The following is a 144,179-nucleotide window of genomic DNA, read 5'->3' as shown; positions in this document are numbered from 1 at the left end:
AGAAACTGGTGAAATTCATCTTAATAATACATGGTACTTAATCCAACAAATCTGTGTGGTAGGCAGAAGAATGGTTTCCAAAGATGTTCACATCCCAATTTTCACCACCTGTATCCTGCATGAAAAAAGGGACTTTTCAGATGGGATTAATTTAAGGACCTTGAGATGAGATAATTCTGAACTATTCTGGATTATCTGGGCCCAATCTAATTGCATTGCTGTGGTCGGAGGAAGATGTGACCAGACAAGAACGGTCAGAGAGACGGAGACGAAGCACTGCTGGCTTTGACAGTGGAGGAAGGGGCCACCGGCCGAGGAAGGTGGGCGGCCTCTAGAAGCTGAAAAGATGGGGAAACAGTTTCTTCTCTAGAACCTCCAGAAGGAAAACTGCCCTGTCAACACCTTGATTTTAGATCAGTGAGACCCATTTTGGATTTCTGACCTCCATGGCTGTAACATAAAAATCAGTATTGTTTCAAGCCACTACATTTAGCAGCAATTTGTTAAAGTAGCAATAAGAAACCAATACAAGTCAACATATTCTCATTTCAACATTTGAGTATATAAAAATTATGAATGAGCCTGGCGCACGGTCTCATGGACTGAGAGGTCCCAGTTTGATTCTGGGTCGGGACACATGCCCCGGTTACAGGCTCAATCCCCAGTAGGAGGCATGCAGGAGGCAGCAGATTGATGTTTCTCTCTCTCATGGATGTTTCTATCTCTCTCTCTAAAACACTCAAGAAAACCTACGTTATGTTTGAGATATTTTGAATGAGATACTTTGCATTCTTTATTTCATGCTAAGTATTCAATCTCACATGTATTTTACACTTCAAGCCAGCCCAGATCTTAATTCAGGCTAGTCCCTTTTAAGAGCTAAGTAGCCACAGGTGATTGGTGACTACCATGCTGAAAAGCATCGTCCTAGACTCTTTGCCCCAGGATTCTGAAATCTGAGTCCCCCAGGGCTGACTGACAGCTGGAAACATCTGCAAGACAGACAGCATTCCCGATACTCTTTCCAGCCAGGGGCAGTTCGCACATGTGTGATGGTGTGTGTGTACATGGGTCTCCATGAGCATGTATGCTGTGTCTGTGTGCAGTGGGGCAGGGCCAGCAGCCTGGCAGACATCCCAGATGCCCAGGGTGAAAGGGACAGTTTCTGCAGACTCTAGTGGTCGTCCCAGTAGGAACCAGCTTGCAAACTGATCTCTGCTGAAGAGCCCGCATCACTGCTCCTGGTCCCGCAGTTATTTCTGGATCTCCACAGAGGCCAGTGTTGACTTGTAGAGGGGCCACATTCCATGTTATTAATACACCTAAAAAATTCTAGCTTTATTGAGATGTGATTGACATATAACATTGTGTAAGTTTAAGGTGTACAATGACTTGTCAGACGTATAATATTGTAAAGTGTGTGCCACAGGCAGGTTAGTTAACACATCCCTCACCTCCCTTAACTACTGTGTGGTGGTGCGAACACTGAAGCTGCTCTGAAGCACGAGGCGCAGCACCCGACCTGTCGCCCACATTCTGTTTTCCCTGGCACCTGTGCGGGAGCCTCCCCTGAGTGCACGCCGCTGTGGTGACAGTTCCCGAACGGGACAGCGAGAGGAATGACAACACGATTACGTTTCACTGGGGCAGGGCAGGAAATATCTTCACTGTATCTTTGTCGGATCTGGTTTTCACGGAGAAGGTGCATTTTCCGCCAGTGCTTCGTTAGGCTGTGGGGTAACACCACGGTGTGGTCGAATCTCCAGCAGACTGAGATGCTTGAGGATGTAGATGTTGGTGCACATCCATACAAAGAGGGGCAGGAGTCTTCAGATCGTTCTTCCTGGCCTCTCCCGAGCTGGATCCACAATTACCAGCTCACACAGGGCACGAGCCAGCCCGGCTGAGGCACCAGGCAGCTGATACACTTACTTTGTTGGCACAACCAGCGGAGAGCAGGGAGCGCTGTATCCCTAACTCTTACTAGAATGGCTCTCTGTAATATTCCGCATGCGAAAGAGTCACGAGGCACCTACTGCACTTGCCACAGGTTGTGCGGCTGTCACAAAGCAAGTGGAAAAAACATGTTCCCCCTCCCAAAATGCTCCCTGTCTCCCCCTTCCCTGAAAAAGTACATTATCCCCACCTCTGATTCAACTTCCTGAAGAACTGACCCATCACCGGGGCAAGTAACCCTAACGCATCTGACTCTCCGGGGTCGCTGCTTCCGGTTGTAATTCATTTCTCGCTGGCACATGTCGTCTTGTATTTCTGATTAGACTAAGGTGAAAAATAGGGTGGCAGCTAATTTTTTGGTACCATTTACTCCTGTAATCTATGTTGGTGATTCTGAAGCGCATTCAGAGGCAGTAGCTCTCTAACTGGATTTTCACAGGACTCTTTGATGCGCAGATGAACGGTCAGCCCCTGAATGGGGGGCCCTCTAACTGGGGGTGGTGGCATCTTGGAGGTGAACCTATTATGACTACAGAAAGAATGATACATTTAATAGTCACCTATTTCCTGGGCGAGTTTCAGGGAAGCTGCAAAGCCTCGCAAGACTACAAAGTACTCTACACATAAGTAAGGCTTATTCGTTAAACTGGGTATGGGAATTTTGCCAGGGAAAGTCTAGTCTTAATACCATGGTGTCCTTATGTTTTAGCCCACAGCAGAGCCTCTCCCAGGCTCCCCTTCGTTTTGCACACCCCCCACTGTGTGTGTGTGTGTGTGTGTGTGTGTGTGCTGGAGCACGCCTGCAAGGCAGCAGTGTTCTCAAGAGGATAAAAGTGTGAAAGCATCATGCGCTCTCACGCTACATTTTTCCTCATCCTTCCATCTCGAGGAGCATCCACAGGCGCTGTGGTGGTGAAACCCACGGACAAAAGCTCTAGGCCCTTTCTAACATTAATGGGTTGCCGTGAGGCAAGGTGTGAGCTTGCACTGGGCGTCTTAGTCTGAGGAATAATGTCTGAGGCTCTTGACCAGACTGCAGGGCTGAAGGATCCTTGCAGAGAAGAGCTCCGTAGAGTCCTTCCCACCTCCCAGGGCCACCGTGTTGCCAGATGCTTATGGCAGTTTGGGGCTACTTGCAAATCTGCTCACAGTCCATCCCTTTGCCAGTTGCACCCCAAGCTCTTTCTGGGGACTAGGGCACTGTGATTGGCATTCAGAGCCCTTCAGGACTGGCTGCAAATCTCTTCTATGAGCTCATTTGCTTTTATGCCCCTTCCTAGCCCCTGTGCTCCAAGCCAGTTAATGACCCACACAGCCCATGCCTCCCTGCTCGGTGCCGCTCCTCACATCTGCGGCGTTTCAGGATGGCTTCTCTTTTCTACCCCATGTACCCGAATACTACACACCTTTTCAGGTTAAATGTATACGTCACCTCTCCACAAAGTCCTGCCACATCCCCTCCGGCTCAATGTTCCCTCTTCCTCTCTGAGCTCTGTTCCTCGTTCATGACAAATCTCCTGCTCCCTTTGAGTAGTTATTTATGTTCATGTTTCACTTCTCCTGCTTGACTACATTTCTTGAGGATAGGGGTCCATGTGACGTTAATCTGCCCTTTGAGTGACATCCTACACATAGCAGCTCACTGTTGTTGAATAAATGAATGAAGACAGCATTGATCAGAAGCCACTGAGATGCACACTCTTGGAGGTCACTGGTTTGTCAAAGTGAGTTCCACAGACCCTTTACCTGGTTGGGGTGGAGACAGAAGGTTGTTGAAAGTGCAGATTCACGGACTCCGCTAAGACCTACTGGGTTAGAGTCTGTGGGAGGTGAGGCCTGGGAATCTAAATAAGAGCTCGGAGAAGTCTGATCTTTGAGAACCTCTAGCAGGACTTACAGGATGCGTCCACCAGTTGGGGTTAGGTCCCCTTAGGATAAGGCTTTGGAGACTAATGACGGGGGTTTGGGTAATTCTAGTCCACTGATGCGGCAGAGAGGGCAGCTGTGGTGAACTGGGCTGAGTGCGGAGAGCCTGCTCCAATGCAACAGAGAATGCTGCCAAGTCAGGGCAGAGACTACGTGCTGGCCAGGGAGTTTAATCTGTGTGCGCTCATCCACCGCAGTGCTGTTGGGGACTGGCTCCAGTTCAGGAGGGGAACCGTCTTAGAGAATTCAAAGGTCACTGCTTTAATGGACAGAAGTGGGTGTTGACTTATTAGTAGCAAAAGAAAGACAGAAAAAAGTATTTTAAATGAGTAAACAACTGAGGAAAACCAGCCAGCCTTTAGGCCTCAGGGCGGGAAGGAAGCTCAGTTGGGAGGCAAAAGAAAACACACAGCACCCAAGTGAATGTTTTAAATGCTTATTGAATTTTAATAGGAAATGGGAACTGGATTTCTTTTTTTTTTTTTTTTATCCTCACCCGAGGACATTTTTCCATTTTTTGTTCAGGTAGAGTGGGAGGGAGAGAGAGGAAGAGAGAGAGAGAGAAACATTGATGTGAAAGGGACACATCGAGTGGCTGCCACCCACACGACCAACCAGGGCCGGGGACAAACTGCAACCGAGGTACATGCCCTTAGCGGGAACCGAACCCGGATCTCTCCGGACCGCAGGCCAATGCTCTAACCGCTGAGCCAAACCGGCCAGGGCGGAACTGGATTTCTATAGACTTTAGTTACTATAGCCAGTGGGTAATTAAGGAAATAATCCATTTTCCCCTACTGATTTTTCCAGGTGATTTTAACCAGGTATAAAAGCCATCAAGAAAAAAAAAAAAAAAGGTGGCATCCCTAGCTACAAAGGGAGAAAAAGCAAATAAAAAGAAAGGCACTTCACACTTAAAAAGCTTTCTTATAAAGAAAAGTAGTGTGTGTGGTGGTCAGGGATGTCAAAAAGGCAAAGGGTGACAAGTAGTTTGTAAAAACGATGGTATTTCTGAGCTGCTGCTAATATTTAGAAAGACAGAATTATAAGAGTTGAGCTGCGGAGAAAATGGCTCGAGGTTCCATTTTCAGCTTTTCCAGGGGTCAGAGGCAGCTAATGAGGGCTGCGGGGGGCGGGGGGGGGGGGCGCAGGCTTCCAGCTGCACTGCTCCTCCTGCTTCTTGTGCTAAAAGCAGAGACTAGAGGAGCCTTCCCAGAGTTGAAGCAGCAGGTAGAACAGCCTCTAGGACCCATTCGTCTAAATACTGTGCTCTTTTTTCTTTAAATTTTCAACTTGATGTCCATTAGGGGGGAATTTACCTGGTTGGATCATTTAGACAGAGCTATTGGGGTCCCATTTGGCCACAAAGGCTGCGTGTCTACCAGTCATGCAGAGAACTCCCCATTAACCGAGCACTCAGAGGCTCTTGCAGCCTGATGGTCGCCACGCGGTCCCAGAAGCCCTTACAAGTCTTTCTCTATAGTAGGGAAGATGGAATGACCTATGGGAGCTGCCCTAAGAGTTTCACTTGAACTTGACTGTCTAAATCTATGTTCTGTTTGCTGGAGGCCAAGTGGAGGCCAAGTGTGTGTGTGTGTGTGTGGCCTCTGGCACAAGTGTGTGTGTGTGTGTGTGTGGCCTCTGGGACGTGGTATTTATTTCCTTTCTCTTTCATGTCCTGGGCCAATTTGTTGTATCCAGGTTAATTTCACATCTTCGTTATTATTCTGGAAATTAGGCCGCCCTGGCAGACTCAGACAGCGCCCCCTTGGCTCTGAGTAATCGCGCGCACGTTTTGCTCAGGGGCAGAGAGGCAGACATCTTCAGAGGTGTCTTCCTTCTTCGGCTTTCCAGTTGTACTTGTTTGTAGGGTTGACACATTCCAGTTTTTCCTGCTGTCTTAAATATTGTGCCACTCTGATTGTGAAAACGCAAGAAGTACAACATGTAGTGGGCGTGGCTATCAAGAACACCTGATCACCTTCGGGTCCCTGTCTCTTGTTCCCTGCTGTTGGTTCCTGATGCTACCTGTACCTGAGAGGGCCCCATTCCCTATCTCTTAGGTAAACTCAGCAACCTTAGCTCCACAAACAACCTCACCGCATGAGGCTATAGTCACAGAGTCATTGCCCCCAGGGTGGAGAGAGAGACTAAAGCCGGTAGGCGGGCAGGTGAGGTCAGGTCCCTGCTGTTGCTTACTTGCTGTGACAACACCCAACCCATGAGAGTGCAACTGAAGCAGGTGCTTGGATCAGACTCCTCTGGGGAGGATCAAATTCACTTTTTGTGTCTGAAGAACTTGCACCTGTGAGCCTGGCATTGTCACTGGGACTAATGAGCGTTACAAGAGAAATCAGAATCCTGCACGATCTCCCGTGAACAGCTCTTCAGGGGGAAAGAATGGCATGAGACCCAGTGCTGACTTGACCGATTGTTTAGTCTCACCCAAGTCCCCGGGGCTGGCGAGATTATGCCAGTCTTCATTAATGTCTTGCAATTACTTTGGAAATTGGAAGGCTTCGGGATTTCCCTAATCCTTTCAATCTAATTTCCAGTTTAGAAGAGTGTGGGGATCGGAGAACGAGCTTAATGACAAAATAGTCTAAAGAAGCAACAAGGCAAGTAAGTCCAGAGGAATCCAGAGGACAGGACTTTAGCCCAACAATGGCCTACTTTCTGCAATAAGAGATGAGTGTTCCAGAGTAAAAGAAGTCTGAGGAGCACAACACCCCAGTGTAATGCATGGTCCTGGATTGGATGCTGATTTAGCTAAACTAACAATAATACACATTTTGGGGAACATGAGAGATTTGAAAGGTATAAGATTAGAAGAAAATTTATTGACATGAAAATATGAATGACATATATATATCAGTATATACACACTTATGTATGATATATACATGTGCTCAGAAGGAAAGTGTGGAAAGATAATCTTGTGATAAATGTGGTAACCTTGGGGGATAAGAATATGATGTTTTTATTTCCCTTTTTTTCTTATTGACATTTTCTGTGTTCCCCTCAGCCTTATTAAGATATAACTGCCATATAACATTGTGTAGGCCATGTGATGACTTGACACACATATGTATCGCAAAATGATTTAACTTTTAAGTATTAAAAAAATATTGCTTTTGTAATCACAAAAGGTATTTAAAAAAACCAGACATGCCTTTCCAGGCAGCAATAATGCAAAGGGACCTGGGAGCCGGGTCAGCCCAGCTGCTCGTGGGCTAACACAAAGAACGTGTGATACCTGCCCCCCCAGCCTGGACTTCTCAGGAAGACTCCAGCACACACCCCAATCTCACAACCACAAAACCTCGCTTTTTCATTCTGAGGTACAGGTGAGCAATTTACATTTTTCACAACATAAATGGAATGTGCAGTGACTTGCCACCGACGACGGTTTCGGAGGCGTGGAGGCTGTCGAGGTGGAGGCGCAGGGCATGCTCATGACGAGGTGGATGTCAGCCTGTCTGCCCTGGCCGTGCTGGGTCCTAGATGGGAAGCATTTCCGCAAGCATCTTGACGGCTTTGCCTATCACCGGGTAAATTCCTCAGAGCCAGGTTTGATCAGTGACATTTTCCCCCGAGAAGAGTATTCTGCAAGAATATTCTGTAAGGTGGCACATAGTTTTCCATCTAAACATTAAATGACATTTTTACACTGAAATCATTGCCAGAAAGTTTATTATTTATTTATTTTTTTATCCTCTCTAGGACATTTTTGCATTTATCTTCAGATAGAGCGGGAGGGAGTGAGGGAGGAAGAGAGAGAGAGAGAGAGAGAGAGAGAGAGAGAGAGAGAAACATCAATGTGAGAGAGACACATTGACTGGTTGCCACCCACACTACTCCAACTGGGGCCGGGGACAAACTGCAACCGAGGTACGACGTGCCCTTAGCGGGAACCGAACCCGGGACTCTCTGGTCTGCGAGCCAACGCTCTAACTGCTGAGCCAAACTGGCCAGGGCCGCCAGAAAGTTCTATGCTCTAACCACGAAGTTCTTTCTCCCAGGCAGGTTAGGGATGCAGGAGGACACTCCTGAATATGCAAATGATGGATGGTGGGGCCGCTTCTCTAATTGTCTTTTGAAGGCAAATTTAGGGTAAGGAAAAACAAAAGCAAAAATGAAGCAAAAAAACAGAGGGAAAAGGAGGCTCACAGCACAATGACTTCTGCTGTGATTTGCAGGGTCACACCTGCCCTGCAGGAGAAGTGGGAAGAAGGAGAATGCACTTTTTTCCTTAGTGAACTCACTGAAGGGCAGATCACATCATCCGGCCGGTCTAGCTGAGTCCCAAGGCCTATGAGGACCAGGCCAGCAAATCCGCTTCCAGATAATGTGGATTATGGCCATGACTTGCAGATTATTACTTCGAGTGAGACTGATGTTTCTTACAGAATAGACCTGTTTGTGAAAGGCTGCTTGTTGGTGTGCTTGCATTGCACCTTCGCCCTTAAGCTGTACAGCTCAAATTGGTGAAAAAAACCTAAGTGCATAGAAAGTAGAAATTTCAAGGGAGAAAACTGATGTTTTCCTTGGTGGTGGAGCATCATCCCTGGTACATTCTCTGGCAGTTCAATGTTGACATTCAGGATTGTCTGTCTCAGCATGGTGATGTTTATTAACACTGTTGAACTCCTTTTCACCATCGTGCTAAAGTAGCAAAATGTCAAATGTAAAATAGTAAGATGTCAAAATTAACCATGTGATAATTGTAGGTCAAATATGGTGAAAAGGCAGCAATTTCGTAGAATTGAGTCTAGTAAGTGGTCTTTCCCTTAGAGGAGTTCAGACATGAGATGGGAGACAGAAGATAAACTTATCAATAAGTGCAAAATGATGAAGACCTGGAATGAAGAAGCTTTAATTTTGAAGTCAAAATAATGCACATGGTGTCAGTAATAACTTAAGTTTTCTTCTGATTGCCTCCATGAAGGTGAATCTATTCCACTAGATGAACCATATGGTCCAATTTATAAGCCACAGGGGAAAATCGACCCAATGATTATATGCAATTCAGTTTTATCTGAAAATGTTATTATCTGCCTCGACCACCCACGTTTTCCTCAAGAGTTGACTCTGCATGTTTTCCAGAAACAACCGCACCCCCACACGACCAAGCTTTATGCTGGGGTAGAGATTTTGCAGAACATACTGGAGCTCTGGGGGCAAGTTAATATTTGAGCTGCTGCAGCATCTCTGGCACAAACATGCAGCTTCCCAAGCTCTGCTTTGGAGGACACAGGGCTTACTTAGAAAGCGCTGGTTGTGTTTCTTTTAACATCAGACCCATTACTTTATCGTCACACCTTGTGAGACAGGGCTCGGTGTCCCCAGAGCCCAGGGGAAGTGATTTTGTTCCTTCTGTCTGAATTTTATTCAATTTCATACCCTAGTCGAGTGGCTGAGACCTGGCAAGTTCTTTTTTCAGGTTCCAGAGAGATTAGCCCTGGATCATCAGGGTTTTTATTTTTCAGACTTTACTGGTGGAAGAATCATGAGGCTTCTCAGATAGTTTTTCTCATAACTGCTATTGAATTTCTGCTGCAGAGCTGGACTGATATTCTCTCTCCTTGTTAATGGTTCTCTATGCTGTAGGGTAAGGGAAAATCACGACTTTCCTGACATAGTTAAATAAAACATCAAAATTAGTCCAAACTGTCCTGAAAGACAGGTAACAGAAGTTCTGTGCTATCTTAGGCAAGTTAATTAACTTCTGGCAATTTGAGTTTCTTCCTTGGGAAAATGAGGCCATTAAAGTAGATAATCTCCCAGTTACCAACTGACTGTAAAATCAAGTGAGTCGATGTAAAACCTTGTATATCATTAGGCTATATTTAAATTATTCTATAATCCTTACACGTTCATTTTTTTTGGTCAGGAGTAAAAGAGAGAAGATAGCTCAGAAATAGAAAGGTTGGTAGGAAAATCCAGGTTTTAAAATGTTTATGGCAATTGAGTTATTAGAAAATAATTTGACTATTAAAAGATACGTTCTCTTTATTATAAAATGTTATAATAAGAGGGTTCTGGAGATTCCAGAGGGTTGCTCCTGAGTTTCTCAACTCCTTTATACATTTGAAATTGGAATTCATGCAAACAAAAGTAGTCATTTGTGTTGGAATAAGTTCACGGCCACCTTAAGGTTCCTTTTTGATTGATGATGTGACCATTGTACTGGCTTAAATAAGAGCTTAGCATTTAAGCAGAAGAATGGCATTTGCAGAATTTTTGTCGGTAATTTAGGTTTAGGGCTGATGTTAATTGGAATAGTTCAGTTTATCACCTTGGCTCCAGCATCAAGTTGGGGCTTGTGTCCTTACTGGTGACATCCTGCCACCTTGTGGCCAGCTGTGGATTTTAGCATCCTGGAGGCTGAGCCTGGTGAAGAATCTGACAGGCATTTCAGGCTTTGTAATTCCAAGTACAATTCTGTGGATTCTATTCATTACAGACTCTCTCACTGATCGTCGGATGTTTGCATTGCACCTTCGCCCCAAAGGAGAGTCAGTAACCCTTTCCTTGTTTAAGAGTGCTCCCTCTCATAGCTGATGGGATGGCAGAAACGGAGAAAGGTTAAATATTGGAAATGTGTGGTCTTGGTTCAGTTCCAATCAGTTCTTGCTTCAGGTAAGCCCCAGATCTGGAGTTGGGAGGTGAGGTTCTTCCTAGTTCTGTAGTTTAAATGGTTCTTGGGAAGACCAACTCACCCCTGTGTTCTCAACGAATAGTTACAGCATTCAATCAGGGTTACTACATGTCTATCACTGCAAATTACAATGTTTGTCTGTGGTAGGTCCTATCTATCCTCATTTTATAGAATTATCGAGGTTCAGAGACATTACGTAACTTGTCCAAGATTAGTGAGGTGTTATGTGTTAGAACTGAGACCCAAACTTAAGTAATGCGAGTTCCCACTATGACCCCTGCCCCGTGTCTCTGAAAGAATGTAAAAAACACCTACTTCCCTGCACACAAAGAAGATGCAAAATCAGAGGAGATGCCCTCACTAGGAATTGACCCCCCCTACCTTTTGGTGTATGGGATGATGCTTTAACCAACTGAGCCACCCGGCCAGGGCTGAACTGAATTTTTTTTTATCCTCACCTGAGGACACTTTTCCATTTTTTTGTTCAGATAGAGTGGGAGGGAGAGAGAGGAAGAGAGCGAGAGAAAGAAACATCGACGTGAAAGGGACACATCAAGTGGCTGCCACCCACACCACCCAACCAGGGCCGGGAACAAACTGCAACCGAGGTACATGCCCTTAGCGGGAACCAAATCCGGGTCTCTCTGGACCGCAGGTAGACGCTCTAACCGCTGAGCCAAACTGGCCAGGGCTGAACTGAATTTTTTATCAATATAACACCACTGTCTTAGCTAAAAAGGGGGGAAAGCATTATTATTCAATACATGCAATTTGGCAGACAAATATCCTTCAAAAACTGTGACTCTTGGGGCGCCATAGTTGAAAGAACATGACAAAGAGGATCCAGAATACTAAAAATCTGGATGCTACTGGCTGGAATTGTTGTTTTGTCATGAGACTTTTGGGTTATATAGCTACACGAGAGCAGCGGTTTTTCAAACTTGAAGGAAGACCTTAGGGACATTGTTAAAACTGCACTTACCTGGGCCCCATCCCCAAAGATTCTAATTTGATAGTTTGGGGACAGCATTTTGACAAATACTGGACTAGAGGGTACTGATTGCCAAAAGTTTTAACATTTCTAAATGAAGTTAATGAAATGTTCCTTCAAAAAAGAACATGAACAAGTCATTAAAAAATACAGAATTTGCTCACTTAGTGAATCACATGCATGTCTAACCAGTACGCTGTGTACCTCAAACTAATATAAAATTGAATGTCAATTGTAACTGAAAAAAAGTTAAAAAAATAAATTAAGGTATAGAAACAATGAAAAACATTGAGAATTTACTTTAAACACTACATTTTCTAGGTTTCTGAAGGGTTCAGTTCTCCTCCTGCTCCCAATCTCTTTTGTGAAGCATGGTCCGCAGACGAATTCGCACAGCTGAATTCCTGCCTAAATGTTAATGACGTGATGAGGGGCTCTTAGCACTCTGCAACCCTGGGCACCTGTCCAGCCAGGCACCAATGGGCGTGGAGGAATTATCCCTAGGCCCCTCCTCACTATGGCAACCAGTGCACACTGATGTCTGTCAGGCTTACAGCTCTGCAGGGTCACCTGTGTCATAGCAACAGGAGAACACTGCAGTTGACTTTGGAGGTCCGAATGTCCTGGACACAGGGCTTTCAATCCCAGGCCGTTTCTGGGTGTGAAGCTGTTTGGACTCTGAGAGTTGGGGGCTTGAGAGAAACAGAGTCGGAGGTGAGATTCTGGGACATGAGCGAAATTGGTGGCAGATATGTGTAAATTGGAGCTGTCAGCTGGACCAGCAGGAAATAAGAAGTATGAATCTCAGGGGAAGAGAGTGAATCACATTCGCAAAGACAGCTTGAAATTTAGGCCGGGAGGTGAATTTTGAGTTCTTCACTCTACGTGAAGACACAGGGAAAATCAGTCGCCCTTTGCCTTTGAGCGTTTGGCAGGCAGGGGTGGGGGAGGTTTGGTAAAATTAGGACTAGAAGTAGAGTGGGAGGGTAGCTTTGAGTTTCTCCCAACATTTTACTATAAAAATTCTTCAAACATATAGCAAACTTGAAAGAATTTTATAGTGAAGCACACTACTTAGATTCTACCATTGATATTTTATTTTATAACTACTTGATCACATTTTATTCATCTGTATATCCCTCTGTTCCTTTATCAATGCATCTTATTGTTTTTTGATAGTTTTTATTTTAATATTCTGATTATTTTCTTCTTTCTTTCCTTCCAATTCTGGCATTTATTATCCTCCTTGTATTTGTTCTCATCTGCCGATGGCCATCATCTTTAATGATACAGCAAAGAACATGATGATGGTAACAGAAATGACTACCATTTATTGAACATACACTATATGAAAAGCTTTTCTTAGATTACTCACTATTTGTCAGCATAAGAAGGAGGTAAAATTATCCCTCTTTTAATGATAAGAAATAGAGTCTTAGAGATGAGTGGCTGAACCAGAGTTCAAATCTGGTCTTAGCTGACACTCTGCCTGGGCAGGGCAACTTCAGAGGAATCACAGCCCTTGAGACTTCCTTTCAGACTGGACCAGTGAAAACATTCACTAAGGTCTTCTCAAACCTATTATCAAGATCATTGATAATGTAATTTTCCATGTGTAAAGAAGTCTTTAGTTCAGATATAATGGGAAGGTTAATCTTTTAATGATCATTATCTGTGAACCCTATGGATAGCTGCATTTATTTGCACAAGAGTGAAGTAGGCAATATTTCCTTTTCTTTATCATCATTGCTGAAATGTATTGAATTGTTCTGTGGGCCAAACGGTCCATATTTATTTAATTCTTAAGGCTGATTTTCTGGAGTAGAGACGATAATCTCCATTTTAAATATTATAGGGAAGGAAAAGGATCTTTTTCTTCTACCCTCTTAGGTCTGTGACTGGGACTCACAGATTAAATTAACGGAAGAAACAGCTTATAGTACATGTACGTGAGGGCTTCACAAGAAAGAAGGGTTAGATGTGGAGGCTCCTATTCCACTTTAATGGTGATAGATGGTGAAATAACGATGCAAAGGAAGTGGGGTAAATTGTGCTTCTAGGGGCAGTTAATTGTGGGAAAGTAGATATATGGGGGAAATTAATGAAAGAAAAGAATTATTTAGTAAGATTTGTCATACAGACTCAAATTGGTGCCTTCTTCATTGATCAGTGTTGCCTCCAGGGATTGAGTTGTCCTGTTCCTAGTACAGGTGAGAGAGACACACCTCTACAAATGGAAATTGATGCCCTGCTTTTAGAGAGAAAGGGGGAGGACAGAGAACTAATTGCTTTCAACTCAGAAGGATCCTTATACCAACTGGCATCTTTTGGGGTAGCATACCTTGATCCCCTTCAAGATAAAAAAACTGATCCTCACTGGAGTAGATAGACAGATCAATGGAACCGAACAGAAAGTCCACATGTACCCCGATACATGGAGCTTTATGTGATAAAAGTGGCATTTCAATTAAATGTAAAGATTGAAACTACCATTGTTCAATAAATGATGTTGGGACAACTTCTGCATAGCAAACAATGCACCACAAAAAAGTAAAAATGCAAATGACAATATGGGGGAAATATGTACAATTTATATTGCAGACAAAAGGTTATGTTCCCTAATAGATAAATAGCACCTACATATGTGTGAGGAAAAGACAACTTACTCAACTGAGAAATGGGTAAAAGACAGGAATAGACTATTCCTAGAAGAAGAAATGTAAATGGCTCTTAAATATTCAAAAAGAAATGCAGCCTCATTAAACAAGATAAATGTAAATTAAAACGACACTGAGATGTCATTTAAAATCCAAAAGTTTAATAAAATACTGCAGTGTTTGGCTAGTGAGAACATCAATCAATCTAATCTCCAAAGAAGGGCAATTTGTCAGGCTCTCAAAATTATAAATGTATATGTTCTAAATTTTAGCAATTTAGTTTCTAGAAGTTTTCCCTACAAGTGTACGCACACATGTGTGAGGTGACATGTGAAGAGGCTATTTACTGCAGTGTTTCTTTTCGCAAAATATGGGGCATGACATAGAAAGAAGACTGCTAAATATGACAGTAAATCCACATGATATATACAAAAGAATGCGTCTTTTTTTTTTTTTATCCTCACCCGAGGATATTTTTCCATTTTTTGTACAGATAGAGTGGGAGGGAGAGAGAGAGAGAGAAACATTGACGTGAAGGGACACATCGAGTGGCTGCCACCCGCACGACCAACCAGGGCCGGGGACAAACTGCAACCGAGGTATGTGCCCTTAGTGGGAACCGAACCCGGGTCTCTCAGGACCGCAGGCCGACGCTCTAACTGCTGAGCCAAACCGGCCAGGGCAGAATGCATCTTTATGTAGTGATTTACAAAGAGCCTTAGAATACATTGTTAAGTGAAAAAGAGCTTGTTACAGAACAGTGCGTATAGAATGCTGCCACCTGTGAATCGTGGGTACGGGGAGTTGACCCTCTCTCCCCCAAAAGTGAACCCATGCTGCTCTCCCGGGCAACCCGAGGAGATGGGGCAGGATCCAACCCTGGTTCCTGCTTTTGCTGGTGAAATTGCTGGCGCTGCCCTAACTGGCTGAGCAGACTCAGGTGCTCAGGGACTCGTGCGGTGTTCACCCAGCCCCAGCAAGCCTGCATCCAACTGCACTGGTGGGAACAATACTTTTTGTTTCTTCGTGTACTAGGACTTCTTTCCTCCCGGACTGGGTCTAAGTATGGTGGGAGTTAGCCTTCAAACTTACTCTTGTTTTATTCATACCGGAACCTTGTTGACAGTATAAAAGACCACTGAAGAAACAGAAAACCACTTTCAGTTCCAATTTTGGAACTGGGAAATTCATCATTAATGAGATGAAGAGAACCCAGTTTTTACAAAGTGAATGTCCGTGGTTAGAGTATGAAATCCCACACAAGCTTGCTGTTGTGTTTTAACTACCTTCTTAATTGCCAGCGGAAGCTAGAGTTTAGACTACAGGTATACTGACTTGGTACTGGAAATAAGTTGTCCATTCAAAGATTCATCATTTGCCTTTGCCCTGAGGCTTAGCATAAGATGGGAAACATTTTTACGTTGGTAGATAAATGTCTATGTCTCTAGAATTTTTGTGGGTCCTGTAAGGAACTAATCATAAACTTGTGCAAAGATTTGGCAATAAGGATTTTTACTGCAGATGTGTTAATAATCATGAAAAAGGGGAAAGAAACATCCATGATGGCCAGCCATAGGAGGTAGGTTAAATTATAGTAGAGTCATATAATGGGATGCTTTGCAGCCATTTAAAAATAATGTAGAATAGCCCTGGCTGGTTTGGCTCAGCAGTTAGAGTGTCAGCCCGCGGACCAGTAAGTCGTGGGTTCAATTCCAGTTAAGGGTACGTACCTCGGTTTTGATTTGTCCCTGGCCCTGGTTGGGGTCGTGCAGGAGGAAGCCACTTGAGGTGTCCCTTTCACATTGATGTTTCTCTCTCTCTCTCTCTCTATTCCTCTCTCTCCCTCCCACTCTGTCTAAACAAAAATAGAAAAATGTCCTCGGGTGAGGATAAAAAAAAAGTAGAATAATGTTTAACAACATACAAAAGTGTTCATGATACATTGGGGGGGGGGGCTGGCCTCAAAATATGTCACATTAATGTTACACACACTCACACATTGAATGAGTATGCATTACAGGTTATTAGTGCTAGTTATATTTTTGTAATGGTGTATAGGTAAAGTTTTTATTTTCTCCTTAGGATTATAAATATTTTTCTATAACAAATGATTAATTTTTGCAATGAAGCATCTTATAAAAGCTATTCTGAGAAGGGGTGGAGACAGAAATGCCTCTGAGCGCCTCTTCCAATCCAGTTACAGCGAGCTAACGTAGGGAGCCGCCCCTAGAACCCGAATCTCTGCCTTGTCCTCCCAGGGCCACGCGGGCTCTGGCCAGTTGCTGTGGGATCCATCTGGACCTTTGCCCTTGTTCTCACTATTGATGTCCGGACACCAGGTGTCTGTGCTATCCACCTGAGCAGAGGCACTTGTAAGTACCTATAACCTGAATAAAATTCCCCTCAAGCATATTCCTGTTATTACTGGCAAGAAGGAAGAGAGTATATTTAAGAAATTCATGCTACCTTCAGGTAATCTAGAAGACCACCCCCCTGCCAATTTTGATTGAATGCTTTCTGAATACTTCAGTAACTTTTGAGAAAGAATTTTCTTGGGTGTGCAGCTGCAGCCTCCTGTGAGCACATAGGGTCCGTCTGAGAATTCCAGAGTCTGTTGCCATGGAAACAATAATCAAGTCACACTGATAGGAGGACCTCTCCTGAGCCCCCCAAGAACATATTCTTTCCTTTTATTTGGTTTCAATAGATGCAGAAGCCTCACTTTCTGGATAACCTGTTTTCCATGGCCAGACATAGAGGAACAGCTAGTCAAAGAGAGCAAATAATTTTCAACTGTTTAAGATGTCCCTCTTAGAAAGGGCAGGTTGAATTTTGATGGGTGAATTCTATTCAGAATTAGTTTCTGTTTTGCACAGTGCTTTTAAGAACTGGCCAACCTTTAAATAGGATTAAAGTTTTCATAGCTCCTAAGTAATAAAATGTTCAGTTGATGGATGCTTTTGTATCTTGCAAGATGCTGGAGCCAAATCTGTTATGATACGATCAGAACTCATCTCACGTGCATGTCAGGTTTTCCTACAAGACTTTAAACTACAAAGTGTTTTCTTACATCACCTGTATGTTTCTGCACCATAGCCCTATGATGTCAAATGCTAATGCAGAGTAGATTTATTGAAGACTCAGGAAAGCCAAGTGGATTTTCCTGGCTTTTCTGCAGCGCGTAGGAACAGGTTAGTCAGCATTCATTTCAACCAAGAGTGACCATGGTGCTGTGCTCTAGCTTCCCTGTTAATTGTTTATTTATTTTTATTTTTATTTTTTATTTTAGAGTGGGAGTGAGAGAGGGAGAAAGAGAGAGAGAGAAACATTGATATGAGAAAGACACATTGACTAGTTGCCACCCACACGACCCCAACCGGGGCCAGGGACAAACTGCAACTGAAACCGAGGTACGTGCCCTTAGCGGGAACAGAACCCGGGACTCTCTGGTCTGAGGGCCGATGCTCTAACTGCTGAGCAAAACCAGCCAGGGCTGTTCATTCTCTTTTGAGGCCCAATTATCATTGATCTTCCAGTTTGTGGCCTGAAGCCAACAATCTTGAAAATACCTGTGAAAAACAACAAGTAAGGAAAGAGACTCAGCAAGATTATGAGGGAGAGAAAGGGCAGGTAAGCAGCAACCCACAACGTGGGCAAACCACACCTTCTTTACCTTACAGTTCACATTTCCTAAACTTAAAATATTTGGAAACACCTAAGAAATGTGTGATAAAAGAACCCCCCCCCAAAAAAAAAATTCTGTAAAAACTGAAAACAATCTAAATGTTTATTAAGGGTAGAATGCATACATAAGTGGTGATATATTTATATAATGGAATAATACTCAGCAACACAAACAGAAAGACTTACTGGATGAAACTGAAATACACTGTGCTGAATGAGAAAACCAGGAGTCAAAAGAACATGTGCTATATGGTTCCAATGATACAAAGTTCTACCTGAATATACCAGAACTAATCCCCGGGGAAAGGAAATCAATCGGGCTAAGCTGGGAGGACAGGGGGTTGAGATGGACTGGGAAGGGGCACCAGGAACTTTCTAAAGTGAAGAAAATGTGTGCTCCATCTCGACTGGGGTGAGAGCACATACGTGGTGTATACATTTGTCAAAACTCATCAAACTGTACGCTTCAAATCTGCAGTTACTGTATATAAATTTTACCTCAATGAGAAATGTGTTTTACATAGGCTTTCTCTGTGAGGCTATCTTCTGAGTGCTTTACACGACTTGTTTAATTCTCACAAAGATATGAGATTGGAGATACGTTTATTCATATTTTACAGATGGGGATACTGAGGCCGAGAGGTTACATAAGTGTGGAAGGTCATGGAGCTCGTGTCTGGGGCCAGAGCTGAAATCCTAGCCGTGGAAGCAGCGCCGGATGTTGTTTTCCATTTCCCGAAAGCGCTTTTCCAAATGTGAGAGCAGAACAATTGCTCATATAAGCAGAACAGATCTGGTTGCTTTAACCATGCTTGTTTATGTTGGGTGTTGGGATGCTTTTAATGATTCCACTTAGCTTCAACGAAGATAACACTAAATTGCAGACTAGCCTTGCAGATTATCAGGAAGGCCAGTCTCCTGAACTTTGTTTGCTAATTACTGTACCACATGGTTAATGTAAGACAAGCAAATCACGTGCCTGACATTGCCAAGAGATGGGAGGTGAAGGTGCTTCAAGCATCGAACTTGAAAGAAGACATACCCGTGCTCTCCTCAGCGGCACATAGACTAAAATTGGAATGACACAGAGATTAACATGTCCCTTGAGCAAGGATGACAGGCAAATTAGTGAAACGTTCCATATTAAAGAAATAAAGGAAGACTCATCCACTCCAGTTTGATAGTTATCACTTATTATATTGTTTATTATATATAAAGAAAAATTAGTGCTGACACCAAAACATTAACTGTGACCAACTTACAGTGGGAATAAGAGTGAGGTAGGAGGAAATGCCCAATTTCTCAATTATACACCTGCATGTCATTTGCAATTTTTATGAGATCTTAAAAAGTTTTTTTAACAATGATCCAATTAACTGTTTCTGTGTATGTGAAGGTTAGCCATTTTGCAATATTCATTCATTCATTGAATGAATGTTTACCAAGTGTCTACTAGATGCCAGGTACTGGAGTTACATAGGAATTAGTAGTTCTAGTGGTCAGACAGACATATGGGCAAATAACTAATGAATGAGGTAGGTGCTCTATAGTCGAAGTGATTTAAAGGAGACTAGGAATACTGCCCAAGTCTGCTGCTAGCCATGGGTTTGGTGGCTCTGTATGACAGGTCGGAGAATAGGGGTGGGGTGAGGGGAGTTGAAGCATTTCTCAATGACCTAGGTAGGGTTCTACAATCCTCTATTTTATGAATATTACCAGAAACATATCTGTACATGGAAGATATAATGCTGATTCTACATGTTAACATAGCTTGTAAGACAAGTTTTATTCTAATCCTGGTTTCTCATGGTAGGGTTGCCAGAAGACTACTTTTTAAGGTTGTCATTTGAATGCTTTTCTCTGTTGCATGGCTACAGGCTATATCCTTCTCAGTATTAGTCACCATCTTCCCATTTTGCAAAGGGTATAATGGGTAAGAGGAGCTGACTTGGTGCAGATTTATTGTTTATTTTCTAGAGTCTTTTGATATGAAAATGACAAATAGCTCTACTAATGACCACAGTTGAAAGTACTCCACATCCAGGGGGGCAGTCACACTGCTTTGTAATATAAAGAAAACAATTGTTATCATAAGCTGTGTGGTCTTTAGATCCAGAAAAAGAATTGGTAAATGTATATGTTCCTTCCTGCTTGAGCTTAAAAAAGTTTTTTTTTTTTTTTTTTAATAAGTAACAGGTTGTAAAAAGTAGTTAATCACAGGACCATTTGGTTCATTGGCATCATATGGTGTGCCTGTACCAGACATCTCTTAAGTCCTGTGCTCCTGCCTGTTTAAAATGTGAATGATGGCTTCCCTTCCCCCGCTCCAGCACATTCCAGGTAGTTTAATCCTTCCTGGCACACTGTGTCCTTCAATACCTTCTTTAAAAGCATGCTTGATTTTGTAATTGTTCTGTAATTGGAAGTAAGCTTCACTGGGCAAGTGCACGTCTTAAGCCCTTCACAGTGGCCTACCAGCCTAATTAAACCACAGAAACATAAAAGCAATTAGTTGGGAGCATTTGCAAAATGAATGCATGTTAGTAATCTGTGTAGTTACAGAGACCTTGCCACTCAGATCTAACTGCTTGGTTGTACTGATTTTACCACAGGGGGAAAAAAAAACACAAAGAAAATTCTCTGTAGTCTATGACTCCAATTTATTGTTGGCTGAGGCCCTAAGGCTTCTGTATGGCCAGATAATTTGTTTATAACCACAGTTTCTGCATTGGGGAAAGAAATGCCATTTCTGTCCCCCTCCTTTTATTGGAAAACAACAAGGAGAATAATAAGCAGTGGAGCAAACTTCTGTCTTCACTGAAATGAGGAGACATTCATATCGGAACTCATAATGTTGTATTTGAAAAAGGGCTTTCAGATTAGTGTCAATGGTACCAGCATGAACACAGACTCAGAGAGAAGGCTGGGGCTTCAAATTTCAGGGTCAGACTAAACAGAGTGCAGAATTCTTCAAAATAGATATCCTAGATTTGGTGTAAAACGAGGTCAGGGTGCCTAGATTGACAGCAACATGCTATCAGTACTGAGTGACCTCAGACAACAACTGAGCAAACACATGGACACACCATCTTAGAAGACTGTGGGGTGGGAGTGGGAATAAACTGGGGAGGGGGCAGACAGCCCTTCAGCTTCCATGTCTGCCAAAGAAGAGTGAAGACCTCACTATGTGTCAAAACCCTCCATTAAGTGGTTTCACTGGGACCATATAGCATGTGATCTCGTTTATGTAGACTTGTACACGCACACACAATGGCAGGAAGGGAAGGCTAGACCTAGAACTATACATAATGACTTATAGCAATTTCCAAGGTATATTGCCAAGTAAAAAGAAGTTGAAGGTGATATGTAAATTGACTCATTTTATTTGTATAGAAACAACAAATCTTCCATATTCTTGTATGTTTGGAGAAAGGTGCATATGGCAGTCAATGAACCATATTAATCTTAGAGGAGGGGTACTGGAAAGAGCTGGGGTTAGCAGAGTGGGGAGAGAGTGTGTGTGTGTGTGTACAGACAGTCCCACACTTACGGGTTTTTAACTTTACGATGGTGTGAAAACAGTATACATTGAGTAGAAACCATGCATCAAAATTTGAACTTTGATTTTTCCCTGGGCTAGTGATATGTGGTAACATACTCTCTCTCAATGCTGGGCAGTGGCAGTGAGCTGCAGCTCCTGGTCAGCCATGCAATCTTAAGGGTAAGCAACTGATACTCTACAGTGTACTGTGTTGCGAGCATTCTTTAGACATTGTGTTTTAAGTTTTCGCATCCTATCATATCTACAAAAGGCCCCTCTGTGTCTTCTGTTTCTGGTGAGAAGGGGAAGACAAGTATTCTTTAGATAAAACTCGAGATAATTATCCAAATGTAGGCTAATATAAATATTCTGAGCACATTTAAGATAGACCAAGCTAAACTATGATGGTTAGTAGGTTAGGTGTATTAAATGCATTTTCGACTTAGGATATTTTCAACTTATAATGAGTTTATTGGGATGCAACCCCATCATAAATTGAGGACCATCTATAACATCATTTTAAAATTACAAACTGCTATTACTTTTCATGATTTGAAAAAAAATGCTTTACAAAACAAAACAAAAAACAGGGCAATAATTGTTTTCCTTGAAATAATAAATTAAAAAAAGAGCTCAGACGAGCTAAGCGCTACAAACATTCAAGGAATAGTAATGGTAACAGGCATAATTTGAAAATTAGTTGGTCAGAAAGATACACTAGAAACAGCAAGGAGATTCTCTTAGAAAGAGCTCCTTAAAAATAAAGCAGAATAGAAAAAAATGCAAAAAGTTAGAAGAGAGAAAAATAATAGCCATAGCAAAGGAGACCCAATAATTGGCATCCCTGACATCCTAAGCCAAAGGCTTTTATGAAGGCTGACACCAGAACATAAAAACAGAGAGAAAAGACATATACATATGTTTTCGTAAAGTCTATATATTAAAAGGGCACGTTGAGCTCTAGGAAAAATTTGATACAATGATCAATAACTAGAAATATCCTGGTATATTATACTTCAGACGTAAAGAGCTCTTTGGGCTTGCTCCTTCACCACCGCCACCACCACCGAAAAGAAAGTCAACTATTCACACATAGATTTTAAAAAATTACTCTTGTACATGAACAAAAAGGAAAATATAAATAAATTATTTAAGGTATTTCAAAACCTTTTTCACATTCTTTTGTGTGTGTCAGTCCAGTCATTAGTGTTTGTGTTTTCTCACACAAACTGGTCTTTATGGTATGAAGAGCACTGGTGATGAGCTCTTCGTTCAAGAGCACCCACCGTCGTCTCTGCAATTTTCTTCTGAGACACTTTAAGTCTCAGAACCCATCAAAGAAGCAAGTTTGATGCTGATGCTTTCCTGGTCAGTGGACGCATCAATGGGATGTTTTCAGATCTCAACCAGGACTTATAGTTCTTCCTCAAGTGGTCCTTCTGTGGTTTTTTGACTGCAGTGTAGCACCATTTTCCAGCCCTGTCACTAAGAACACAACCAAAGTTGCACATGGATAGGCTTCCAGTTATGCCTTGTAACTGGTTGACTCCTTGAAGGGAGACATGGATATTATGAATCCATGTGGTCTATCATATTATTTCTTAAAATTATTCACTACCCTCCCTATGACAGGATAATTCACCCATGGCCATTGACATCAGATCTGTCATGTGATTACCTTTAGATAATGGAATGTAGTAGAAGTGAAAGGTGTCACTTCCCAGCAAATGTTTAAGAGCCATCATGTGTACCGCCTCCCCCCCGGCCTTCTCATAAGACCAACATGCCCCACATAGGGTCTAGTCCTTTAGCCTGGATCTTGGAAATGAAGACAACATGCCATATGGCCAAAATGGACCCTCAATAAATATAATGTGAGTGAAAAATAACCTTGTGAGCCATCAAGATTTTTGGCTTGTTACAGCAGCTCAGTTTAGCTTAAGATGACTGGTATAACCCTCTCAGCACATAGGATTTAAACCTCGTTTTAGAATAGACTAGGTGCTCTCCTGAAGGACTCTTGGTTTGTGGAAGACTTCCTCAGGGCAGGCAGGCAACGAGGCGGTGACTAATGATCGGTCCTCCTCCATGTGAGATTCAAGTTCAGGCAATTTCAGCTCAGCCACGGTGAATGCACAGTGACCTTACCTGAGATACATATATATATATGTATTTTTTAATCCTCACCTGAGGACATTTTTCCATTTTTTGTTCAGATAGAGAGGGAGGAAGAGAGAGAGAAACATTGATGTGAAAGGGACACATCGAGTGGCTGCCATCCACATGACCCAACCAGGGCCGGGGATAAACTGCAAGCAAGGTATATGCCCTTAGTGGGAACCGAACCAGGGTCTCTCTGAACCGCAGGGCGACGCTCTAACCGCTTAGCTAAACTGGCCAGGGCTACCTGAGATATTTTTAAAATGAGCCACTCTGGACTACTTAGAGACTCTACGTGGGTGTGACTGAGTCATAGTGCAGTTGTTGCGAGCTGTTGTTTATACCTGTATTCTTGTTAAATGTCCTGAAATTCTAAGGTTAGAAAACAATTTTGGGACTGGAAACACCTCACTTTGGAATGCCATAGTAGTTTTCAATAGGGAAGGGGCTAGGGAGGGGCGGGCAGGGGAGGACGATTCAGTAGATCTGGAAGAAGATGCAGTAGATCCAAAGGGTTCACTCCTGTTTTTCTTCTTTCCAATTAAAGCTGATTCCATGATGGGAGTATCAATCTGTGGAGAATAGCTTGCTTGTTTTTCTCCCCAAAGGGGAAAATTCAGCACCTGTGCTTAGAGTTGTGTTGAAATGACTGAACTCAGAATGCATTAGGGATCCAACTGCAGTTCAGTGATGATGGACTCAACAATTGGCAGCAGTTCTTCAGAGAATACAGGCTGTGGTTTCCTCCCGGGATGACTCTGCCGGGCCCGCTGGCAACAGTGCTAGTGGAAAGTGCAAACAGTTAGCTGAGCCTTAGAGACAGAAACAGCAGATGAGCAGAAGATGACACATCAGAATAAAGCACAGGGAGGAAGCCGATTTCCTCCCTCACATTCTGGTTAGGGTGGGTTAAGGACAGAGGCCTCAGAGAATTAGTTGTGACTCTCAAATCTTATTTGGCCTCAAGGACTTCCTCTATTTCCTCCAGAATAAACAAATAAAGGATCAAATCAATCCTTATGGAACACTTGCATATGAAGAAGGGCAGATGAGTGGAGGTGGCTGGCATGGGTCACTGGTGGCCCCTCATCCACAGTAGCTCATCACCATGTTGTCAGGACAGCCTGCATTGCTTGGTCTTCTTCAAAGGGAGGCAGTACCTAGTAACTAATACTAGGGTACTAGTTAAGGGCATGGGCTCTATAGCAGAAAGACCCAGTTTTTCTAGGATCTTTCTGTCTAGATTGAGCATGCACTCATTTTGCTTGGGTAAGTGATATAGCCTCTCCAAGCCCTGATTTTACCCAAGGCTTAACCAAACCAGAGTGCTCCCTTGAACAGTGGTTTCGAAGTTCAAGTGAGCTAATTCATACACAGTGCCTGCAACATAGCTGGGCATGTAAAATGCTTGAGCAGTGCTGGCTAGTATTACGGTTCCCAGTCTTAGCTGAGAAAAGTCAAAGTGAAAGGGGGTTAAACTTACTACACACATTCTTATATTTAAATAAAGAGATATGAAGTTACAAAAACAAGTGGATGGGGTCTTTAATGGATATAAAGAAGTTATAATCAAGAATACAATACCTGCTCAATAGACTCTGGCAACAAGATACTACATCGGTTGTGTTTCTAGGTAAACTGGAGTTGAAGACGTTCTCTAGACTGTGATGGCAGTTGACGTCTACAGGAGTGCCAGAGAGAATGCCTGCAAGTGGAGCAGTGCCCTTCGTATATTAATTAACAAGGTCCCTGAGCTCTCCTTCTGTTCTTAGCTTCTCCACCATGCCCCACGCACCATGCCCCACGCACCATGCCCCTCGCACCATGCCCCACGCACCATGCCCCATGCCCTGTTTGCTTAAAGGCAACTCTGCCTCTTTACAACGTGCTTAAAGGCAGCTCTGCCTCTCGGCTTCCTGCAGCAGTATACACTGCATACGCAGGTTGGAAACACTGTCCCCTGGAAAGCTGCCATCCTATGGGCACAGGGAGACAGGACACAAAGGACAGGATGCGGTACCTGCGATGCAGGCTGTCATGAAGCAGGCTGTGGTCCCTGCGATCAGAGCTCTCACTGCCCCTGAGGTGATGTCGTGCTTTCTGGAAGGAGCCATGGATGCTAGGAAACATGGAAGCAAGCACGAGAGACTGATGTCGAGACTATTGATTAGGATTCCAAATTCCCAGCCTCTGAGAATGGTCCTGGGGCCAGTGTCTCAGGTCAACTAACTTAAAAACAAAACCAACTTAGCTGGGAAATTCAAGATTCAAGAGCTTAGTGATGAATTTCACATCCAGAGAAGTTCTCTGGTGTGTGAGGAAGGGAGGAAGTTTGTCCACCAAAGAAACAAGTCCTCAGTTTCACCCAGAAGGCTCCTGGTATGTTGGGGGCATGGCAAGGCAAATGTGTTGCAAAGACGAATTCCAAATACCTGCAATCAATTCGTCACCATCTATGTCTATGCCCATGACAGACCTCCCGATTTAATCACAACATTTTCCCACTGAACTTCCACTGGACCTCAGAATCCTCCTCCAGGTGGCCATTATAAACCTCCTGGAATTGGCATACAAAGTGAAACATATGTGTCATCCCTGGGGAAAAACACCTGCCCACTGGAGCACATTCTTTCTCAGTTTGTCTTGGGTATACATAGGGAAACTACATTGCAGAGCAGGGATTAAAACACAGACCCAAAGGATTTACTACGATTGCAGCCCCCACCCCCGACACAAACAGTGTTAATGATATTCTTTCCACTTACTGAGCGCGCCGACCACTATTCCTAGGGAGCTGATGTTGGCAAAGCCACAGAGAGCATAAGTGGCAATGGTCTCCGAACGAATCTGCAAGTAACATAAACACACAGATGTCTACATGGTGCGACCCAGCTTATAAATCTGACAGCCTAACCAGACTTCCTATTGTGACCATGGAGACAGAACTGACAGGAAATGTACAGTGCGTGGTGTCCAACACTTGCTGCTTCCCAGACTCTTTTTTTTCCCATCTCCCCCTAAATTTTGAGGGAGAAAAAGGGTCTATGTGGATTCAGAGACTCTCTATAAAGGACTTGGGGTTGGTCGTAATGGCCTCTACAAATGACTACATTCTGCTCCATAACTTCTAACCTTCAATATGACCTGGCTTCCTGTTATGTGCCAGGCACAGTACCAGCTACTGAAGATACAAAATTGGTCCCTGAAAATATGCACATTACATTTATTTAACAAAGGACTTGTCCAGAATGTATAAAGAACTGGTAACTCAATAGTAAGAAGACAAGCACCCGATAAAAAACAGATGAGAGATTTCACAAAAGATGCGAATGGCCAATAGCACATGAGAAGAAGTTCAACATCCTTACTCACGAGGAAATACAAATTAAACAGTGAGATACCACTACAGGTCCACTAAAATGGCTAACAAAGGTTGACAATAGCAAATGTTGGCAACGATGTGGAGCAACTGGAACTCTTGTACATCGTTGGTGGGCATGTAAGCGGACACAGCCTTGTAAAAAGCAAGCACACTCGACAGTTTCTTATCAACGTAACCTACACTGCCTGTGTGACCCAGAAATCCCACTCCCAGGAATTTCCCCAGGATAAATAAACACATACGCCCATAAGAAAACCGTACATGAATATTTATAGTAGCTTTATTCATAATAGTCCCAAGCTGGAAACAACCTAAATGTCCTTCAACAGGCGAATAGACAAAGTGTGGATATGCATAAAAGAAAACACCACTCTGCAATAAAAAGGGCAATAACTAGCACATGCAGCAACATGAATGCTAAGTGAACACTCATATGAAATTCTAGAGTAAACAAAAGTAATCTACAGTGAAAGAAGGAGCATTGCGGCCTGGGCCTGGGGAGGAGGGCTGTTGGCTACAACGGGATGTGAGGGAAATTTTCTGGGTGTGATAAGAATGTTCTACATGTTGGTTGTGCTCATGGTTACACAGGTGACACATTTGTCAAAACTCATGTACACCAAAAAAGGGCCTTTTTGTATGTAAACTATATTTCAGTAGAAAGAGTGTGCAAAGCGAATGACACGTGTGAAAAGGAATCTCACAGAGATCTGAGCAGCTCCCTTCAGTGCGGCTGTGCTGTGTGCTTGTCTGGCTTTGTGCCTCAGCTCTGACCATCTCACAGGGACATTAGGTGCCCGCTCAGAAGTGGGAGAATGAACAGTCCTTCTCACACACGGTGAGATGACGGAGGGTGGATTCGTGAAACCATGGACAAGCCCTCCGCCTCTACTCTGCTGGTCAGGATGCTGCTCGGGCCAGTCATTCCTTCTCAGGCCGAGGGACTGAGGACAGGAGGCTCGGAGGAGTCGGTGGGCTTCGTTGTTCACCAGAAGCACACCCAGTCTGTAAAGGCACCCACACTGAGGCAATAATTTTCTTTTTCAAAATCTGGAAAAATCTATGATTTGGTTCAAAGAACAAACCAGGCCAATGGCACATTTAAAGTAGTAGTGCCATTTTTTTTTTTTTCTTTCACTAACTGTAATTTAAAAAAAAAAAAAAATATATATATATATATATATATTTATTGATTTGAGAGAGAGAGAGAGAGAAGAAGGGAGAGGGAGAGAGAGAAACATTGATGTCAGAGAGAAACATTGATCAGTTGCCTCCCACATACATGCCGACCGGGGGTGGGGGTCAAACCTGCAACCTGGGCATGTGCCCTGACTGGGAATCAAACTGGTGATCAAACATGGGATGACGCTCAACCAACTGAGCCACACTGACCAGGGCACTAACTGGATTTTTCAAAGCTCACATTTAAGACTCAAGTGGTCATGGCAAGTCTGTTCATTATAAGGCCCGTCTTCTTTTTCATGGTTTCTGAGAACTCCTTTGTTGGTTTTCAATCAGTGTGCATGTAGCAGGCAGGAAAAAAAATATTTCAAGTATTCGAGCAGTCCAGCATTTCTGGACAAGGTCATTCTCATCCCCTGCTTTCTCTGCGCTTTTCATTTAGTTCAATTGGCTTCAAAAACAGGCAAGCCATTAAGAGATTGTGGGGAGGGAGCTGGCATAAAGCATTTGAGATTCCTCTTTCCCCTTTCTGAGGAGTCAGGGGAGGGGATACACAGATGTGGCCATAAAGGGTTTTATAATAAGAGGAAAAGGAGGCTGGGATGATTGCATTTTGCCTTTTCCCATAAATGTGCAAGATTACATGACGGAATGAGCTGCACTGTACTAGGAAATTAATAATAGATCCTACGGCTCTCCTTGTACATGAGCAAAGATGCCACATGTACAAGGACATTCACTGCAGCACTACTTCCAATAGCAAAATATTGGTAATACTGTTCATCAGCGAGGGACTGGTTGAAATAAATCACGGTGTGCTGATACAATAGAATACTATGTCACAGACACTGATATGGAAAGGCATCTGGAATAGGTCATTAAGGGCAATGATCAAGGTTAAGAACAGAGAGCCTAACATGGTACAGGGAGAGGGGCTGGGGGCAGAGAAAGGTTGAGGATGACTTACTTTTCCCTCTACATCATTTTGTGCCTTTTGAATTCTGTGCCATGGTATGTATTACATGTAAACAAACATGCAAGGTATCATGGTTAAGGGACAGAACATGATGGAGCAATAAAGACCTCATTCTGCGTATGTGGGTGCTGCATACATGTTCTGACCTCTTAACTGGAGATCAGCAGTGGGCATAATTCAATGAATTACATTGGATTTCGCCTCATGCACCTGGATCTTACACTCCAGTTTCATGGTACCTTTCCTAGGAGACTGCTGGCACCCCCCCACTGCTTCTTGGTTGGGAAACAAGAAATTGCAGGGACTCATCCCCATTTTGTTCATTGGAAATAAGATCGGGAAAAGAAAAAATGCTCTTCCCCTCATGACAACACTAGTAGAAGACACTGAGCTCATATGTCCAAGTGCCTTTCATGCGCTTGCTTCTAGTGGAGCTCCTCCTCAACTGGATCAGCGCCCCTGTCCTTTTCTCTCTCCTCGTGTGAACCTGTTCACGCACCTGCTTGGCACTGCTGGGATGGCGAGCTTGCTCTGCTCAGGAGCAAAACCACTTTCTCTTGGCAGCTGGTAGGTGGGGATGGAAAAGGTTTCACATAATCTAGCCTATTGTTGGCTGGCAAGCTGGTTAGTGGTGGCATCTAAACAATGAGGACATTGGGCCCAGCTCCACTGTGCTGTCAGGTGAAGAATGAACACTTGAGAAACAGGAGACCCACAGAGCCACTGCTCATATCAGATGTGTGGGTCACAATGCCCCGACCATAAAGTAGGAATTAGTACTTTCCAGGAGTATGCTGTTACATGTGTGTACTATGTGGGAGTAAATTTGCATGTTCTCTGGGAGGCTGGGAGAGGTGGTGGTGGTGTTCACAGACGGACTGTCTGTTTCCATTGGAACCTTGGGCAGCATGCTTTCCCTCCCCGTTCCTTTTAAAGCCAAATATGTGCCTAGGACATTAACTCCAAAGGGATTGTTTCAATGAGCAATGGTCAGAAGCGTTCACTACTTCCCTAAGAGCTTCCCTGTGTGACAGTTCTGATCTTCAGGAAAGTAAAAGTTGGGGACTGAACTGCAAATATGGCCTGAATAATGACCTCACCTGAGTTCTCTTATCTCATCCAGGGCCAAGCAGACACGAGCATCTCCTTGCAGCCTATTGACCTGAAGTCCTGGCGTAGTTATGGGATGCTTATCCCAGAGGTTCAGACCCTTCTTGGGATTCACAGTGTTCAAAAGTAAATGATCACCCTCATGGAATGGACAACAGTGTGGTGATAGTGGGGCGCGGTGGGGGAGTGGAGGCGGAAGAAGGCATAGAGGAGATAAATGGTGTTGAAAAATTAAATTAAATCAAAAAAATAAAGTAAACGATCTCTGTGGTAAGGATTAGTTGTGTTCCTCTACACACACACACACACACACACCACACACACACACTGATTAATTAAACATAACTGAAAATTATGAGGTGCTAAGTACACGATGAGCTCCACGAGACCAGGGATTTTGTTCTGTTTGGTTCCCTGGTGTATCGCAAGTGTGCTGCTGACACTCAGAGGCACCAGTAACTATCTGATGAATGTACGTGTGATGAAAAAGTGTACTGAAAATCAAAATATTTACTCACCGACATATATTGCTGCACACCGTTCACAAATTTGGGCCCAGCCTCTTTCCTTAAATTGATCAATTTTGAGAGATGCTCATAAGCCACAAACTCATTGAAGAATGACTTGTAACCTAAGAGTTTGGCAACCATAAAGCTGTCCTGCCAGTCCACTCCCATCATGAAGGAGAGGGGCATGAAGATGTAGGAGCATATTAGCTACAAAAACCAAAAATAGATGCTTTGTTAGAGTAGTGATCAGCTTCTGCCTCACCCTTGTGACAAGACTGCTGCTACCCCGACTGTTTCCTTGCGGCATAGAAATCCCTCCACACTCTCACCCGTCTCTAGCCACTAGAAATCAGGGTTGGAACTGGTCGTTTGAAGTAACCTGGATTCTTGGGACAGGGTCAGGAGGGAATGACTGAATGTTGGGGAGAGGAGGGTGTTAAGAGACAGAGGAGGTGGGGAGATGGGGGCTACCTGGTAAGTGCATACATCGGGTAAGAGTGTGCTGTAAGTAGTTAGGGAAGGTTGTTCAGAAACCTATTTTATTTTTAAACAAAAATAGGCAGAAATAAGATGGAGGAGAAACATGGTAGAATTATACCTCGAAACTCAGCTGTGGGCAGTCGAGCATGTTTCCGAACCAGGACAGGGCAGAATTCACAAAAGACAACAGGGCTATGAAGGCAATCAGATTCACAGCGATGTTTGCCACCAGGGAGATGGACGAGGAGGCTCCCTGCGTTGCGGCTTCTAGGAGATTCCTCGAATCGCTGGATGGAAAGATAGCACCCCCAAAATTACCGAGGGGTTGTCTGTGGATGGATATACGTGTATGGGAATGGCCTAATCAGAGCTCATCTGGATGGAGAGGCCAAGTCTCAGGCCCACGTCTGAGTCAAAATACTCAGCTGAATTCTATGAAATCATGATGGCATTTGTAATTGTTGAGTCTAGGTGATGAGTGTTTAACTGTTATACTACTCTTTTAATATGGGGTCATTTATAATGAAAAAATTAGCAAAAGATAAACATTTAGGTTTTAAAAATTATATTTAATCGAAATAGCTATCAGAGAATGTTTATAAAATAAATATTCTTGGTATAAGAACAGTTCAAGGAAGGTCTGAATATCCATAACCTCATTTAAGAAATGGAATGTCATGCCCAGCTGGTGTGGCCCAGTGGTTGAGCGTCGACCCAGGCACCAAGAGGTCACTGGTTCAATTCCCAGTCAGGGCACACGCCCAGGTTGTGGGGGCATGCAGGAGGCGGCCAATCGATGTTCTCTCTCGTCAATGTTTCTATCTCTCTCTCCCTCTCCCTTCCTCTCTCTGTAAAACCAATAAAGAAAAAAGAAAGAAAGAAATGGAATGTTACCATCACCTTTGAGCCCCCAGTGCCGTTTCTTTTTCTTTTTTTTAAATCCTCACTGGAGGACATTTTTGCATTTATCTTCAGATAGAGCAGGAGGGAGAGAGGGTGGAGGAGAAACATCGATGTGAGACAGACACATTGAGTGGTCACCACCCACACGATCTCAACCAGGGCCAGGAACAAACTGCAGCCCTGGTACAACAGAGGTACGTGCCCTTAGCGGGAACCAAACCCGGGACTCTCCGGTCCGCAGGCCGACGCTCTAACCACTGAGCAAACTGGCCAGGGCCCAGTGCTGTTTCTTAATCTCATCCTCTTCTCTCTAACCTCAGAAATACCCGGCTCCCTTGAAATTTATTGATCACTCCCTTTCTTTTCAATGTCCCTACTTGTCCATATCCCCAAGTAACACATTGTAAAGGTTGACACATTTTTCTAACTTTATAAGTGGAATCACACATATTTCATATATACATTTGATAACCTGCTTTTCACTCGTGGTTAGCATGTTACCTATAAACAAACAAGGGACGGATCTCAAAAACATGTTGATTGATTAATTCTGTGATTGCATGAAACACTCTTAAACATCCTAAGTCCCTTAGTCTTTTCCACAGAGCCTAAGAAAATGAACCAACGAGGGGCTCAGGATACTGTATCACACTGCCTCTTCCCTATTATATAAGAAACTTCTAGAAATGGTTATCCTATGGCTTTCCAATGGTCTCCACCCAAAGCTCAGTGAACACTCTACTATATTTAATATTTGCATTGAACAGTCAAGTAAATGTATTTGCATTCAGGTCTTTAGAAAGGTTTTCTTCCAGTGCTGAAACAAGATTTTTTTGGGTGATGTCTAAATAGTCCCTGGGAAATTCAATTCATTTACTGCCATAATTCACTGTGCTCTCTGATGACCACATTTTTGCTGTACTTTGAATTTGGATCCTCCCTCCCCCTCTGGCTGGTGTAGTCATGAGCTGGGTGAATGTGTTCTCCTTACCCATTTTCCATTTTCATGGCATTCTTGAGAGTCACTTTAGGGGTTTCTGTCTCAGGCCAAAAGAGTTTAGCAACAGCCAGTGATGCAGGTGCTGACATAACCGAAGCCGTTAACAAGTGGGTGGATGAAACCTGCCAATTCAGGAGAAACAAGGCCAGCTTAGGTATAGCTTTTCTGTTGTGTTCAGAATGAAGGACCCAAAAGCCTTACAAGGGAGAATATGGACAGGAATTGATTCTATGACAGACAACAATGTTTCTTTGGAGGCTTGGAAGAGCTCACTTAGCCAAGTCAGCCTCACTTTGAGAGTCAGAGGGAGAAGGGAGGAATTTGTGTGAACTAATCACATTCTCGGGGAGAAGCACTGACTAGTCCGATCGTTTCAGAAGAGAATTAATCCTGTTCTGTAGGAACTTTCAAAGAAGCTCCTCCACCTCTCTGTTGTCCTTCTAAATGTTCAAATAGTCCCTAAAGCCCATATTTCATAATGTCATCAATTTAGATAGGAGCTATCTTGGGGTACAGGCATGGGCACACCTCCATTTTTCTTCTGCCCTCCTGAAATCCTTTGTGTCTTTACGTAATATCATTTATCCAGAGTCCCTTGAATCTGAAGCTATCTCTGCTCTCCTCACTGCCAGTCGACTTAAATTCTTTCCCCTTTCTTCCTCACACCCCTGTTGTTTCTGGATTCTCGTCTCTTGTAGTTTGAGAATTCTAGAATCCACACCTCTCTTTCCACTCCCATCTGGGGTACTGGTCCAGCTGCTGTTCCTGAGGTCTCCTAGCCCCTTTTCTTCTTCCCTATTTTTACTGATTGGTTTTCCGGGGCCCAGAGGAAGTCCTGGACTGAAACACGGCCACCTTGTAAGAATTCCTAATCACTGGGTCACACAGCTGCTGTGTATTCTGTTTCCCCACTGGGGGCTGCATCTCTGTGCGGCTTGGAAGCTCTGTGCTTGGGGCACATGCACCAGTTATCATCACAGTCTCTGGCCTCATACCAAAGGCCCCAGCTCTCATACTGGGCTGTACATTGAAATCTGGAGAGTTAAAAAAATAGATGCCTGGAGTCTCATCCCATGAGATTCTGGTATAATTACTCTGGGTTATGGGCTTGGGCGTGAGGGCTTCTAAAAGCTCCTGGGTGTTCTAATGTGCAGTAAGGTTTGAGAACCACTGCTCCAGGCCAGGAGTCAAGACAGCATTTTCTGTAAAGGGTGAGGGAGTAAATCTTTTTGGCTTTGGGGGCCACAAGAATTCAACTCTGTAGTGTGCAAGCTGCCATACAGAAATGAATGGGAGTAGTTGGTGTCCAATAAAACTTCAATTCCAAAAAAAAGAGAGATCTAGATTTGGCCTATGGGCCCTAGTTTTCTGACCCCTGGTCTAGATCGCCTTTGCTAATGTCAGTAATAGTTTTCTTTATTTATTTTTATCAAATTTAAATTCTCAACCAAAGTAACCGCATAATACAATTTCATTTTGTTATGATTGGGTATAATTCACATTTAGGTGGCAGGGATATCAGAATGAAGCCTGAAAAAGGTCACTCCATTCAAATCGGCCAAAGGAACTGTGACAGATACAGCAAAAAGGACACTCTTTTGGCCTCTTTATCCAGCTGCAATGGGAGAGAAAAAACAAAAAAGAAATAATAGTAGCAAAGAAAGAAGAGGTTGCACTTCCATAAATTAATCCCCAAACATTCTTACCCCAAAAGAAATGTATGCACCTAACACGCTTCCGGCAATGGTAGCAAACCCAGCGGTCATAACTGCATGGAGTTCAGACTTGGTGATGTATGGTAAGTATGGTCGGACCAGCAGTGGGGACTCCGACTGGAAACAGAGTGATCAGATTAAACATTCCATTATACATTTTGGGGGTCTATAACAATCTACTGAAACTTCCATTCTCTAAATGCAATATTTCTTTCTTTCTTTTCTTTTTTTATCCTCACCCGAGGACATTTTTCCATTTTTGTTCAGATAGAGAAGGAGTGAGAGAGGGGGAGAGAAAGAGAGAAACATCGATGCAAAAGGGACACATCGAGTGGCTGCCACCTGCATGACCAACAAAGGCCAGGGACAAACTGCAACCGAGGTACGTGCGGGAACAGAACCTGGGTCTCCCTGGACTGCAGGCCAACGCTCTAACCACTGAGAAAACCAGCCAGGGCTCTAAACACAGTGTGTTAAGTTTGCAAAGTCTGCAAGGCCCATTCATGTAAGGCCCCCACCTAGCCTAGGGTTGGCTTCTGACGGCTGTGTACACTTTTCTAAGGTGGGAACATTATTGGCCAGTAACTCCACCCAGGGCCCTGGCCTTGTGAATTGTGATTACCAAGCCTCTGTGACTTCCCACCTTCCAGCTTCATTTGACAGACCCTAAGTCACTTTGCTGACACCACAGGGAAATAGAGACACAGTATAAAAAAATACCAGCAATAACAAGGACAGGGGCCACAGGCCCTTTTCTCATTGAGAATCAGAGCCCTCTCTTCCCCTGGGGTGGAAAGGAATTGGAGAGGGTGTAGTTGTAAAGGCTCGAGTTCCATTAAGGAGTGCTGGCCGCCTGCAGCGTGCGCCTCTCCATAAATAATAGCTGTACTTTTAGCATATTAAGTACCAAATTGAACACCACAGAAGCATGTGTGCAATTTTGCAATTTTGCCCTCATTATTTCTAGTTGTTCTATAAGATTGAATGTGTTGAGTTTCAATTTATGGACTAAATTGAAACTCAGTACATGAGCCCTCTTACCCCACAGGTAGAGTAATCAACTCAAGATGGTGCCCTAATTAGTCCTGGGAGATTTTATGACTATAATTATAATAATTTCAATTCTTAGGGAAGGAATATGGGCCCCGCTCTAAAGACTGTGCTGCAGGCTACAAGCTGGGCTGACCAACAAGAAGGCTCAGCCTGCCTGAGGCAGTGGTAAGCCTAGGATTTGGGGCCATATGTTTTTCTGGCTGATTTGCTTTTTGCTTCAAATCCAGTTTCCTTGGGCAGCCATGATGGCAAGCATTCATACTTGGTTTCTGTGGTGTGTGAACCATTCTATCCTGAATGATGAGGATGATCATTACCATTTTTTAGTTATCCACCCCCCAGGCATGCTGCTGTTTTGGCTTTTTTTTTTCCTTAAATGGACTTCAGGCAAAAGAACACTTATCGATGTGACGGGTCAAGGAGATAAACATGTTTTTGTTCATCAGCATTTTTCTCCAGGCTCAGCAAAGATAGATTGTTGGCCAGTTCAGAAAAGTGAGAAAGAGCTCGGGTATGCACGCAGCTGCTTGGCTCTTGGTGAAAAGTCTTTTTTGGTCTCTTCCATTACCATGAGCGTCATCCTACGGAATGGGCGGCTGCCTTAGGATATGAGTTAGAATGAGCTTTAGGATAAACGGTGAGCTCCCTTTGAGTGGGCGAGCTGCTAGCCTCTGAAGGGTGAGCCAGGGACTGCAACAGTTCAGTAAGTTCAGAAAAGAGTTACTGAGACTCTATACACGAGAAACCTAATGCTTTGATAAAATGATTCAGTCTTTCTTCCTGTCCATAAACTTCTAAAAACTGAAATTCCACAGTAGTGCTCCGAGACTCTTAGAAGGGATCTCAATCTCTGTCGTTCTCACTTTTTTTCCCTCTTTCTCTGGAATCCTGGACATTGTCAATACTGAATGTTTCTTATTTTGACACCCTTCTCCTTACACTGAAAGAAATAACACAGTCATTTTTAAGTTTCACTTTCTGAAAAGAGCATCCATTTGAGCAGGTGTTTTATTTTATTTTATTTATTTATTTTTATCCTCACCCGAGGACATTTTTGCATTCATCTTCAGAAAGAGCGAGAGGGGAAGAGAGAGAGAGAGAGAAACATCGATGTGAGAGAGACACATTGACTGGCTGCCATCCACATGACCCCAACTGGGGCCAGGAACAAACTGCAACCGAGGTACACGCCCTTAGCGGGAACTGAACCCGGGTCTCTCTGGATAGCAGGCCGATGTTCGAACTGCTGAGTTGAACCAGCCAGGGCTTGTTTTATTTTTTAATATTAGAACTTACCTGTCCTACGAATATATTGCCAGCAGCAACTACAGATTCAATAGGAGATGATCCCATAGTGACCAGCATTATCCATCCAATCTAAACAGGAAAAATCAATGAAGAACTATTTTTATATACACAAAACTTCAAAGTAGGAATAAAAATCTTTAAACTGGAGGAAAATGCTGTGACCTTAACGATTGTTGGCAGGCAGTGATGGTGCCACACGTGAGCATATCATACCTAGTCCATAGAGCAGGTGGATCAAATCCTCCTGTTTGAGTCATAAGTCTGAGTCATTGTTTATAGTTTGAACATTCTATAAATGAATTTCTGTTGAAATATTATAAACAGTCATGCAGGTTTTACTGCATTCCAAACACTGTTAAACCCTATATCCGAGTAATGCATTTAAATCCTCATAATAACCTTTTGAGGGAGGTCCTATAATCATGACCATTTTATAGAAGAGCAAACCAAAGCACAGAACAGTTTAATTGTTTTGTAAAGATCACTCAACTACTAAGTAGTGGCATGTAGTTGAGGTTTGGCCTTTCCTACTTAACTCAAATGAACATAGTTTACAGTTTCACTTTCCCATGGGTCCTCCAAACCAGAGCCGGTGGGGCGCACCTCAGGATGAGAACTTTCAACTGCATTTTCTTTCCTTTCTGCTTAGTTGTGAGCACAGTAGTTCTGAATGTTTAAATTGACACTCAGATCATTATGGGCCTTGGCACTCTTGTTGAAATTCTGAGTTCTGGGGGTAGTCTGGTTCCTTCTCTCCCTCTCTCCATGTTATTCGTTTACGGGGATCAAGGCTGTGACTGTGCCAAGGTCCTGTATGTCCTGCCTCGATCTGGTGGGCATTCAAGCTATGCTACACATTTCCTATTTTTTTTTTATCAAACATATGAATGTAGGACTGAGATTTGCTGGGGCAGCAGGAATGAGATTAACTTTTCAGACGTAAAAAAAGAAAACTGTGAGCTTATAAAACTCTCCCAGGAGCGAAAAGATTTCCCTTTCCCCTTTCTTGCTTGGATTCTCTAGCAACTCAGACCAGGAGCACCCGCTTCTGTGATCTCCTTACACAGTGACTCCTTGTAAGGCTCGGGGAAGGGGGGTGGGCAGCCAGGATGAAGAAGGAACAATGCCGCTCCCCCCGCAGGTGTCTGACCTGTTGGAGTCAAGCCTTTGGCCTAAAGAAATCACTGCTAACAGAAGCCCCTGAGATAAAATTCCCTCTGCAGGAACATGTGGGATTTTGGGTGTTTCAATTTCGTAAGTTGGGTGGTGGTGGTAGATCTTGGTACAAAGAGAAAAGTACTTGAAAATACCTGGATAAAAGGCATGGAAGACTCTGTCTCTGAAATATTTCAGCTCTACACTTGTCACCCAACCCCTGCCAGTCCCGGTACCTTTCTAATGATCCACTGCATCAGTCCGAGGTAGTAGAGCATGGACATCACGGTGCTGAAGAAAACCACAATGGGCAGCACCTGGGTGGTTGGGGAGGAAAGTGATCACTGGTTAATGTGGTCCCAGCAGTGTTCGTAGGTTTCAGATCAATCTCTTTTCTGCCTCCCTCTGCCCCTCTGAGACATCACAACAATACTAGAAACTCCTCTGAACTGAACAATGCTTTTACTGGGCTGTCCCCACTGACCGTCTCTTATACTAATTTGTTCTGGGTAAGCTTGAGTATATTTCATTGGAAACTTGACATTTTTTTCTCTGCTATGATGAGCTCTTCCTATTTGTTTCTCAGAGAAGGAATGAAGTTTGAAGGGAATTTGTAATAATTAGACCAACCAACTGAAGGTGCTACCAGCAGATATTCTTGTTCTGATATGAAACAGACATGGGTGCCACCACTCATTAGCAGAGTAACCGGGGTGCAGATGAAGTGTGAGCAACCTTAGATCCTCATTCCTAGTGGCCACTCAAATCAGACACAGCGTGGTAAGTACTTACACACTGTGCCTCCTACAGAGTAAGCTCATTCATTTAGTTTTTAAAACAGTAATTGTTTTACTTATAGATTTTTGAATCACTAAAATGATTAAACTTTGGAAACTAGTTAACTTCTGTGCTGACAAAATGTTGTCTTTTCCTAGATCCTATTTTCCTGATGCTCTTTGGGTGCCTTCCATGCAGCCTGTGTGTCTACAGGGAACAGCTTCTACCCCTCAGAGATCACACACAGCTGTGGTCTGCCTCCCTCCACCCTGCTACCCCACCTCACCCCTTCCAGCCCTCTGCCCCCCAGCTAAGTGGCCAGGGATAAGCTGCCACCGGAGGCACAGAATGATGGAAGACAATGTGCACAAGACCTAATTTAGAAAAATCTATTAATAATATATATTAAAAGACATTCTGTGCCGTTATTGAGAGCTCACTCATGTGCTTTTATTGGTCTTAATGGGCAGGCAGAGCCTTCCTGAAAGCTTCAGGGAGCTGGGGGGGTTCATCTCTCAAATGTCCCAACAGGGATTCTGCTCTGGCTGTAGGGGCAGAAGTTGCTGCTCCCCGGGAGACAAGATCTGAAGACATCAGACAGTCTGGGCAGCAAGTCACTTCTTCCTTGTGACTTTATTTTTCCAGTTCTGAATTAGATTCACAATATGAGCACATTTCAGTCACAATTTATAAGCACCTGACCTTTCAGGGGTGGCTTAGTTATCTCAGCACCGAAGCATCAAATCAACAGTTTTATTTTTATTTTTTTATTTTTTATTTTTTTATCCTCACCCGAGGACATTTTTTCATTTTTTGTTCAGGTAGAGCGGGAGGGAGAGAGAGGAAGAGAGAGAGAGAGAAATATCGATGTGAAAGGGACACGTCGAGTGGCTGCCACCCGCACGACCAACCAGGGCCAGGGACAAACTGCAACGGAGGTACGTGCCCTTAGCGGGAACCGAACCCGGGTCTCTCAGGACCGCAGGCCAACGCTCTAAGCGTTGAGCCAAACCGGCCAGGGCTCAAATCAACAGTTTTAAAAACCTGCAGTTTAAAAAGGATTCACCATTAATAGCTGGCCTAACTGGCAGAGTACACTGGAGGTAAATCGGGAGGCCCTAAGTGAGCAAACTATTTAGAAATGTAGGAACAATAACACACCACAAAAAATAAAACCGAAGAAAAAGACACATGCATCTTTCTGACTACTCAGCAAGTATTTATAGGGATTTCCCTGAGGAAGTGAGCTGCCTGGGGCCTGTGGGAGCCTTGGGAGGGAACCAGTAGGCCTGGCCATGGAGCCGGATGTAGAATAATGTCCTTTTTTTGGTTGGGAGAAGGCCCAGCCTCCAGGCCTGAGTAGGCAAAGGCTATGCTTAGGGAAATGTGGGAAAGAGTTAGTATGGGGATGCTTCCAGAAGAACAGAAGTTGATGTGGGTGACCAGCTGTCCTGGTTTGCTTGGGACTGAGGGGTTGGTTTCTCAAGCACAGAGCAGTCAACAACCCTGGATGCAGAAGCCATTAGTGGCCTATTGACTGCCAGGTACCTGATGTTCTTTTCACTGAAATCTCAGATCCTGTTCCCTCACATGATTGTTGTAGTATCTCAGACCATGCTACACGACCCCCCCCCCCCCACGATTGCTTTAATATTTCTGACTTTCTCTAGATGTTTTCCTTAATGCTATAGCAACAAAGTAAAATGTTTGCAGTCCACTGATTTCAGATATAACTGTAAATGAAAAGGGCAGTAATATGCTAAGCACCTACAACATATTCCTGGTTTCTGGTCGGTTAGATTCTATCTGAACAGCTACAAACACTGAGAAGTTACCAGAAAGAACATGACTACATAGAAAAGGAGTTTGGCTTTACCTTAAATGCAAAGAAGTGGTCTGTGTATTTCTCACCAAAGACAAACGAAGCACCAGCATTTGTGTACTCCAAGAACGTCTGCGTGGAGGGAAGGAAAAAGAAGGTCATTACAACCACTGAAGCGGTGGTTACAATTCACAGGACCGACCAGGCTCAGCAGAAGGTGGGGACCCAGAAAACTTGGATAGATTTAGAAAGTTAATTTCTCAGCTTTCCCCCCTTCATTAGATGACATGGAAGGGCATTTTTGAACTCTACCTGCATACATATTTCCTGTCATTTCTGACATTCAATCTGACTCCAGAATGCTCAAGAATGAGCCAGGTGTGGTAAATTATTCCAGCAAGTCACAGTTGACACATAGGTGGCGCTAGTCACCACTAGATGCAAAGAAAGCCTGTTTCTTCTCTATCTGTGGAACCATTTAAAAAGTGTGACAACCTTTGGACAGAATGAAGGGGGCAATCGGGGTAGGATGTAATGTAGTGGATAATATGGGTAAGGGACAATGATAGTATTAATAAAATAGACAGATGAACATACTCTACACAAACAAAATTATTTGTCTCACTCATTCTACAGAATTAAAATGTGGGTCAACTAATGCAGACAAATAAACCTATTTCTGACATGTCTTGAGAATTATACCCAAATGTTAAAAGCATTATAAAAGCAAGGTGTTCACTCGAACCCCACTTACCTGAACTTGTTTGCCCAGCCAATCAAAGGCGGTAAAGCCAGGCTTAGTCCTCAGTATTAAGAGCCCAAGAAGAAACTGTAACCCAATTCCCCAAAAGACAGGCCTCCAGTAAACCTATACAAAGAGATGAAGAGATATATCTTATTAGAAAGTGAACGCTGAACTCAGCACCAATGCCCAAAGGATCACTATTTCCTTGGAAGCCTGTCACGCGGCCTGTGACCCGCCTTCTGGAGGAGGCCAAAGCAGCGAATCCCTTGATGAAATCTGACCCAAACATCTCAGGGTTGCATTCTCTCTTCCTAATCCCGAGTGTGAAGCCTTCAGTCCCGGGAGGGTATGTACCGTTATGTTGTGATAAAATAACTTAGACACAAGAGTAGTCTTAGAGGGCCATTAAAGGAGGAAGGACCTGGCCCTCCTCGCTGTGCTGTTCATATTAGATACGTGCCATTCTTTCCCCTGCCTGGAAAATGAAAAGACAGAACATGACTTCTCTGTGTGCCCAAGGTTTGTTGATCTGACAATTTGTAAGTGAATTAAGTGAAATTCCACCCTGTTGAGGGGCTCTCATTTCACTGTAAAAGGCACCAATTAACTGGAATGCAGAGCCAGAGAGTGCAGCGGTAATGGGCCATCATCTGCTTTCCTTCTGGGCGCAGAGATGAGTGGCCTGCAAAGAACTATGGGATTGAAGGCATAGAATACAGTGGAGACATTCTCCAGGACAGGGCAAAAAACTGGGATCATATTAGGTGATTTTTTATTCTTTGGCTCAGCCTTTTAGCCAGTGACGTCTTCCAGAGTTTGCCTACAGGAGTCATACATGAAAGCTTCGGCGTCTCAGATTCTTGCCCACTTAATGGGCTGCAGGCTGACAGAACAAGGATGAAAATTGAATTCCATGTGAACAAAATTGTTTAAGGATGAAGTTTTGGAGTAAAACAGCCCAAATTGCAAATGGAAATTTGATAAACTGCAGAATTCAATGGAGGAATATTAGATTATTTGCTGGTCTGGGAAATCTGGATCAAAATGGATGAGTTTTCTTTGTATGTGTGTTTCACGGGGGGAGGTGGGGTATGTGAGTAGCAATTGGACTTGACAGGAGAGAACATCCCACTGGCTGTGTAGCTGAAAAATCACTGAGAGTGAAAAATGAGAGAGTAACCGTACAATGAAAGTTCTGGGAGAAGGGCACACTAGCCACCTAAAATATCATAGCAAGGTGAGACAAATATTGAATAACAGTTAAATTCTCCCACACTCATTAATTTGAGCAATTTACACATGAGGGAAAAAAGGGGGACCCCAAAAAGATCGATTTCATACTTACTTTGGTTGGGTATTTGGAAAATAGAAACAGCAAGATAATGTACATGATGAGCCCACCAAAGGACACCAGCTGCTGCTGGCCCAGTTTGGCGGTGTCAAAGATCAGCCAGAAAATAATCCCCAGGACCAGTGAGCTCCAAATCACCCTAAGACAACCGAGAAAGAGGCATTGGCATCATTTACTGCGTTAAGTTGATAATCTCAATCAGGCTTAAACTACCAAACAAAAAAATATTAGCAAGAGTAATACACCCTGGCACCAGGAAGTTGTGCTTCTAGAAATTGCAACAGATCTTCTTTGGTTGTGGCTATAAAGGCAAATAGCAAAAAAAATAAGCACTGCGTCTCCCTCACTCCACAACCCTTGGGCTCTTCGCTGGTTCAGGATGCATAATGTGGTCAGAGAGGAGAAAGGATGTTTGGAGAGGGAAGTCTGGTGATTTCTTTGAGAGATCGACTGGGAAACCTCACCTCTGATTTGGGAGATGGGTCAGGTGTTACCTTTTAAGGGAGAACTTGAAATGTGTTCTTTGAGGGATCTTACTGAGCCTCAGAGAGCTAAGTTGGACTTTAGACTGGGTTCTGACTCCCTGGGACATCTGGCAGGTTGGCAAGTCTGATTCATAGCTGGGTTGGCAGAGCCAGAAAGGGCTCTGTGTTGCTATTGCACAGTCCTAGTTTATTTGGCCCAGGGTGTGTGACGTTTCCTAGTAGATCCCATGTCGGCCATGCTGGGTAAATCCAGTCCTGGATCCCATCCAGTAGGGCGACCTGGAGGGGAGGCAGTCCCACAGACAGAGACTGAGGGAAAAGCCCGGAGTGGTCACCTGCAGGACACAGGGCCCTATGGGAAAAAATTGGCTTTAATAATTCACAGTCTCTTCTTCCTGAGGAGGCCTGAGCAGGAAGCTACCTCCCCAAGTAGAATCATCTCATGTTTTGGACATGTTTTCATTTAGGTAGCACTTGAAATTAAGGTAGTTTATAGGGACATTTGAACACATCTCAAATGAGTCATTGCCTTATCTAAGACGTGATTTCCTGTTTGTAAAACGAAGGCATTTTAACAGATTATCCCCTAGGTTTTTTCTAGCTGCAAGAGTCCTTAAATGAGAAAGCAATTTCAGAACAAAATTTTGAAATAGTGTTGGTAAAAACGAACACTCCTGTCAACTGTGATAAGAGAACCAACTGCATTTACCACTTCAGCCAGAACCAATGACTGTCCAGAAGTTTTCTGCCAGGAGAAAGGAACTCATCAATTCGATGTTCATATTTGGCCATAAAGTGGTCCCAGATCACAAAGAAGAGGGCAGCCACAGTGATCACGAAAAGGGGAAGGGCTCTGCGAAAATCCAGCACACAGGCTGCAATCACCATAGCCAGGTAACCTGTCCAGGAACAAAGGCAGACAGTGAACAGCACCAACAGCCCCGGAGTCCAGCCTCCAGCACTGATCTGGCTCAGTCAAGAGCAGGTTCAATGAACAAACCACTGAATACAAGAGTGTGCTCATATTCTTGATATGACTATGGCTCCTCTGATTATAAGTCCCTAACAGTCTCACCATAAAAGCTAGGAGGACAGGGTGCTAGGTCCTTTTACTTATTGGTAAGGCCTTGGGTCAACAGTAGGCTATTAGTAGTTTTTGGGAGTCCAAAGTTAGATGTGGATTTTTGACTGTGTGGTGGGGGTGGGGAGTGTTGGTGCCCTTAACCCCTTTGTTGTTCAAGGGTCAACTGTAAAAAGTAGAATCCCCACCCCCCACCCCCCCGCCCACACACACACAAAGAAAAGAAAAAGAAAAACAAAACAAACAAAAAATTTTAAAAAGAGAAAAATGTCAGTGTCAACTGTAGACAATTATAGTTCTGCCTTCAGGCAAGAGGAGTGGGGTACATGACCCCAGGAGACTCCTGGCATTGTACCCATTTAAATATCAACTGCTTATATCTCCTCTGCAATTAGATTCTAGCTGTGATAACCACTCTGTTTTCCAGTTACCTGGGTTTGCATTAACCAGCTTTCAAATCCACATCATAACAAAGGCCACAGAGTGGGTTACCTAAATTAACTAAATTAACGGACAGGGAGACAATCTGGGAAGTACCCCAAACTGAGACTACAGTTCAGGGCCTTCTTGATTTGCTTCTCTGTCTCTCTGGATGATTCATGAAGTCCCGGGAAAAGGAAGGATTTACTTTCTGTCCACAGAAAAGCTCAGTATAGTATTTGGGGACCCTCAAAGAGACACACTGGTATCCCAGCCCCTTTTGTTATTTACCTGCTAATAAGATGCCCCAGGTGACATACCGAATGGTGGTTTTGTGTTTTCTACGAAAATCACAAACTACGCCATAATTCCTGGCCAGATACCTATAACAACACAAACGCAAAATGACAGGCAGAAGTCAATGCAAAAAAACATGATACAACTAGAGGAGTCTTTGTAAATAAAGCAGGCAAACACACAAATTCACGAAGCTCATGTCCTACCAAATGGAAATGGGAAACTCATTACTGTAGACTAAACCCAGCCCTGGCTTGGACCCACCTTTGCTGAATGAGCATGTCAAGTGCTGAGAGATTACAGAGACACAGAAAACAAGTTCCTGGAAATAAATTGGGGGAGATTGATACTTAAGCAAAAGCTGAAAATAATACGTAGGATGAGAATGCTTCTCACTGGACTCTGAGGGCCTCCATTAGCCTTTATTAACTGTTACTAAATGTTGATTTAAAAAAAATCCTGCCAGCCTGGTGTGGCTCCGTGGTTGGGTGTCCACCCATGTACTGTGTTGACCCATGTACCAAGAGGTTGCCAGTTCGATTCCAGGTCAGGGCACACACCCATGTTGTGGGCCAAATCCCCAGTGGGGGGCATGCAGGAGGTGGCCATTTGATATTCTCTCTCATCTATGTTTCTATCTCTCTCTCCCTCTGAAAATCAATAATCAATAAAGGAAAAAAAAAGTAGCAGTGGTGGAGAGCAACATTTACTAGGGAACATCCATCCACTTTAGGTTGGATTTATCAGATTTTTTTTATTGCAGGGAATGTGTATAGTCCATTAAAGCAAACTGACACTGTATGGAGTAAAGTAGCTAGAAATAGATGCTTCTGCCATTTGGTTATCTAGGCTGAGCCACTTCCAACCTCCCATGGCTGTTTCCGACCCATTAACATTAGTGAAACCTGAGTACTTCTGACCACCCAGGAGGCTCTCTCAGCCCCCAGGGTCAGAGATTCATGAAGTGCAATGAAGGATGGAACTGGGCTCAGGTTTCTGAGGTGGTAAATATTTCTTGATGGTTTACATGTGACAAAATCTTTCCGTCTTAATTCTGACCAATTCCAAAGACATCCTCTGATACATAAAAGCAAAGTTCCTCAGAGACTTAGGAATTTAAATTAAATTTAAATAGGAATTTAGAAAATTGACAGATATTTCAGTGTTCTGATAGGGTACCAGACAATCTTGGACTAGGAATAAGAGGCTGTAATTGTAAGTTAGCTTTGTTCCTCTCTAGTTGACTAACCTTGAGTGTCACTTCTCTGAGCTTCATTTTCCTGGTCCAGAAAAAGGTAATACAATTTGCCTCTTCAACCTCGAGGGGTGATAAAGACTTGGAATACCTTCAGGACACCTCAAGGTAATAGCAAGTAGGTTGGGTTTTGAGAAACCAATTGCTTATTGATTGACATTGAGAAGGCGAATTAAGTACTTTTGTGTGGACTGGAGCAATTAGTTGGTAATTTACACCTGTAATGAAAAGACTGCCACGGATATTGGGTTCCCAGAACATCAGCAGTTTGAATTTACCATGTTGACTATCATAGGGCTCCACTGTTTTTCTGAAAATGGTTAAAGGATTGGTGATGGCGACCATATCTAATAAATAATAATAAATATTTAGCAATTAGGTGAGGATAAACAAAGGAGCAAAACCATTTGTTTAGGAGGAAGGTGTAGTTATTTCTCTGGTTTAAGTCTCTACCCTTTATGATGAATTTCTCGATCCTCCTCCTCATCTTCATTTCTTAGAGAATCCTGCTCAATGGTGACCGGCTCTTCACCCTGGAAATCAGACATTGGAGCAGAGATGCAATGATGAGAATCTTGGGCATAATGGACCCTGATCTCCTTTGCTCAGTAAACAACTTTCAAAATGTCCTTTCAAATTATTATTAAAGAAGTTAGCTCCTACTAAACATTTTCTTCTTCTCTCTCTCTCTCTCTCTCTCTCTCTCACTCACACACACACACACACACACACAGAGGTGTGTTCCAAGATCACACTTCTCCCTTTTCTTCCAAAGGAGCTGTTGAAATTTTCTCCTTTTCTTTAGGGAACAGACTCATATCTCTGCCTTTTGCTCCTATGTCTACTGTAATCATTCATCCCCAGCTCTGTTTTTAGGAAAGTGCTAAATGAAGTTAATACTATAGGATGCATAAATCTCCCTTTGCACTCAGCCAGCCCTAGTTTCCAAAGGACCGAGACCAAGGCCGGTTTTATGTCCCTGGCAGCCCAAGGCTTGGTCTGCAGATGCAAACACTAGCTCAGTATCTTCAAGAGCTGACAAACCTCCCCCAGGGATCTAGGCTTCTTCTATCAGTTGGGCTAAGGGAAATATTTTTCTCCCTCAGCTAGTCCTTGCTCTAATTAATGAGTGAAGTACAGGGTGGGGCAAAGTAGGTTTACAGTTGTTTGTATGGAAAAAGAATACAATAATTAATAAATAATAATGCAAGAATAAACTATTTCACATCCTCACAATGTAAACCTACTTCTGCCCCACCTGTATATACCTGGGCCAGCTTTCATGGACAATCTTTCTAGGTACCATATGAGCTCTTTAATATCCATAAAACCTGTCCTGTTCTCAGGATGGTGTAGAGGATTTCCCGTCTCTCTCCATTCTGCAGTAATGTCTAAAATAGGTCCAGCTATTGTAAGCAATGGCCAGGGAAGGCGAGGAGAAAGTATGCAGGTGTGGAGTGGTTTTGAACATGCTCTAAGAGGTAAAAGGTCAAATCTCAGCTTTTGTTTTCCATCATATCCTATGCAGACACTGGTCCTCTTTAACAGAACTCACAGACGTAAGTCAACAGCATGTCTGTGAGCTGAAAGGATTCACGAAGATCATGTAGTCCTTTGATGCCAAACTACGCTGTACTTCTGACTCAGACTGCCTTCCTTCCCGGGCAGGACCCCAGGAACCGGGAAGGTGAAAGGATCATTGTATGAAAGACCAGCTGAGTCCAAGCTGCAGGTGCCGAGGGCAGGGGCAGAGATGACCCTTATTCATTTTTGTTCCATCTAACACCAAGTCTGGCCAATATTAAAGTCTGGTAAATGTTTGATTTAAATTATTATAATTATTTTTTGTAGTGAAATTGCCCCAACTTACCTACTATCTATAGAATGTCAAGCATCACTTATTGTTTTCTTTTTCCCAATCTTTTTGTCTTTAAAACAAAATAAAACAGCAACACCAAAATCTTCTTGACCCCACAGTCACGGGACATCTACCCCGCTTCCTTCCCTTCACAGCCAAACTTGAAAGGGCTGCCTTTATTTTTAGGGCTCCCTCCTTCACATCCTGCTCAGTCAGCCCACTGTGAGCAGGCTTTTACTGAGGTGGCTTCTGGACCTTGGACCACTGTTACCAAATCCAATAGCTACTCCTCAGTCTTCACATTCCTGTTTACAACAGTGGAGCATCTAATTTCTGTTTTTGATGGTTTTGTGTGTGAAACAATTTTTGAAAAGACCTTTTAGGCAGTTTTAGGTTCACAGCAAAAGAGAGGGAAGGTACAGAGATTTCCCATCTACTCCCTGCCCCTCTCCTCCACGGCCTCCCTCATTAACGACTTCTCTCACCAGAGTGGTGCAGTTGTTAAAATCAATGAACCTACAAAGTCCATAGTTTACTTTAGGGTTCACTCTTGGTGTTTGTTGACAAGAGAAAATTTCTGAGATGTCCTACATTAAATTACAGCAGGCTGGACAGGTAGGAAGAAGAGATAAGAAGTTAATCAGTTATAGAAATCAACAAAAGATAGTTCACATTTGGAAAGTGTGTTGAAAGTTTGAATCAATTCCCGGGCAGCTAATTCAGCTCTTATCTAGAGAGACCAGCTGAGCACCAGAGCCACTGGCACCATCACATCTTCCTTACTCACAATCAACCCAAAAGCAGCAAACACTTCTTACTTATGGACTATGCACCTGTCCCAGAACTGTCTTTGCTTCACCTCCTGCCCCCTCCTTGTCTATAGCCAATGTAAATTCTTTTAAAACAACTTACATCTTTCTTCCTCAAACTCATTGTATAAAAGAGCCCCTCCGTCTCAGGGTGGTGCTCATGTTGATTTGTCCATCTAGCTCCACCGGTGTGGGTTTGGTCTGCACGACCTAGGACCAGGTCCTTTCTTGGGCTAGCACATGGCTCAATAAACCCTTGATTTAAGAAAATCTTTCAGCAGTGAAGGTTTTTGTTTAACAGTGTTTTACATTCTATGGGTTTGGACAAGTGTTGACTAACATGTATCAACCGTTGTATATCATACAGAATAGTTACACTGCCTTAAAACTCCTCTGTGCCTATTTATCCTCCTCCCTTCTTGGCAACCACTGATCTTTTTTACTGTTTCCACAGGTTCTCTTTTCCAGAATGTCAAAGTTGAATCATACACTATGTAGCCATTTTAGATTGACCTCTTTCACTTTGTAATATGCATTTGATGCCCCCCCCCCATGTCTTTTCATTGCTTGACAATTCATTTATTTTTAGTCTGGATGGACCACAGTTCATTGAACCATTCACCTTCTGAAGGGCATATTGGTTGCTTCCTTGGTGACCATGAATAAAACTACTATAAACATCCATGTGCAGGTTTTATGTGGATAGAAGTCTTGTTTTCTCTCTTTTTTAAAAAATAATATTTAGTGAAATGGACACTTTTTACAATATAGTAAATGAAATAGACAGTAATAATATTTATAGCACAATCCCAATTAGGGAACACGCGCATGTGGATGTATATGGTCTTAAAAGGCTTTATTACAAGATGTTAGGCAATGATTTTTTTTCTGAAATTCCAGGTCTTTTTATTGTGTTTCAAATTTTGCTGCACTAATTTTCCAAATTTTTTTCTACTTCAAACAAGTTATTCTTTTTATCATGAGAATAACTCTCCCCTAATAAATGGCTCTATAGTAGGCAACCCAGAAAAAAATAAGGATGACTGACAGGGAGAATTTGCTCACTTTTTAATAGCAGAAGACTTTCTTCAAATGAGATCCTACCCAGAGTTCAATATACAAGAGAAATAACAGTGGCATTGTGATGGAGGGCTTCAGCCTGCTATGTAACTTACGTGTCATAAGGAACTCTAGGGCACGAGGGGCACAATTTTAGAACCATGCCTTAAACCTTTTCTTGTCTGCCTTATTTACCTTAAAATTGAAATGCTCTTGTTTAAACCAGTGATTTCTGCACAGGGTGGAGCTTGAAATCTGTAGTAGAGATGTGTCAGAGAAAGCCTGGGTACTCTCCCCGTCAGAGACCACTGAGAACAGGTGTATAAACAAAACCTTTGTTTGGGCATGTATGTTTTCTTCATGACTCAGCCTTACACAGTCTAATTACCATTTAACTCATTCCTCTGAGTGCCAGCTGAGCACCATGCTCTCTGTCCCCAAAGCTCTCAGGTGCCCGCCACACAGTGGTTACCATGGCAATAGACGCACTCACCCATCTCAGGACATACCTGTATGGCATTTTCGTGTTCTCTGTTTTGCACAGCTCTGCTTCTTAGGGAGTTGTTTCCTGATGTGTTCTGGTTTTTATGAATGTCTTCTTCATTCTAAAAACAAAATACAGTTTGCAAAAATAAAGTTTCAGAGCCAAAACATATGTTTTTTCAGTAAGCGATGCCTAAAAGACTTTTTCTTTTTATTAAATTTATTGGGATGACATTGGTTAATAAGTTATGAGTTTCAAGTATATATTTCTGATACATTATCTGCATATTGCATTGTGTGTCCACTTCCCAAAGTCAAATCATCTTCTGTCACCCTATATTAGACCCCCTTTACCCTTTACTACCCCCTCCACCCCCCTTCCCTCTGATAACCATGCTGTTGTCTGTGTCTATAAGATTTTGTTTGTTTGTTGCTTTCAGTTTTATGTTCCACATATGAGTGAAATTATATGGTTCTTAACTTTTTCTGTCTGATTTATATTGCTTGGTATGATATTCTTAAGGTTCATCCATGTTATCACAAATGGCAGTATTTCATCTTTTCTTATGGCTGAGTAGTATTCCATTGTATATATGTATCACATCTCCTTTATGCAATCATCTATCAAAGGACACTTCGGTTGTTTCCATGTCTTGGCCACTGTGAATAATGCTGCAATGAACATAGGGTCCATATGTCTTTGCAAATAAATGTTTTCAAAATTTTCAGGTAGATATCCAGAAGAGGGGTTGCTGGGTCATATGGTAACTCTATTCTTACCTTTTTGAGGAACCTCCATACTGTTTTCCAAAGTGGCTGTACAGCTTACATTCCCACCAGCAGTGAATGAGGGTTCCTTTTTCTCTACAACCTAACACAAGTTATTACTTGTCTTATTAATAATAGCCATTCTAACAGGTGTGAGGTGGTATCTCATTGTAGTTTTGATTTGCATTTCCCTAATAGCTAGTAAAGTTGAGCATCTTTTCACATATCTGTTGGCAATTTGTATATCTTCTTGGGAAAAGTGTCTGTTCAGGTCATCTGCCCATTAAAAAAAAATTAGATTGCTTGTTTGACGTTGAGTTGCATAAGTTCTTTATATATTTTGGATAGTAACCCCTGTCAGAACTGTTGTTTGCAAATATCTCCTTCCATTTGGTTGATTGCCTTTTGATTTATTGGTGGTTTCTTTTGCTGTGCAGAATCTTTTTAGTTTGATATAGTCCCATTCATTTATTTTTGCTTTTACTTCTCTTGTTTTGGGGGCCAAGTTCATAAGATCTTCTCTAAGATCAATGTTCATAAGTTTAGCCCCTATGTTTTCTTCTATGTAATTTATTATTTCAGGTCTTATATTTAGGTCTTTGATCTATTTTGAGTTAATCTTTGTGTATGACGAGAAACAGCATTCTAGAGCTGGGTTGGCAAAGATGAGATGTTTAGATGAGTCAGCTGATTAAAGGAAGAACCAGTGAATCTTGGCTCATAAAGAAACATAGATAATCTTTGTTTTGTTCTGTTCTGATAGAAAAGATTGGTGTGGCCCACCTTGAGGAAGGGAGAAAGGAAGACAGCTGCCCTTGTCTAAGCCACGTCGATCTGTAACAAGCAGAGCTGAGGCGAAGGTGCAGGTTTCCGGTCTCCTTTCCATCACCTCACACAGGTTTCAACTTACCAAGTAGTAAACCGTTTGTACTATGGATACTTTTATTCATACATGTTGAATTTATGAGAAATGAAAGTGTGTCTTGTTTGGCTTAAAGCAATCTGTGGTAGTAATGAGAATTAGAAAATACCTTCTTTTATGAGGCCCTCTTGATTTTACTCTAAGGAACGGGGTAAGGTTTGCTCTTGGAGGGGGTTTCCTGACCCCTTAGTGCTACTTCCAGATGTGACAAACACCTGGCTCATTTCTCTTTTACCTTTTTTTGGGGGGAGGGTCCAATCTCTCTCCCATCTCATCCCAATTTGCCTTTTTACACGCTACTTCATTCCAAGTCAGGCAACTGATAGGTAAGTAGTGCCAGGTTGGTCCCTGTCTCTTTCGGAAATGTGCCCTGCTAGCTCTGTTGGCTGTGACCTTGTCTTTGAAAAAAGAACAAATGCACGGCGTTCATGTTAGCTTTGGATCTCTGGATGGCCCCAAGGACCTAAAAAAAAATGGCAATTCCCGTTTGTGTTGCGTTTTCCAGTTATTGAAACTGAAGAGTATATAAACATGACTAAAATCTAACTGCCAGCACATACATGACTTATGTATAAGTCTTGTTGTCAAAATGCCCTTTCGTGTTACAGTTGTTCCTGTCTTTAGCACCATTCCTTGTGCTTAGCAGGCACGAACAATTATTTGTTGAATTAATTAACCGCAGTGATTTTAATGTTGCACTAACTAGTACAGTAGTGAAGTACCTCTGGGTATTCCCTAGCAAATCTCGTAGTTGTGGGGGGACAAAATAGATAGTACGGAAGGATGACAAAGTGTTGCTAATTGCTGAAACTGGCTGATGGGTACTTAGGGACTCATTTTACTATTCTTACTTTCATGAATGCTGACAATTTCTTTAATAAAACGTTAAAAATAAAATCCAGCAGGAGTTGGTGGAAAAAATGGGACACAGGTAATGGAAGGGGCTGGTCCTCAGGATCCCTAATTATAAGCGCGACACTGGGCAGGTCACATCTTTTTAAGTCTCAGTCCACCCATCTCTACGACACAGTTTCGATTAGGTGTTCTTATGGTTCCTTCCAGAAGCCTGACATTTACCCATTCCATGAGGAGCATCAGCTTCTCAATGCCGATTACTCCTGTCACCTGGTGGCAGAATGTGGGGCTTTCCTGTGACACACAGGATGGAGCCTACCTTTTCGAAGTTGAAAAAGAGGAAGGGGTGTGCATGGGTGTGTGTATGGAGTGGAGAGCGGGCATGAGTGATGACAGATGTACCTCTGAGTGTGTTGTACTATGTCATGGGGTTGTTTTACCCCGGTAGAGTGCACACCTTAACTTTTTAGCGTTTCCAGGAAGAACAATGCCTCCTATTTGAGGATTTCCAACAGAAATAATGGGAGTGTTCGTGTGGGTGTTGATTGGTGCCTGAAAAAATGACCCATAAGACACATGCGTCTCTGCTTCTTTTCAAATGGGAGTCCTGGGGCTGTAATAGGCGGCTCATAATTACCTCTTAGCCCATTGTTTTCCCCACCTACTCAGCAATTCTGATTCCTGGATCCCTTCGCCCTCCCTGGGACTCCTACAGTCATGACTGTGTTCTAAGCGCAAACCTGCCACTCCGCTGAATGAGTTACAACACTGTGGGTGTCGGGTATAAGTACTTCTAAACAGTTCACAGCACGACACTTTCGATTTCTCAACTTAACGTTATTGCTGGGGTCCTGAGGATGATGATCCTGGACAGAGCCCCCTCCAGAGGGCAGATCCTGGAGCCCGGAGTACATTGGGCCTGGGCTTTCTCTCCTCCATGTTGCACTTTTCATGCTGTCCAAGCAACTACAGATCCACAGTGAGTGTTGCAGGGAGTACAGATGGACAGAGACCTTTTTAAAAGTTGATTTCTTCTTTTCATTCCGTTTCTAAACCATATTATCACTTCCAGAATACAGGAAATGACTGAAACACCCCCATCTATTTGTGATGTCCCTTTCCATAGGGCTTTAGCTGAGCTCATGGCCACCCGGAATTAAGGCTCCGTTTCCAGGATTCCCACCTCCCCAGCTTCTGGCCAATGGAGCGTGAATGGAAATGGCTCTTTGTCCCTTTGATCTTTTCTTCTGCCCTGCAGTCCGGAGTGTCGATGGTCCCACCTGGACCGAGAACACGGTGCCGTGCTGGTGATGTCAGAGTGGTGAGTTGGGGTTTGGGGGACTTGGGCCCCCGAAAGCCGCCAGCAGTGCTCCCCTTCCTTCTCTTTACTACCCACGTCCTGACGTTTATCTGCAGGAAACAAACTTCCTCCTTGCCGCTTTGGGGCTTGCTGTTGTCTGCACCTGGGCTGATACACTGGGTTAAACCCTTTACAAGGTTTGTGTTTGATCCTGAGAGTCCTGTGAGGTGGCTACCATGACCCCTCTGTACAGATCAGGAAACTAAAGCAAAAATAAGTAAATCACTTGACCCGAGTTGTACAGCCAGAAATAGCTGAGGTGGGATCTGAGTTCACACTGTCCAACCTCAGGCCACATCATTCCCGTAAACTCTGACCCCGGGGCCAAGGTCCTTTGACTTTGGAAATATGTAAAGACATCGTAGTACACCCACTGATTAAATTCCCCTTTGATTAAGAAAGCTGGAGTTGAACTCTAGATGTAAAAGACAGGAGTAGAGATGATAGAGGTGGTTCCAGAAATGCTTGTGGCCATGTTTGGACTACATTTAGGCTCTGGAAGTCATTTCTCAAGCCAGAATTTCCCGAGCCCCACCCTACAGACTGATTTTAGGTAGAGTCTACCCCAGAGGTTCTCAACCTTCCTAATGCCGTGACCCTTTAATACAGTTCCTCATGTTGTGGTGGCCCCCAACCATAAAATTATTTTTGTTGCTACTTCATAACTGTAATTTTGCTACCGTTATGAATCACCATCAGAAATATGTGTTTTCCGATGGTCTTAGGCCACCCCTGTGAAAGGGTCGTTTGACCCCAAAGGGGTCGCCATCCACAGGTTGAGAAAACTCTATCCTTAAACAGCACGAGTGAATACTCTTGCCCTTGTGCACGTGTCATCTCCGATTCGTCTGATGTTCTCTCTTCTTCCACCAAGTCTGCTCCACTCACACAGTGTCCCCACCACAGTGGCCCTGACTTCACAACACGGCTTCCATTTCTCAGTTTCTGTGGCCAGGGTTTCTCTGTTGGAGACTCGGCATTCCTGTGACAGCAGAGTCACTCTTCCTCCTTCCCACAGAAAGTGCTGTGGCCTGGCGTTGCTCTGAAGGGATTCGTGGCCTTGCTGAGGGGAGACAGCAGGCTTGACCGGGGCAAGATGCACCTGTACGCCAGGGAGACGTTCATCCTGACCTTGGCGGAACACAGCCCATGCTGGTTTATGGAGGATGGGAATGGCCCAGTGGGCAAATGCAGTGCGTGATGGACCCTGAGGAGATGCTATACAGATCTTCAACTGGTTTTAGCACTTGATACTTGAATCCTATGAGGCGTTTGATAATATACCTTGACTGGAAGGCTTTATACCACCAGAACAGATTTAGGTTGGAGGTTAAAGTTGCTTATTTTATTATGTATGTATTATCTATCTATCTCTATCTATCTATCTATCTATCTATCTATCTATCTATCTATCTATCTATCCTTATTTTTCTATCTATCATTTGCACATCTCTGTATACTGTTAAAGCAATATTCCTAGAAGTGGTCTATGTGGTACATTCTGAGAAGGAATGATGCCTTAAATATTGCCAAAAATGTGACAAATATGGACTGTGATGTCAGTGGAACTCGGGACTATGTAAGTCTGTATATCTTACTTCGTCTGTTAAGCTAAGGAGCCAGATACTTTACTTTGTCCCCTGATCTCTGCTGAAAACCATGTGTCCAGGCATAGAAATGCTCCATACTGTTTTTGAATGTGTGGAAAGGATCTTTCTCAGGGATGTTGAGCTGATTACAGTAGCAGCTGGAACAGTAGCTCTACAACTAAGTAGAGACCGTTTAGTACAGGACTGCTTTCTCTACTTCTCCGAGAAGGTTACAGTATATTCGAATGTTCTAAGTCTTAGGTGTCTAAATAAAGGTGTCAGAAACACATCTTTAATTTCTGTTCTCTTTCTGGCTGCTTTGAGTGATCTAACCTTTCGGTGTCCATTTCTCTGAACATAGAATGAGATTAGACTAGAGCAACTGCCTCAAATAGTAATTTAAAATTCCAAAATGCAATATAAAGAGATTGCAGGGAGAGGCTCGACGTAAGCCTTAGGATGACTGCTATTTGAGGTACTGAGAAATTATCTATGTTAGTGCTGCATTGTGGTAAAAAGTCTGGGTTCCATGGTCATAGCTGGTTCACGTCCAGCCTTCTGTGGCTCTGTACCCTGTTCATGAGCGTGTAGCCTTCACCACTTACCTGTGGGGCCGCATCACTGTTCCAGTGCCACACATAGTCAGAGCTCATTGACTTTTATGCTAATTTTATGGTTTGGTTCGCTACTTGCTTGGCTTATTATGGGGCGTTTACAGTCCCTTTGTTCTCTATTGTTAAAATTTGGCTTGTAAAAGTCAACATCTGTTTTGTGAATCTGATCTCTCCAAATTGTTTGAGATCATTCCTCCACTCCTCCTTTTATTTATATTTATTTATTTTTTACTGCCAGTATCTACAAATGTCAAATATTTTAAGGTCATTTCTCTGTAATGTTGCCCTCCAAACTGCAGGGGCTTTGCCTTGAAGGACTGCATTTTCAAAGGTAGCAGTCCAGAAGTCTTAGATCTTTATCTGTCGCTCCCGGCCTTTCTGGCTCATGTAGCCTTCTGGCGCAGGTCCTGGGTTTACGCAATCCCTAATGTGAATTAATGGGCACTGGGTAGACCTTTCCTCCCTGGGATGTTCCTGTTTTTCTTGTTGGCCTGTGGGGGTTTGTAGGCCAGGTAAGGAGCAGCAGTGAAACACCTGGTCAGTCTGTGTCACTGTCACGCTTCCCCGGCATAATCCTCTGTCACCTGAGGGCTCTGAAGGGACCTTCTCCCCTTGTGGTCTTTGTGAGCTGGGGGCAGACAAAACCCCTAAATGCAGGAATGGAAGAAAAAGGGGAAAGTGACCGAGTTCTGTCTCTAGAGGAGAAAAATGAAAGGTTTACAGTGATCAGATTTAAAAAGTTTTAATATATGAGTTTGTTTCTGTTTTGTTTGTTTGTTTGTTTGTTTGTTTATTTATTTTTTAGAGTCTGCATATAAGTGAAAGCACACGGTATTTTGTCTTTCTCTCTCTGACTTGTTTTACTTAGCATAGTCTGCTCTAGGTCCATCCATGTTGTTGCAAACGGCAACTGTAACTCGAAAATAGAAAAGAATTATAAAAAAGATTTGAAGCATGCAAATACTCCTAGAATATGGTTTCCATGAGCTTCCTTGAAAAAACTATTAGAGGAAGACCTTCAGCCAAGCAAATGACAGATGGAGAAACTGTGGCAAAAGGAGTGATAACACGTTTTGAATCTATTTAATGAAGTAAAATAAAAAACATCTCCAGGAATTCTGATTCCAGAACGAACTTTAAACATTACACCACTGACAGTGTAGAAAGATGACCGGAACACTGCTTGAAAGAGAAGAAAAAGAAGGGGAGAAGGCCAAGCACGCAGGCTCACTTCCTCATCCGCTCATTTCTAAGAGCTGAAAGAGATTATAAATAAGATAGAAGGGCAAACCCTACACAATGTATATTCAGTTAAAATCAAGTGGTGAAGAGAAAGAAAGAAATTATGGAAGGTGGAAAACACCAATTTTGTATTATTCATAGTCTTAAGCTGGTTATGAAAGGAACCATTAAAACAAAGCAGATGAAAAAAAAAACAAAAACAAATCCATAAGCCTTCAGTAGAAACCAAACAAAAGTAAAGACCACACAAACCATACAGTGAAAATATTTTTTAAAAGCACAGCATAAAATATGATGAGAGGAGCTAAAAGCAAACAAACATACCTGGCAAATGAATCATTGGACTTGATTGAGTCAGATAATAAATAAAACACAACCATATACTGAAGATGACTTAGAGAAGATGAAACATGCAGTGGTCATGTCTTAATCCACCAAGGTTGAGCACGGGATTAAAAAACAATTAACGTGTCCAAAAAAAAGCAATGGTGGGCCCGGCTGGTGTGCCTCAGTGGTTAAACCCACACACCAAGAGATCACAGGTTCAATTCCCAGTCAGGGCACATGCCCAGGTTGTGGGTCAAACCCCCAGTGGGGAGTATGCAGGAGGTGACCAATTGATGTTCTCTCTCATCATTGTTTCTATCTCTCTTTCCCTCTCCCTTCCTCTCTCTCTAAAAATCAATAAAGAAAAAAATATTTAAAAAAAGCAACGGTGGGGCTACAATCTCACTTTCTGAGAAGCATAGTTATTTATGTACAAATAGCATAGATTAACGTAAAGGAAACACAGGGAGAAATATCTACAAATGCATTTAGAAAGAATTTGAGAGAGCCTTTCAGTCTAAGACAGATCAAGTGGGCAAAGAAAGGTAAGGATAAGGAAGACCAAAATAACACTGAGTGATAGAAATCTAATGGACATCTATTGGACTCTATAACCCCAAAAGAAAATATATTGTGGCCAAGACTGCTAGTTGCCCCCAGTATCTATTCTTTCTCTCATTACCTTTAAAAACTGAACTCTGAATTTTGGAGAGCCTAAGATTTCCCAGAATAAAGATACATTTTTTTACTCTCTTTGTGGCTACAATTATGTTCTGCCACTGTGGTCAAAGCTGGGTGTGACTTCTGGGCATGTCCTCAAGCAGGACAGGGAGTAGAGCCTCTAGACCTCTGTCTGAGTATTTAAAAATACATGAAATTAAATATACAAGATTAAAAGATAACCAATTATTTGAAATAGTTATTAAAATAAATCTGTGATAGAATCATGTATATGCATCTTTATTAGGACATTAAAAAACAAGGAAAAACCCAACAAGGTTCAATGGGAAGTTTTAACAAATGCCTTCTTTTCAATGCCTTGAGATAATGAAAAAATATTAAAGTATTAAAATATTGACATAATAATTTCAATATTTTGAGATGTTTGCCACAGATATGAACTTTTTACTACTTGTATGTATTAACTCCTTGTAGTGAGGGTGCATCTTGCACATTCATTTCAAACTAGGAGTCCCACCTCCTCTTGGTCTGTGGAATGAATGGAAGGTGTCCCTTTCCCCCTCGGACTTATGTGGAAGTCCAGCCCTTCCTTCGCCCAAATGTGTCTCTTAGTTATGAAGTAATTATAAATGGATATGTCTAGGAGAATATGTTTTTTTTCTTATTTGTAATTGGATATTTTGGTTTCACTTATGGATCTATTCATAAATCTAGTGGGGGAAATCAAATAATACTCAGGAATAAAGGCCTTAGCATCATCTTCACGTAGATTCTCGAAATAGCCAGCAAATGAGTGATGTTTAGGCATGTTTAGGCATTCTGCGTAATTGTCTGTGAGACTGACTTCCATTAACTCTGATGAGAGTCCCGGGTTACATTCAGAAGATGAAATGCAAATTAACTTCTAATGTAATTCTGGTGCCAGACCATACAGGCTCATGTAGGCTGGACCCTGGTGGTTGCTGCATGAAATGTCCACTTGGTGGCACCACTCCATCACCGCTGCAACATAGAGCTGCCAGGAAGGCCAGTGCTTGGCCCAACTTCTGATTGTGGCCCTGTGTTGGCTCTGGAAGCAGGAACCTCGTTAAAAGCATTAATATGCTAAGCTATGATCTCAATTTTATATACTATAAATGTTTACTTCAAATATTGTCTAGGGTGGTCACATCTAATAAATAAACTCAATCCTTGTCAAAAAGCATTCTGAGATTGTTGGCCAAGTTTGGGACAAATTGAGCACCAAAAAGGAAAAAAACATGAGTAAAATGTCTGCCACGTGTGTCAAAACAAGAAGGACTGGGGGGTGGACAGAGGGCAGCACCGAAGACTGTGAGAACTACAGTGTATTCATGGTGGAGCGCAGGGGGTGGACATATAGGTGCCCATTCTGGAACTCCTCCAACTTTTCTGTATGTTTGAAAATTTTCATAATACAATATTGAAAGAAACAACGTCAATAATTGATTATAAAATATTGAATAAAAGAATGTTAGTCCCTAATGATATTAAAAAATAGAGAGCAAGACAAAAAAAGGGAAATCTATTCTTTTCAGAAGAATGTGAAGTAAGGAATATTGGAGAAATTTTTAAAAAATCACTATTTTACAGATCCCAAAGTAATAATTGAGTCAGAAAAGGGTCATCATGGACGCTAAAATCAATGGATGAAGTGCATTGGGAAATTAGATATTCAAATAGCCTTGAAGTATCACCCTGTCAGATTCCTTATTAATTAGAAAGAGAGAAGTGTAATAGAGTGGTCTGCTCATCACCACCCTAACCCAGTCATCACCAATAGGGGAATTAAATTTCTCCAAATGCACTTATGTATATTTCTTTTTTTTAAAATGTTTTCTGAAAATTGATTTGAGAGAGAGAGAGAGGAAGGGAGAGGGAGAGAGAGAGAAACATCAGTTGGTTGCCTCCTGTACATGCCCTGACTGGGGATGGAACCCACAGCTTAGGTATGTGCCCTCACTGGGAATCAAACCTGCAACCTTCTGGTATATGGGATGATGTTCCAACCAACGGAGCCACCGGGCCAGGGCTCTTTCTTTATTTCTATTTTACATGTGGAATTTTTAGAGCTTGAAACTAGCTGAAAGTCACATGAAAGTAGAATTGAACACTCCAAGACGTCACTGACCTTCTGCTGCTGGGCTGCCTTTCACTCTTACTGTAGCTTTTGATATTTGTGTTTGGTAAGGTGTGATTCTTTAAGCTTGGTTCTAATTTCTTTGTATTGTTCCTTGCCTTTCTGTGACTTAGTCTGATTTGTTTGAATAGAGAAAAAATACTTCCATAAGAACTTCCACTGTATGTCTGAGAGGGACAAGACCAGAACTACGTCTCAGGACACCCAATGCGAAGCTAACATGCAAATGCCTGGACGCTTACTCTGAGCCAGGTACGGGCGCAGTACTGTGTGCTTCTCTCCACACCACCTTATTCAGCCCCTCCTTCCCTTGAGTCTCTAATATTCGCATTTTTATAATTTTTTATTATCCTGAAGCCAAGAATTCATAGATAAGCATCCTTTCTTCTCATCATTAACAACCAATCTCCTTTCTGCCCTTACTGGCTGCTATGGTCTGAATGTTTGTGTTTCCCCCAAATTCATTATGTTGAAATTCTAATCCCCAAAGATGATGGTGTTAGATGATTGGGCCTTTGGGAGTTGCTTAAGTTACGAGGGTGGAACCCTCATAAACAGGATGAGTGCCCCCCTTTTTAAAAAATTTGTTTTCCTTTATTGATTTTACAGAGAGAGGAAGGGAGAGGGAGAGAGAGATAGAAACATCAATGAGAGAGAACATCAATTGGCCGCCTCCTGCATGCCCCCCCATTGGGGATCTGGCCTACAACCTGGGCATGTGTCCTGACCGGGAATCAAACTGGCATCCTCTTGGTGCATAGGCCGACCCTCAACCACTGAGCCACACCCGCCAGACAGGATGAGTGCCCTTATAAAAAAGACCCTACAGAGACCCCCTGCCCCTCCCACCATGTGAGGACACAGTGCGAAGGTGCTAGCTGTGAACTAGCAAGAGGGCCCTCGTGAGACTGCAGCCATGCTGGCCTGATCTTTGACTTCCAGCCTCCTGCACTGGGAGAAATACATTTCTGTTGTTTATAAGCTGTGTCTATGATATTTTGTTACAGCAGCCTAAATGGACTAAGACAGTGGTTCTATATCTTGCTTCTTATTCACTCGTCTACCCATTCCAGTACGGCTTCCACCCCTGCAATGCTATGCTCGCCCTTGTCAAAGGCATCAGTGGTTTCCATTTCCCTGAATCCAGTTTTCATTTTATTAGTGGACCACTTCCTCCTTAAAGTACTTTTGTCCCTGACTTCTGTGATAACACATTTTGCTAGTTTCCTCCTATCACCCGGACTTCTCCTTCTCCCTTTCCTGTACCGTATCAACCTTTTCATTCAGCCCTTACTATTACATGCAGTTCCTCGGGGCTCTGTCCCAGTCAGTCTCATTCATTCCTCCAACAAATATTTACTGAGCACCTACTATGCGCCAGACGCTATGCTGATTGCTGGGCACTGCATATATGATTCCTGTTCTTAGCGAGTTTAGAAAAAGACACTGTCAACCATTAAATTATACAATTGATCATTTAATTATAGTCAGGGTAAGGACTATCAAAAAGTTCAAGTTACTACTACTACTACAGGTTAATTGGAATAAACTTGTTTTTGTCTGAAATTCCAAAGATGCAATCCATTCAGTCACACGGGAACTGGAAATACTCTTACCAACAAAACATCTTCCTACAGTTGATAAAAAAAAATAAAAAAAAATGAAACAAGCATATAAACCCATTGAATCTATTAATTCTCCTTAGTCTCTGATTTGTTTTTAGTAGGCAAATTTCCAGTAGTCTGAAGGGATCAAACTTTTGCTGTCCTCATGATTCATTCAGTATGTGGCTTTTAGCTTCAGTATCTGTGCCCGGCACCCCTCAGCCCCGCTGTCCCCTCCCCCATCTGGCTTTTTTCAGAGGCCCACCCTTGTCCTCCCTCTCCTATTTCCTCCTTAAACAGAGCCCCTTGTCATGTCCACATACAGTAGAGTCAGTTCTTGGAACATTACACACTACCTCTTCCTCCCACCTGTGCTTTCTAAATTCTTCCTCTTCTATTTCTTCGTTCCCTGTTCTCTGACCTGAAGACCCCGTGTTGTACAAGGGAATGAGGAAATGGACTTGTGGGTCAACAGGAAGCTTAACATTCTGTTGGCTTTGCGTACCTTTGTCTCTTTTCCCCTCCTTGCTAGGTGCATTACATCGTGTAACTGGACCTTGTTCCCCACCTCCTCTGTCTGCATGGGTCTGGCCCTCGATTAAGCAATTATTTAATTTAAACCTCCATGGCTGCACAAGTCAGACCAGTCCTCTCTCACCAACTTTCTCCTTGCAAATGTTCCAGAACGAGTGGGTTTGGGTGGATGAGGAACTCGGGATGCAATCACTTGAATTAGAAAAATAAAAATTCTTTAAAAGCTAGCAACCATTGTAAAGTGATATGATTGAAAGGGAGGGACACTGGCAGGGAAGTAAGACCCGTTGGGGAATGGCTGCCAACTTCAGAGACTGAGCTACTGGAACCGTGGTGTGCTCCCCAAGACGGGTCAGGGGCCCAGGCAGCTGGAGGGCTGAGAAGGAGAGTGGGTATGTCTGTCCTGGCCCCTGTGGGGTTATGACTGACACTTCCTCATGGTGTGAAGAGCCTTACCTCATATTAATGAATTACTTTCTACGTTTCATGGAGGAGTTACAACCCCTTATAATCTGGCAGGCTATTTTTTTTTTTTTTTTCTGAAATGTTTCTGAGTCCACAGAGTATAGAAATTTAGTTTTTAAAAATTTTTCTTTATTGATTTTCAGAGAGAGAGGAAGGGAGAGGGAGAGAGAGAGACAGAAACATCAACGAAAGAGAACATCGATTGGCTGCCTCCTGCATGCCCCCCACTGGGGATTGGGCCCACAACCTGGGCATGTGCCCTGACCGGGAATCAAACTGGTGACCTCTTAGTGCATGGGTCGAAGCTCAACCACTGAGCCATACTGGCTATGGCTGGGCTAGAAATTTAGAAATTTAGTGTTTTTTTTTTATCATCTTCACCGGAGGATTTTTCCATTTTTTGTTCAGGTAGAGTGGGAGGGAGAGAGAGGAAGAGAGAGAGAGAAACAGCGACGTGAAAGGGACACATCGAGTGGCTGCCACCCTCACAACCAACCAGGGCCGGGGACAAACTGCAACCGAGGTACATGCCCTCACCGGGAACCAAACCCGGGTCTCTCCGGACCGCAGGCCGATGCTCTAACCGCTGAGCCAAACCGGCCAGGGCTAGAAATTTAGTTTTAAACCTAAACTTGTCATTGGTCTTGGATTCTCGGGACCAGGATTCTGAAATTAGCAAAGCACCTTGAATTAAGAAGAACGGACTGGTCTCTGTCCCTGTGTGCCTGTCTCTACCACCCTTTCCCTCTCCCTGCCCATGTCTCACTTCTTTCCAGTCAGGGCCTGACTTCTCCACCTAGTGTAATATGGAAAAACCAGTTCTTGACATGGTAGCTTGGCAATTATTTGTGCTCTACTGGGTATTTCCTTCCACCTACCACAGAGTAGATGCTCAGTGTATATTTGGATTAAATGAATGAAAGAATAAGCACCTGTACAGGTTCTTTGGAATATTTGGGAAATATTCTCCAACCCTCACCATAGGTGAGCTTACGTGATGAATAGCACTTTGTACACTCAGTGTTGTATTAGTTGGCCACAATGACTGATTTTAACCAAACAGTAACTCTTTGTTTCCGTCTCTTAGCGTAATGCCTGGCATGGTGTCAGAGCTGCATACATTTTTGTTGAATCAATAAATGTCTTGGTTTATGTCAGAGTTTGGGCTCTTGGAGGAAAAGAAGTAAACAGAGCCTTTAGTTTGCAGAACCAGGAGATTGGAAGGAACATTACAAAGTCTTCAGGTACATTTCCCTCTTCCTGACTTAACCATTCCTAATGATCATGTACTTTGTTTCTGAACACCATGAGAGGCTCCTCAACCAGGTGACCACAGGGTTTTCATAAGAAACCTCCATCTTTATTTACTGCCAAAGGACACATGATGTGCATGCTCTCTCTCCCTCCCTCTCTCTCACTTCTTTTCCAAGGAAGAAGAGAGAACAATTAGACAGGCCAAGGCTAAAAGTGGCTTCTGGGTCATGCACGTGAGTCCGTGTGTGCAGTCGAAATAGACCCCCTAGATTTAGATCCCAGCTTAGTGTGAAAATCATGCCGCACTATGTCTGCCTAAATCTGCAATTTGAAGACAGAATTCTAAACTTCTGTGGCACAATCGGGACTTGAGGTTCATGCTCATGATAATCAGTTCTGTATAAAATTCCAAATACTCCCACCTTTGATTTTCTTTTTTTGTTTGTTTATTTAACACAAAGCAATTCGGCTAGCATCCAAGGCCCAGCTTCTCACTGCAGTGTCTGGAAGAGGTGGGCCAGTGAGTACCACCAGCCTCATTTTAAATTAAGGGACTGTGGTGTAGAATTTTATAATCAGCAGTGAAAGACAAAAACAAAACTAGATCCTGGTAACCAGTCTTGGCTCTGTCTTAGCTGAGATAGAACATTTTTCTGAAAACCTCTGTAACTATTCTCTGAAGGTTGGGGATGTGCCTTCAGGACACACTGCTTGTGGGCCGGTTGAAACGGGCATTCCCATGGCTGATCAGGGGCTTCCGGTCATCACTAACATGACATTTGTGTGGCAATCTGTGTAGGTCCAGAGATTGATAACAAACCAGGTCTCCCTCCATGCAGTCCGCATGCAGAGCTTCAGAAGAAGCCCGTTCAGATCAAGAGGGCATTCTTTTGGGACATTCATGGGAGAAAAAAAAAATAGCACTTTATCTCCCTTTTCTTTTCCTGTAACCTTTAGATGCCTGAATGTTTCCCCCAGTTTTAGTAAAAGGCAATAGTGATGACCACAAGCCTCAGAACCTTAATCCTTTCTCTACATGTGACTGGTCATTTCAGCCTAGGCTACCTTCACTCACCTGAAACCAGAGATGTGGCCAATACTATTTATCACGTGTTCATACAGATTCTCCCTTAAGCGTGTCTGACTTTGCTATTTATATTCAAGGTTGTTGGTGATATCCGATGGTGGAAGAAGGACCTCTACAGCTCTCTTTCATAAATGCAACAAGAATGCTGAAAAAGTGGTCAAAATCAGTTTTTTAGAACTCTGGAAATTAATCAAAGGCTCAAAACAGTCCAGAGAGTGTCTTTTTTTGTTCCATGTTAAACAACTAAATTCCAAGTAGAACAACAAGGTTTTTGGTGTCTTGATTTCCTAGTCCTGTTCTCTTCCCAGACTCATGGTAGCTTTGAAAAACAACTCTGCAATCACAGTGAAAACTGGCAGCCTATGGAGGGGGCACAATTCCCAGATAACTGCCATCATTTGACCCATCATGCAGTTCCTTTATAGAGAATCCCACAAGGCTTGTCTGTATTTGATCTGACTCAGAGGACACCCACCATGATTTTCCTGGAGGCAACTGTTAATAAAAGTGTCTACCTGAAGCAGTGATAACCGTTGGAGTTACAAACAAGCTAAGCAAAAAATGTAAACAAAGAGCTGGGAATGCGGTATCTGTAAGGGGCTTTGAAAAGCTCCGACATTCCTAGAACCTAGTAGCCCAGGCCCAGGCCCAGGGTTGTGTTCATGCTTGGGAAAGACCTGAGAAGGAGCAACACTCTCACGTCTGGAGGGTCTTGAGCCTCAGCAGAAGCAGGAAGTGCAGGAGAACACAGCTGTGTGCTGGAACATACCGTGCTCACCCGGGCACTGAAGGTCACCCCCGGCACACACAGTGCCCCAGCAAAGACGGGGAGATTTATTGCTTCCAGACCATTATTACCAACCTATAGTAATACTACGGACATGAAGCGAAACTACGAACAACTGTACGCCAACCAATTAGATAACTTAGATGAAATGGGCAAATTCCTAGGAATACTCAAATGATCTAAACTGATTCAAGAAGAAAGAAAAAAAAATCTCAAACCCATAACAAGTAAAAAGATTGGTTTAGTAATCACAAACTTCTAGACACAGAAAGGTCAAGAAAAAAATTTAAAAAGACCAACGTGGGGAAAAAAAGGAGAGAAAAGATAAATTACTAAAACCAGACATATCTAAAGTTGCTACTTTACTTTTAATTTGGTGACATAAACTTAGTGGTCAAGACTGTAAAGGACAGGGATAATCAGATTATTTTTGTATCTTCACAAACCCCAAAATAGGTACCTTACCTGTGCCATCAATACATGTGGCTACTAAGCACTTGAAATGTAACTAGTGCAACTGAGAATCTGAATGTTAATTTTATTTAAATTTTAACTAATTTAAATAAATAAAAATGAATCTGAGAGATTCATTTATTGGAAAACATTTAAGTATGTTTGAAACTTGGGTATGAATCTATTTTTTCAACTATACATTTTATGAAATCTAAATACAGATTAAGTATTTCTGATAAAAATTTAGCATTAAAATTGGCACTTACTGCAAGCGTAAAAACACACTGGATTTTAAAGATTTAGTATGAAACAAAGGATGTAAAGAAAGCATCTTAGTAACTACATTAATCACATGTTGAAATGATATTTTCAACATATTAGGTTAAATAATCTATTTTGTTAAAATCAATTAAACCTGTTTCACTTTACTTTTTTTTTTATATTTTTATTTTGTTATCCTCACCCGAGGACATTTTTTGCATTTATCTTCAGATAGAGCAGGAGGGAGAGAGGACGGAAGAGAGAGAGAGGAACATCGATGTGAGAGAGGCACATTGACTGGCTGACACACACACGACCCCAACCGGGGCTGGGGACAAACTGCAACTGAGGTACGTGTCCTTAGCGGGAAGCGAACCCAGGACTCTCTGGTCTGAGGGCCGATGCTCTAACTGACCAGGGCTACTTTACATTTTTAATGGACTTGTAGAAAAATTTTAAGTTACATATGTGGCTTGCATTATATTTCTGTTAGACAGATCTGCCCTAGTCCTCAGCTAATATCTACTTTTATCCACATTATTATGATTTTTTATTTTCTGTCCAATGCCTTAATTACTGACGAGTAAAAGTTCCAATTTATGCCCCCCCCCCTTTTTTTGAAGGGAATCATTTTAGAAATGCTTGAATGAGGAAAAAAACAAAGTTATTAAGTCCATCATCCCCTTTGAGATGTCATGGAAATGACACGGGTTAAGTAAGTCTAGGAATGGGCACACCGATATGAGGTAACAGTAGAGGATGCAATTTTGAAAACTTCATTTACAGAAGCAAAGTACTGTATTGTCTATATTTTAATTCACTTGTAGGGGGGAAAAAGCATCTCTATAGCTCCGGCCAAGCTTGTCCTGAGCTGATAACCTGAGTGGATTATGTTGACCTCTCTGACTAGCATGTTGGAGAAACAATATGCTTCCTTTTCACTTTGCATAATTACTTCCAACCTTAGAACTTTTGCATTCAAAGTATCTGGGTTAGAAGTTCATGCCAAAGTTCCAGCACTTATATGACCTCTTTAAATTTTAACCCCCATCGAACAAACTCTCCTTACCTGCTGGGCTCACCCGGCAATTCACGGAGTACGTCAGCTTTCCTCTGTGTGTGCAGGGTGGACCACACTTCCCGTCTAGTCTTGTCTCCAGACTTTCATAAGTGATTTCCAACCAACTGACTTCCTCATAAGGCATCTTGATTTGGGATTCTAAGAGACACCTTCAGTAAAGGTGTTCTTTCAAAAACTTGTCTGAATTTTACCCTTAGAAATTCTGAACTTTTACCTGACATCTTGTCGTCTCTTTCTCTCTTCTTTTTCCACCTTCACTGAGTTTGGAAAAATCTTTCAGTTGCTCTATTCTAAAAAGACTTACCCCAAAGATGAACACTTGGCAAATGTGGTAGTTTTCAAGTGGGGAAAAGATGGATTTTTACAAAAGTGATGCTGAAATAAGTGGAAGTCCAGGTAGAAAAACAAAAAAACTTGACTCCCACTCCCACTATACATAAAAATCAATTTCATGGGGACTAGAGGCCCCATGGTAGAAGGCAAGAACAAGCTTTTAGAAAATATGGGAGGGTATCTTCATGATCTTGTGAGTTAGCAAACACTTTCTTTTTTTAGTTTCTCAATTACAGTTGACACTGACTAGTATATTAGTTTCAGGTATACAGCATAATGGTTAGACATTTATATAATTTATGAAGTGATCCCTGAATAAATCGAGTACGCACCTGGCACCATACATGATTATTACGATGTTATTAACTATATTCCCTATGCTGTACTTTACATTCCTGTGACTATTCTGTAGTTGCCAATTTGTACTTCTTAATCTCGTCACCTTTCCACCCAGCCCCCCAACAACCCCTCCCACTTGACAACCATTAATTTGTTCTCTATAAGAAAAAGATTTCTTAAACAAGATATGTAAAACAGAAAAACACCTAATAAATGGGACACAATGTAATTAACTTTGTTCATCAAAATATTACAGTGAAAGAAGACATTTGTAAACCATGTAACTGAGAAAGGGTTTGTATTTGAAACATTTAACAAACTCTTTTAAGTCAGTTATACACCAAAACAAAACAAAATCCAGTAAACAAAATAGTAAAGGGACTTGAACAAATATTTCATAAAGGAGGCATCTAATGGCCAATAACATACAAAAATTAAAATGGAACCTCCATGATATACTACTGTACACTGACCAGAATCACTGAAATTAAAAAGCCAGATAAATATTGGTGAGACTATGGAGTAATAGGAACTTACATGCTGGATGGGAGTGTAAATTGGTAAAACCACTTAGGAAACCAGTTTGGCCTTATTACTCAAGATGAAAATATATATGTGTTCCCAATAACCTAGCAATTTCTTTCTTTAGGTTTAACTCCAGAATAAACTCATTACATATGCACCAAGAGACACGTACAAGAGTATTCATAACTTTGTTGTTTGAAAAAGCTCCCCAAAGCTCCAAACTTAACAATACAACTGTCCACTAACAGTAAAAATAGATAGTGTAATATTTATGGAGAATACTATGTATCAATGAAATTGCATGGACTCTGGTTACATGCAACACTGTGGTTGAGTCTTAGACATATTAAGCTGAACCAAAGAAGCCAGTTACAAAATGATTCATCTTGCTTAATTCCATAAAGAATTTTACAATAAGCAAAGAATTTTTCTTGTATGTTTCTACTTGCATAAAGTGGAAAAACAGGCAAAGGTGGTGCTTGGGGATTCATAATTAGAAGTTAAGGTATAAAGCAAAACAGGGAAGTAATTACCATAAAGCTGGGATAGTTGTGACCCTGAGGGAGAGAGGCAGTTATGACAGCACGCACACGGTTGGGGCCTCTGAGCTGAGGGATGGCAATATCCTGTTTCTTAACCTGGGTGGCACTTTATAATAAGTTGTATATTTGGTTCTCTGTGTTTTTCTGCATGTCATATATCACAATGAAAATATTTCTAAATAAAAAAGCTCCTTGCCTACAACCCCAACTCTCTCTCTTCCCTTCCTTGTTCTCTCAGCTGAAGGAATGTCCCTTCTTCCCTCATTGTGTCCAGTCTCTTAACTCCCACTTATAACATAAAGTGCTCCTCACCCCTTCTCTAGGGTCACCAATAATTGGCAAATCTAATGACTTTACCTCATTCTATGCACTCCTCTGTTCTCCACAGGAGGTTTTGCTGTTGACCTGGTATCTCTCTTTCCCCCTGGCTCCCCGATTCTTCCCTCTGACTTCGCTAGTTTTCCCACTCCTTCAACAATGCTGCTTCCCAGCTTTCCCTCCACATGCTCTCATCGCACCTGTGGTCCATCTCTGTGATAATGGCTCCCAGAAGGATGATCCCACTATCTAGTTGCCAGGTGCAGATATGTGTACAGGTCCTGCTTCATCTCCATCTTTATCTGGATATATGAAATCACCTGAATTTCAACCAACAGGCCTCAAAACGAACTAACTCTCTTCCTTGCTCCATCCCTACTCCTGGATTTCCTGTCTAAATAAACTTCCAAGTTGACATCTCACCACCCTCCTTAACCTGCCCTAGCACCAAGGGCTACTGTTACTACATTCATTGTGTGCACTAAGCACTTACTATGGTCCAATATTTCTGGCCCCCCCCAAATCCGATGTGATGATATTAGGAGGTGGACACTTTGGGAGGTGATTACGTCATGAGGGCAGAGCCTTCATGAAGAGAATTAGTCTATTATAAATTATAAAAAATCTCTTTTATATTAGTCTTATAAAAGAGACCCCCAAAGAGCTCTCGTTGCATCTTCTTCCATGTGAGGACACAGTGAGAAGATAGCTGTCTCTGAGGAGATGGTGTGACCCAATCATTCATTCTTTTTTTAAAAAAAATTTTTTCCCTTTATTGATTTTAGAGAGAGAGAGGAAGGGAGAGGGAGAGAGCGAGACAGAAACATTGGTGAGAGAGAACATTGATTGGTCGCCTCCTGTATGCCTTGCACTAGGGATTTGGCCCACGACTTGGGCATGTGTCCTGACTGGGAATTGAACTAGTGACCTCTTGGTGCATGGGTTGACACTCAACCACTGAGCCACACTGGCCAGGCAATCCTCTATTCTTTTAATATTGTTTCTGTTAAAAGTGTTTTTTGTTAAAGATGAATTGTTAACTAATATGTACCTGGTGGATGAGCGACACATATAGGTCACTCATCCACCAGGTATATATTAGTCCAGGAACTAGCTTCAGGGGAGGAGGCTGACTCCAGCAACTGGACATTTTGGCTCCAGGAGACTTGTTGACTCTCAGCCATAAAAATTGGATCTCTGCTTGACCAGTTTTGAGATAATCATCAGAATGGTCTGTGCTGGCTTACACATAGAGAACTTTCAACTCCCACCCCCTGATTTCTTTGTTTTGTTTTCCCTCTTCCTCCTAATAAAAACACCTGTGTGTACTGAGATGTTAAGATGGTCTTTGGAATGGGAGTCTACCCTCTTTTCAGGCTGCTGGCACTTGAATAAACCGTATCTTTCTTTCCATCAGCATCTGTCTCTCAAGTATTGACTTTCCAAGTGGCAGTCAGCCAAATTTGACTTCAGTATTAGCATGTCCTCACCAGACCCAGAACATGCTGGTGGCTTAATTTTGGACTTCAGAACTGTGAAAAATGAATTTCTGTTTATAAGTCTGTGATATTCTGTTATATAGCTCAAATGGAAAAAAGACAGAATTGTTATTTTGTTTTACGTATATGACATACATTTTGTTAACTTACATTAGCTCCCTTAATTCTCTCAACAACCCTCCATAGGATATTACTATCCTTTGTTACAGAGGAAAAAACGGAAATCTTCAGAGCCAGCAGTTCTTATTCCAGACTCCCACCAATTTTAGTATTGTAGGCCCTCTTATCAGCAGTCAGACTTCCCCACCCAACATTGGTTTCCACTGTCTCTAACCATCTCTTTCTACTTCTGTTCACCTTCAACAGGAACAGCAGAGTACTCTTTAAGAAGTAATAATTTGACAGTGTTAATTCTGATCCATTCCTTCTCAAATGCCTTAGCAAACATAGAGGCCATATGATCTGATGCAAGCTGGCCCTGTTTCCTTACTCCCCATCCTCACACATGCTCTTCCAGGCTCTGGGCCTGTGCACAGACAGTTCTTTTTGCTTGCAATGTTCTGTTGACATCCCTCCCTTTCAACTGGGCAATCCCTGCCTATCCTTTAAGCCCTACCTGATGTTCTCTCTCCCTCTGTGATGCTGTGACAGATTCACAGTCAGCCAAACTCCATCTACATTTACTTACAAGGTATTTGGTGCCAACCAAAGTAATTTTTTTTTCATCCTCACCCGAGGACATTTTTCTATTTTTTTGTACAGATAGAGTGGGAGGGAGAGAGAGGAAGAGAGAGAGAGAGAAACATTGATGTGAAAGGGATACATCGAGTGACTGCCACCTGCACGACCAACCAGGGCCGAGGACAAACTGCAACCGAAGTACATGCCCTTAGCGGGAACCAAACCCGGGTCTCTCCGGACCACAGGCCGATGCTCTAACAGCTGAGCCAAACTGGCCAGGGCTAATTTTTTGTTTTTGTTTTGTATCACATTATATTATAATTACAATTGTTTATTTGTTTCTGCCTGCCCTGTTCCTTGAGGACCAGAATAATATATTATTCTTTCTTGAATTGGGAATCTCTTCTTAGGGATGGCCATATCTGGAGAGTAGTTCATGGTTTTGCTGAGTGAAGACATGTCTCTGGCAATTCTAGTTGAAAAGCAAACATTGGAAGAAATAACCTGGTCACCATTGATTGGTGTTGGTGTGCAGTGCTATGCTGGGTTTGAGATGCCCTACTCTGCACCCTGAGGCCAGGAGATGCTCTCTTTGATAGAAGAGCATAAGGGATACAGAACAGAGCATATGGTCATTGGCACAAATAAAAAAAAAAAAGAAAGAAAGGAAGGAAGAAAACAGGGCCACGGTTGATGTGTCCTCCTCACTGACTGAGCAGCCAGTTGCTCATGACATGGACCTTTCTCTTTAGCAGACACCTTTGTCTTGCTGCCAAATTCACTTGACCTCTTTACTCCATTCCATCCTTTTAATTCTCTTGGATCATAATAGGCCCTCTGCTTTATGCTTTTTCTTCTGATTTAATCCTTAGGAAGGTGATAAAGACATGCCACACCAAAATACATCACTTTGGCTCTGGCCAATTTAGCTCAGCTGTTGGAGCGTCGGCCTGCAGACCAGAGTCTCGAGTTCGGTTCCCACTAGGGGCACATACCAAAAAAAAGAATTTTTCGAGCTAAAGGTAATTGACTAAAAGCAGACACAGAAAGAGCTCTTTTTTATTCCTCTCTGTGCCCTAAAACAGGTCATAAATTTTCCTGCTGCATGTGTGCCCCTCTCCCAGAAAGAGGTAAAGAATCCTTACCCCTGGAAAGAGAGATGACACTGAGGTAAGACTGCATACACAAGTCTCACTAACAAATTTTATCTTCTCTTAGTTCCCCCATATATTTCCCAGTCAGTTTTAGACAATTTATTGGCCCTACACCCCAACCTCTCTTTCCTTTGTTCAGTCACTTATTCACATTTACTTGTTCTTTGTTAAAATGGTATTTAAGTCCCTGAGTCCTACTGCTTCTGTGAGTTTTTTACTTTTCTATAAAGCCCAGTACAGGTAAAATTAAAAATATTAATAAAATTTGGCCTGGCTGGTGTGGTTCAGTGGTTGAGCGTCGACCCATGCACCGAGAGGTCAATTCCTGGTCAGGGCAAATGCTCAGGTTGTGGGCCCAGTCCCCAGTGGGGATCATGCAGGAGGCGGCCAACTGATGTTCTCTCTCATCGATATTTCTCTCTCTCTCTCCCTCTCCCTTCCTCTCTCTCAAAAATCAATAAAGAAAAAAATATTAATAAAATTTGTATGCTTTTTTAAAAAAATCTATCATTTATCAGTTTAATTTACAGACCTCAGGCATTGCATATAAGAGGGTAGAAAAAAATTTTTTCCCTCCCACTGTACTTATAACCTGTGGAATGAGCATCACTGTGACCACTGTGCAGGCAAGTGGACTAAGGCTTGGGGAAGTTTTAATAATTTGTGAGTGAAAGAGCCAGAACTCAGTTCAAGGCTTTTTTACTTTCCTTGTTCCTTTTTGGCTAGTGCCTGAAAGTTTGTTTTGCCTGTTTAGTGACTCTGAAGTCCAAGGAATTGCAGGCTCCCAAGTTGAATGTCAGCACAGGAAAGGAAACACACCTAGGAAGAGCCCTGAAAAATCCCCAGGCCAGATCCAGTCGGAACAGCCTGGTGTTTCCCAGCGATGGGATTCCTGGAGCTCTGTGGCACCCAACCCTGGACCGAGCAGCATTAATCACTCAGTGAGTTTTGGTTGATGACCTGAAACTGGTTTGCATAACCCAGCTGCACTGGTGTAGGCATCCAGGCCACCGTCTGACAGAGACTCTGGGACCCAGTTTAAGAGAAAGAAACCCCGAGGTATGAACTACATTCAGGTTCTGAGGTTTTCCCTATCCTTTCTCTCACTGGTCTGCAAGTAAATACTGTATCCGGGCCCGGAGCCGTTGAGACAATAGCAGGAGAAGATAGTCATGTTTCTAAGTGACAAGGCCAGTCAGGGATCAAAATAGGTTTCAGTTAAAAGAGACTTTTCAAGTTTGACAACCCAAGAAGGAAGAACAGTGGACTTAAAGAGTGCTGTTGAAAATCTTTCTGGGTTCCAATAATTGCACTGTTTAGTCCAGAAACTTGATAAGGAGGCAAGGAAAGAGGATTGTTTGCATAATTCTTGGTCTTAAAAACAGAAGAAACTTCTGCTCACCTGGAAGCCAGTGTTTCTGTAGCCTTCGGCCTCAGAGGCAGTCACATTTTTCAGCTCCATGGGCTGGTCTCTAAGTCCTTTCAGATGTCTGGTCTGGAGGTCCTTTGTCCCTGGGGGAACGAACACAGCCTCTCCTGATGTCAGAATGCCACCTGCTGTTGTAGAAACCTGGGCACTGCTTCAGTTTGAACATTTCCAGAATAATCTCCTCATTGGGGCGGGGCAGGAAAGGTGGGTGTGGTGGAAGTTTTTAATTCAGGTCCACCCACCTCATTAATCCTTCCTATTTGCCCATGACTGCCAGCCCATTTTCACTCCAAGGAACAAACTCATGTCCTGAACAAAACAGAAAAGGACACTCTCTTGACACCCATGAGTGAAATAATGGATTTCCTGTGGGTGGTGCTGGAGACCAGGGACCATGAGGGCTGCAACCAAGGGGCCACCATGCTGTGCTGGGGAGATGCTCAGTACTTTATATGCAGTGGTCTTGGCTTATTTTCAGAACATGGCAAAACTGAGGTGTGGAAGGTTAACAATATATTCAGGATCATTTGTCTAATAAAGGCACAAAGAGAAGCCAAATCCAAAGCCTTTTCCCTCATCCCTGTCTGTAGACTGGGTTGCTTTTAAAAATCCGACTCCTAGAAATGCAAATATGTGGCAGATCAATGAAACGTGACCAACTGCTCACTTAATACAAGATTCTTTGCTTCGTGTAATTATTAGTTGTAGGATTCTTTCAAAATAATGCATTTAAAATGAACTTTTATGTATCTATTAATTATGATCATTGTGTGGCCTATGTGGACATGTAGAAAATGCTTTATGGTAAGTGAAACACTAGAATTAATAAATTGAATACTGTGTACAGTGGACAAAAAAATAGAAGAAACTATCAAATATTATTAGTGGTTATTTCTGAGTTATGGTTTTATGGATGATTTTTAGTTTCTCCTATGTACTTTGCTGTGTTTTCAATAAAGAACACTTCATGACTATTGTCATGATATAGCCTGTATGTCCACATGTGCGCATGCACACACACACACACACACACACACACACACACACACACACAGGTTAAGAGCTTACTGGAACCATATTGCTTAAGTTTGAGTCTTGACACTACCACTTACTGCAGGAAACTGCAGCTCAAGAGCCAAACCCAGCCTGCTGACACTTGATACAACCTGAGAGTTAAGAATACTTTTTTAGCCCGGCCGGAGTGGCTCAGTTAGTTGAGTGTAGTCCTGTGCACTGAAAAGTTGCTGAATCAGTTTGATCCTGTGTTAATTGATATTTCTCTCTCTCTAAGCATGTCCTCGGGTAAGCATTAAGATATAATAATAATGATAAATAAAATGCATATCCTTTAAAAAAAAAAGAATGCTTTTTAGATTTTTAAATGGTTGAAAAATCAAAAGGATGACTATTTCACTTCATATGCAAATTATATGAAATTAAAATTTGAGTTCCTGTAATCAAATTTTGTTGGAACACAAACATACCCATTCATTTATGTATTGTCTTTGGTGACTGTTGCTCCACAAAGGTAGGGCTGGGTGGTTGTGACAGAGACTGCATGGCTCAAGACTAAAATATTCACTTCCTGTTTTTTTACAGAAATTCTATGCTGAGCCTGGACTTAATAGCCATGTGGATTTGGGCAAGTTCCTGTGTTCTGTGCATCTCAGATTCTTCATCTACAAAATGGGAATAATAGTACCCATTTTACAATATTATTGAGATGGCAGATGTGTTAATATACTTAAAAACATATGGAATAATGCCTGTCATATAGTAAATTTGTTGTAAGATAATACTTACCTTAAAATACTTTAAAAAAAATCAAAATGATCTCTAGAAAGAGATTTGCATGTGTTTTAGGTATATCTTTAGAGATAGAGAGGAAGGGAGGGGGAGAGAGAGAGAGAGAGAGAGAGAGAGAGAAAGAGAGAGGAAGAGAGATTGATTTGCTCCACTTATTTATGCATTCATTGGTTTATTCTTGTATGTGTTCTGCCTGAAGATTGAACCCGAAACCTTGGTATATTGGGATGACGTTTAACCAACTGAGCCACTCGGCCAGGGCTAGGTACATCTTTTGACCTGAAGCCAGGTACACCTATGCTTGAGCAAGTGTTATGCTACATTTACACAAGAAAGCAGAGCACCCCCTGCTGGACTGAGGCCAGGTCAGTCTCTCCCCCAAATCCCCACCATGTTGGCACTGTGGGAAAGGTGACCTCTGACTTCTGGTTTATTTTGTGTGCCCGGAATCCTATTTCAAGTCCTCCCCATTTATGAATACCACCCACACTTTCTTTATGCTTTATCTCTTTTTAAAAAAAATTTTTTTAACTGATTTTTGTTTAGAGATAGAGGAAGGGAGAGAGAGGTTGAAACATCGATGTGAGAAAGAAACATGGATCGGCTGCCTTTTGCATGCACCTGACTGGGGATCAAGCCCGCAACCCGTGCATGCACCCTGATCAGGAATTGAACCAGATCTCTCAGTCCACGGGACGACACTCAATCCACCGAGCCACACCAGCCTGGCATGTGCTTTATTTCTTTATTGATTTTTAATTGATTTTCTGATGAATGGAGACTTGGGAATTTTTATCAGTACTTTCCCCATAGTTGTGATTTGCCAAAATAAATAGTCACTGTGTTACCAATCACAAAAGGTCAGACTGGAAGCGACCAAGAGAAATGCAGAGAAACAGAAGGCAGACAATGAGGGAAACGTATGGTAAAATTGTTGGAACAGGTCAGTTGTCGCCACTGACCTTGAGATGAACTCAAGACTCAATCTAGTTTAAGGTTATGGAGGAAACTTATTCTATGGAGGAAAAGAAAAATCTTTGTTCTGCCATTTATGGTTATTTATAATTACACAAACTTGATTCAAATGCTTGGCATTCTTGTAGTTACTGTCACATGGACATTTTAAAAAAATTTGTTTTTATTGCTTTTAGAGAGAGAGGAAGGGAGAGACTCCCCTGGTGTCAGGGAGTCTAGGGATAGGGTCTGAAAATAATTAAACTGGATTGAAACTCTAGTTTAATTATTTCCAGATCACTCTTTTTTTTAGCATAGTGGATTGAATGAAATTAAATATCAATATTAATTGGGCATGTTGAAAAGCAAAATCTAACTGCAAAGGTGATTTTGTTAGAAAAGCAAATCCCGAAGTATTTTTATTTCAAAGACACATTTAAATTGTTTTTCCCCTCTCAGGTGTATTTTTATCAGGATGTAGCAAGAACAGGCACTGATTTATATAGTTCTTGGTCTTCAGTGTTGAAACTGTAAAAGATTGGGGTGGTGAACACACAATACAACATACAGGTGATGTGTTATAGAATTGTACCCCTGAAACCTATGTACTTTTCGTAAGAACGAGGTGGAACGAGGCGGTGCAGGGTCTCCAGAAGTGCAGGTTTATTGGGAATAGCCTGCCGGACTACCTCTAAGGAGAGAGTAGCAACCGGCTTGTACAGACTAGGGATTTTTAAACTCAGGGCTGGGGGGGTGGTCGTTCAGCTGAGGAGACGTGGTCGTCTTTGATTGGTAGGGCCCAGGGTCTCCCCAGTTCTTGATTGGTTGGGGGCTGGGGTCTCCCAAGTTCTTGATTGGTCAGGGGCTGGGGTCTCCTGAAACTTGTTTTTCTTGTCGAGCGACCATTTGCAGTTTTGGGTGGGTTAGGGTGGTTCCATCACTCCGTTCCTCCTGGCTGGAGTGATGGGTTTTAGTTTTCTGGAATGAGAGCCTTAGGGCAAGGTTAAAAGATAAGAGTGATGGGTTTTGGTTTCTCGGAATGAGAGGTTTAGGGCAAGGTTAAAAGATAAGAGTGATGGGTTTTGTTTTCTGGGAAGGAGAGGTTTAGGGCAGTAATAAGGGAGTTAAGAGCTAACACTTTTTAAAAAAAATCCTCAACTAAGGATATGTTTATTGGAGAAAGGAAAAGAAAGGAAAGAGAGAGAGAGAGAGAGACTAGAGAGAGAGAGATTAGAGAGAGAGAGAGAGAGAGATTAGAGAGATTAGTAGTTCTCATATGCACCCCAACTGGGGACAGAACCCAAACCTAGTTATGTGACCTGACTAGGAATCAAACCCATGACCTTTTGGAATGCAATCAACTGAGTCATACTGGCCAGGGCTGAAACCTACATAATTTTATTAACCAATGTCACCCTAATAAATTCAATAAAAAAGTAAAAAATAAAGCCCTGGCCGGTTTGGCTCAGCGGTTGGAGCGTCGGCCTGCGGTCCTGAGAGACCCGGGTTCGGTTCCCGCTAAGGGCACGTACTGCGGTTGCAGTTTGTCCCTGGCCCTGGTCGGTTGTGCGGGTGGCAGCCACTCGATGTGTCCCTTTCACATCGATGTTTCTCTCTCTCTCTCTGTTCCTCTCTCTCCCTCCCACTCTACCTGAACAAAAAATGGAAAAATGTCCTCGGGTGAGGATAAAAAAAAAAAAAAAATGTAAAAAATAAAAAATAAAAAAACTATGAAAGATATACATAACCATCCTCATAGTTTGTGCCTCAGTAAGAAATGTTAGGGAAGCTCAGTGTTTCTCTTGGTTATTAATTCCATCAGAGAAGCTGAGCATCCTTTCTTTGCCCAGTCATGTAAGAGAATGTCCTTAGTTTGACATTAGAGAATTTAGGAATAAAGGGGTATGATGTTTGCAGTGTATTCCCAGTGGTTCAGGGAAAAAGCAATGCTATGTAAATGTAAATGTAAATGAGTATGAGAGAGAATAAAGAAAGCAAATAAGGCAGCATATTATTTGTGTCTCTGATTTAATTATGAGCGTTTTTGTTATTCTTGCAACTTTTCTATAAGTTTGAAATGATATCAGAGTAAAAAGCTACAAAAAATGTTTTCTGCATTATTCATATATATGCAAATACATAGCAAAATTGTTAATTGTTGTAGAATATATTTTTCTCTGTTACTATTTTTATTTTGCACTTTAAAAAAACAACAATAACCACCCAGCTGGTGTGGCTCAGTGGTTGAGCATCGACCCATGCACCAAGAGGTCACTGGTTCAATTCCTGGTCAGGGCACATGCCCCCAGTGGGGGGCATGCAGGAGGCAGCCAATTGATGTTCTCTCTCATGGATGTTTCTATCTCTTTCCCTCTCCCTTCCTCTCTCTCTAAAATTAATAAATAAAAAAATTAAAATAAACAAACAAAAACAACAATAACCAAGAGCAGTGCTTTTCTTCACTATGGGAAGCCATCTCGTTTGACAAAGTCCGAGAGCAAGGTTTACAAAATAACTTGCAAAAGGCTCTGCAGCTCTCTCTTACATTTTCAGGGAGTTTGGTTATCTAGGGGTTAAAGCAAATATTATAGTGCTTGTAAGAAGAAGCTGGAGAAAAGAGAAGCTAGACTAAGGTTAAAAGATTAAACAGTAATGCAAGGCAAAAGATAACTTGTCTGGGAAAATAGGGAACCAGGATTTGTAATCAGGACGTGAGCAAAAATTCTGAGAACTTAAACAATATGTGCTTTTGCAAACTTATGAAACCTTATGCTATAAATATAGCCTTGAAAATAAACTTGGGGCTACAGTCTCTCTGTCAGCCCTCCCGATCCCATCCTTTGTTGTCTGTCTCTTCTCAATCCTCACTCCCCCCTCAGGACCGTTCCATCTCCTCGGCAGGCTCCGACACTTCACACTTGCGTGGATTTGAGGAAATTACTGCCTTTCCCCCTGGAGAAATAACCTACAGACGAAAAGGAAGTAGTGCCATATTATAAAACCTGCAAATCTCAGAAGTCAACAGCTTGAAGACAACCCCTAGGGACAGAGAAGAAAACAAGTCTCACAAGAGACAGACAAGCACATGTAGGGATGTAAGCTGGGGAAATCGGGAGTTTTCCTTCCAGAATACTTGGCAGGGCTCTCTTTCTATCGGCCCCCACTGTCACCACCTCAAAGGGATGAGTTTTGGTCTATGGTCTGAGGAGCTCTTTTCAAACGACACAAGAGTTGCCATGAGGAGAGGTGAAAAGATAAGGGTTTAAATACAAATAACAATCGCTCTGAAGTCCAGGAAAGGGCCACCCAGAAGTGTCTCAGTACCTCAATAACTCCTCCACTGGACCAAGGCGGAATCTCCAAAACATTTAAGGTGTCACATCAGCATACATATGGTGACCCTATAAATTCTATAGGGTCCCTTCCCTCGGGAGTGGGTGATCAACTTAGGCTCTGAAAGAGAGTCAGATACTGGGATTGCCAAAAAAAAAAAAAGGTGGAAATTGTGTTTTCTTCAAAATAAATAGGCTCTGGAATTGCCTTTCTCCCCTGGGGCTGCAGGTATGTATTGACTTACACTTGAGGTGAAAATGTGAACTTTGAGGTGCCAGGACTGGGCAGCCTGATGGGCAGAGGGTTTGGAGCACAGGAGTCAGCCCTCCATGTGCTCTCCCAGGCTTGGCTTCCTTCCTTCTGTCGTGAGAATCTGCCTCCAAGGCCAGTCTGAAATTTGTCTGTAAGCCTGGTGACTACTCATGACCCAGCTGGGATAGTACTGCACAGGTAAGAAATGTCCACAAGTTTAGAGAACAAAATTGCAGTCGCTCCTGAGCCCGGGCTGGTTCCTCACCCCCGTTTTTGCAGGATGTGGCCATGGCCATGGGGCTCTGGCTGAGCTCGGAGACTGGACAGGTGGGCACCTGGTGCCCACATGGAGGTAGGGCATGTGTACATGTTTAGTAGGAGCCCTGCCCACCAGGGCTCAGTGTCTGCAGGTGGACCATGATTGAAGAGCCGACTGCCTTCCCTCGGTAGGACTGGACCTTCAGGTGGGCGTGAAGGGCAGGATCTCAGATTCGTGTGGTGGGAACTGACCCAAAACGTTGAAGTTGGGTGACATCACACTCCTCCTCTGCTTAATGGCATCAGAGGCCTCCATCAGGTGGAACTGCCTGTCTTCATGAGGTGAGCCATGTAGGTGTTGGCAAATGGGAGATCCCATCCTCACAGGAGACCAGGACCTTGCCTATTGTTCTTGAAAGTGGGAGCTAATGTTAGTATGAGGATCCACTTGTAGTGTGGATGGACCAGGCAGGCCTCAGAGGTCTCCAGTGAGACATTCAGCAGGGCCATGATGAGCAGGATGGTGAGGATTCTAACTTGGGTGCCTGGTTGGCACTTCTAAGGGTGAGGAATGGGAGGATTCCAACTGGGCCGCCCTGCTTGGCAGCCAGCCTGGAGCTGATGTTGAGCAATGGTTTCCCACACTGGCTAACGAGAGCTCTCTCACCTTTTGACCTTCTCTTTTGAAATGAGTTTTACATTCATGCAACACTCAGGATGTTCCAAGTAGAAGGTCTCATGTCCTCCTTGGAGGAAGTAGATGTATGTGTCTGGGGCCCCCAGAACGACCCCAGGCCATTCTGCATGCTCGACCTGGCCAGGCTACTCACTGTCCCAGAAGCCCTGTTTTATACTTTTTAAAGTCTCTGAAACTATATATTATCCTACACATTTCCCTCCATGTGGTTAAATACATATTCCACACAAATTTTATTTTAGTTCAGAGTTGGATGGACTTATTAGCAAAAATAACAACAACAATTCTGCTATTGATGGTGGTTAAGGTTTCCGAGATAGGGGTTTGCCCTCACATAGTCATAAAAAGTACATTGGGAAATACTGATACTTAATTCTATTCAATTTGCTGAGCTACAATTTACAAGCAGAAAAAGACCATCTCCTATATTCACAATGTAGTAATCACAGTCACAAATACACAAAACTATGTGGAATTAAGAAAGAAAACTTTAGTTTCTGATTTTTTTGTTAATTTTAGTGTGTTACTTTATTGTTTGCTTTGTTAGCATTCATTAGCCTGATTCAAAACTTGTCAACACTAATCATTCCAGGTAACTTCCAATCATTCCCTCACTCAATTCAAATTTTAACTACTAAAAGAAAAAAAAAAGAGAGAGATCCTATTCCAAGCTTCCTCTCCTGAGGATTGCAGGTACAGAGATACTGTTTAGCACTTTCCTCGTTTAGTAGAGGAACAGGGCAGAAGGCCTGGTCCTTGCTTCATCCTGTTCAACCCTCTTTCTCGCTCAGAAATCTTCCAGGCCCTTCACACTCTGTTTGGCCTGAGAGCATTTCACTTGAACTTGGACTGGTCCTTGGACAGGTTCTCTCTCATTGCTCAGTTTCCAGACCACCCAATCCTCTTGCCAGCCCAGCTCCAGTTGAGGACTGACTGCCCTGTGCACTACAGAGTCCCGGAAGCAACACAGATTATAGCCATAGAGGACTATCCCAATCCAAATGCCTAATTTGCTTAATATATCCACCAGATATTATGAGCTTCTGATGTGAGACAATATGAAGTACATATTATCACTTCTGGGTTTTTTTTTGCCTATGTATATTTTGGTTTCTTTTTCCCCTCTCAGGAGTTCTGAAGTTAGACTGCTTGATTCTAATGTGAATTCCCCCACTTTGAGGCTGAGATTTTGGGGCGTGTATGCACCCCTTCATTAGGGCTCTGTGAGGACCCAATAAGAATGTTTGTGAAATGGTTGGACCAGAGCCTGGCACTTTCAACACTCAACAAGTGAGCTATTTTTGTTGTTGTAAATATTCAGTTATTTCCTGAATAAGTAAATACGACAGCAACAGTAGCTATATGTCTGTGTAGCTTTCCTCCCCGCTCCTTTATCCCAGTCCATCCCACGAGATTCTAGACTTCTAGCAGGAGAAATTTGAGAATCCATCAAGGTGTCAGGAACTAGGTTCCAGACTCTTCTATCATTTTTTTTTTCTTTATTGACTTTAGAGAGAGAGGAAGGGAGAGGGAGAGAAAGAAACACTGATGAGAGAGATCATCAATAGGCAGTCTCCTGCATGCCCCCCACTGAGGGTTTGGCCCACAACCTGGGCATGTGCCCTGACCGGGAATAGAACTGGCAACCTTTTAGTACCAACTGAGCCACACCAGCCAGAGCAAAATCCTTTAAATTTTTTATGATCGTAATTCTTATTCCAGAATAAAAATTCCATAGCACTGTCTCCTTATAACGCAGTACAGCATACTCATTACTACACGGATTGGCTGGCTCTCCTGCTAGACTGTAAGCTCTGTGAAGGCAGAGACCTTTGTTTTGTTCATTGACATATCCCTCGTGTGTACGGCACTGTCTGACACACACTGGATGTTTGTCAAATCTTCTGAGGCTGGGTGAGAGGCCTGACGCAAGTATGTACAATATGTGTCCTTACGCACAGCAGCTTGGGCTTTCCCCAGAGCCGCCCCTCTGCTGTGTTAGTCACACAGGGAGCAGGAATTCCGATGGATTCCCAGCCCCCTCTCTCTTTGTTTCCTCTAAATGTGTGTGGCTGATCTCCAGGAGCTTATCAACGCTGGAATCTCAAGTCTTCAGGATTGGGGGTGCCGGGAAGGGATCAGGTTGTGGAGACTATGTGTAGCCCGGCCCTGGCAAGAGGGGGGGCAGAACTGCCTGGTGAAAAGGGTTGAACATGATGGAGCACCCTATCCAGGCCCCAAAGGTTAAACACTGCGCCCTGAGTCATACAGCTAGAACCTGCTGGAGCCAGACAACCCCACCCAGGCTGTCTTCCTAGAAAATGTGGTCTTTCCCCCGTTCCCTGTCTGCTTTGTCATCTCCAGCTTCCAGTTATTTACCGAGAGCCTGTTACGAGCCAGCCACTGTTCTAGACGTCTGGAAATCGGCAGCGAACGAAGATCCCCGACCTGATGATCTACAGGACTTGGAACAAGCCAAAGATCAAGTCAAAATTTTTGCCTTGAGCTCTAGGATGGAGTTGCTGTCTCCTGAGATGGGGGCTCTGTGGTGGGCAGTGTTGAGGGGCAGAGACAGAAGCACTTCTTGCTTCTCCCCCATTCCTCCTGAATAATCTTCCACACAACCTGGCCTCAGCATTAAAACTCGTGCTCTGAGTGGAGCCCAGTCGTCCTCGCTCCTCACGTGGGCTGCAGCCTCGTGTTCCGTATACAGGCTGGAGACGGGGAGCAGCGAAGTAACCATAAGGGGACTGTTTTACCGGACAGTGCCTACGGCCTCACTGCAGATCAGACTGGAAGAATACTAATGAAATTTGTAATTGTGATTGCCTCTTTAGAGCAAAAGAAGGAAGGCTGGGTGGGTGGCCATGGGATCCTTGATGACAAGGCTGTTTATCTGTGTGCACTGTTTTTTAAAAAAAATGTTGTAAAGCAAATTGGATTGAATGTTAATGATCAGTCTTGGCTGGTGGGACTGATTGTTTATTGTTTCATTCTTGGTTTTGTGTGTGGCAAGTATATAGATTAGAATGAAGTGGTAGTAGGAAGAACAGATGACTTGGGTTCAGTTCCAGCTTTGTCACTTATCACTTGGCTGGGCAGTGACTCAGCCAGCCTCCACCTTCTTGTTGTTACAAAGACTGAGTGAGTTTATACAGAAAACATTTAGACTAATGATTGTCACACGGTAAGAACTATTGAAGCGTTAGCGGTTATCGTTCTTAGTACTAAGAATACAATTATGCCATTGTAAGTTAACCAACAAAAGGAATTATGGGATTTTCTCACTGCATAGAAATCCTGAAGTCTTGATCCAGGAAGTTCTGTTAAGGCCCGAGATGTCCTGGAAACGGGCCTGGTGCGTAGAGTGTGCCATGGAGACCCAGACCACGGGGGAGAGCTGGAGGGAAGCCCTGGACGATGACGCCCAGGGCATTTGCTTTTGTCCATCCCAGGAAAAACAAGGGGGCCCTTCCGTGTGGTTCCAGGAAGAATTAGTACTTTATACAGGAAGAACGAATTCCGAGAAACTAGACACAAGGCTGTTTTCATACCCTTCCATCCAATAAGACTTTTCTTTTCATTCCCTCCCTCCCTCCCTCCTTCTCTCTCTCTCTCTTTTAAAAAGTTTTCTTGCTGCCCTTATCATCCATCTTTCAATTAGAACCCTTGCTATCTACTTGTGCACTGGATCAATCTCATTGCAAATGTGGGTGATTTAAACGCATGCAGATTTTTAAGTTGAGGAATAGATTTTTCTGTGTTAGTTAGTTTATAAACCAAATGTACTTCTATTATCTTTGCTGAGAGAAAATATCTTATTCGTATACTGCCTCTAAGTGAACAACTCCCTCCCACAACAAATTTATTAACTTCTGATTTCACATGTAACACAGGAAAACAACTCAGATTTTAGTCTTTAAAGGGGGGAAAAATCATGAATCCATGTAGACCAAGTCATAATTCTTTGTGACTCAGCTGTCTGTACCTTTTGTTTTTCTTCTCCACACCTTGCCTTCTCAGATCTCCTCACTCTTTCTTCAGCCTTTTAATCTTAAATCTGACTTTCATTTCTAAAGAGACTTTGTCTAAATGAATAGCAGTGACTGGTTATTTGTCACTGGTAGAAGCAGTTACAGGGTGCAGGGCACTCAAAGCCAATCTGTGAACAAGGTCTCAGATCTGATCAGACCATCACTGAGAGAAGGGGCTACACTGGCTGAATCCACGTCATCACCTGCAGACTACCTCTCCATTCCTTGTGTCTGATCACCCTACAGAATCCTCACCCACTGAGCTCACCAGTGACTCCTTTCCTTACAGATCCAAGTGCCTTGGGCAGTCCTGACCCTCATGCTGAACCGTGGTCCTCCTTGGCTGCGGTGAGCCTGCACTTCCATCACCAAAGCTTTGGGACGTCCAGACAAGGCAGATGAGTATTTAACAATGCACATTTCACATGACCTCACTTTCCACTCATAGTACTCCTTCTTACAGACACACACACATCCTCAGGGACAGATGTACAAAGATGTTCATTGTAGTATAATAAAAGAAAAATATTAGAACAGCTTATAGGGGAAACGGTGTGTCAATATAAGAAATGTCCAGACCTGTAGAGAGAGTTTTTATAGGAGTTTATTTGAGCCAAATTTATCATATATGCAAGATCTCAAATGCTTCAGAGGTTAACAGTTTTAGTTTCTTTTTACGCATTTGAAATTAAGGAGGAAATGCAAGGGAGATTGGAGAAAGCATGGCAGGGATTGAAAGGCAGGATAGTAAGATTTTGTGCTCTCTGGAGGGTTAATAATCTCTTCAAGGGGTATTACGTCTGACGTTTAAAAGGTATGTAATCTAGATGCACAAGGACAATGAAACCTTTAACCAAAGACTGGCTTCAAACCTTCACTAAGGAAGTTACAGGCCTGGGGCTTGTCGGTCATTTGTATGTCTTTGAAAAAAATTCAAGAACTATTCAAGTCCCTTGCTTATTTTTTTAAAAGGATTTTTTTGAGGGGGAAGGCTATTGAAATGTGTGAATTCTTTGTATATCATGGACCCTTATCAGATATATGTTTACAAATATTTTCTACCATTTCATAGGTTGCCTTTTAAAAAAAATTTTTTTTTTTTAATTAATTTTTTTAGAGAAAAGGAGAGAGAAATGCAACATCTATGTGTGAGAGAAACATTGATCGGCTGCCTCCTGCATGCCCTCTACTGGGGATTGAGCCCGCAACCCAGGCATGCGTCTTGACCGGGAATGGAACCAGGACCTCTCAGTCCATGGGACCACACTCAGTCCATTGAGCCACACTGGCTGGGATCCATAGGTTGCCTTTTTATTTTGTTGATTGTTTCCTTTGCTGTACAGAAGCTTTCAAATTTGATGTAGTTCCATTGGTTTATTTTTGCTTTTGTTGCTTGTGCTTTTGGTATCATATCCATAAAATCGTTGCCAAGATCAATGTCTGGGAGTTTTTCCTTATGTTTTCTTCTAGGAGTTTTACAATTTCATGTCTTATATTTAAGTCTTTTAATTTATTTTGAGACAAATTTTTGTGAGCAGTGTGAGACAGGAGTCCAGTTTCTTATTTTTTGCATGTGAATATCCGGTTTCCCAACACCATTAATTGGTGAGATGATTCTTTCCCCATTGAGTATCCTTGGCTTTCTTGCTAAGTATTAGTTGACTGCATATTGCTGGGTTTATTTCTGCTGAGCCGAGATTTTTTTTTTTATCCTCACCCAAGGACGTTTTTCCATTTTTTGTTCAGAAAGAGTGGGAGAAAGAGGAAGAGAGAGAGAGAGAGAGAAACATTGACGTGAAAGGGACACATTGAGTGGTTGCCACCCACATGATCCATCCAGGGCCGGGACAAACTGCAACCGAGGTACATGCCCTTACTGGGAACCGAACCTGGGTCTCTCCGGACCACAGGCTAACGCTCTAACCGCTGAGCCAAACCGGCCAGGGCCTGAGCCGAGATCTTAACCACACTGCTATAAATACGACAAAGGCCCTGCTTTCTTGTGGTTTATATTGTTGGTGAGTGGGTGTATCAGTGAATCTTCTACTTCTGTAAAAATAAAAATTAAAAAGAAAAACAAAATCTCAAATTCTCCCTGACCTGATTAAGAAGCACAAATGGGCAGTTATACAAAGTTGTGGGAATACAACAGAGGGAATAGAGCCAGTCACATTGTAATAACTATGTATGGTGTCAGATGGGTACTAGAGTTACTGAGGTGATCACTTTGTAAGTTATATGAATGTCTAACCACTGGGCTGTACACCTGAAACGGTATAATATTGTATGTCAACTGTAATTAAAAAATAAAATTAAAAAAATTCTCCTTGACCCAACACCTCCCGATTTCTCTGTTTCAGCCCTATTTCTCTGCTTTTTCCAACAACTCAACTAAAAATTTTTTTTTGGTCTGGTGTCCCTCTGGCTCCTCTGACTGCTCACCCTCCTCTCCATCCTATGCCAAACAGGCCCAGGCAGCCCATTTCTCCGAAGCTGCTTTCGTGAAAGTCCCGTGACCGCCACGTTGCCAAGTCCCATGGCCACTTCTCTGAATCTCTGCGCCACCTGTCAAATGTCCACTCAGCTTTTTGAAGCACTTTATTTTGGCTTCTGTGACTCATTGCTCTCTTACTCACTGATCTTTCTCAGCCACCAATATCCTATATAAATAATAATTTTCCAAACTTTGCGTGGCATCAGCACTGTGTAAGTGTTTTGTTAACAAAGTAAAAAAAAGAGGACTGGGCCCCACCCCAGACATTCTGGATCAGAATGGGCGGTCGGGCTGGCCACGTTCCACTGTGTTTTAAAGAAATGGCATAAGTAATTCTGGCACAGACCAAAGTTTGAAACCTAGCAACATCCAGGATTTTAAATTACTTCTGCATAGATTAATTACGGTAAAATCCACAAAGTGCTCTTTGCAGACTTTGGATGCTATGACAATCCCATTTCTAAAATGTCATAATTGAATGTTATGATAATCTCATTTTTAAAATGAGATTATTTCTGTGATTTAAGTTGAGTTACCAAGGATGTAGGAAAGTACACATTTAAAAAAATCATAAGGACAAATTCCCTTGTTTCCAACCTATACCTAAAAATATGCAGCAGCAACAGTGGGTCTGGGGTCAAAAGGCCCAAGTTCAAGTCCATTCTGCAGAGGTGATTTTCCAGTCCTAGATAAGTCACTTAACCTTTTAAAAACCTCAGCTTTGTCTCATCCACAATATGAGGCTTGTCATAGTTCTTGTCTAGACATGATTCAGTGTTCTCTTGCCCCACCCCCACCCCGCCGTGCCTTACTTTCAGAACAGCTGCTGTAAGTGTATCCATTCACTGGTTTCCATCCCTGCAGGAACCAGAATCTTCATCCAAGGCATGCTTAGATACTAATTAAATGTGAAATTACTCCGGCCGGTGTGGCTCAGTGGTTGAGCATCGACCCATGCATCAAGAGGTCACCGGTTCGATTCCCGGCCAGGACACATGCCCGGATTGTGGGCCTGACCCCCAGTGGGGGGCATGTGGGAGGCGGCTAGTCAATGTTCTCTCTCATAGATGTCTCTTTCTCTCTCTCCCTTTCACTTCCTCTCTCTCTAAAAAATCAATAAAGGAAAAAAAATTTTTTTAAATGTGAAATTTAAAAAAGTATGAATATGACAGAAAAGTAAGATTTAGGTTTATTTCTAAGTAAAAGGTCTGACATCTCAAAAAAGTCTAGCTTATCTTTTTCTGTTCCATTTGTGTGTGTGTAAGGAACAACCTCTGCAGGATTCCGATTATGTGTGTGTGTGTGTGTGTGGGGGGGGGGTGTGGCTGCACAGAAACAGGTGCATAAAACGGAGGAACTTGACAGATCTGGTTGGAGTGCTTTTTTCTTCTTCCTCTCAATCTATAAAAAAAAAATTTGGTAGCAAGCTGCCATAAACACAGTTTACATGACTTGTTTCGGCACCTTGATGAATTCCCAGCTCTCTCCTTTTCATGTGCTCTGACCACCACCTTATAAAGCCAGATATGATAATATTCTAGGCCTCTGTTGTCCAATGTGGTAGCCTTTAGCTACATGTGGCCATTTAGATTTTAAATTAAATTAATTAAAATTAAATTAAATAATTAAAAATTCACTTCCTCAGGCACATTAACCACTTTTCAAGAGTCGATAAAGCACAGGTGGCTATTGGTTACTATGTTGGATTTGTGCAGACATGGAACACCTTTATCATCACAGAAAGGTCTCTTCCCAGCAGTGCCAGAGAGTAACTTTGTGGCCTGGGGAACATTTGGTAATATCTGGAGATGTTTTTTGGTGTCAGAAGAAGAGTTTGGGTGCTGTTGGTATCTAGCGGGTGGAGGCCATGGGTTCCGTTAAACATTCTGCATTAGGACAGCCCTTCACAAGAAAGAATTATCTGGTCCAAAATAGCAATTGTGATGAAGTTGAGAAAGTGTGCTCTAGAGGTAGGACTCTGTGAGATGGACGGTTGGCGTAGGGCAACCAGCACAATCTGAGATCATGATGGCACACAGGTCACTTCAAATTTAGCCCAGGCCTTTGTCCCTAAGACTGCGGGCAACAGTAACCGCTGAGCCAAACCGGCCAGGGCAATAAAAGTGTTTTTAAGCGACTTCATTTTGTGTTTTTGTTTTCCCTTTTACTTCAATGACTTCACTTTGATCTCCTGTGCTTAATTCTCATTTTGGAAAAAACAAGCAAGAACATAGCTTTTAGTGTGCATGAACAATGGACATGGACAACAAAACTGGGGACAGGGCGGGGAGGGGGGAGGGGGGAATCAGTTGGGGGAAAAGGAGAAACATCTGTAACAAAAATAAATAAATAAAAAAAAGAACATAGCTTTTGCAATCTTTGACACCTTAAATTATAATTAATTTGCAAAGTATTCAACACACACACACACACACACACCCCAAATATATATGTTCGTCACCTTTCTGGTACTTCTTTTCTTTTATGAACCTCAAACCCTGTGCCCCAGTTCCTCAAGTACACAAAAGCACCCAACCTGTGTGATTGTGCCTCCAATGAGTTCTGTGCCTTATTTAACCCGAGCAAAGGCTAATTATGTGTGAACTGAATTCTCTCCACCACCTCTGCTGCTCCCCCCATCTCACTGTCTGTAGACTGGCTTTGGTCCTACTCGCCCTTCCACAGTGAGACCCGTGATACCCCCGCCTCTGGGGCCTTGTTTCCTTTGCCTATAAAATGGAAGTGCTGGTCCTGATGACGCTCCAGCTCTCCTGGCTGCAGCTCTCCGCAGCTCTCTGCACTACTCACTCCTGTAGCGCCTTTCCCCTGGCAATAAATTCAAAGAAGGTCAAGTGAGTTTGTTGTCTCCTTAAGCTCATTGCAATGGATTCAAATACTTGCTGTAGTATTTAGAGGTGACATCTTTTTTCTTCTCTTCCTTCTTTTATAATCCTCACCCATGGATATTTTCCCATTGATTTTTAGATAGAGTGGAAGGGTGGGGGGGAGAGGAACATTGATGTGAGAGAGACAGGTCGGGACCCCAACTGGGTCAGGGATCAGATCTGCAACCCAGGCATGTGTCCTTGACCAGAAATCAAACCGGAGACCCTTTGGTCCGCAGGCCATTGCTCCACCCACTGAACCAAATCGGCCAGGGCTAGAGGTGAAGTCTTGATGTCCCCAGTAAATTCTCAAATGAACAATTATGAGAGAGAAAAGTAAATGTAGCAAAATGTTAACAATTGGTGAATCAAAGTGAAAGAGCTATAGGTACACACTGTAGTGTTCTTGTAACCTTTATGAAGAATGACTTAAAAAACAAACAAATAAATGAAATGAATTTTGTCACTGTAATTGTCCAAAGGAATATTTTTTCTTCCTACTAAACTCAAATGTAGAAATTTCCCAACTGTCCTAAGAAACATACTTTTTCTTTACAGAAGTTATTGACAGATGTAAGTGAAAAGCTGGGACAAAATGCCCCTCCACTGATTTCCAAGAATACCATGCTCAAACTCTTTGACTTCTCCTTTTAACAAATAAGAATCAACACACTTATCTCCTGCCCTTAGTTCCCCAGACCTGGATATATGGAAACAAGACTTTTAAAACATGTTGAACTATAGTTTTGAACTGTGATAAAAACACATGAGAGTTTTAATTATTTTTTAATATTTAAAAACAAATAAACAGCAACACTTTAATTTAAATATCTAAGTCATTATTTATAATTGCTAAGATCTGGAAACAGCCCAAGTGTCCATCAACAGATGAGTGGATAAAAAAGCTGTGGTACATATACACAACGGAACACTATGAAGCTGTAAGAGATCTCTTATCCTTTGAGAGGACATGAAGGGACCTGGAGAGTATCATGCTAAGCGAAATAAGCCAATCAGAGAAAGACAAATACCACATGATCTCACTTATTTGTGGAATATAATGAACAAAATAAGCTGATGAACAAAACAGACCCAGAGACATAGAAAGGGGTCTAGTTCAGACTGACAAACCTCGGAGGAGGGGTTTGAGGGAAGGATGAGATAAACCAAAGAACTTATATGCATGTATGCATAACCAATGGACATAGACAACAGTGCTGGGGGGGGGGGCAGGATCGGGAGGAGGGTATCTAGGGGGGAAAATGGAGAAACATCTGTAACAAAAATAAATTAGTAAAAATTGTAATAAATAAATAACTAAATAAACAAACAAATACATATCTAAGGCATGTATTCATCCCACAATATTTATTGAGCACCAACCACGGGCTATGCACTGTTCTGGGGGTAAACCAGCGAACAATGCGATTCCTGTCCTTCTGTTCTTACATTCTAAGAGGTACAGGTGAAAAGAAACAACCAGAGTACACAGGTTGATTATATTATGCTAGAAAGTAGAAAGTGCTGAGGAGGAAGGGAAGTCGAGCAGAGTAAGGAACATTAAGAGCCAAGGGGCAGGAGGGCTCCCTTCACTATTCATTCAGCCTCCCTGAGAACCATGCAAGCAGATATCTGGAAGAAGTGTGGTCAGAGGACTGAGAAAATCTGGAAAAAATGCCTTAAGGCAGGAACATGAAGGTGTGTTGGGAGAAGGGCAGGTTGCCCTGGGTGGTGGAGCTGTGGAGAGGGGGTTCAAGATGAGGTCAGAAAGGTGAAGAGGGGCGGGGAGGGTCCTGTAGGACACAGCACAATCTGATTTACATTCTCCAAGCTTCACTCTGGCTGTCCAACGAGAGCAGACTGCTGAACCCATCTCTGCTGAGTAGAGGTGCTTCTAGGGCCACCTTCTGCTCTTGATTAGGTTAGGTTACACACACCTAATGAATTGTCCCGCCTGGTAATAGATGAAGTCAGATCCTTATCCCGCCCCCCATAGCCCCCCCCCCCATCTTTATTTTTGCCATGTTGCTCTCTACTTGAAGTTTGTCATTGCTGGTGGGTTCCAGTTAGGACTGTGGTTTCCAGAAAACTTTCTTTCTAATTAGTTATGGTACATCTGTTTTGTATTAAAAAATGAACTTTATGCATCTTTAAATCAAAACGCGGCTGTCCCCCATGTTTGTTCTCTTCCACCCCTGCAGGCCTGACAAATGCCTTAGAAAATGTGCATTCTGACAGCATAATTAAGGTATGCTTTTATTGTATTTTCTTAACCTCTGTCACTCAAAGAGGAAGCAAAACAGAATTTATGTGGTTGGAAGAACAAGGTGGCAGTGACTTGTGTGTTATGTCAGACTGGAGGAGGGTATGAGCACTTATTGAAACATGGTCTCCTAATGAGAACCTTGTTAGCATCATGCACCTGGGAAAGCGGGGAGAGACTGGAAGAGCTCCTGAGATGCTCCTAGTTCAAATATAAGCGATCAAGCGTCAGAGGGAAGATTATGTTAGATAAAGAACGATCCCCTTCCTCAGCAAGGCTGGTTGCTGCGCTCTCCAGCTGGACCTGGGAGCTGACTGATGCCTGCTCATGGGGTCAGGGCTGAGCCTAACCATGTTCCTCATGGTCTTCCCTGGTCCTTCACTGCCTTTGCAGAGTGACCTCAGAAGGCACCTTGAGATTCCCCTAACGGAATGGTTCACGTTACCGAGGGCTCAGAGTGCACCAGGCACTGTACCTACTGTCTACATGCATGTCTCACCCATTCCTCTCATAGACAGTATGCGATAAGTATGGTTTTTATTTCGTTTTTCAGATGAGATAAGGGAGACCCAGAAAGACCTGTTAAAGTTGATATAGACTCTGGCCCACCCCTCATCCCTGCGTGATGGTTCTGAGCATGTTATGGCTTGTACTATTGCCATTTCTTTACCTAGTGGGTTATAACCTCTTTGAGGAACAGGACAAGGCCGTCTGACTTTAAATGGTCTCCGCAGCTCCTGACACAGCCCCTTTCCAAACAGACGGGAGTGCCAACGGTGTGATGGAGTCCTTGATCTCAGAATGCCTATCAACACGCTTTAATTTCCAAGGTCATTCACATCCCTTGGCAGAGGAGAAGGATGGTTTAATAATAATTGTGACAGAACTTCCGGTCAAGATGGCGGGTAGGTAAATGCGGTACCGCGTCCTCCCACAACCACATCAAAGTTACAACTAAACTACAGCACAACCATCATTCAAAACCGCCTGAAATCCAGCTGAATGGAAGTCCTACAACTACGGAATTAAAGCAGCAGCCACATCTAGACTGGTAGGAGGGGCGGAGGTGGACGGGCTGGTCCCACACCCACGTGTGGTGGATAAAAATCAGGAGGATACCTCCGCTGGGAAGGTCCTTCCTGAGGACTGAGGGGTCTCCCTCCCACATCAGGTGCCCCGCTCAGGGTTCCAGTGCCAGGAAGAGAAGTCCCCATAACTTCTGGCTGGAAAAACCAGCGGGAACTGAGGCTCAGGGAGGCTGAGGTGGCTGGAGCCCCAGGCAGCTCCTCTTAAAGGGCCGGCGCACGGACTTATCGGACACTCTCCCTCTAAGCTTGGAGGGGAGGCAGCTCGAGGGGCGCCAGAGACATACAGGGAAGAACTGAGCTGTTTGGCATTGGAGCAAGGGCTGGAGAGGTGACCTTCTCCAGGACAGATGTGCTGTCGGATGCCTTTATTCCTTTGGTGAGCCCTTCCCTGGGGTGGCAGACAACCACCATATCTGGGACTCTAGCAACCTGGCTCACACTGGTAGCCCCGCCCTGGTGATTCCCTGAGGCCCCACCCCACCCAACTTTCAGGCCCACCCAAGCTGTTGCCAGTTGCTCAACCATAGTATTGGCCTGTCTTGGATCCTGCTTCAGGTTTTCCTAAAGTCTTTCAAACAAGCAGCATCTGGTCTCAGATAGCCCCATACCTCTCGTTAAGTAATAGACAGAAACAAACACAGAGAGGCAGCCAAAATGAGGAGACAAATAAACAGGTCCCAAGTGAAAGAACAGAACAAAACTCCAGGAAAACAACTAAGCGAAATGGAGATAAGCAACCTAACAGATGCTGAGTTCAAAATACTGCTTATAAGGATGCTCAATAAACTTAGTGAGGGCCTCAAGAGCATTAAAAAAGACCAGTCAGAAATGATGGATGCACAGTCAGAAATGAAGGAGGCACCAACTGAAATAAAGAATAATTTACACAGATTCAATAGTAGAGTAGGTAAAGCCAAGAAGCAAACCATTGATTTGGAATACAAGGAAGCAAAAAACACCCAATCAGAACAGCAAAAAGAAAACAGAATCCAAAAAAATGAGGACAGTGTAAGGAGCCTCTGGGACAACTTCAAGTGTGCCAACATTCACATCTTGGGGGTGCCAGAAGGAGAAGAGAGAGAACATGAAGTCAAAAACCTATTTGAAACAATAATGGCAGAAAACTTCTCTAACTTGGTGAAGGAAACAGACATACAAGTCCAGGAAGCACAGAGAGTCCCAAACAAGATGAACCCCAAGAGGACCACAACAAGACACATCATTATCAAAATGCAAAGGTTCAAGACAAAGAGAGAATATTAAAAGCAGCAAGAGGAAAGCAGTTAGTCACTTACAAGGAGTTCCTATAAGACTGTCAGCTGATTTCTCAATAGAAACGTTGCAGGCCAGAAGGGAGTGGCAAGAAATATTTAGAGTGATGAAAAGCAAGAACCTACAACCAAGATTACTCTATCCTGCAAAGCTGTCATTTAGAATCAATGGCCATATAAAGAGTTTCCCAGACAAGAAAAAGTTAAAGGAGTTCATCGCCACCAAACCATTATTATATGAAATGTTGAAGGGTCTTTTTGAAGAAAAAGATAAAATATATGAACAAACCAAATAGCAATGAATACATATCTATCAACAATGGAATCTACAAATAAAATGAGCAGGCAGAACAGAAACATTCTCATAGATACAGAGAACATTTTGTTGGTTGCCAGATGGGAGGGGGGTGGGGGAATGGGTAAAAAAGGTGAAGGGATTAAGAAGAACAGATTGGTTGCTAGACTGACAAACCTCAAAGAGAAGGGGGTTGGGGGGTGGGAAGAAATAAACCAAAGAATTTATATGCATAACCAATGGACACAGACAACAGTGTGGGAAAAGGCGGAAGGGAGATGGGAGTGGGGAGGAGGGGGAGTCAATGGGGGAAAAATAAGGAACATCTGTAATACATTCAACAATAAAGATAAAAAATAAAATAATTGTGACAGGATTTAACTGAAAGCAAAATTTGCCAAGAAACCCCAAAAAAGTTTTCAGATCCGTTCTGAGGCAAAGGCACACGTAAGGGAAGAAGAAGACATTTCCCTACGTCTGGTCCACAGCTGAGTTCTTTGCCTGGTGAGGTCCTGCTCCCGCAGGGCTGGGTCAGAAATTCCCACCAGCAGGTGAGGGTGCTGCCGATGCGGGAAGCCACAGCGTGCTGTTTGCAGAGGCTATGCTTTGTTCAGCCGGCATCAGGCAGTGCTGGGCATTGTTGAAACCCAGCCTGGGAAGGGCTTTCTGATCGTCATGAACCGGATCTGGATAAGGTTGGGCCATCTTTAGGTGCCCTTTTCATCAACATTTATTGACATTTTAACTAGTTGTCTTAGCAACTGGCTAGTTGTAACTAGCTGTCTCAGTAATGCCATTAAGTAGCTAATGAGAAATAAAATGGGCAGGTTTTCTTTGCTCTGTGTTCCAAAGCCATAGGTTGCTTTTGACCACAGATGAGGTGCAGCAGATAAGAAAGCATGGGTTCATCAGACCCAGAGACATACAGGAATTTATTACATGAAAACCTGGCCTATCACATCAGTGGGGAAAATATGGCTTATTGAGTGCCTAGTGCTAGAATACCTGACTGTCTAGAAAAAGAAATGGTATCCCAATTTTACTTTAAATACCAAAAGAAATTGCAGAAGGATAAAAAAATATTAAATATTAAAGATGAATTCATTAAAATATCAGTAGAAAATGTGGAAATATTAAAAAAGTCTTAGAATGGCAAACCTTTGTAAACATGAAGAAAACCATAAACAAACCCACAAAAATTTGATAAATTTGCAATATTAAAACTTAACATTTTTGGATGGAAAAATACTATAAACAAAATCAAGAGACAAAAGAGAAACTGAGGAAAATGTAGTTGCATATGAAAAAGATCTATTTAAAAAAAATTAAAAGGGGTTCCTACAAATAAATGAGGAAAAGCTCAACAACTTACTAGAAAATGAGATGAATATAAACTGAGGCAGTCTAATATATTATAATGCAACAATCTAAAACAGAATGCAGACTGCTGTGTGTTTTCATGGGACCGTTTGTATAAAAAGGTGTGTACAGTTGACTCTCAAATAATGGGTTTGAACTACGTGGGTCCACTTATATGAAAATTTTTTTTCAATGAATATACAGTCGGCTCTCTGAATCTCTGAGTTTTGCATCTGCAGATTCAATCAACTGCTGATGGAAAACACTATTTTGATTCCCAGGTGGGAGCTTGCAGATGTGGAGGTTGACTCTATGCATTGTTCAAGGCCATTTTATACAAGGGACTTGAGCATCCGAGGATTTTAGTATCTGCACCTGGTGGGGTGGTGGGGGTGGTGGGAGAGATTCTGGAACCAATCCCATGGAGATACTGAGGTACAACCGTAGTTAAGTTTTGGGGGAGTCAAAAATTATACTCATATTTTTGACTGGTGGTGGAGGCTTGGTGTCCCTAACTCTTGCTTGTTCAAGGGTCAAATGTATATACATCTGTAACAGTATATAGGAGTGAGCAAAAGTAGGTTTACAGTTGTGAGTATGTGAAAGTTTATTCTTGTATTATTATTTATTTATCAATTATTTTATTTATTATTATTATTGTTAACCTACTTTTATCCACCACTGTATGCATAGAACGTCTGGAAAGATTTACTAGAAACACCCAGTGGTGTCCTTTGGGGACTAGGGGAGATGTGTTTTCTACTCTAAATCATTTTAATCCTTTATTATCATTTGAAAATAATAAAATATTTTGTACTACCAAAAGAAGAAATAAAATACATGCATAAATTATGAGATTTAACACAAAATAAACACCTATGAGCCAATTACTCAGCATTAAGATACTCCTGACGCTCCTTATGGACATTTCTCTATTCCATTACCCTGCCTGTCATCCCACCCCATACCTTAAGGTAACTTTGTCCCAAATTTATTAGAAGGTTGTTTCTTTGCCTTCCTTTATGGACTTACCATATACACATGTACTCTTAGATGATATATTCTTTTGTCTTGCTTATTTATGAACTTTAAAAATATAGTATGAGAGCCCGGCTGGTGTGGCTCAGTGGTTGAGCATCGACCCATGCACCAAGAGGTCACTGGTTCTATTCCCGGTCAAGACACATGCCCATGTTGTGGGCCCGATCCCCAGTGGGGGGCATGCAGGAGGCAGCCAATTGATGTTCTCTCTCATCGATGTTTCTATCTCTTTCTCCCTCTCCCTTCCTCTCTCTCTAAATCAATAAAGAAAAAAAAAAAAAAAACAACACATGGTATGAGAAATATGTGTGTGTATTCTTTTGCAATTTGTTAATTTTCTTAGCCCCCTTCCAAAGTATAGCAGATTATGTCACCCCAAAATAGGCCTCTTTGAGTGATTATGCTTGAGAAACAACAGACACAGGAGAAGCTCTGAAAACAAATTCTGTTCAGAGCTTGTACAGAAGTTCCCTTTCTGTAACAAATATTTACACTTACAGTCATGTGTCAAATAACGACATTTAAGTCAGTGACAAACTGAATAACCACAGTGGTCTTGTAAGATTATAATGGAGCTGAAAACTTCCATCACTTAGTTTATTTGTGGATGAAAAAAGGGGTTCTATAAAAAGTAACCTCACCTGGTGATCTGATCATAAATTCCTAACTGGGTAAGTCAGGGTGCATAATTGTTTGCTTTAAACAAACCCTGTCCATTGTTTCTGTGCATCTAGGTTAACACACCTTTGAAATAAGCCACCCTCTGGAGAGCACATAATCTTATTAAATATTCTGTTATGCAAGCCCTGCCTGGCTTTCTTCCATATCCATGTCATCTTTCTTATGTTCCCTCCTTAATGTCAAATTCATAAAAGGAGATGCAAAACTGTTATTACAAATATTTTTATTGCTTTTAGAGAGAAAGGAAGGGAGAGGGAGAGAGAGAGAAACATTGATCTGCTGCTTCCCGCATTCCCCCCTTTGGAGACCAAGCTGGAAATCTGGGCATGTGCCCTGACCAGGAATCAAACCAGTACCTTTTAGTATATGGGATGATGCTCAACCAACTGAGCAATGCTGGCCAGGGCAAAACTGTTATTCTTTTTTTAAAAATGTATTTTATTTTTTTTATTAATTAATTTATTTTTGTTACAGATCTTTCCCCTTTTTCCCTGCAGACAGACACCCTCCTCCCTATCCTGCCCCACCCCAAGCATTGTTGTCTATGTCCATTGGTTACACATACATGCATATAAGTTCTTTGGTTTATTTCATCCCTCCCCCCACCCCCCTCCTCTGAGGTTTGTCAGTCTGAACCATACTCCTTTCTATATCTCTGCTTCTATTTTGTTCATCAGCTTTTTAAAAAAAATTAATCCTCACCCAAATGCATTTTTCCATTGGTGTTTTTCTTTAGACAGAGTGGAAGGGATGGGGGAGAGGGAGAGACAGAGAGAGAGGGGAGAGAGAAATATCCATGTGAGACAGACACATTGATTGGTTGACTTCCTCATGTGCCCTGACCAGGGGCTGGGGATCAAACCTGTAACCCTTTGGTGGGAGGGCCAACGCTCCAACCACTAAGCCATGCTGGCCAGGGCAAAACTGCTGTTCTTGAGAGCATTTGAGATCTTGTTCTTCAGCATATGTTGTCAGTTTGGCTCAAATAAACTCCTATGAAAATTATCTATAGGTTTGAACATTTCTTACATTGACATGTAACCATCATAAAATCTGAAGTCATAATGCAATGCGTTATTCACATGTTTGTGATGATGCTGGTGTAAAGAAACCTGTGCTGCCAGTCGTGTAAAAGTATGGCACATACAATTACAATAGTAGGCTACACCATTTAGGTTTGTTAAGTGCACTCTGTTATTTACACAACGATGAAATCACCTAAAGACACATTTCTCAGATTGTATCTGGTTGTTAAGTGGCACATGACTATGTGAGGGAAATCTCCACTTGTAAAGGTGTTTATCTCTCTGTACCCAAAGAGAAGAATGACTCTAAAGCTCCAGAAACTCTTGTTAATGGAAACATCACTGACTTAAATCTGCATAAAGAATGTATGCATGTTTACCATGCTCTTCCTGGTTACCCTCCCATAACTGGCTTCCTTCTCCCAACATTTTTCTTTTGTCTTTAGCTGAAGATGGTGTTTAAGGTGGCACTTGGGCCATTTCCTGGAGAATTAGTTTCCCTGGGTATTTCCCATGTATCTGAGAGGAATATATGTTACTAAACTTTTGTTTGTTTTACCCTTTTCAATCTGTATTTTATTACAGAGTGGCCTAGCCAACAACTCAGAAGGATAGAGGGGAAATTATTTTTCTTCCCTTACATCCCCTAATATTATTTCCCAAGATTTATTCATGTTGGAGCTTATAGCTAGGTTCACTTATTTTCATTGTTTTTTTTTTTAATCCTCATTCGAGGACATTTTTCCATTTTCTGTACAGACAGAGTGGGAGGGAGAGAGAGGAAGAGAGAGAGAGGGAAACATCGATGTGAAAGGGACACATCGAGTGGCTGCCACCCGCACGACCAACCAGGGCCAGGGACAAACTGCAACCGAGGTACATGCCCTTAGCGGGAACCGAACCCGGGTCTCTCTGGACCGCAGGCGGACGCTCTAACCGCTGAGCCAAACCGGCCAGGGCCACTTATTTTCATTGTTGTACAGTATTTCATTGTATCAATTTATCATTATTTACTCATTCAGTATTCTGTTGATAAACATTTGAGTTGATTCAGTTCTTTATATCATGAACAATACCGCTAAGAACACTTTTGAATATGTTTTGGTGCACAAGTGCAAGAATTCTTAGGAGATATATATTTAGGAAAGAAATGAACATGAATGTTCATTTTATGACGATAATGCATTTTTTCATGTACTTGTTGGCAATTCTGAGAAAGGCTTATTCATGTCTCTTGCACACCTTTCTATTAGCCTGTTAGTCATTTTATTAATTAGTAGGAATTCTATCATTACCTATAGCAAGCTGCCCAAATCCTATTTCAGTGTTAGAATTTTTTGCATTGCAACAACATTAACTGTGGATGGGGAAAAAAGGGTATGTGGAAAGCAACTGCCCAGTTGGTGTGGCTCAGCTGGTTGAGTGTTGTCCCATGCACCAAGAAGTCACTGGCTTGATTCCCAGACAGGGCATATGCCTAGATTTCAGGCTCAATCCCTGGTAGGGGGTGTGCAGGAGGCAGCTGATCAATGTTGCTCTCTCATCAGTGTTTCTCTCTCTTTTCTCCCTTCCTCTCTCTCTCAAATCAATAAAAACATATTTAAAAAAAAGTAACCTCATATGGTGATATGATCATAAATTCTTTATTTTATTTTTTTTTTATTTTCACTCAAGGACATTTTTCCATTTTTGTTCAGATAGAGTGGGAGGGAAAAAAAGGAAGAGAGAGAGAGAGAAACATCAATGTGAAAGGGACCCATTGAGTGACTGCCTCCTGCACAACTCCAACTGGGGCTGGGGACAAACTGCAACTGAGGTACGTGCCCTTAGTGAGAACTGAAACCCGGTCTCTCTGGACCATGGGCTGACGCTCTAACTGCTGAGTCAAACCGGCCAGGGCTGATCATAAATTCTTAATTGGGCAGATCATGGTGGGTAGTCATGCCCCAGGTCTATAACTTCTTTAGTGAAAGGTTTTAAGCCAACCCTGTCTTTTGTTCTTGTGCAACTAGGTTAACACATCTTTGAAATGCTAGAAATAATAACTCTTGAAGGGGGTATTAACCCTCAAGAGAGCACATAATCTCAACTTTAGTCTTTCTTACCTTCCCTCCTTAATTTCAAACACTTAAAATAGAAACTGTAAAACTATTATTCTGGGGAACATTTGAGATCTTGCTCCCTGGCATATGTCATCAATTTGGCTCAAATAAACTCTTATAAAAATTCTCTACAAGTTTGGATATTTTTCATATGGACATAACTATTAAAAAAATAAAAAATCGCCCTGGCTGGTTTGGCTCAGCAGTTGAGCATTGGCCTGTGGACCAGAGAGTCCTGGGTTCAGTTCCTGCTAGGGGCACGTACAAAATAAATAAATAAATAATTAAAAAACAAAAAAACCTCCATGGCTGGTTTGGCTCAGTGGTTAGAGTGTTGGCCCTCTGACCAAAGGGTCATGGGTTTGATTCCCAGTCAAGGGCAGGTACCTGAGTTGCAGGTTCTATCCTGGCCCTGGTCGGGATCATGTTGGAGGCAACCAGTAGAGAAAAATCAATGTTTCTCTCTCTCTCTCCCTCCCTGTCTCCCTTCTACTCTATCTAAAACTCAATGGAAAAACATCATTGGGCCCTGGCCGGTTTGGCTCAGCGGTTAGAGCGTCCGCCTGCGGTCCGGAGAGACCCGGGTTCGGTTCCCGCTAAGGGCACGTACCTCGGTTGCGGTTTGTCCCCGGCCCTGGTTGGTTGTGCGGGTGGCAGCCACTCGATGTGTCCCTTTCACATCGATGTTTCCCTCTCTCTCTCTTCCTCTCTCTCCCTCCCACTCTATCTGTACAAAAAATGGAAAAATGTCCTCGGGTGAGGATAAAAAAAAAAAAAAAAAGAAAGAAAAACATCATTGGGCGAGGATTAACAAACAAACAAACAAAAAATTTAAAAAAGTTTCTAAGGAGTCCTAAATGTTTGTGTGCTTGAGAATTGTAGTGAAGGAAAAAATTTCCTTGATCCTCTTAGGACCTATGCTCAGTCTGCAGATTAAACTGGCAAAGACACACTAATAGGAGAAAAGCATACAATTTTTATTGACTTTTCACATGTACATGGGAACCTTCATAAGAGCATGAAGATATGACAGAGTGACCAGAGCAGGACTATTATACCTCACAAAGAAATAATGTGTTTATGAAGAATTGACAAGACAAAGGGCTTTGGGTTCAGGGTGGCCCACCTAGGGCTAGATAGTCCTTCTCTTCCTTAACTAGGAAGATAAAGGTTAATTTATCAAAGTTTGTTTGCAGAATGCTCTGGTGCTGTCTCTGAGTTGATGAGAGTCTGTCTTCAGTCAAAGTGTAACCAAAACCCAAATTCGGCTGCCTGTAGCCACAAAAACCAAATTCGTGAGACAGATACTAGTGAAAAAGGAAAGAGGTTTATTCAAGTGCTGGTTACCTGGGGGACTCTTGTCAGAGAGCCCATTTCAGCATCTCAGAGTGGGCAGAATTTTTGAGAAGGAGGGAGAGGCAAAGCAGAATGAAGAGACCAAAGGGAGGGGTTGAAAAATTCTCTATGTGCAGGCCAGCACAGTCCATTTTGATAAGGATCTCGAATTGGTCAAGTGATGGTCTGGGTGCATGATCCTGGTCTTTGTCATCCTGGTTCTATGGTTGAAGTTCAGCAAATCTCCCAGAACTGGGATAACAGAAGGTTGGAGTCTGCATCTTCTAAAGATAGCTCCTAGGATTCTTATATAAACATGCTGTTTATCTATAAGGTATATGATAATCAGAGTCAGCATTTACAAAAACAATGTCAAAGAATGGTGGGGTGGGTTACAATTTCAACTGTACAAAAGGAGAATTTATTTCCTGCCTAGGCAGAAAATGATTTCTTTTCTGTGTTTACTGTTTACTATTGTTTTTATTTATTTATTTATTCATTTTTGTTACAGATGTTTCTCCTTTATCCCCCACTCTCTCCCCCCCCTTTCCCTCCCTCCCTACCCTGTCCCCAGCTTTGCTGTCTATGTCCATTGTTCATGCATACATGCATATAAGTTCTGTAGTTTATCTCTCCCCCACCGCACCCTATTCTCGGGATTGTCAGTCTGTACCCCACTTCCACGTATCTGGGACTACTCCATTCCTCAGACTGTTATGCTCATTATATTCCACAAATAAGTGAGATCATATGATACTTGTCTTTCTCTGTTTGGCTTGTTTCACTTAGGATAATACTTTCCAGGTCCCTCCATGTCGTCTCAAAAGATATGAGATCTTTCTTTCTTACAGCTTCATAGTACTCCATTGTGTATATGTACCACTGCTTTTTTTTATCCATTCGTCTACTGATGGACATTTGGGCTGTTTCCAGATCTTAGCTATTGTAAATAGTGCTGCTACAAACATGGGGGTATATATATTCTTTCTGATTGATGTTTTGGGCTTCTTAGGGTATATTCTTAGAAGTGGGATCACTGGGTCAAATGGAAGTTCAATTTTTAATTTTTTGAGGTAATACCATATTGTTTTCCATAGTGGCTTCACCAGTCTGCATTCCCACCAGCAGTGTACTAGAGTCCCCTTTTCCCCATACCCTCGCTAACACTTGTTGTTTGATGATTTGTTGATGGCGGCCATTCTGACAGATGTGAGGTGATACCTCATTGTTGTTTTAATTTGCATCTCTCTGATGCTTAGTGATGTTGAGCATTTCTTCATATGTCTCTTGGCCATTTGTATGTCCTGTTTGGAGAGGTGTCTATTTAGTTCCTCTGCCCATTTTTAAATTTTTAAAAAATTTTTATTTTTTTATCCTCACCCGAGGACATTTTTTGTTTTTTTGTTCAGACAGAGTGGGAGGGAGAGAGAGGAGGAGAAGAGAGAGAGAGAGAGAGAGAGAGAGAGAGAGAGAGAGAGAGAGAGAAACATCAACATGAAAGGAACACATTGAGTGGCTGCCACCTGTACACCAACCAGGGCCGGAGACAAACTGCAACCGAGGTACATGCCCTTAGCAGGAACCGAACTCAGGTCTCTCTGGACTGCGGGCTGATGCTCTAACTGCTGAGCCAAACCGGCCAGGGCTCCCTGCCCATTTTTTAATCGGGTTCTTTGTTTTCCTTTTGTTGAGTTGTATGAGCATTCTCTATATATTGGAAATTAACCCCTTATCTGATATATCATTGGCAATTATGCTCTCCCATACAGTGGGTTGCCTTTCCATTTTGATGATTGTATTTTTTGCTGGGCAGAAGCTTTTTAGTTTGATGTAGTCCCATGTGTTAATTTCCCCTTTGTTTCTGTTGCCTTAGGTGATGTATCAGTGAAAATTCTGCTGCGTATGATGTCTGAAATTTTGTTGCCTACATTTTCTTCTAGGATTTTTATGGATTCATAAGTCGCATTTAAGTCGTTTATCCATTTTGAGTTTATTCTTGTGTATGGTGTCAGTTGGTGGTCTAGTTTCATTTTTTTTGCATGGAGCTGTCCAATTTTTCCAACACCATTTATTAAAGAGGCTGTCTTTACTCCACTCTATGCTCTTGCCACCTTTGTCAAATAAAATTGAGCATATTGCCTTGGGTCCATTTCTGGGATCTGTTCTGTTCCACTGGTCTATATGCCTGTTCTTGTGCCAGTACCAGGCTGTTTTGATTATGGTGGCTTTGTAATATAACCTGAAATCTGGTAATGTGATCCCTCCAAATTTGTTCTTTTTCACAATTGTTGTGGCTATTCGGGGTATTTTTTTGGTTCCATATGAACTTTTGAAGTATTTATTCTAGTTCTGTGAAATATGTCGTTGGTATTTTGATGGGGATTGCATTGAATCTATAGATTGCTTTGGGTAATATGGACATTTTTAATTATGTTAATTCTTCCAATCCATGAACAAGGTATGTGCTTCCACTTTTTTATATCTTCCTCTATTTCTTTTTACAATGTCCTGCAGTTTTCTGCATATAGGTCATTTACTTCTTTGGTTAAGTTTATTCCTAGGTGTCTTAATTCTTTTCCTGCAATGGTAAATGGGATTGTTTTTTTAGTTTCTCTTTCTGTGAGTTCATCATTGGTGTATAAGAATGCCGTCGATTTCCTGACGTTAATTTTGTATCCTGCTACTTTTCCAAATTCATTTATTAAGTCTAGTAGATTTTTGATGGAGTCTTTAGGGTTTTCTATGTATAATGTCATGACCTTGCGGGGGCTATGCATGGGAGCCTCTGGAATGTGAGTCGATAAGATCAGGATGGGAGTTAGTCTACAAGCCTGGGGCAGGCGGTTCCCGGAACAGGGTGGGAGTCTAGGCTGAGCAAGCGAGACAATGGTAGAGCAGTTTGCCTGGCGCCAGTCCCCAGGCTATCGGACAGTAGTGTCTTTTTCTGGTTTTGTAATTAGAATTATGCTGGTCTCATAAAACGAGTTTGGAAGTCTTCCTTCTTCTTGAATTTTTAGGAATAATTTGAGGAGAATGGTGTTAGTTCTTCTTTGAATGTTTGCTAAAACTCCCCTGTGAAGCCATCCTGGCCTGGGCTTTTGTTTGCTGGGAGAGTCTTGATTACATCTTCAATTTCCTTCATTGTTATTGGTTTGTTCATGTTTTTTTCTGTACCTCAGGGCGATGCTCTAACTGCTGAGCCAAACCGGCTAGGGCGGTCTGTTCATGTTTTCTATCTCTTCCCAGTTCAGTTTTGGGAGACTATATGTTTCTAGAAATTTGTTAATTTCACTTAGATTGTCCAATTTGTTGCCGTATTATTTTTCATAATATTTGTTAATAATCCTTTGTATTTCTGTGGTGTCAGTTATTATTTCTCCTCATCCATTTCTGATTTTGTGTATTTGGGTTCTCTCTCTTTGTTTTTTGGTGAGTCTAGCTAAGGGTCCATCAATCTTGTTTATCTTTTTAAAGAACCATCTCTTTGTTTCATTGATCCTTTGAGTTGTTTTTTTGGTCTCCATGTCATTTATTTCTGCTCTGATCTTTACCATTTTCTTTCTTCTACTTGCTCCGGGGTTTTCTTTTTGTTTGCTTTCTAATTCTTTAAGTTGTGAGGTTAAATAGTCAATTAGAAATTTTTCTTGTTTGTTGAGGTGGGCCTGTATTGCTATGAACTTCCCTCTCAGAACTGCTTTTGCTGCACCCCATAGATTTTGTGTTGTTGTGTGTTCATTTTCATTGGTTTCCAGGAAGTTTTAAATTTCTTCCTTGATCTCCTCGGTGACCCATTCATTGTTTAATAACATGCTATTTAGCCTCCATGTTTTCAAATGTCTTTGCATATTCTTGTTGCAATTGATTTCTAGTTTCATGCCATTGTGATCTGAGAAGATGCTTGATATGATTTTAATCTTCTTGAACTTGTAGAGATTTAGTTTGTGTCCTATCATGTGGTCTATCTTTGAGAATGTCCCATGAGCACTTGAGAAGAATGTGAATTCTATAGTTTTGGGGTGTAATTCTCTGTAGATATCTATTAAATCTATTTGGTCTAGTGCTTCATTTAGAGTCTCTGTTTCCTTGCTAATTTTTTGTCTAGAGGATCTATCCAGTGGTGTCAACAGGGTGTTGAAGTCCTCTGCTATGATTGTATTGAAGTCAATTTCTCCTTTGAAGTCCTCCAGAAGATTTTCAATATATTTTGGTGCTCCTATATTGGGTGCATATATGTTTATCAAGGTTATATCTTTCTGTTGGAAAGATCCTTTCAATATTATGTAGTGGCCTTCTTTGTCTCTAGTTATGGCCTTCATTTTGAAATCTATTTTATCAGATATGAGTATTGCTACCCCAGCTTTTTTTTTTGCTTTCCATTTGCTTGGAAAATTTTTTTCTGTCCCTTCAATTTCAATTTATGTGAGTCTTTTGTTGTGAGGTGGGTCTCTTGTAAACAACATATAGATGAGTCATGCTTTCTTATCCAATCATCTACTCTGTGTCTTTTTATTGGAGCATTCAGTCCATTTACATTTAAGGTGATTATTGGTATGTAATTATTTATTTCCATTTTTGTTTAGTGTGGTTATATTTTTCTTCCCATTTTTCCTGCTAATTACAGCAGTCCTTTTAACATTTCTTGCAGTGCTAGTTTGATGCTAATGTATTCCCTTAGCCTGTTTTTGTCTGGTAAGCTCTTTATTTGACCTTCTATTTTGAATGACAGACTTGCTGGGTTGAGTAGTCCTGGATTCAGATCCTTGTTTTCTTATGACCTTGATTACTTCATGCCATCCTCTTCTGGCCTGCAGTGTTTCTGTTGATAAGTCAGGTAATAGCCTAATGGAGGTAACTTTGTAGGTAACCTGTTGCTTATCTCTTGCTGCCTTTAGGATTGTCTCTTTGTCTTTAATTTTTGGCATTTTGATTACTATGTGTCTTGGTGTGGGCCTATCTGGGTTTTTCTTACTTGGGGCTCTCTCTGCTTCTTAAACTTGAATGCCTTCTTCCTTCATCAAGTTAAGAAAGTTTTCTGTCATTACTTCTTCAAATATATTCTCTAACCCTTGCTCATTTTCTTCTTCTTTGGGGACTCCTATGATGTGAATGTTACTATGTTTCCAGTTGTCCCATAGTTCTCTTAAGCTGTATTCCTGTTTTTTAATTGTTTTTTTCCTTTTGGTTTTTTGATTGGCTGATTTTTTTTATATCCTGTCTTCTAATTCACTGATTTGGTCCTCAGCTTCCTTTACTCTGCTGGTTATTCCTTCCAATGTGTTCTTTATTTGTGCTGTATCATTCTTCATTTCTTCTTGGTGGTTTTTCATTTCCAATTGATTGATTTTCAATGTTTCTATATCTTTACTTATGGTGTTGATGTCCTTATTCATGCTGCTGAGCTTTCTCAAGATCATGGCTCTGAACTCTACCTCTGATAACTTGCTTAACTGCATTTCATTTATCTCATCTCCAGTAGAGTTCTTTTGTTCTTTCATTTGAGATTCATTTCTTTGTTTCACCATTTTGGCTATCTCAGTGGGTTTTTGGAGCCTGCCAAATTTTCCCTGTTGGTGTTGGTGTTCTGCTGTTTGTGCCTCCCTCTATTGGGTTTGGATGAGCGTGGGAGGGCCCACATTAAACACCACTGTCAAGTCTACTTTCCTGGGTAGATTTGTAAGCCCAGGAAAGGTTCAGTTATCATCTAGCTTTTTGCTTGGAGGCTATTAGTCTCAGTTACTCAGGGCCTTGGAATGTAGCCCTCTGGTATTCTGTATAAGAGGATTTCCAGAGGGAGGGACAGATGCTGGTTGTTAATGAGCCTCAATTTGCATTTCTTTGGCTCACCTGGAAGGAGCTGAATCTTTGAGGGAGGCCTCCTGGCTTTCCCCACAGCTCTGAGGAGGAACAACTGGCCATCGTCCTTTGTGGCTGCAACTCAGCAAAACTCTGAGCACCCTCCATATACCGGGTATCCCCACAGAGTTCCAGTTCATTCTGCCCTCCCTCTGCTGGATCCCAAGGTGAGTAGCTGTAACCAATTCAGTGCTCTGTTCTGGCTCTCTGCACTGTGGAGCAGGCTTGTTTTTTTATTCCTCAAGGGCACTGCTCGCAGTTAAGACCTCTGCTGTCCGTGGGCTCCCAGCCCACCACCCTCTCGCGCCTCCACAATCCTACCAGTATTCCTGGTTATATGGTCCTTTCCTGCTGCTTTTCTGTTGTTTATTTCTGATGATTTGTCTTTATTTTAGTTGTAATTCCCGATTGGTCCTGGGAGATCATCTGTGTAGCTTCTATTCACTCTGCCGCCATTTTTTCTCCCTCCTGTTTACTATTCTTAATTGCCTTGAGCTTAAAATACTTTTTATGTCAAAGAGGCATATTTTGGAGTGACATTCCAGTGTCCTTCAGAATCATCTGAAAAGTTAAAAAATGTATGTTTCCTGACCTCATCTCCAGAGAGTTCAATACATTAGTTCTAAGGAGGGACATAGCAATGTGCATTTTTAACAATTAAGTTGATTCTAACCATCCTTGGAGAAACATTGACTCAGAGGGGAACACTGGGGAGGTATAATTAGGCAAAGATGGAGGAGAGGAAGTCAGAATGTTTAGAAAATTATTTGGTGAAGGAGAGAAAGGAGTTCGGGAGGCAGGGGTTAGAGGGCATCTTCTTTCTAGCACAGTATGAAGACAGTTGAATGTTGAATGTGAACAGGTCTCAAATGCAAATGTGAGGATAAGAGATAAAGTTTAAAGTGATGCCAGTAGGAATAACCCAGGAAGCTACTACATGAGGAAAGTTGGCTCAACAAATAGTAAATCCTCAATTTAGAAATATTTATTCATTTGTCAACACAAGAAATGCCCCAACCTGCAGAGAATTTTTGTAAGAGTTTATTTGAGCAAAATCTCATGACAATTGCCAGGAAGCAAAATCGCAAATTCTCTGGAGAATGACAGTTTTGCAGTTTCTTTTGTGCATTTGAAATTAAAGAGCGATCATAAGGAAGATTACATGAAGGTGAGAGAAAGAAAGGTGGGCGTTGGATTATCGGACAGTTAACAAGATTATGTGCTCTCTCAAGGTGTGTTAATGTAGATGCACAGAAACAATGAACAGGACTTTCTTAAGACAAAGATACATTTTTTACTAAAAAATTACATGTCTAGGGCACGGTTACTAACCACAATCTGACCATTTAGGAATTTATTATCAGATCACTCCATGAGGCTACTTTCCGTAGAACCTCTTTTTCGTCCACAATTTATTAATTCATTAATTCATTAATTAATTCATTCGTTTGTTCATTTATTTTACAAATACTTGTTGAGCTCTACCATGTGACAGATGTTGGGAAACATGTGGGGAATGCAAAGATAAATAAAGACAATTGTCCCTATCCTGGAAAGGAATGGGAAAGGCAGATGCACAAAATATATAATGCAATAAAGTACACTAAGCACTGAACAAGAGTTCAAAGTGCTCTGAAAGTAGTAATTGTTGAGGTGGGATCACCAGAGGCATTTTGGAAATAGCTCCTCTACTCCCACATAATTTATTTCATTCATTCAACCATTTTTATTGCATGTCTATTACAGGTCAGGTACAGGGAATAAGACAGACAGTTTCTGCTCTTGGAGAGGTAACATTTCAATAGGGAGAGTTAGACAATGCCATGATCAATTAATACATGAACAAGAAAAATTAGCAGGTGGTGATAAGTGCTAGGTATAAAATAGAAATAGGAAGGGAAGGTCTCTCTGGAAAGGTTACATTGCAGCTCAGATCTGAATTAAGAGCCAGCCAGCAAATATGGAGGGGATGAAGTGGGGATGTTGGGGAGGAGATGAGTGGAGGTGGATAGATGGAGGGCAGGGAGAACATTCCAGGCAGAGGACACAGCTAGTTGCAGACATTCTAAGGTGGGCCTGAGCTTAGCTGGTGGAAAACAGAAAGACTGGAGCACAGTGGGGGAGGGGAAATTAGCAATGAAGTGGGAAAGAAAATCAGCCAGAACCTAGAGGCGGGTTAAAGAATTTTATTTTATTCAATGTGGTGGTACCTACTCTAGCTGCTCTTTAGAAACTGGATTGGGTTGGAAGCAGGAAGGGCCCTGGAAGCCTTTTGTAACAGTCCAAGACTAGGGACTGAGCAGTGTTGATGGTAGTAGTAGCAGCATCGTTTTGAGAAGCCAGCAGGGGTGGGGAACGTCCGGCCCGTGGGTCATATGAGGCCCGTGAAATCAATACCAGCTAACATCCCACGCCTCACCAAATTAGCCTGACCAATTTTTAAGTTGATAATTGTATGGCCTTTGAATGATGTTACAAATACCTAAATGGACCTTGGTAGTAAAACGGTTCCCCACCCCTGGTAGAGGGTCTGGTTACTTTGTGGCGGAGAAGGTAAGACCGACTGTTGGAGCAGACAGGGGCTCTGAAGGAAAGACAGTGTCAAGGCTGATTCTGATCCCCAGAGCTTGTCTAATCTACCTTCTAACTTCTTTTTTAAAGGATTTTTAAAATTGATTTTTAGAGGGAGGAAAGGAAAGGGAGAAAGAGAAAAACACTGATCGGCTGTCTCCCGCATGCACCCCTGCCCCCGCCCCCGGGGGATTGAGTCTGTGCCCTAACCAGTAATCAGATCAGCAACAGCCCCTTGGTGCAGGGGATACAGCCAATCAACGGAGCCACACCGACCGGGGCATAACTGCTTCTTGAACGTATGTACCCCTTTTCCCCACCCCGCTATTTCAGATCCTACTGTCTCTCACCTAGAGCCCTGTAAGAAGCTGTTAACTAACTTTTCCTAGGCCCTCCAGTCTGCCCCTCTTCCTCCTTCCATCCATCTCCACATTGTTGACTAAATGTTTTTTTTCAAACAGTGATTTTTCCAAACATAGCTAATCATATCATTCCCATCCTTAAAATTATTAAGTGAGTTCCTAAATGCTCTTAGACCAAAACTCAAATTCCTTAGAGACTGGGAAAGGAATTACAGTATTAGGTACTTTTCCTACACTGAATCCTCGTTTAATCCCCCCTGGAATCCCATGAGGAAGTGATTATCCCCATTTAATGGGAAATAAACTGAAACCAGGGGTGAAAGAATTTGCCCAGGTCACAGGGTCACAGAGCTATTCAATGGCACATAAACCAGTGGTTTATTTTTTTTAAATAGACTTTATTTTTATAGCGGTTTTAGATTCACAGTAAAATCGAATGGAAGGTACAGAGATTGCCCATACACCCCCTGACCCACACGTGCACAGCCTCCCCGTTATCAACATCCCCCACCAGTGGGACATTTGTTACAATTCATGGACCTCCAATAACACATCATTATGACCCAGAGTCTATAGTTTACATTAGGGTTCACTCTTGGTGGTGTACATCTATGGGTTTGGACAGATGTACATGGACATAAGGCCATCAAACACATAATTTCACTGCCCTAAAGATCCTTTGTGTCCTGTGTATTCATTCCTTCCTCCCCCCTAACCCATGGCAAATGCTGATCTTCTGTCTCCATGGTGTTCCCTTTTCTAGAATGTCGTATCGTTGGAATATGCAGTTTCTCCAGACAGGCTCCTTTCACTTAGTAATGTGCATTTAAGTTTCTTCCATGCCTTTTCATGGCTTAATAGCTCCTTTTTTATTTTTTAGTGCTGAGTAATATTCCACTGTCTGGATGTCCCATAGTTTACTTATCCATTCACCAACTGAAGGACATCTTGGTTGCTTTCACGTTTTGGCGATGATCAGTAACACTGCTATAAACATCCATGTGCAAGTTTTTGTGTGGATATAGGTTTTCTTTCTTTCTTTCTTTCTTTCTTTCTTTCTTTCTTTCTTTCTTTCTTTCTTTCTTTCTTTCTTTCTTTCTTCCTTCCTTCCTTCCTTCCTTCCTTCCTTCCTTCCTTCCTTCCTTCCTTCCTTCCTTCCCTCCTTCCCTCCTTCCTCCCTTCCTCCCTTCCTCCCTTCCTTCCTTTTTTTTAATCCTCACTTGAGGACATGTTTTATTGATTTTAGAGAGAGAGGAAGGGAGAGAGACAGAAATGTTGATGTGAGAAACATTAATTGGTTGCTTCCCATACACACCCTGACTGGGGATCAAACTTGTAACCTTGGTTTATAGGGTTGATGTTCAAACCACCTGAGCTACCTGGCCAAGGATGCTCTGTTTCTTTAAACTGTGTTTTTTTCTTGATAGTCAGAAATGATGTACTGGGTGAAAGAAACTGTTTATAAATGACTTTTATTAACTTGGTGGTAAGGTGTGGGGGAGGGGAAGAATTCTAGGGTCCTCCTATTAGGTCTCAGTCTCCAAGTGATTCTGTGCCCTAGACTGAAACTTCACAGGTGCTTCTCAGTTTCCTTCCCTTGGGTGGGACAGGATGGTCAGAATGAGCTGCGATCATGTACTTCCTTTCCTCCACGTGTGAGGGGCTGGAGTTGGGTGTTTCCCTTTCCCTAGGTCAGTTAGGCTCTGGTAAAACCCCAGCAGGATAAGCTCTGGCAAAATAGTTTCTCCTGAGGGCACAGCTTGTTAAGGAGAACACAGTGCTCTCTTGTACTGTACATGGTAAAAATGGCTCCTTTGCTGAAAGGGTCAGTGTGATGGGTGAACCTGTTCTTCACGCCGAAGTCGCTCCAGCTGGCAGCGTTCCTGCCCCCGCCAGGTGCTCGTGCTCTACCAGGATAAAGTAGTCCTGTGTCATTGTTCCCACGGAGGTTGAAGGTCTTTGTCTTAACCAAATACACAAAGTGTTTCTAGTTATTAGTTTTGAAAACAGTTTAATTGGATCTTACTGTAGGAAAAGTCTGGTCATTGGAACATAGGTTTAGGGCAGGATTAAGCCTTGTGGGGGGTTCAGTTAGCCCAGAATGCTCCATATCACACATCTCAGAGTTGGCAGGAAGTCACAGGTAGTGACCAGACACCAGGCAAAGCAGGTAGTGCCTTTACTCCCACATCCCTAGATCTCCAATCCCAGGGACAGCATCATCATGGGGATGGTACTTTCAAGAAAAGCCAGGCTTTCTCAACTTTGGCATCCGTGACATTTTGGGCTAAACAGTTCTGCGCTGTAGGACTGTCCTGTGCATTGCCTGCTGTTAACAGCATCCCTGGCCTCTCCCCTCTAGATGCCAGTAATACCTCCTCTATCCCACCTTGAGACGACCAGCAATGTCTTCAGATATTGTCAAATGCCCCTTCAGAGGTAAATCACCCCTGGCTGAGAACCACTGCAGTAAACGAAGACTCAAGATACAGTAGCATCTTATCAATTAAAAATAATTTTTTTATTACTAGTAAAACTTTTAGCTGGAGCATCTTGGAGAGACAATGGTAAAAGAAGGGGAAATGGAGTGATAAGTCAGGTTGGGCTGGCACATGACTGCTCTGGGCTGGTCTTTGGAGATCATTGACTAAATGGTCACTTTTCAAATGAGGAAACTGAGGAAAGAGTCTGCCTTGTTTTACAGAGAGGTGGACTCGTGGCCAAGGCAGAGCCTGTGACCTGGGACACACTGGAGACCTGCCACGGAACGTCTCTGTCAAGCTTTTCCCTTTCTGAAGTTAAATCCCCTTTGAAAGTAAATCCTGTTGAAATGAACCTTTTAATAGCACTTTTATTTTCTATCTGCCAGTGTTGGTGCTGCAGCTCACAGTTCTGAAAACAAGGAAAGTTGTAGTTCATGCCCTGCCTTCCGTGTGACTATGGTGGGAAGCGTGTTCTGTTCAATTCAATGTAACACTCGCTCACCAGGACTAACGGACACGCCAGCGCAGAGCTCGGTGCTTTGAACTTCTATCACTCAAGTGTTGCAATAACCCAATGAGGTGAGTGCTCTTATGACCACCCCTATTTTAAAGATAAGGACATTGAAGCTTAGTAAGATTGAGTTGCCAAAAGCCTAGCCTTGTAAACGATGGTCTGGGGTCATGAAATTTATTGACACATCACGCTTGGTGGCAGACTCCACCTTGAATGTCGACTCAGCCTCATTTTCAGCATCTGCCAGTTTTAATTCTCTGCTTTGTGCACATTGGCATTAGTCACAGTTATTTCTCCAGCAATTCCATAACTCCCAAAGGGAGTACGTTTGTCACCAGATCCTGAACATTTTTTGGCTACATCTTCTACTGGGAAAGCAATAGAAAGGATAACTGGGCTTTGTGGCCTGGGGCCATCTTGTCCACTTGTAGGAGGACTAGCATTCAAGGAGTTTTGGGGGTATTTCTGGCATTTCTGACCTGCAGGAACAGCAATGGGTACTTGGACTGCAGCGCATCTCTTCAAAGTATCTGACTGGGAAACGGCATGTCCAGGAAGAGGCTTCCAATCCTGTGCTTCCTGAACAGTTGAACCTACTAAAATAAAAGGTGGGGCACAGGTCTTCTTGCAGTCGTCCGTCATCACATAAGTTGGAGAAGTAACCTTCGGTGGATTCTGAGATCCTTAGGATTAGATAAATAGAGGGTTGCTTGGGGGAAAGGCCCAGGTGCAGGTGGCGGTGATGGGCGACTGTTGATTCATCTCAGTTAGACAGTAAAGGGTCCACGTGTTAGAGTGTGGTGGTGGTTGTCCTGCTTCGCTTGTTGCTATTGCTAACATCTGAGCAGCAAACTGAGCTGGGTCAGCTGGGACACAGGCAAACTCTGGTGGGACATCTGCTGGAGATGGGGATGAGGGTAAGGTGGTAGGGGTGGATGTTTTGAAGGCTCACGGACTGCTTTAGTTGTCTCCTCGGGCTCTACGAACTGCTCAGCACAGAATGATGGCAACTGAGTGGTTTTGTTGCTAAATAGTGGTCCAGCTACATTGTCCTCCTCTGTGTCTGTAGATTTTTCCATCCGTGTAGGTTCTCTGGAAACTGGGTGTTACTCTGGGTTCTTTTGCATATTCTGGTTTCTTCTCTTGTGTCGTTCCTTCTGACCATTTCTCAACTTTAATCTGATGAAATTGTTTAATCAGATCTTTTATATCCAGACAAGCATTCCCTTCTCTAAACACAATAACTTCTTTAAAACAAACTGCTGCAAACTGGGCGGTGTTCTGCAGATTGGTTTTGAGAACGGCTCTGCTAACGCCCTTGAGCAGAGTCTTGAGGTCATAAGGTGCGACCAGTCTGGGCCTTGAAGAAAATATTTTGGCAGGATGTCTGTAAAAGATATTTGTGATCCCAGTACTCGTGACACCTCTGTGGCCATCTGTGGCCGCGTGCAGTTGGAGAAAAATGGGAGTCGCACATTCCCAGCTGAGATGGAACACGGTGATGCTCTATCTTCTTGCATCTCTTGTTCTGTAGACAGTGTCCTTTTCCTGGTCTATTTAGTGCCACACTTTGTATTTTTGTTGGTGATTTTACTTTTTGAAATGGCCCCCAAGCATAAATGCCAGCTGGTGACCCTAACGGCAAGAAGGCCGCAATGACACGTGTGTTAGATAAGCTGCCTTCGGGCATGAGTTCTAGTGCTGTTGGCTGTGCATTCGAGGTGAATGAATCAACAGTATATATTAAATAAGGCACCTTTAAACAAAAACACACATAAAACAAAGTTATGTATTGACCAATTGACCAAAAGTTTGTGATCAGAGGTTTGCAGGAAAGTAAACTTACATTTCCTGTGGATGCAATAGTTTAATGCTTGCTAACTCAGGGTTTGCGGTGAATCTATAGGACATGATGACCAGGAACAACAAGAATTGACTGTATTTAAGCCTTAAGCTGAAAAACATACATTTTCAACAGCAGTTGGTGGAGGCTTACCAAATGTGCTGCTCCCTTAGGGAAAGTGTGCTGACAAATTTCGTGAGCGTAATAAACAAGCAGGAATAACTTTACTTTGTTACACTGGATGCCTTAGAAAATGTTTCTTTCTGGGACATCAGGAAGGTTTTATTTCACTGGACGCCAGACAGTATGTATAAGTTTTCACTCATTATTTATTTTCTTTGGCTCATGCTTAGGAGGAATAATCTACTGATCGTAGAAATCCATTTCCAGCTTCCTCTTTGTGCTGAAAAGTGCATAGATTACTGGTGGACTTAGTGCTCAAGAAAATTCCCTGTGTTAGTGGACTAATTTCAGTTCAGTCACGGGAAGGACATACACCGATGGCAAAGCATTTGTGAGATACCTGGTTGCGAAGAACCACGCAAGCCTGAGGAACCCAGAATTGACCTCTTTGTCCTTTTCCCCCTGGGTGAGCTGGAAATGTCAAGAAAGGACACGTTCTCTTCACTTTTGCCTTTTCAGTGTCGTTTAAACCACCCTCTGGCTACACCTGTTCCACTCTTGCTTCCTTCTGGTTGATTGACTGACTCATGGCTTGTTGGAAACTTTTGTCCTGCTTTCTCGTCCAAACTTTGGAGATTTCACCTCTGGTAAGGGAAGGGGCACAGCGTGGGTGTCCTGGGATGGGAGGGGAGCGCGGCCCTCCTGTGTTCTGCACGCGTGGCCTGGCTCCTCTTTGGGGCTTGCCCCTCCATTTCCAGGCAAGGAGCCTTCCTGAGATGCTGCCACCTTCCGGTCTTGTCCTAACCTGGTCTCCACAGGGTGGGGACGGGGACCCAGCAAGGCTCCCGTTCTTCCAGCCCCGGGAAGCCAGGGGCTCCGAATCTGCAGTCAGAAAACATTTTGCATGTTAAGGACAAAAGTCTCATGATTTTAAATAACTTTGACTAAGTTCTATGAGGATTATCTTTGAAGCTGTGACTTCAATCACTACCATTGTCCTTTTAGTAGAAGTAGTAAATAGAAGTGTGATTTTAGGAGAAGGTCTTCCAGTCTTTCCGGTGTGTTCCTCTGTGGGACAGAAGTGTCCCCCACAGAAGTTCTCACTCCCCGGGAGGGGCCCAGGGAGTGCACAAGAAGCCGGGTACCTGGAGAGGCCGGCTGGGGTCCTCTCTCAGCTTCACATCTGTTAAAGAGCATAGAGTTAAATAGAAATAAACAACAAGCAATTTATAGTTAGCAATGCTTTTAATAGAAAAAATAAAAGGAGAGCTTTAAGGCATTGTGAACCCAGGGCCAATCCCCTCCCAAAACAACCAAAACAAAAACAACCCCTTTTCTCCAAAACAAAAATACCACCTGCCCCCCAAAACTCAAACCAAAAAAACCCCAAACACCAAAGCTGGAAGGGATGGGTGTGTGTAAGAGGGGGATGGGACGGTGTCGGAGGAAAGGGCTGGGGTCTAATGACTTTGTCCAGACACATCTGGGAAGAGCGATCCCCCAGCTCCTATGTTCCACAACTGCTCGGTGAGAAAGGAAGTCACTTCCTCAAGATCAAATGGGTAAGGGTGGAGCTTCAAATTCCCCTGTGGGCCATCTACTCCCGCTAAGAATACATGGCTTCTTGAAGGCAGCATGAACAATATCTGCTATTACAGTGGTCTGGTGTCCTCCCAAGGGCCACAGTATAAACAGATACACAGTATTTCTGTTGTATTAAAGTTTCACGAGAGGGAGATGATCATGGAAAAAAATGTCTGAAAGACTCCTTAAGGGGGAAAATAATACCCCCCTGAAAAAGTTGACAAACACTATGCCAATTGCATTTCTGGGGCACATTGTTTCACCCATGAAGACGATTTCAGACATCTCGTGTGGAATCACCAACCCCTGGAGCAGAGGTGGCTCCCTCTGGAGGGTGAAGAACACAGTTCTCCTGCACATAGACAGCGGCCAGGCTTCAAGGTCTGGCTTAATTCTGTACCCAGGGGACCAGCAGGGAGACCTCAGCGTGTGTGCGGAGCATTTCAAGGAGAGGGGTTTGTGGGGTCCTTGGGGAATTGGGTGCCCAGTCGGGTGCCCAGGTCAGATGTCTGGCTTCAACTTTCTGCAGCACAGGAAAACTGCAGCCGCTTTGGGGTCACTTTCCTACCAGGTCATACATCAGAACGACTTACCAATTTCTGCAGGTTAACTTCTAGCCGTGTAGGGGAACAGTACCTGCAATCTTGCTGTGAAGTGTTAGCCAGATACAATAGGACAGCCCGTGGGGATGTCAGGCGAGGGCCAGGCAGGCTGACTGGGAAACACTCCAGCAGACTCTCAAACATGAAGAATTTCCCCTCCACCTTCCTGAGCTGACACATGGTTTTTCACAGGACAGTGGATTTATGATCACAGTCTTCTGATTATTGCTGATTGAACACCTCTGGAGTGTGGATTCCTGAGAAGGGGTCTTCAAATGATGACTGCCCTTCCCAGGTGAAGAATAATTTTAAATTACACATATCTATAGCCCTTGGCCTAATACTTAGTATGTGTTAGCATTGCTCTAAGTGCTTCGCAGGTATCACTTTGCTTAATTTGCACAGCGCCATGAGGTATATGCACATCTGTCAGGGTTCTCCAGAGAAGCCTGTCCAAGAAATATTTAATAAGAAATTGACTCATGGGATTACGGAGGGTGAAAGGTCCAGATCTGTAGTGTGGCTGGTACACTTGAGCCCAGGAAAGCTGATGGTGCCCATGAAGTCTATAGACAGTCTCTCCTGGAGAATTTTTTTCTTACTCAGGGGACGGTTCATCTTTTTGTTCTAGTCAGACTTTCAACTGATTGGACGAGGCCCACCCACTTTAAGGAGGACAATCTGCTTCCGGCCGGCAGGGTTCAGTGGTTGAGCATCGACCCATGCACCAAGAGGTTGCCGGTTCGAATCTCGGTCAGGGCACATGCCCAGGTTGTGGGCCTGATCGCCAATGGGGGACATGCAGGAGACAGCCAATCAATGTTCTCTCTCATTGATGTTTCCATCTCTCTCCCTCTCACTTCCTCACTCTCTAAAATCAATAAAGGAAAAAAAAATTTTTTTTAAAAAAGGGCAATCTGCTTTATTCTTCCTATTCAAATGTTAATCTCATTCAAAAACACCATAGTGAAAACACCCAGCATAATGTTTGACCAGAAGTTTGGGTGCACTGTGGCCCAGTCAAGTTGACATGTAAATTAACCATCACAGTACCGATTACTGTAACTTTCATTTTTTCTAAGGAGAAAACGGAGGCTCAGAATAGGCAAGCAAAACACCCAAGGTCACAGAGCCAGCAGGCTGATGTTCTTAACCATTTCTGTGTGGACCCTCCTGAGTGACACCACAGTGCTGTGTGCTCAAGTCCTCCCAGTTTTCTGCAAGGCTTTGAGCCTCTGTCCCTCCTCAGGCTGAATCAGCCTCCAAAGCTCACAGCTGTCCTTCATTCTCTCAACAGCCAGCCCTGTTCTCTGTCCCCTCATCACAGGCTGACTTCCACCTGCTGACTGGAGCCGCCTTTCTGAGCCTGGCGCTCCAGGCCCCGCATCTTCTGGCCCATCTTCTGTTCTCAGTCTTTTTCCTTCTCTCCTTCTCATCCTCCCGTCCCCCCACCCCGCCCCCCTGAGCCACTGCCTCTGCCGGCCTTTCCCCTTCTGCTTCCCGCCCCCTCACCAGGCCTTCCTTTTCCCAGGGGGTCTGTGTGCTAATCCTTCAAGGTCAGGGCTTCGTGCCTGTACGCTTTCCCTCCAGTTCCTTGTGCCTGGTCTGCAAGAAGGTGGGGAGTGGCCCTGGCCCCGCACAGCCTGCAAGGGACACAGGCGCCAGTGCCCCGCCCCCTTCCCTCTGGCTACCACCACACTCTTGTCACATCTGTGTGTTATATTTGTATTTTGCATTATCCCTTCACCTGCTTTCAACCAGACCCCCGACCTTCCTCCCCTCTGACAGCTGTCAGTCTGTTCCATGTATCCCTGCCTCTATTTCTGTTTTGTTCATCAGCTGATTTTGTTCATTCGACTCCACATAGAAGGCCAAGGGGAGTGGAGTTGGGGCGGAGCCAGACTTTGCTTGGGGTGATGGGCACAGGTGCAGTGAGCAGACGATGCCATGTTGGGTTGTACACTGGAAACCTGTGTGGTTTTGTGAACCAATGTCACCCCCATACATTCAGTAAAGAAAGAATGAGAAAGACAGTGCTCAGTGAGGGCTGCAGGGAGGGTTTGGGGAAGGAGGGCTCCAGAGAGCGAGGGCCCCTGCTGGCCTCTGTGTTTAACTTTTGGGACAAAGTGTCCCCTTCTGAGAGATACATTGAAAAGGTGCCTGCAGCTCTGGGACATGGAATTTGGAGCAGAAGTCACTTCGTGCAGCGTCCAGCTGGCGCCGCCCCTGGGAGCTGCCCTCCCTGGCCGGGCTGGTGGCACACCCTCACACGCGCGGGGCCAGGTCGGCATACACTTTCCTCCCGTTTTCTCCTCCCAGCTGGCAAAAGGCTGCGGGCAGCCAGGACCTGCTCCCTGCTCCCTGCTCCCTGCTTTGAGTGGGGCCACAGTGCACTGAGGCATCACCGTGGGCTCCTTCAGACCTTGGGGAGGACTCAGTACCTGGAAGTACCTGTTCCCCAGGGAAACGAGGCCTGTGATGCCCTGGCCCTGGCGACAGAAGGTGGCTCCTCCTGCAGCTCCGTCTGTCTTTGCCAGTTGTTTCTGTAAACCCGGGTCCTTCTGGCACCAGTTAGCAGGAGCTGGGATTAAAGGCTCTCAACTCGTTATTGGCAATTTAAACAAAAATACCGGAAGATGGGGCTGGTAGTCAAACCTGGGAGAAAGAGAAAGGTGTGTGTGTGTGTGTGTGTGTGTGGGTGTGCGCGCGCACGCGCGGGAGAGTGGGGGGGGGGGGTCCTGGGAGGAAGTGGTGGTGGGAGGTGGTGGGAGCTGGGAGGAGGTCCCTTCAGCTGCCGAGAGTGAGCAGGGACAGGCTCTCAGAGTTCCTTGGGGCTGTTCGCTTACCTGTAGCAGGTCAGGAAGCTGTTCCCTCCTTGGGAGCCTACCAAGTATCCATATCATAGCCAGACCGGCCTAGGCAGAGGTTAAACTGCCCCCGTAGCTCTCTGGCTGTCACAGGAGAAAAGACAATTGACCCAGTGGCAGCGAGGACCTGCCCAGTGGCATGCCGGCACCTTCGAGTTCTCGCCCCCCCTCTGATGGAGGCAGCTGGAATCCACATCGTGGGTCAGTCTCCCTGCTTGACCCCGGGGCTTCAGAAAGTATTTCCGAAATATCTCCAGAAGCAAATCACTTGGGAAGGATGACTCAGCCCACTGCAGAGAACCATGCCCCTTCCCCCTAACCTGGACCTGCTGGTGGGAAGGAGCGTGGGGTCAGGCACAGCTGTGGAGGAAATTGCGTTGCAGCTCAGACTGACTGATGAGAAACAGAGCATGGTGGATGGAGGTGGGGACCTGCCGAAAACAAACGCTGCGAGGCCGTGGCTAGTTCCTGTTCCACAGACGATGTGTGTGCCGATTCATGCAGAGTCAGTGTTCAGTTTGGGAGTATGGGAGGGGTTTTTTTGGGGGGGATTGTTGCATCATAGTGTCCTCTTGTCCAACTTCCTCATTTTACTGATGGGAAAACTGAGGCTTAGAGAGAGTAGATGATGTCCTGGGATTTCACAGCCAGGTGGATACTGAGAAAGACTGAGGACCTAGAGATGCTGTGAGACATGAATGAGGGGCATGGGCAAGGCACTTCAGGAACTCGTGTCTCGGTTTCCCATCTATTAATAAAGGTCGTAGTGCTGGGTTTCATCTCTCAGATACCGCCTCTAACACCCCTCGAGCCTACATTTATTTCTTCCTTGTACATGTTCAGGCTTTTCCATTTTTTGGAAAACACAATGATTTGGTTGATTCCTTAAAATCCAAAGATGCCAACTAGCATTACTTCCATTTTCACACCATAAAAAAGGATAATTCTTTGGCTGATTTCAAAATGATTCATTATATAACAAGCTAAAAAGTTGAAACTTGCAATGCATCCAATAATTTATGAAACTATCAATTAAGGAAAAAAACTACTAATATTTGGGTTCTTTTCTTCATGAAGTAGAAGTGTAAATATTTTGCCTGGTAACTTTGGGTTACTGTTGTGTTAAAAACAGTGTAAAGTACGGCACATATAGTTCACCCAAATAGGTGTGGAATATATGCACATTGTATGAATTGATAAAATACTCATAGGAAAATGCATACAATCAATGCATGTTGGAAAGAGAGTTTCAAATGGTTGGCAGTCCTCAGACTCTCTTATGTGTTCTCTCTTGTGTTTTATGGGGTTCCAGATTCATGATCATATACAGTGGTCCCCATTTATCGCGGTTAATCCGTTCCAGACTCTAGCGGTTGTACCCGGTGTCGAAGGATTCCTGGGGTGCTCGAATACATAGGCCTACAGTCCATACATTCAGTAATTTTAATTTTAATTGTACTACAGGGGTGTATAATTGACTCAGACAACTGAGCACGTGCTGTATCATTTTCACTGTCTTGATCAACTTTTTAATGACTATATTTGAAAAACCGGCAATAGAATGAAGCCACCAAAGTCGAAGCGCGAAGTGGCGAGGGACGACTGTATAGCATCCTTTTGTAACTTAATTCAATTGTAAAAATCTTCAGAAGAAATCCTGTTCATTTCCTTGGTCACCCAATTCAGGATTGTAATGATTTTGCCCATTAAAAGGTCTTCTTTGTGTCCATCCAGCTGCAGGGCCATCTGGGCCATTGGGGCAGCTGAGGCTAATTTGGTGCCGGCTCACCGCATGGGCTGGTACTCAGGGCTGTTGCAGACTAGGAAAGGTTTTTAGGGTTGCAGAACTTAGCAGCCAGCCTTGGATGCTGAGAAATCAGCCCAGATTTTTGGAAAACTGTGGGAGGAGAGTCAGTACCGAGCACTTGGGAACAGGGTCCCGAGGACAGGGAGCAGAGGGCAATGCTGGTGAGACGGAGGCATAGCTTAAGTTCTCAACCTGGGGGTCGAATGACCCTTTCACAGGGGTCGCCTAAGACCATCAGAAATTTCCAGTGGTCCTAGGAATGAGACACCGCTCCTCTATCCGTCCTTAGGCGGGTCCGCCCACATGCAGATACGCCCACATACAACACGAGGAACTGTATTAAAGGGTCCTGGCATTAGGAAGGTTGAGAACCACTGGAATGTATAGGCCCCCAACTAAGCATTTGGTTGAATCAAAGGCAACTGCTGTGTGACTTTGGGAAGTCCCCCTTTCTCACTTTGATTTCTCATCGGTAAAATGACAAGGTTGAGGTAGGGCATTTATGAGAGTTATTCCACTGTGGGTGGTCTGAGTTTATTTTGTGTGGGCTGAAATGGCCATTTGGTTAAAGTCATGTCTCTCTTCTATTATCTGCTGGTTTCTCCTGCTGTGTTTGTGAGAAATGGGATTTTATCAATTAACTGTGTGTGAGATACAGAAGATGAACAAACAAGGTATGGACAGGACCTGTGCTTCTTCAGTGTCTCCAGTGCACCAGGGATACAGCAGCGAACACACATGCAAGTGTGCGGTCACTGGTGTAGAAACGATGAGAATGTGTCTCTGCTCAGAGCACATCTACAGGCTGTGAATCCTCAGCAATGCCTCTGGGGCCAAGGGGGGGGCGGGGATTACGTTCTGTTGCAGAGCCTTTGGGACATGCGAGTTTTGTACCAGGTGAATGTGTTTCTATTACTATAAAGAGCACAGTTGTAAGTAGAAGAAGGGAAGGGCTGTGTGCATCCACTTGCTTCACCACGCCATCTGTATTTTACCTGGTTGAAGAGCTGGGGACGGGGGCGGCAGCCTGTGATGACCTAGAGTGGCCACGTGGTGGCAGTATTTCACTTTGGTCGGCCCAAGGCTCCTCTTCTTGGTTTTAATGAACTTCCCACTGCGGATTTCGGGACCCCTCCCTCTAGGTTCAATTTATGGCCCTCAAGTTAAGATGCAAAATAGACTCCTGAGTGGAAAATAACGGCTGTAACAGATATCCTCTGGCTCCTCCCTGTCTTTTCTATTAGAACATCTCCCGGGGCTGAGAGCTCCTTAGCCGCGGCAGGGGGTCATTATTACAGAGACAGGATCAGGGGACTTGACGGGGACATAGGGGTGGGGAAGCCAAATGGGAGGTTGCATCAACCAGGCAAGGGCGTCCGGGACGGTGCGACCCCCCTAGAACCTAAGAAAACAACTGGCTTTGATGAAGAGCTTGCCCCCCCCCCCCCCGCCAGCTGGAGCTCCCAGGGCCTATTCTTTCTGAAGGGTCTCGCAGGGAGGCAATGTTTTCCGCACAAGACTTGCAGAGGGCAAGGTGGTGAAAAATGAGGGGACGTCGCAGGGGAGATGACCTTGGGCAGGTGGCAGAACCCTTTCAGGCTAAGTTCCTCTTCGGCGGAATTGGGATGCTGATCCGCTCCTGAGAATCTGGGGACCCCAGTTCAGGATGCCCCAGGCTCACTGGGTAAATGAACCAAACAGAAAGATTCCAGAGCCCACCTGCTCCTCAGTCTGTTCCATGGGGCTGGGTGGAGCCCAGGGGTCTGCATGTTTCATAAGCTCCCAGGAGAACCCTTGGGGGCCAGGCCAGTGGCCCGGAATGCTTTTGTTGGTTCCTTCCGCTGAGAAACTGAGTGGAAGGGGTGGCTCTGTGGGAAGAGGTGCCCTGGAATCTGCCCCCCTGGCTACTGAGATTGTCGCACTCATTCCCTCGAGGTGCTGTCGGGCCTGCTGGGGCAGAAGCAGACGCCAGGCTGTGCGTCCCCCAGTGTAGGAGTTGTCTCTGCCCAGGGTGATGGCCTCACCTCATGACCACCGGGATCTCAGCTTTCGAGTTTAAGTTCTTTTATTGTGACCAAAGTGTAAACAAGTACAGAAGTAAAAAGAACAGCATGATGAGTCCTTATTACCTACATTCGACAATTATCAAAGTGTTGCTATAGTTGTTTCACCTACTTACATGTGTATGTTTTGTCTTTGTGTTCCATAAGATATTTTCAAGCAAAATCTAAGTTATCTAATCATTTTTCCCCTGTATGGGGCATTTTCTTCATAGTTTTTATGCTATTCTGTTAATAATAACTTGTAGGTATTATCTAATTCCTGGTCCATACTCAAATTCCTCCACAATTGTCTCAAAAATACCTTTTCACCTTTAGTTTGATGTCTAGACTTTTGATGTTTTCTCCTCCTCTCTTTTAACACATGCCATTGTTGAGACACAACTGATGGGGCATTTGAAATACAGCACAACTTTCTAGCCCCAGGCAAACACAGAACCCTAGCGAAGTAGAGATTCTCACAGGGTCAGAGTTGGAGAGGCCTTGGACCGCGTACATTCAGTGATTCCTCAAACGTTTCCAGGGTCCCCCGTGGAGAGGGCGTAGATTTGGAATAGAGCCATTCTCCAGACGTTTGACTCGAGTGAATCACTTTCCTTCTCTGAGGCCAGGACACTCAAGCATTGAAAGGTAGAGAAGCAGCCCTGGTCTGTTTGGTCAGCGGTTGGAGCATCGGCCTGCGGACCAGAGGGTCCCAGGTTCGGTTCCCACTGGGGGCACGTACAAAAAAAAAAAAAAAAAGTAGAGAGCAGCTTGCTTAGCAGATCTTCATTTAACCATCTCCCAGCTTGGCCCACTCTGCCTGCTCCGTGAGCTGACAGGTGTCCACTGGAGACGCTCATGTGTCCACATCCAGGATCAAGAGGCAGGCCTTTCCACAGGCTTCATGTTTTCTCCCAAGCCGGTCCGTGCCAGCTCCTCTCGCTACGACATTCACGTAAATGAATCTAACACTACGTACATGGAGGGAATACGGGTGTCAGAGAAGTGATTTCCCCTTTCTCTGAAACGGTTGAATGCAATGTGAAGACTTGGAACAGGTGAGTTGATAAAAAACCTCCCCCCTTTCCCCCAGTTTTATTGAGATATAGTTAACATATAACACCATGTAAGTTAAGGAGCATGAGGTGATGTTTTGCTGTATGTGAAATGACTATCACAATGAGGAAGTTAACACGCCCATCAACTCGCAGTTATAATTTTTTTGTTTTGTGGTGAGAACTCTCTTAGCAACTTTCAAATGCACAGTACAGTATTATTACTATGGCCACCCTGCGGTGCATTACATCCCAGGACTTGTTTGTGTTATAACTGCAAGTTTGCACACGTTGACCAAATTCTTCCCATTGCTTCCACCCCTGGCAACCTCCATTCTACTCTCTGCTTCTGTGAGTTCAGCATTTTTTTTTTTTTTTAAGATCCTACATATAAGTGAGATCACATAGTATTTGTTTTTCCCCATCTGACTTCTTGCATTTAGTATAACACCCTCGAGTTACATCCATGTCATCGCAAATGGCAGGGTAGCCTTCTTTCTATGGCTGAGTAATATTTCGTTGTATGTATTATACAGCACATTTTCTTTCTCCACTCTTCCAGTGGTGGACATGGCTTGTTTCCATGTCTTGGCTGTAGTGAATAATGCTGTGATGAACACAGAGGTGCAGGTCTCTCTCCGGGGTCGTGATTTCATTTCCTTTGGATGTGTCCCCAGAAGTGGGATTGCTGGATCTTACGGTAAAGACCAACCTTTGAATTAGGCACAGAAAAGATGGTGTAAAGACCTGGGGACATGATAACAACCTGAAAAACAGCTTCCACTCAGATTGCTTCTTCAGAGAGCTGAAGTTCTCTGCTCTGCTTCTCAGGAATGGAAACTGGCCCTCTCACTGGATACACAGAAGTAGTTTACTAAATAAAGACGAGGTGGGTCCACTCGGCAGAAAGGTCTGGGGTCGACACCACAGCTGGGGAAGGAACACTACTCCTATGTACTGAGTTAAAATTAAAATCTGAAGGCATGTTTGTATCATCTTTTATGAGTCCCTGCTTTAACTTTAAAAAAAATCAATTAACCACCTGCCTACAGGTGGATGGTGTTGGGTACGAGGATTCTGCATTAATAATAAATGCTAATTTCAGAGGGTGGATGTGAAGAAGACACGAGATTCACATAAACCCTTCTTGGCACGCAGCAGGCACGCGGTGGCTACAAATTCTCATCTCTTTCCTTCCAGTGATGAGAAACCACCATTTCCCGCGACAGCTGATTCCGTCTCTGAGCAGCTCTGGACTGTGAGAAACCCTTCTTAAGCCTCCTTATGATTTCTATCAGCCCTAGTTTTATTTTTTGGGTGTACAGAGTCAAGGGTGATTCTACACATGTTTCAAGAAAACTGTCTTGTCCCCCAGGAACTTTTTCTTCTCTCTGACCAACCCTGTCATTTTGTTTTCAGTTGTCCCTCAGATGATACATTTTCAAGACTCTTCCTCATTATTTTATCCTTTTGATCCATTTACCCTCTCTGGGCCCACTCCACACGACCTATGTTAGACCCCAGATGAAGGGAACATGTATGCATGGCTCCATCCGACTACTCCCCACTTCATCTTCACCCTGGACCCCGTGCAGTGCGGCTGCCTGTCACTGCAGGAGTGCCCTGGGAGGTCAGATGTCACTAATACAGGCCTTGCTTTTAACTGAAGCTTTCAAGTCTTGTCCTTAGAGACCGCCCGCAGCCAGGCCGTTCCCACCCTGAAACCGTACACCTGATTTTCTTCCGCCTCTCTGTGGGAATTTGTGAGTTACATTTCGTCGTGTTGGTTTCTAGCCTGGTGTTTAGATCTGCTAACAGGATGCAGGGCATCAGCGCATCAGCATTTCCCCCAGCTTGGTGTTGTCAGAGAATCTGGTAAGCAGGCCTTCTCCGTCTTTCCTCAAGCTGATGGCACACATGTTGGACAGGACAGGGGCGGGCACACAGCCATGTGACACGTTACAAGAGCTTCTTCCCTCTCCCCGATTCACTTAACATTTGATTCAACAAATATTTACTAAGCTGTCCATGCGAAGCATTGTTCTAAATGCCGGGGATACAGCGGTGGGCAGAACAAACACAAATTCTTTTGTTATGAAGCTTACATTTTTTTCTTTTATCCTCACCCGAGGACATTTTTCCATTTTTTTATTCGGTAGAGCAGGAGGGAGAGAGAGGAAGAAAGAGAGAGAGAAACATCATTGTGAAAGGGACACACTAGTGGCTGCCACCCGCACGACCCAACCAGGGTCGGGGACAAACTGCAACTGGGGTACGTGCCCTTAGCGGGAACCGAACCCGGGTCTCTCTGGACCGCAGGCCGACGCTCTAACCGCTGAGCCAAACCGGCCAGGGCTGAAGCTTACATTTTAATGAACATCATTTTGGCTAATTAATCTGCCCCCATCATATATATTTCTTTGTCCTTATTTAATTCAGCTCACAATTATTCATAATAACTTATTGTTCTGCTCTTCATGTATGTAATAGATGTGAACTGATGTAGAGAACACATAGGCTCAGGGGTCCCCTCTTCTTTCTGGATTATCCATGAACCTTTGGAAATATTTGCTGTCTAAAAGGAAATTTCTCCAAACTTCCATTTTCAAGTGGGGATAAATCCTAGTGTTTGTCAGTCCTTTGTAGTGGCTGTTTCTTGCCACTGGGGGCGCTGCCAAACACAGATTGTGCCTGAGCTATTTCTCTCTGGAACCTGCTGCATCACCCAGTACAAGAAGCTGATGTCCTTCAAAGGAAGGTGAGTTTCCTCCCGCTGAGCATCACTCAGTCCAGCGTGCTCCTCACGTTCTCTAGAGCAGTTCTTAGTTCTCAACCATTCTCTGGGGCCTGTGCTCCATGAATGGCCGAGGGGACCTTCCCTAGGAGCTGAAAGGATGGATCTCTTTAGTTCTGATAATATTTTGTGTAGGCCGGTGGAGAGATCGAAGAGACAAGGGTTGAGATGTTTCTCTTCCTCAGTCCTCAGAATCTGAAAAATACATTTCATTCCTTTCTTGAGATAATTAATCAAAACCTTCCCTATACTTTTTCATCTAAAGTAAAAAAGAATCTGATGACTTCCTACGGAAGGGGACAGGTGATACGGAGCCACTTCAGAGTGGCGCTGACCACTGCTCTGTGTGTGAGGAGCATAGGGTGTAGAGTTAGTGCAGGAACACGAGGCGGGGGTGGAGAAGGTGCAGAGGCCACTGTAGAACATAACGTGTGACTTGCCATTTCTCAGAGGCCACTGGGAATGATTTGGTGAAAAAAAAAGCCTTCCATGGTTTACCCCCCAAATATACACGATCTCATTTAATTCCCAGGATAGCTCTGCAAGGTAGCATCATTTTAACTATTTGCAGAGGAGGAAATAGGTTCAGAGAAATGAAATGACAGGACCTCTTTGCAAGGGAGTTTGGACATTGTGCCAGTCGGTCTCTGAAGTCTGACTTGGCCACCACTCTGTGCTCACAGACCCCCGGCCTGCATTGACCTGGACCTCCCCGCACCGACGTGCAAACCAGAGACGGCAGCTGGAGGGCTTAGAGGCCCAATGAGCTTCTTGTGGACCGAGAGCTTCAGAAAGCACTTTCCCTTTGCAAAGAACTGCTGCTTTGATTCCTGAAGTAGTACATCTCATTAACCCAATGTTCATAATGAGAGTAGAATGGTCATAATGTGCTGAAGCTGAAAGAGACATCCGTGATCATGTAGCTTAGCTTGTTTTACAGCATTGAAAACAGAAGTTCAGGGAGCTTAAATGACGGCGAGGCAGTGACGGAACTGGTGGGGTAACCTGGTCTCCTCACTCCCAGCCCAGGGCTGATTTTTTTTTTTTAAACTTTTTTTTTTTTTTTGTTCAGATAGAGTGGGAGGGGGAGAGAGAGAGAGAGAAACATCGATGTGAAGGGGACACATCGAGTGGCTGCCACCCACACAACCAACCAGGGCCGGGGACAAACTGCAACCCAGGTACGTGCCCTTAGCGGGAACCGAACCGGGGTCTCTCTGGACTGCAGGCCGATGATCTAACCGCTGAGCCAAACCGGCCAGGGCCCCAGGGCTGATTTTAAACTGGTTGTTGATGACCTAAACTTGAAGGTCTTTGTTTTTTTTACAGTAATATAAATTACTGACATGTTAATATACACGGGGGTGGGGGGTATTATACATAGGACTTCCAGTTCTTGCCAAGACAGAGTAACAGGTTTATTTTTCTACCATTAACAACTGTAAAACTGGGCAAAATATATGAAGAACTATTCTCAGGCATTGGGCAGTGGGCATCACGGGGCTGTGATTCTCGAGAGCAGGTAAGCACCCAGGTGAGGTCCACTTCCATGCTGACTTCCACCGAAGGCGTTCTAACTGCAGGGCCGTGGAGTCCAGGCCGAGCGGGCCAGTCTGGTTGGGCGGCGGAAATAAAGATAAAGGTCAGGGCTGCTCTGTCTGCTGACACCTGCAGGATTGGATGTCAGAGAGGAGGCAGTGAAAGATAAATAGCCCCCAAAGTCCGTTTAGGCATTTCCTTCAGGTTCTTTGCCAAATCTTTAGCTGCATATACACTAAATGAGACTTTGCAAAGTCAACGGAGAACAACTTTGAGGGGACTGAGAGGTGAATTGATTTTATAAGTTGCAAAGTAAGGGAGGTGTGGGAGTTCTGATCCAGCCCAAGTGGAGCTTGGCACTTAGTTGAGACCCCAGAAAGGCTCATCTCAGGAGGAAAGGACCATGTCCTAGGAATAAGGGACATGCCATAGGATTGAGAGAAAAAATGAAATAGACCTGCCTTAACAAAGCCGAAATCCAAGACTCGGCAGGATCAGGATGATCCGTTAATAATTGAACTGCTCATCAGGATAAAATGTTACACTTCTTAGAGGAATACAACAGAATTTAGAGCCTCTACAACACATCGCACAAAATGTTCAGCATGTAATGAAAGATGTCTAGATATGCAAAAATCAAGTTAAACACAGAGACCCTCCTTATAATTTGAAACCCCCAAGACTCTTAATTAGTTCTGTTTTTCTTTGGGGGTATTTCAATTTGACTTAAATGATTAATGGAACATGCAATGTCTGAGCTTTAGCAATGGGATTGGATTTCTGATCTAGAATCACAAATTGTTTGTTTTTAAATTGCTCTTAATGTCGTGGCTGATGTCTGCCCTGCTCATGGGTGAAGACAAGTGCCTTAGTGGCTAGACTGGCCTCCCTGACTGGATCTCAGCATTTTGTGGCTCAGAAGAGGGATTCTGAAGCGTATCTAAGAATTTTCTCTCTTCTTTAAAAAAGAATGGCTATCTATGGCAGGTTTGGCTCAGTGGTTGGAGCATCAGCCTGCGGACCAGAGAGTCTTGGGTTTGGTTCCCGCTAGGGGCACATACCAAAAAAAAAAAAAAGAAAAAGAAAAAAATGGCTATATTGGTCTGGGTTGTTTGTTTCTTTTTCCTGAGGTATTTTTGGGGATTTGGATGGGTGGTGGAGGCAATGCAGAGCAGAGGATTTGTGTGTATTTGGGAGAGCATGCTAGATTTTACTGAGCATTTGTATCACTGCTAATGCAGAAGGGAGGATCTGTAAAATCTGAGCGAAACTGTAAAATCTCCAGAAGAAATATCTTCTAGCTGTTTGATTCATGGTAAGAATTTATAAGCATTTTTCTTAGGCAACTTCAAGTTGTGTTACCTATAAAAACTGATTTTTAAACCTTTTGATTGTGTTAGAAACCTAAAGAAGTATGAAGAAAAATTTTTGCAGTTTCTGTTTTGAGTTACAGTTAGTTGATCAGTTAGCATTTTTAAAAAACATGTTTTTATTGTTTTTCTAGGGAGAGAGGAAGGGAGAGAGAGAAACATCCATGTGAGAAAGAAACATCCATCGGCTGCCTCCTGTACGCCCCCTTCTGGGGATCGAGCCTGCAACCCCGGGCCTGTGCCCTGACCAGGAATCGAACCAGGACCTCTCAGTCCATGGGATGACACTCAGTGCACTGAACCATGCTGGCCAGACCAGTTAGCATTTTTTTTTTTGTACAAATAGTCTTTAATATAGATTTTTTTCCTTTCCCTAAAATAAATAAATAAATAAAAATAAATAAATAAATCTGCTTTCTAATTGGGAAGCAAACTGAAGATTTTTGCTGGAAGCCTTTTTATTCTGTTTGCTATTGAACTTGGGGAGATTTACTGTTCTTAGAATAAGCACATTTATTCAGTGAGGGAATAAAATCAACATTATTAATTATTTTAAGAGAGACAGCATTTTGAATCATGAAACCTCTAATTCATGGGTCTAAATCTTTCTCCTTGCTTCTCATGGCTGATAGCTCATCCTGTGGAATGATGCCTCTGCCCTTGGAATGCTCTGCAATTAATTAATAATTTATGCTTGGTGAAGCGATACGCAGAACAGGGTCGGGCGTTCCTCCCAGGCTGGGAGGGCTTTGGCTGCTTAAATCGTCAGGGAGGTTTCCCTGGTGGAAAAGCTTTGCAGAGAACTTGCCCAGAGACTGAAGGTCAGATGCTCAACATGGTGGGCACGTGTGGGCAGCTTCTGCTCACAGCTGTTGGTACGCAAGGTCTCTCACCAACAGATCAGATGGTATTCTGCAGACTCCGACCACCCTTTCCTGGGTTGAGCGGACTCTGCAACATTTTATAATTTGAATCTTTGAGAAGAAAGGCCTTTATTTGGGCGTGGGATAATGAGCACGCTGTTGAGAAAGAGATTTTAGACACATGAGCAGGACTGATTAGCTTTTCTTTTCTTCTGATTCTTGGGCCACTTCCATTTTAGTTTCAGTAAATGAGGAATTTTTTAATGAGTTATGTGATATTTACTGAAGGTTGTGATTTTGGCAAATGCTAAATAGAAAAAAAAACCATTTTCTCCTCCCCTGCCTTCTCCTACCCACCTTCTTATTTGGGTGATGTTCTCGAGTTGTTTGCTGAAACCAGTGACATAACCGCCTTCTTCAGATGGGCGCCCGACGTTCACAGTCACCAGCTTTGTGTTGAGTCTTCTCCCCAGAAACGCCTAACTCCCACCCATAAGTGGAGGGTGGTCTTCTGTAAATACAAAAAGTAGTTTTATCCCTTTATTAAAAATTACAATGCTCATGAAAAATTCTATGCAATACAACAAATAACAAAAAAGAAAGTAAAAACCAAAACCCAAACACTCATGCCCTCACCATCTGTGAGCAATAGTCACCGAACTTTCTGCAAGTGTCTAGACAGTAAATATTGTCACCTTTGGAGGCTTAACTGTCTCTGTCACCCAGCTGAATTCTGCCATGGTAGTAGGGAAGCTGCCATAGACAACATGGAAATGACCAGAGGTGACTGTGTTCTAATACTACAAAGCCACTGTAAATCAAAACACCCTGGTACTGGCACAAAAACAGGTAGATAGATCAATGGAACAGAATAGAGAACCAAGAAATTGACCCAAGACAATATGCTCAATTAATATTTGACAAAGGTGGCAAGCGCATACAGTGCAGTCAAGACAGTCTCTTCAAGGCCAGATCTGGCCAGTGGGCTGTAGTTTGCTAACCCTTGATCTAGAGTAACTCTAGATGATGAGTTGCACATCATTTCCTAAATCTTTTTTATTTCTTCTTGCATGCATCTTTGTGAATATAACCATAGAGGAGAAAAGAGAAAACTGATGTTATACCCATGAAAGCCCTTTTATAAAAATGAAAGCTATATTTGAAGAACATTCTGTTCAGTGTCACAGAAGAAATCAATTGAAAGGAGCCTACAAGAATTGTTGAATTTGAGACACAAATTTCTTCACCACAGGTGATAATGGTTCCTAAAAAAGTCCCTCTACAATGAAGGGGAAGGAAGATGATAACAAAAGTCGGGGGTTCTTTTGCTCTTTCCAGTCCAGTTCTGGTTGACTTCCTACTCAGACGAATGAGGAAATATGCTTTCCCCTTCTGCCTCTTCTGAGGTCTCATTACTCATTCGATTGTTTTCAGATTGTCAAGGCTGGTGGTTTACATTGGATCCTGTAACTATAATTATCTGGAACTTTTAGTCTTTTAAATAGATGAGTTAATGCCCACCACTAATATTTTTTATTCAAGTTTCTCCATTTCTTTTTAAAAATTTGATTCCTTTCTTACTGAGTTGAATGTATTGCCTCGTAATTTTTTTTTCAAGGAGGATTTATCAGAGTTTTATTTCCTGATTCGCCCCTGAGCTTCATCCTCGAAGGAAAATTTGTCCAGTAAAATTCCTGGGTCACACTTTCTGTCAAGGGTTGTATAATTTTAAAATCACAGTTTCTCCATTCATCTTTTGACTAATTGGATTTTGCGGTTCGGAGTCCCACTTTCCCTCCCTCCACAGATATACTGGTGCTCCAGTTCTTCTGTTCTTTCCTGTTGGAAAATGTCCGTCTTGTATTCTTGCTGGAGGGTTATTTGGCTGTGTCCATCTCTCTTTCCCTAAGAACCTTGTCGACTTGACTCCCTTGCCCTTTGACATTGGATATTGTTTCTGGGAAGCCAGAGTGCAGCTTCATTTTCATCCCTTAGGGGTATCCCCCACCCTCTCCTGCCCCCGCACCAGGACTGAAAGAATCTTTATTGTTGGAAACAATGTTCTCTTCTTGAGAATATGTCATATAATCACTTATATCCGTTTCATGCCCTTTTGTCTTCAGGTTTAGCTCCTCCTTTATGTCATGATAATTTTCTTCTATTGTGTTTTTTACTCTCCTTTTAGTTCTATTTGCTGAGTTCTTCATCTTGTTACATTGCCTTTGCTCCTGTGTATCCTCTCAATTGCTTTTATATCTTTGCTTTCATTTCCTTCATTGAAGGAAATCAGAATATGTCACCCCAAAATATGCCTCTTGGACATAAAAATTATTTTGAGCTGAAGGCAATTAAAAAGGAGTAAATGCAGAAAAAGCTCCCTCTTTTCTGACTAAAGGCAGGAAATGAACTCTCCCTTCACTGGACTCTCGCCAGCCCAGACCCAGCACCAGTAGATCTGCAAACAAACTTGTCAAACTAACCCGTCTTCCCGGGTAAGGACGAGGACTGTCTAGCCCTAGGTCGACCACCTCCAGCCCAAACCACTTTGTCTTGTAAAATTTTCACAAATGTATAGTTTCTTTATCTATAAGGTATAAAAGTTTCCTGCTCTAGTCATTTCCTCATGTCTTCATTCTCTTATGAAGTCTCCCATATATAGGTGAAAATTCAATGAAAATTGTATGCTTGTCTCCTGTTGGTCTGTCTTTGTTAGCTTAATTTCCAGACCCAGCCAGCGACCCTAAGAGGGTCAAGAAAAACTTTCTTGCCCTGGCTGATTTGGCTCAGTGGTTTGAATGTTGGCCTGTGGGCCAAAGAGTCATGGATTTGATTCTGGCCAAGGGCATGTACCTCGGTTGCGGTTCATTTCTGGCCCTGGTGGGGGTCTCTCTCACATAGATGTTTCTCTCTTTCTTTCTCTCTCTCCCCCTCTCTCCCCTTCACTCTATCTAAAGATAAATGGAAAAAATATCCTTGGGTGAAGATTAAAAAAAAACAAACAAAACCTTCTCATCCCCACACTTTGATTAACTCAGCCTTTATTCTGTCAGTAATTTGTCTTTTGTTGTTCTCTTCTCCTCACCATTCCTGCTTATTATTTTTATAGTGACGTTGCATTGATTTCTATTTTGTTTCTTTAGTTCCACAGTCTCCCTTTCATTTCACCCTATTACTTATTCATTTTGACTTTGAATTATTGCCGTATTAACTTTATGTTTTTCTTAGATTCTTCTGTAGCAAGAAGCACTCACAGGGAATTTGTCTTTTCTTCCTTGGATTATATTTTCTTTCCTTCTTTTCAATTGTGTCTTTTACCTCCCTCTCCTTCTCCCTTTCTTCCTTCTTCCTTCTCTTTATCCTGCTCTTTCTTTTTATTGTTTCTTCTGTTTTAGTGTTTACTTAGCTGCCATGCCCCTTTCTTTTTATCTTGATCCAGTTTGGCATGAATGGCTCTGCCCACTTTCTAGTCAATATAATCTAGTACACATGAATTATCTCAACCTCTCTACTTTGTCTAAGACTGGTTTGTCTTTCTCTATGATCTCAGTTTTAAAGGCTGAATAATGCTTTCTGCATACTCTTGTTACTTTTACATGACCAGTGCCTGTGGGGTTGGAGGTGTGTGGTCCGGGCGCTTGCAGAACAACCTGCTGGGCTGTGTGAAAACTTGGGGCCCCTGACTTGTCCTACACCAGGGTTTACTCTGCCTGGGTCTGTTCTGCTCCCAAAGGACATGGAAGCCTGAGGCTTTAGAGATCCCTAATTTAGTCCTGATGGTTTTCTGGCCTCTTTTGCAACCCTGACTTCTTGTAGTGGCAGATAAACTTCTCTTGAAAATTTCCTCCCTGCATTTTCCCTATTCAATATGCTTCTCTCCAAATTGGCAGGTATAAGTGTGCATTTGATAATCTTCCCTTAGTATGGTTTCTAAGAGCTAGAGATGAAGTTAGGAGCCTATAATAGTCTCCCCCCCCCCCCCCCCGTGCAATAAGCAACCTCACAAATCTCAGTGGCTTACGACAATATTTATTTTCATGCTCAGGAATCTGTAAGTAATCTCTAGTTTGTCTAATTAGGGTGGGTGTGGCTGTGCTTGGCAGGATTCCAGGCTTTCAGCCTGTTTCAGGGATGCTTCATCTGGTTACTTTGACCAAGAGGGAAGGGAGCTGGTGCCTGGTGGGGTCACAACAGCCTTACTAACCAAGTTGAGTCACAAGCACATTTAAAGCCTCTATTTGCATCACGACCTCTAACATACCCTATGGACCCCGACAAGTCACCTGGCCGAATCTAACTCTAGTGGGTGGTCAGCAACATCACATGGCAAAGGACAAGCATGTAAAAGTCTAAAGGGAGGAAGTAAAGAACTGGAAATCTTTTTTCCAATCATCTTCAGAGATGCCCTAAAACTTTTGAGAATCTTCTGTTTCTTTCATTTGCTTCCACTTTTGAAATTTAAATACTTTCCCTTGATTCAAATTTGGGTAAAAGTTTTTGTTGATTAAACATTTTTTAAATTTAAATTTGATTTTATAGTCTATTTTATTAAGAAGTAGAGGGCACATCTTTGATTCAGCCTCAGTCTGGCATTATTACCCAGAAGTCCCTTATAGTCTCTGTAGGGTTATTTCAGCCTCTTTAGAAAATAAACTCTGACTTTTGATTAAAATAATTTTCTATTACAAACCCAACTTTTTCCTGCTCCAGTTCGGTGCTTCTCTCTGGGGATGCTTGACCCACAATAAATCATTTGGCTTCTAGACATCTTCTCTGCCTATAGTCTTTAAATTATATTTTAAAACTAACAAGAGCCATCGGCAGGGTGTACATAAATTAGATTGTGCTAAAAGGGGAAACAAAGTAAGAGTATTATCTTTTGAAACATTTTCTTTTATAATGAGTCACTAGAAAGGTGATTAAAAGTTCTTTGTGCAGAGTGGACTTGCCAACCAGTGGGTTCTACGGCGATCAGGCCCCGAACTGGACTCTGCCTCTAGGGAAGCCTTAGGATCTGGGGTCGGAGTTGTTGAAGGGTCCTGTATAAGGGGCTGGAAGTATATGGTACATGTATATTTAATACACAGTATATCAGAGAATATCAAGGAAGGATATATAATGCCAAGGAGAGTCTGCGAATCTGGTTGATAATCTCCACAGAGCAACCCTCTCTAGTGACCTGACATGGTGGAGCCCTGATAGAAATGGGTGGAGGAAGGGTCAAGGCTCTAGAAGCTTTGTATTCAGACTTGACTCACCTCGCTGTTTGCAGGCCCATTATTTGCTTGGCCTTGGATCCAGGCTCTCCCAAGATGCGTTCCTCTCCCAGGTGTGCGTTCCTCTCCCAAGATGCGTTCCTCTCCCAGGTGTGCGTTCCTCTCCAGGATGCGTTCCTCTCCCAGGTGTGCGTTCCTCTCCCAGGTGTGCGTTCCTCTCCCAAGATGCGTTCCTCTCCCAGGTGTGCGTTCCTCTCCAGGATGCGTTCCTCTCCAGGATGCGTTCCTCTCCAGGCCTGCGTTCCTCTCCAGGATGCGTTCCTCTCCAGGATGCGTTCCTCTCCCAGGTGTGCGTTCCTCTCCCAGGTGTGCGTTCCTCTCCCAAGATGCGTTCCTCTCCCAGGTGTGCGTTCCTCTCCCAGGTGTGCGTTCCTCTCCCAAGATGCGTTCCTCTCCCAGGTGTGCGTTCCTCTCCAGGATGCGTTCCTCTCCAGGATGCGTTCCTCTCCAGGCCTGCGTTCCTCTCCCAGGATGCGTTCCTCTCTGCTGCTTTTTGACTTCTCCCTCTCTAGGCACTTGGTCAACATTCTTTTCAGTAAGCTACATTAACTCCTCATTTCTTTCCCATTTTCCCCAAATGTTGTCACATTGTAATGCTGTTTGCCCTTGGACTTCATAGTTTAAAATGGTTCTCTTTAGAAAATCCCTTGCATTTCAGGGGCATTTCTGAAGAGAGCAGCGGTAGATGCATGTGTTCAGGTCCCATGTTTGACAAGTCTGTCCCTTTCATGTCCCTCCTTTTTGTGTTCCCCTTGCTCCGAATGTCTTTGATCCTCTTCTGTGTGTAATCAGATCACAACCATCCTTTACAGTCCGATTGACATCTCCCTCTTTCCCCCCTGTATTGACAGAAACTTTGATTAAGCACCAACTGTGTTCTACCAAATGTGCTGGGCATTGAGGTCACAAAGACAAAAAGACACACAGCTCCCTCTCTTGGGAATAAGCATGTCGGGAGCATAAGCTTGTCTCAGCCAGGGGGATGATGGGATTCACTGAGGTGAGTGTGTGGGAGCAGAGGAGTGCCCTAGTCTTCCCGAAAGGGTCTGAAAGTCTTCCAGAAGGAGGTGCGTGCAGGGAGCCTCACGAAGGTGCTTTGGTCAGAGGCATAGTGTGGGGTGACAGCACGACAGTGCGAGAGCAGGAATGCTGGGAACGGACCAGCTCAGTGCCACAGAGTGTGAAGCCAGTTTCTTCCTTTGCACGCCCACTGTCATTTAAAAATGTATTATTTTACCATTTTTATGTGTAAATCCAAATATTGCCAAGCCCCCTGGTCTCTGCTTCTTTAATGTTGAAGCACAATCCTTCAGATGCAGTTTCCAAGACGTGCAACTCCTGGAGGAGGACAGGGCCTGTTTGTCTTGCTGACCCCAAGCATTGACCCAGTCCCCTTCTTTTTTTGGTCCTCAAGTACCCTTTAAAGGATGTCTACTGAAGGCCTAAGAAATCAGAAGGGGACTACAACTCAGTTGATAAGCCGAGAAGACATCTTTTCCTTTTCCTGGGGGTCTGCCAGTGGCGGGGTTGTTGGGGCCGTGCTCCATTCTGTCACTTTTCTCTTCCATGAGTTCCAAGTATCTCCTAAATTTCTGTCCTTTTGAGCATCTGGGGGAAACCACCCAAATTCCTACTAATTTATCAGACAGCCTATATCAATTTTCCTAGTTAAAATGAATTGTTTCCGCCTGTGGGTTTCTATAGGATTGGCTTCCTTAAACCAATTTCACCCACCATCTTTTAGCTCTGAACTTGCCAGTCTTCTCCAGCAGATATAAGCTCCCTGAGGTGGGGACCTTGACTCATTCATGTTTATGTAAGAAAGCATAATATTTCACTCGAAGTAATTCTTCAAATAAATCATTCTGCAAGCCCTGCCAGAAGCCCAAGGCTCTGCACACACGGGGTGGCATTTAATCCCTGCATGGAGGTTTCTTCAGCCTCACACGAGCCCATCTGATTCTTCAGCTGTTCCTAATTGAGATTCTTCTAGTCAGTGACGAATGACGGAGGTAAATGCAGCACGAGACCCCAGACTCAGCACTCCATGGGTCAGCATCATTCGGAGTCCCGTGCTTTCTTTTCTTATGCTACCCACAGTAGTGATGGGGTGGGAGGTAAGGATTTCCCCTCCTCATCCATCGGGAGTGGTATCAGCAATGGGCCAAGAAATGCCACCTGTCAAGGATCCGCAGAGGTCAGCAATGTCAGGAAGGATGGTGTTGGGCATTTCAGGCTGTGGTAAAGGGGTAATGGTATGGATATCCCTTTCCTCAGGGGACTGAAAGGTTATAAAACTTCCACCTCTGCCCTGTTTCTCTGTGATATATATTAAAAAAATTTTTTTTCCTTTATTGATTTTTTTGAAAGAGAGGAAGGGAGAGGGAGAGAGAGATAGAAACATTGATGAGAGAGAACATGGATTGGCTGCCTCCTGCATGCCCCCGACTGGAGATTTGGCCCACAACCTGGGCATGTGCCCTGACTGGAAATCGAACCGGCAACCTCTTGGTGCATGGGTCCATGCTCAACCACTGAGCCACATCTGCTGGGCTGTCTGTGATATTTTGTTCCGACCAATGACCTGAGGAGCTTTTAAAAATTTCACTTCATTATTGATTGATTAGTGGCATCAGGATTCAATTTGGCCAGTTTCACAAAGGATCCTTTAGTCAACTGGGTTTGACTAAACTGGGGTTGAAGAACACTCTGACAGTTTCTGGTTGTGAATGGTGACAAATTATGTGGTGGGGTAATCTCATTAATATTTGTTATTGGAGAGATAGAAATATTTCAAATGAATAACCACCCATCCGTACTAGACTTATCAGGGTGATCACTTCATAAATTACATAAATATCTAATCACTATGTTGTATACCTGAAACTAATATAACATTGTATGTTAACTGTAATTGGAAAAAACAACAACCACCCATCCAAATGACATGGTAATAATGATTATTTGTAGACATTCTTCCATTGGAAATAAACCAAGTTTTAGGTTGTCTCTTCTCTTTCAATTAACAGCCTTAAGCATTGAAGAAAATTACTTCCTTAGAAATATAGAAATAATTATTTGACAAATGCTTGAATTGAAACATTATGAGATTTCTGGGTTATTTTCTTTCTTCCTTATAGGACACACTTTAACTTCTGAGCAGCAGTTCAGAGTTCAAAAATTTATACATACACACACACACGTATATTTCCTCCCTTCAAAAGCTAAGAAAATACGTCCTCTGCTTGCCCAGCCACATGTTATGTACATTTCTGAGAACAAGTTGGGGATGTGTTTGGCAACTGGCCATTCTCCTGGGAAGTAGCCCCACATGTCTGACCTGGTCCTAGGCTAAAACAGGAATCAGAAGGCCATTAGGGGTACGGAGTTCGTTCTGTTGCAAATGTAGGGGTGGGGTGAAGCTCCCGAGGTACTGCCTCAGCTCTGGTGCAGTCAGGCCTCTGCCTGGCTTTCCCTCTGTTCTTTTGGGTTGAGGAAGCTATTTTGGAGTCCCCAGATATGCTCAGCTTTGCAGGGAGAAAACAGGTTACTGGCTGAATTGCATGCTTTCTAAACTGAGTCACAGAAGTCTTCTCAATGTTGGCGTATAATCAAGTAATGAGGCAATTTGTTCTTGCTGGAAGAGTTAAAGAAAAAACACTCACTGACTCTTGTTAAAGATGGAAAGGCTGACTTTATTCAGGACTGTAGCAATAGGGATAGGAACCACCACAGTGGGGTTTTGCAGTAGGGGAGAGAAATTGGGCTCAACTTTGAGTACAATATGGGCAAGTGGTACCTGATAGCC

General features: G+C 43.0%; 1 protein-coding gene, 1 non-coding gene and 2 pseudogenes across 3 annotated transcripts; 1 reads left to right on the top strand and 3 right to left on the bottom strand.

Annotated features, from left to right (window-relative positions):
- Positions 1-18,919: 18,919 nt before the first annotated feature.
- Positions 18,920-19,023, top strand: LOC118630312. The gene has a single exon (XR_004959561.1). It is a non-coding gene; the product is annotated as a U6 spliceosomal RNA (small nuclear RNA).
- Positions 19,024-23,818: 4,795 nt separating this feature from the next.
- SLC28A3 (solute carrier family 28 member 3) lies at positions 23,819-75,925 on the bottom strand. 2 transcript variants are annotated; one of them, XM_036260759.1, is made up of 18 exons: positions 75,627-75,925; positions 50,818-50,913; positions 47,036-47,115; positions 45,322-45,413; positions 44,239-44,428; positions 43,039-43,183; positions 41,703-41,816; positions 41,003-41,080; positions 38,586-38,666; positions 37,183-37,263; positions 34,825-34,950; positions 33,110-33,240; positions 31,334-31,544; positions 30,745-30,942; positions 26,342-26,423; positions 25,597-25,695; positions 25,161-25,281; positions 23,819-24,358 (listed from the first exon to the last, which is right to left on the bottom strand). In XM_036260759.1, exons 1-18 carry the CDS (start codon positions 75,684-75,686, stop codon positions 24,232-24,234), a joined length of 2,112 nt encoding a protein of 703 aa, XP_036116652.1. In that variant the 5' UTR covers positions 75,687-75,925; the 3' UTR covers positions 23,819-24,231. The 2 variants fall into 2 exon arrangements, with proteins under 2 accessions (XP_036116652.1, XP_036116653.1); XM_036260760.1 differs by having other exon boundaries at positions 31,334-31,502.
- A 6,444-nt stretch (positions 75,926-82,369) lies between these two features.
- LOC118629284 lies at positions 82,370-86,329 on the bottom strand (annotated as a pseudogene).
- A 30,529-nt stretch (positions 86,330-116,858) lies between these two features.
- Positions 116,859-118,520, bottom strand: LOC118629283 (annotated as a pseudogene).
- Between the last annotated feature and the right edge of the window lie 25,659 nt (positions 118,521-144,179).

Source organism: Molossus molossus, unplaced genomic scaffold (assembly GCF_014108415.1).
Source record: "Molossus molossus isolate mMolMol1 unplaced genomic scaffold, mMolMol1.p scaffold_m16_p_14, whole genome shotgun sequence".
NCBI lineage: Eukaryota > Metazoa > Chordata > Mammalia > Chiroptera > Molossidae > Molossus > Molossus molossus.
The sequence above is the reverse complement of the archived record's forward strand: the minus strand, read 5'-3'. Positions and strand labels throughout refer to the sequence as shown.

Excerpts from the sequence above, each read along its gene's own strand:
- SLC28A3 (XM_036260759.1), bottom strand. The coding sequence starts at position 75,686 with ATGGAGCTGAAAAATGTGACTGCCTCTGAGGCCGAAGGCTACAGAAAC. Across the intron at positions 45,414-47,035 it reads CGAGAAATTCATCATAAAGG|GTATCTGGCCAGGAATTATG; the intron begins GTAGAGACTTAA and ends GTGTTGTTATAG. Across the intron at positions 30,943-31,333 it reads GCCCACAGCTGAGTTTCGAG|CTAATATGCTCCTACATCTT; the intron begins GTATAATTCTAC and ends TGGTTTTTGTAG.